This window comes from Coniophora puteana (assembly GCF_000271625.1).
Source record: "Coniophora puteana RWD-64-598 SS2 unplaced genomic scaffold CONPUscaffold_3, whole genome shotgun sequence".
Lineage (NCBI taxonomy): Eukaryota > Fungi > Basidiomycota > Agaricomycetes > Boletales > Coniophoraceae > Coniophora > Coniophora puteana.
In genome coordinates, this window is record NW_006913055.1 from 1 (window position 1) to 122273 (window position 122273).

At 51.4% G+C, this 122273-nt stretch overlaps 42 protein-coding genes across 42 annotated transcripts; 24 read left to right on the forward strand and 18 right to left on the reverse strand.

The window, feature by feature from the left end:
- Positions 1-2351: 2351 nt before the first annotated feature.
- On the reverse strand, positions 2352-3632 carry CONPUDRAFT_50148 (Aldo keto reductase; the record flags this gene model as incomplete). Its single annotated transcript, XM_007767095.1, has 7 exons — positions 2352-2733; positions 2799-2891; positions 2962-3023; positions 3076-3112; positions 3164-3343; positions 3399-3442; positions 3498-3632. The coding sequence occupies 7 exons, from the start codon at positions 3630-3632 to the stop codon at positions 2352-2354; spliced, it is 933 nt and encodes a 310-aa protein (XP_007765285.1).
- Positions 3633-4700: 1068 nt separating this feature from the next.
- On the reverse strand, positions 4701-7176 carry CONPUDRAFT_150647 (uncharacterized protein; the record flags this gene model as incomplete). Its single annotated transcript, XM_007767342.1, has 2 exons — positions 4701-6471; positions 6575-7176. The coding sequence occupies 2 exons, from the start codon at positions 7174-7176 to the stop codon at positions 4701-4703; spliced, it is 2373 nt and encodes a 790-aa protein (XP_007765532.1).
- A 1054-nt stretch (positions 7177-8230) lies between these two features.
- Positions 8231-10569, forward strand: CONPUDRAFT_88115 (alpha beta-hydrolase; the record flags this gene model as incomplete). Its single annotated transcript, XM_007767343.1, has 14 exons — positions 8231-8417; positions 8473-8671; positions 8726-8803; positions 8857-8960; positions 9019-9072; positions 9131-9168; positions 9221-9403; positions 9453-9484; positions 9538-9721; positions 9783-9972; positions 10024-10082; positions 10134-10192; positions 10244-10471; positions 10533-10569. 14 exons carry the CDS (start codon positions 8231-8233, stop codon positions 10567-10569), a joined length of 1632 nt encoding a protein of 543 aa, XP_007765533.1.
- CONPUDRAFT_118865 (Maf Ham1) lies at positions 10552-11768 on the reverse strand (the record flags this gene model as incomplete). The annotated part of the gene is made up of 7 exons (XM_007767344.1): positions 10552-10851; positions 10900-11011; positions 11061-11097; positions 11155-11319; positions 11372-11411; positions 11464-11592; positions 11640-11768. The coding sequence occupies 7 exons, from the start codon at positions 11766-11768 to the stop codon at positions 10723-10725; spliced, it is 741 nt and encodes a 246-aa protein (XP_007765534.1). The 3' UTR covers positions 10552-10722.
- Positions 11769-11924: 156 nt separating this feature from the next.
- On the forward strand, positions 11925-14047 carry CONPUDRAFT_99059 (DUF1692-domain-containing protein). Its single transcript, XM_007767345.1, has 8 exons — positions 11925-12333; positions 12387-12457; positions 12505-12539; positions 12599-12771; positions 12824-12886; positions 12938-13036; positions 13086-13305; positions 13352-14047. Exons 1-8 carry the CDS (start codon positions 12051-12053, stop codon positions 13926-13928), a joined length of 1521 nt encoding a protein of 506 aa, XP_007765535.1. The 5' UTR covers positions 11925-12050; the 3' UTR covers positions 13929-14047.
- A 1067-nt stretch (positions 14048-15114) lies between these two features.
- Positions 15115-17609, reverse strand: CONPUDRAFT_142239 (uncharacterized protein). Its single transcript, XM_007767346.1, has 6 exons — positions 17412-17609; positions 17054-17386; positions 16775-16993; positions 16304-16725; positions 16168-16250; positions 15115-16103 (listed from the first exon to the last, which is right to left on the reverse strand). The coding sequence occupies exons 1-6, from the start codon at positions 17577-17579 to the stop codon at positions 15295-15297; spliced, it is 2034 nt and encodes a 677-aa protein (XP_007765536.1). The 5' UTR covers positions 17580-17609; the 3' UTR covers positions 15115-15294.
- Positions 17610-18396: 787 nt separating this feature from the next.
- CONPUDRAFT_150653 (uncharacterized protein) lies at positions 18397-19033 on the forward strand (the record flags this gene model as incomplete). Its single annotated transcript, XM_007767347.1, has 4 exons — positions 18397-18468; positions 18588-18616; positions 18673-18722; positions 18777-19033. The coding sequence occupies 4 exons, from the start codon at positions 18397-18399 to the stop codon at positions 19031-19033; spliced, it is 408 nt and encodes a 135-aa protein (XP_007765537.1).
- Positions 19034-19829: 796 nt separating this feature from the next.
- CONPUDRAFT_118876 (glyoxalase I) lies at positions 19830-20792 on the forward strand. Its single transcript, XM_007767348.1, has 6 exons — positions 19830-19955; positions 20010-20069; positions 20133-20157; positions 20214-20318; positions 20367-20589; positions 20649-20792. The coding sequence occupies exons 1-6, from the start codon at positions 19923-19925 to the stop codon at positions 20686-20688; spliced, it is 486 nt and encodes a 161-aa protein (XP_007765538.1). The 5' UTR covers positions 19830-19922; the 3' UTR covers positions 20689-20792.
- A 121-nt stretch (positions 20793-20913) lies between these two features.
- CONPUDRAFT_118878 (cytochrome P450 monooxygenase pc-3) lies at positions 20914-23577 on the reverse strand. The gene is made up of 15 exons (XM_007767349.1): positions 23239-23577; positions 23081-23181; positions 22982-23018; positions 22870-22929; positions 22802-22814; positions 22195-22742; positions 22086-22141; positions 21876-22032; positions 21791-21815; positions 21720-21734; positions 21591-21665; positions 21485-21540; positions 21318-21433; positions 21069-21248; positions 20914-21002 (listed from the first exon to the last, which is right to left on the reverse strand). The coding sequence occupies exons 1-15, from the start codon at positions 23549-23551 to the stop codon at positions 20967-20969; spliced, it is 1788 nt and encodes a 595-aa protein (XP_007765539.1). The 5' UTR covers positions 23552-23577; the 3' UTR covers positions 20914-20966.
- A 1377-nt stretch (positions 23578-24954) lies between these two features.
- On the reverse strand, positions 24955-29367 carry CONPUDRAFT_142242 (uncharacterized protein; the record flags this gene model as incomplete). The annotated part of the gene is made up of 22 exons (XM_007767350.1): positions 29339-29367; positions 29205-29281; positions 29088-29142; positions 28932-29030; positions 28769-28879; positions 27656-27766; positions 27546-27625; positions 27332-27505; positions 27274-27311; positions 26974-27044; positions 26842-26916; positions 26765-26816; positions 26375-26618; positions 26044-26145; positions 25810-25842; positions 25654-25753; positions 25572-25600; positions 25487-25517; positions 25404-25436; positions 25273-25349; positions 25167-25221; positions 24955-25010 (listed from the first exon to the last, which is right to left on the reverse strand). The coding sequence occupies exons 2-22, from the start codon at positions 29277-29279 to the stop codon at positions 24955-24957; spliced, it is 1701 nt and encodes a 566-aa protein (XP_007765540.1). The 5' UTR covers positions 29280-29281; positions 29339-29367.
- Positions 29368-31475: 2108 nt separating this feature from the next.
- On the forward strand, positions 31476-32005 carry CONPUDRAFT_135395 (uncharacterized protein). The gene has a single exon (XM_007767351.1). It carries the CDS (start codon positions 31535-31537, stop codon positions 31970-31972), a length of 438 nt encoding a protein of 145 aa, XP_007765541.1. The 5' UTR covers positions 31476-31534; the 3' UTR covers positions 31973-32005.
- Positions 32006-32396: 391 nt separating this feature from the next.
- On the forward strand, positions 32397-34602 carry CONPUDRAFT_51378 (glycoside hydrolase family 32 protein; the record flags this gene model as incomplete). The annotated part of the gene is made up of 2 exons (XM_007767163.1): positions 32397-32507; positions 32557-34602. 2 exons carry the CDS (start codon positions 32397-32399, stop codon positions 34600-34602), a joined length of 2157 nt encoding a protein of 718 aa, XP_007765353.1.
- Positions 34603-35321: 719 nt separating this feature from the next.
- CONPUDRAFT_142245 (uncharacterized protein) lies at positions 35322-37101 on the reverse strand. Its single transcript, XM_007767352.1, has 14 exons — positions 36905-37101; positions 36841-36850; positions 36770-36789; positions 36679-36711; positions 36522-36621; positions 36437-36465; positions 36275-36386; positions 36146-36222; positions 36033-36087; positions 35886-35984; positions 35722-35832; positions 35633-35673; positions 35554-35579; positions 35322-35488 (listed from the first exon to the last, which is right to left on the reverse strand). Exons 1-14 carry the CDS (start codon positions 36947-36949, stop codon positions 35332-35334), a joined length of 915 nt encoding a protein of 304 aa, XP_007765542.1. The 5' UTR covers positions 36950-37101; the 3' UTR covers positions 35322-35331.
- Positions 37102-38687: 1586 nt separating this feature from the next.
- On the forward strand, positions 38688-39907 carry CONPUDRAFT_80256 (uncharacterized protein; the record flags this gene model as incomplete). The annotated part of the gene is made up of 3 exons (XM_007767260.1): positions 38688-38950; positions 39012-39487; positions 39882-39907. A coding segment is annotated over exon 2 (256 nt), but the record flags the coding sequence as incomplete, so codon positions are not given.
- Positions 39908-40793: 886 nt separating this feature from the next.
- CONPUDRAFT_162949 (glycoside hydrolase family 28 protein) lies at positions 40794-42819 on the forward strand (the record flags this gene model as incomplete). The annotated part of the gene is made up of 13 exons (XM_007767353.1): positions 40794-41260; positions 41311-41371; positions 41426-41438; positions 41498-41577; positions 41627-41675; positions 41743-41922; positions 42065-42121; positions 42182-42228; positions 42283-42292; positions 42346-42369; positions 42431-42576; positions 42646-42667; positions 42727-42819. The coding sequence occupies exons 1-13, from the start codon at positions 40918-40920 to the stop codon at positions 42817-42819; spliced, it is 1125 nt and encodes a 374-aa protein (XP_007765543.1). The 5' UTR covers positions 40794-40917.
- A 504-nt stretch (positions 42820-43323) lies between these two features.
- CONPUDRAFT_80257 (Rhodanese-like protein) lies at positions 43324-44754 on the reverse strand. The gene is made up of 6 exons (XM_007767261.1): positions 44429-44754; positions 44339-44375; positions 44083-44279; positions 43948-44029; positions 43571-43895; positions 43324-43514 (listed from the first exon to the last, which is right to left on the reverse strand). Exons 1-6 carry the CDS (start codon positions 44688-44690, stop codon positions 43467-43469), a joined length of 951 nt encoding a protein of 316 aa, XP_007765451.1. The 5' UTR covers positions 44691-44754; the 3' UTR covers positions 43324-43466.
- A 253-nt stretch (positions 44755-45007) lies between these two features.
- CONPUDRAFT_99077 (uncharacterized protein) lies at positions 45008-47533 on the forward strand. The gene is made up of 11 exons (XM_007767354.1): positions 45008-45177; positions 45235-45276; positions 45329-45364; positions 45420-45526; positions 45584-45882; positions 45961-46012; positions 46062-46154; positions 46213-46244; positions 46301-46965; positions 47030-47151; positions 47219-47533. Exons 1-11 carry the CDS (start codon positions 45029-45031, stop codon positions 47266-47268), a joined length of 1647 nt encoding a protein of 548 aa, XP_007765544.1. The 5' UTR covers positions 45008-45028; the 3' UTR covers positions 47269-47533.
- CONPUDRAFT_142248 (phosphatase) lies at positions 47499-48940 on the reverse strand. The gene is made up of 8 exons (XM_007767355.1): positions 48836-48940; positions 48672-48781; positions 48498-48568; positions 48272-48373; positions 48052-48203; positions 47911-47975; positions 47684-47822; positions 47499-47628 (listed from the first exon to the last, which is right to left on the reverse strand). Exons 1-8 carry the CDS (start codon positions 48865-48867, stop codon positions 47568-47570), a joined length of 732 nt encoding a protein of 243 aa, XP_007765545.1. The 5' UTR covers positions 48868-48940; the 3' UTR covers positions 47499-47567.
- Positions 48941-49244: 304 nt separating this feature from the next.
- On the forward strand, positions 49245-50395 carry CONPUDRAFT_118890 (galactose mutarotase-like protein). The gene is made up of 4 exons (XM_007767356.1): positions 49245-49335; positions 49393-49669; positions 49730-50159; positions 50210-50395. The coding sequence occupies exons 1-4, from the start codon at positions 49288-49290 to the stop codon at positions 50322-50324; spliced, it is 870 nt and encodes a 289-aa protein (XP_007765546.1). The 5' UTR covers positions 49245-49287; the 3' UTR covers positions 50325-50395.
- A 1350-nt stretch (positions 50396-51745) lies between these two features.
- CONPUDRAFT_80261 (glycosyltransferase family 8 protein) lies at positions 51746-53389 on the forward strand. The gene is made up of 3 exons (XM_007767262.1): positions 51746-52469; positions 52538-52680; positions 52746-53389. The coding sequence occupies exons 1-3, from the start codon at positions 52176-52178 to the stop codon at positions 53239-53241; spliced, it is 933 nt and encodes a 310-aa protein (XP_007765452.1). The 5' UTR covers positions 51746-52175; the 3' UTR covers positions 53242-53389.
- Positions 53390-54433: 1044 nt separating this feature from the next.
- On the reverse strand, positions 54434-56645 carry CONPUDRAFT_150665 (MFS general substrate transporter; the record flags this gene model as incomplete). Its single annotated transcript, XM_007767357.1, has 10 exons — positions 54434-54925; positions 54981-55163; positions 55220-55373; positions 55421-55459; positions 55519-55716; positions 55769-56164; positions 56215-56313; positions 56366-56397; positions 56451-56516; positions 56583-56645. The coding sequence occupies 10 exons, from the start codon at positions 56643-56645 to the stop codon at positions 54434-54436; spliced, it is 1722 nt and encodes a 573-aa protein (XP_007765547.1).
- A 515-nt stretch (positions 56646-57160) lies between these two features.
- On the forward strand, positions 57161-58437 carry CONPUDRAFT_118896 (glutathione S-transferase C-terminal-like protein). Its single transcript, XM_007767358.1, has 6 exons — positions 57161-57472; positions 57534-57771; positions 57858-57888; positions 57947-57994; positions 58050-58170; positions 58250-58437. The coding sequence occupies exons 1-6, from the start codon at positions 57360-57362 to the stop codon at positions 58374-58376; spliced, it is 678 nt and encodes a 225-aa protein (XP_007765548.1). The 5' UTR covers positions 57161-57359; the 3' UTR covers positions 58377-58437.
- A 234-nt stretch (positions 58438-58671) lies between these two features.
- CONPUDRAFT_142252 (uncharacterized protein) lies at positions 58672-60086 on the reverse strand (the record flags this gene model as incomplete). The annotated part of the gene is made up of 10 exons (XM_007767359.1): positions 58672-58749; positions 58805-58979; positions 59050-59147; positions 59255-59315; positions 59364-59387; positions 59522-59560; positions 59757-59786; positions 59848-59911; positions 59962-59982; positions 60056-60086. 9 exons carry the CDS (start codon positions 60084-60086, stop codon positions 58808-58810), a joined length of 540 nt encoding a protein of 179 aa, XP_007765549.1. The 3' UTR covers positions 58672-58749; positions 58805-58807.
- Positions 60087-61591: 1505 nt separating this feature from the next.
- On the forward strand, positions 61592-63999 carry CONPUDRAFT_99092 (cytochrome P450). The gene is made up of 11 exons (XM_007767360.1): positions 61592-61793; positions 61857-62093; positions 62160-62322; positions 62384-62467; positions 62522-62618; positions 62685-62811; positions 62874-62975; positions 63046-63057; positions 63126-63300; positions 63359-63635; positions 63707-63999. The coding sequence occupies exons 1-11, from the start codon at positions 61656-61658 to the stop codon at positions 63882-63884; spliced, it is 1590 nt and encodes a 529-aa protein (XP_007765550.1). The 5' UTR covers positions 61592-61655; the 3' UTR covers positions 63885-63999.
- Positions 64000-67023: 3024 nt separating this feature from the next.
- CONPUDRAFT_135404 (uncharacterized protein) lies at positions 67024-68148 on the reverse strand. The gene is made up of 9 exons (XM_007767361.1): positions 68121-68148; positions 68036-68068; positions 67904-67980; positions 67799-67853; positions 67648-67749; positions 67493-67597; positions 67396-67433; positions 67318-67343; positions 67024-67258 (listed from the first exon to the last, which is right to left on the reverse strand). The coding sequence occupies exons 1-9, from the start codon at positions 68137-68139 to the stop codon at positions 67084-67086; spliced, it is 630 nt and encodes a 209-aa protein (XP_007765551.1). The 5' UTR covers positions 68140-68148; the 3' UTR covers positions 67024-67083.
- A 1011-nt stretch (positions 68149-69159) lies between these two features.
- CONPUDRAFT_135405 (uncharacterized protein) lies at positions 69160-69864 on the reverse strand. Its single transcript, XM_007767362.1, has one exon. It carries the CDS (start codon positions 69491-69493, stop codon positions 69239-69241), a length of 255 nt encoding a protein of 84 aa, XP_007765552.1. The 5' UTR covers positions 69494-69864; the 3' UTR covers positions 69160-69238.
- A 198-nt stretch (positions 69865-70062) lies between these two features.
- CONPUDRAFT_142255 (uncharacterized protein) lies at positions 70063-72478 on the forward strand. The gene is made up of 3 exons (XM_007767363.1): positions 70063-70471; positions 70632-72252; positions 72311-72478. Exons 1-2 carry the CDS (start codon positions 70117-70119, stop codon positions 72248-72250), a joined length of 1974 nt encoding a protein of 657 aa, XP_007765553.1. The 5' UTR covers positions 70063-70116; the 3' UTR covers positions 72251-72252; positions 72311-72478.
- Positions 72479-74082: 1604 nt separating this feature from the next.
- Positions 74083-77467, forward strand: CONPUDRAFT_162957 (uncharacterized protein). Its single transcript, XM_007767364.1, has 3 exons — positions 74083-74404; positions 74472-75035; positions 75186-77467. The coding sequence occupies exons 1-3, from the start codon at positions 74249-74251 to the stop codon at positions 77088-77090; spliced, it is 2625 nt and encodes an 874-aa protein (XP_007765554.1). The 5' UTR covers positions 74083-74248; the 3' UTR covers positions 77091-77467.
- Positions 77468-78032: 565 nt separating this feature from the next.
- On the forward strand, positions 78033-81125 carry CONPUDRAFT_80270 (uncharacterized protein). The gene is made up of 3 exons (XM_007767263.1): positions 78033-78195; positions 78274-78350; positions 78409-81125. The coding sequence occupies exons 1-3, from the start codon at positions 78067-78069 to the stop codon at positions 80699-80701; spliced, it is 2499 nt and encodes an 832-aa protein (XP_007765453.1). The 5' UTR covers positions 78033-78066; the 3' UTR covers positions 80702-81125.
- A 1536-nt stretch (positions 81126-82661) lies between these two features.
- CONPUDRAFT_88134 (uncharacterized protein) lies at positions 82662-84159 on the forward strand (the record flags this gene model as incomplete). Its single annotated transcript, XM_007767365.1, has 11 exons — positions 82662-82694; positions 82832-82937; positions 82987-83015; positions 83069-83072; positions 83241-83317; positions 83370-83424; positions 83480-83581; positions 83638-83745; positions 83800-83837; positions 83891-83916; positions 83967-84159. 11 exons carry the CDS (start codon positions 82662-82664, stop codon positions 84157-84159), a joined length of 771 nt encoding a protein of 256 aa, XP_007765555.1.
- A 4684-nt stretch (positions 84160-88843) lies between these two features.
- On the forward strand, positions 88844-91181 carry CONPUDRAFT_99094 (uncharacterized protein). The gene is made up of 12 exons (XM_007767366.1): positions 88844-89211; positions 89287-89383; positions 89435-89529; positions 89584-89662; positions 89713-89833; positions 89888-89942; positions 89990-90122; positions 90173-90205; positions 90261-90392; positions 90442-90519; positions 90578-90630; positions 90690-91181. Exons 1-12 carry the CDS (start codon positions 88877-88879, stop codon positions 91099-91101), a joined length of 1623 nt encoding a protein of 540 aa, XP_007765556.1. The 5' UTR covers positions 88844-88876; the 3' UTR covers positions 91102-91181.
- A 913-nt stretch (positions 91182-92094) lies between these two features.
- On the forward strand, positions 92095-92911 carry CONPUDRAFT_70581 (uncharacterized protein; the record flags this gene model as incomplete). The annotated part of the gene is made up of 7 exons (XM_007767178.1): positions 92095-92221; positions 92275-92303; positions 92357-92387; positions 92529-92605; positions 92662-92716; positions 92775-92873; positions 92898-92911. 7 exons carry the CDS (start codon positions 92095-92097, stop codon positions 92909-92911), a joined length of 432 nt encoding a protein of 143 aa, XP_007765368.1.
- A 440-nt stretch (positions 92912-93351) lies between these two features.
- Positions 93352-95436, reverse strand: CONPUDRAFT_135409 (uncharacterized protein). Its single transcript, XM_007767367.1, has 12 exons — positions 95293-95436; positions 95136-95231; positions 94952-95060; positions 94864-94881; positions 94788-94813; positions 94708-94733; positions 94568-94645; positions 94483-94498; positions 94396-94429; positions 94167-94327; positions 94021-94106; positions 93352-93956 (listed from the first exon to the last, which is right to left on the reverse strand). The coding sequence occupies exons 1-12, from the start codon at positions 95385-95387 to the stop codon at positions 93727-93729; spliced, it is 975 nt and encodes a 324-aa protein (XP_007765557.1). The 5' UTR covers positions 95388-95436; the 3' UTR covers positions 93352-93726.
- A 2680-nt stretch (positions 95437-98116) lies between these two features.
- CONPUDRAFT_142260 (uncharacterized protein) lies at positions 98117-100096 on the reverse strand (the record flags this gene model as incomplete). Its single annotated transcript, XM_007767368.1, has 11 exons — positions 99772-100096; positions 99611-99706; positions 99425-99533; positions 99187-99270; positions 99076-99144; positions 98909-99031; positions 98765-98876; positions 98586-98736; positions 98479-98532; positions 98332-98367; positions 98117-98288 (listed from the first exon to the last, which is right to left on the reverse strand). Exons 1-11 carry the CDS (start codon positions 99852-99854, stop codon positions 98117-98119), a joined length of 1089 nt encoding a protein of 362 aa, XP_007765558.1. The 5' UTR covers positions 99855-100096.
- A 1837-nt stretch (positions 100097-101933) lies between these two features.
- CONPUDRAFT_118906 (cytoplasmic protein) lies at positions 101934-103463 on the forward strand. Its single transcript, XM_007767369.1, has 6 exons — positions 101934-102224; positions 102292-102367; positions 102415-102491; positions 102547-102691; positions 102760-103066; positions 103150-103463. Exons 1-6 carry the CDS (start codon positions 101954-101956, stop codon positions 103327-103329), a joined length of 1056 nt encoding a protein of 351 aa, XP_007765559.1. The 5' UTR covers positions 101934-101953; the 3' UTR covers positions 103330-103463.
- Positions 103464-105093: 1630 nt separating this feature from the next.
- Positions 105094-105803, reverse strand: CONPUDRAFT_51277 (uncharacterized protein; the record flags this gene model as incomplete). The annotated part of the gene is made up of 3 exons (XM_007767157.1): positions 105094-105251; positions 105398-105464; positions 105636-105803. 3 exons carry the CDS (start codon positions 105801-105803, stop codon positions 105094-105096), a joined length of 393 nt encoding a protein of 130 aa, XP_007765347.1.
- A 1858-nt stretch (positions 105804-107661) lies between these two features.
- On the forward strand, positions 107662-109181 carry CONPUDRAFT_118913 (terpene synthase). Its single transcript, XM_007767370.1, has 3 exons — positions 107662-108134; positions 108205-108493; positions 108550-109181. Exons 1-3 carry the CDS (start codon positions 107719-107721, stop codon positions 108892-108894), a joined length of 1050 nt encoding a protein of 349 aa, XP_007765560.1. The 5' UTR covers positions 107662-107718; the 3' UTR covers positions 108895-109181.
- A 254-nt stretch (positions 109182-109435) lies between these two features.
- Positions 109436-110688, reverse strand: CONPUDRAFT_50450 (ankyrin; the record flags this gene model as incomplete). Its single annotated transcript, XM_007767107.1, is given in 6 exon segments — positions 109436-109543; positions 109648-109733; positions 109984-110090; positions 110254-110288; positions 110307-110367; positions 110603-110688. Coding segments are annotated over 6 exon segments (483 nt in total), but the record flags the coding sequence as incomplete, so codon positions are not given.
- Positions 110689-111656: 968 nt separating this feature from the next.
- Positions 111657-112569, reverse strand: CONPUDRAFT_80279 (uncharacterized protein). Its single transcript, XM_007767264.1, has 3 exons — positions 112549-112569; positions 112229-112500; positions 111657-112172 (listed from the first exon to the last, which is right to left on the reverse strand). Exons 2-3 carry the CDS (start codon positions 112348-112350, stop codon positions 112046-112048), a joined length of 249 nt encoding a protein of 82 aa, XP_007765454.1. The 5' UTR covers positions 112351-112500; positions 112549-112569; the 3' UTR covers positions 111657-112045.
- Positions 112570-114819: 2250 nt separating this feature from the next.
- On the forward strand, positions 114820-116182 carry CONPUDRAFT_99112 (ClpP crotonase). Its single transcript, XM_007767371.1, has 7 exons — positions 114820-115061; positions 115119-115175; positions 115241-115482; positions 115574-115608; positions 115685-115752; positions 115821-116046; positions 116098-116182. The coding sequence occupies exons 1-7, from the start codon at positions 114886-114888 to the stop codon at positions 116134-116136; spliced, it is 843 nt and encodes a 280-aa protein (XP_007765561.1). The 5' UTR covers positions 114820-114885; the 3' UTR covers positions 116137-116182.
- A 1143-nt stretch (positions 116183-117325) lies between these two features.
- Positions 117326-118681, forward strand: CONPUDRAFT_135415 (uncharacterized protein). Its single transcript, XM_007767372.1, has 11 exons — positions 117326-117351; positions 117404-117432; positions 117501-117531; positions 117590-117622; positions 117678-117754; positions 117813-117867; positions 117914-118012; positions 118076-118186; positions 118242-118282; positions 118336-118361; positions 118415-118681. The coding sequence occupies exons 2-11, from the start codon at positions 117412-117414 to the stop codon at positions 118647-118649; spliced, it is 729 nt and encodes a 242-aa protein (XP_007765562.1). The 5' UTR covers positions 117326-117351; positions 117404-117411; the 3' UTR covers positions 118650-118681.
- Positions 118682-119512: 831 nt separating this feature from the next.
- Positions 119513-121182, forward strand: CONPUDRAFT_70589 (uncharacterized protein; the record flags this gene model as incomplete). Its single annotated transcript, XM_007767179.1, has 12 exons — positions 119513-119659; positions 119848-119880; positions 119964-119979; positions 120048-120112; positions 120166-120196; positions 120243-120275; positions 120401-120411; positions 120475-120529; positions 120577-120675; positions 120738-120821; positions 120950-121026; positions 121084-121182. The coding sequence occupies 12 exons, from the start codon at positions 119513-119515 to the stop codon at positions 121180-121182; spliced, it is 750 nt and encodes a 249-aa protein (XP_007765369.1).
- Between the last annotated feature and the right edge of the window lie 1091 nt (positions 121183-122273).

A 122273-nucleotide genomic window follows, 5' to 3' on the forward strand; every position in this document is an offset into this window, starting at 1 on the left:
TTTTTTAAGCAAAAGCTAGCCAGATTTGTCCCCTTGCAGCATTCAACAGTGAATCCAAACATGACCAAATGAATAGTAGTAAAAAGGTTAACCATATGGAAAATATTGAGAACTGAAGATTTAACACCCTCAAATTGGTATGATGACATTTTGAGGAGAGATAACAGCTCTGCTTCTTTGCCTGTGGACTCCTCAAAATATGACCATGGTAGTTTGAGGGTGTTAAGTCTTCAATGCTTGAAATGTGTCCCTCAAAATGCCACAGTGACAGTTTGAGGGATGTTGGCTGGTGAGATTTCATGTATTTGGTATCCCTCAAACTGCCACTGTGACATTTTGAGGGGAGCATACTCAGAAATTGAAGATTTAGTACCCCTCAAAGTGTCATCATAGCATTTTGAGGGAGTGAAACCATGCTATTTGTGTCAAAACCTTGCCATAACCCACCCTAGCCCAGGCCTAACCCAGGACACCCTCCCCAAATCCTCTTAATAGCAGGGCAGGGTCACTCTATAGTAAGGCGAGGGTCAGCGCCCTGGGTCAGCGCTGTGGGTCAGCACCCTGGGTCAGCACCCTCAGCGCTGTGGGTCAGCACCCTGGGTCAGCGCCGTGGGTCAGCGCCCTCTGCACTGTGGGTCAGAGGCGTGGGAAAGCGCCAGCTCTGACCCTAGGAAGGGCATCGACTGACCCTATTATCCACTCATAACCCTACCGGGGAACATTCTAGAACGTAGGAGATAGACGCCCGGCTAATCCCGAGCGCTTATTAGTCACGTGGAACTGACTATTCTTAGGGCGTGAGAAGTTTCAGGTATTTTTACATGAAACACCTATTTATAGGTTATTTTCCCACTATGGGACGATTATATCACTTAAGGTAACCCCGATGCGATCGCATCGGCCTCGGCATTCACATCAGTCATCAAGCATGCTAAGTATAGCTGAAACGCTTACTAACATCTATTCCTGTACAATGATGTCATTTGGATGCACCCGTAGAGGCGTCTCCCGCCTCTCTACAGACATCCGATGGTACTCCACCTTGAAACTATTTTGGTCCTGAAGAGTATATATACGAAACAGGTTGGCCTGGGGAGATCCCCCAGCCCTGTTGACCAAGTTTCAACTCCTCTTCTCATTACGCTTACCCTCCTCGCTTCGCTCGTCGGGCAAGCTACCACCCTAACCAGATTTGTCCCCTTGCAGTATTCAACAGTGAATCCAAACATGACCAAATGAATAGTAGTAAAAAGGTTAACCATATGGAAAATATTGAGAACTGAAGATTTAACACCCTCAAATTGGTATGATGACATTTTGAGGAGAGATAACAGCTCTGCTTCTTTGCCTGTGGACTCCTCAAAATATGACCATGGTAGTTTGAGGGTGTTAAGTCTTCAATGCTTGAAATGTGTCCCTCAAAATGCCACAGTGACAGTTTGAGGGATGTTGGCTGGTGAGATTTCATGTATTTGGTATCCCTCAAACTGCCACTGTGACATTTTGAGGGGAGCATACTCAGAAATTGAAGATTTAGTACCCCTCAAAGTGTCATCATAGCATTTTGAGGGAGTGAAACCATGCTATTTGTGTCAAAACCTTGCCATAACCCACCCTAGCCCAGGCCTAACCCAGGACACCTTCCCCAAATCCTCTTAATTCTGGCGCTAGGTATCTCATTGGTACTTCTAGCGCTCACGCATTCGTGTGGCTCCGCGTTCATCGCATAGAGCCACGTTCATTGCTTACGTAGCCGTCCTACATTACCGTGGGACTTGGACTGCATAGTAGTTACGAATACGGTAGTGACTTCACACGCTCCTGTCATATATATACAGTCGCTACCATGAATATCATCTAAGTCTTCTCTCTCCACCGAACGACTACCATTGTCAGCCTACCAGCTACCAAGCTACTCACTCAACCTTCAACACTAACAGCCCGGTGAGTTCGCGCTCTTATAGACTCCATCAGCTATACTCGCGTTCGTCCTTTGTCAACAACAGCCAAGCCAAGAACAACACTAGCTGTGGATGAGGTTGGAGTCGCGTGATCCTAAACTCACGAGTGGATGATCCCAGGAACGTGACAGGGGTTCCTGTTTCTTCCATTTGTGGATGTCTTTCGATCGAAAACGCAATGTGCTATTCTTCGTCGAGCATAGTGAACGAAAGGCACAAGTTCAGTGTACCACTGCCAACTCGGGCCATCTAAACTTACATCAGGCTGTCAAAGTGTAGCGAGGGCACATCTTGTTGCATACAATCAACATACATTTCGCATTCTGCGGCATATTCAACTCGATATTCCTACATAGTACAAGTTCACATTGAGCTGAGTCGACGTCTCCCTCAACGCCAGTACGAAGGAGCGCTTCCGTGAGCCTTCACAATTCTACAAGCCTCATCGAGCGCGTCCACAACTTCTTGCGGGAGCAGTCCCTCCGCCGAGTCCTCTAGGTTTTGCTCTAGCTGAGCGGCACTGCTGGCCCCGAGGATAATACCGTCGGATGGCTGCAAGGCCGAGTGATGCTGGCACCAACGTAGCGCCATTGCTGTCAGCCGTATACCGCTGGACTCTGAAGTCTTCTTCAAGAGTTCGAGTGCCTTGAAGTATCCTTCTTGGAGGTAGCGCGCGCGATACATCTTGCCTTGACGAGAAGAGCCGTCGAAGCGAGATCCGGCATCGGGCGCATCTTCGACGGATGCGAGTTTGCCGGCGAGGAGGCCGCCACTGCGTGATTGAAAAGTGGTAGTCAGATGGGGCCGAGACGTACAAGGCGAGAACACAGAACGCACGCCAGGGGGTTATAGATGACGAGACGGATGCCGTACTTGCGGCATGCCGGAAGGAGCTCGGTTTCCATCTCACGGGTGATGGCATTGTACATTCTGTGCGTGCATCAGTAAACGTGACGGAGGTAGAGGTAGAGGGCCGCCACGAGAAATGATAGAGACGCACACTTGATAAATCTTAGGCTGAACCCATCCGTTCGCTCTGCAAATACCAACGACCTCAGCCACCTGCACAATGCATAAGATTCCCAAAAACGAGTTGCTTCAGTAGCCCACGAACCTCCCAAGCCGCGAAGTTGCTCAGACCAAAAATCTCGCTAAGTTCCGTCAGACTAACCGCGTGTGCGCGAAAGCTTCGCGACACTCACAATTTACCCTCTTGATGGAGCTTATTCATCTCCCGACAGGTATCCTCGAAAGGTACACTGCGATCCGGCGCGTGGAGATATAGCACGCGCACCTTTTCGCGCCTGAGAGCCTTGAGTGACGTAGAAAAGGTCTCGCGAAGGGCCTCGGGTTTGTGAGCGCCGGGGGTGACGGGATAGACTCTACGAACGGGTGCGCATTAGAGATGGATGGTGACAACCGAATGGGGAGACGTACTTAGTGTCGAGCATTGTATGTTCGAGGTCCAGCTGCGACAGCAGCTGCATTGGCGTGGTAAGTCAACAGGGTGCATACATCAAGATTATAAAGACGCACCTCCTCCGTTGTCCCTTCGCCATACATCCTCGCCGTATCCAGTTCCTGATGCCCGTGACTGAGGAAGACATCCACAATCGCCTGACACTCGCTGACACCAGAGTTCCGCACGCCGTTCTTTCCCGCCGCTCCCATCGTCATCGTCCCCTATCAATCCCCACATACAATGAGTGCTCGCACGGATTGATACGCATACACGCACTCACGAAAAGCAGTGGAACGCGAGTCGGCATCTTGGAAGTAGTGAGAGTGGTAGTGAAGGCGCGATTTGAGTGAACTTGAGTGATAGCTGTTGGGCGGCAGCAAGAAACGAGGTGTAAGGGGCGGGAAAACGAGCAGGATTTGAGAGCGCTCGCGATAGGATGGTTGGGTATCGGCATGATAACGCAGGCCTAATGTCAACGCGAGGTCAGCTGGCCGGCCCATCGGGTCCCCGTTCAACGGTACAGGTGCAGAGTGGTCAAATATGGAGGTACTCACCCAAGCTCGCTACATCCTTCTACCCACAAGATACTCTCCGGGGTGCTCCGTAGACGCTCGGCAGAGCGGCAATGGTGCCTATCGTGCCAACCAGCGCACGGGTGAGGGAGGCTGCAAGGACTCCGTGGTCGACGTGAAAGCATCGCCGGCAACGCCCGCGACGCGGCTCACGCTCAGGCCCAATTCTCGCTCGCGTGCAGGCAATGGCAGCAAACATCGGGCCAGGCTTGCTGGCCTGCACATGAGTGTTATACATATGTAAGTACGGTACAACAGGGCGTATAGAGTAAATACAATATGCACAACAACCCAAAAGAACGCGAAATGAAAGGAAAAGTCATCGTAACAGATGTCATGTCAGATCGTGAAAGGTGTCGTTAGATCAGCGTAAACGTGAGCGTACTCGTTGTCGTGAGGATCAATAAATAGAAGCACTCGGGCCCATAGCAAAGGCCAAGGTAGGTGATGGGATATACGAGGAAAGGGTATGGGGTGAGACGCATAGACTAGTGGCGGAGGAGTAAGCTTGAAAGAGACGTCGAAGTTGGGGACGCATAGAACATGGATGGGGGTTGCCAAAGAACGAGGAGCATATGGAAAGAGGTGTCGCATATAGACGGGGAGAGCCGAGAAGGATGAGGAGCATAGTACAAGAGCGCAAGTCATCGTGAAAGGTCATGGCGCCCGTGGTCGTGGACGTTAGAACTGCTCCGCGTCCCGTCTTTACTTCTGTGTAGGAACTCCCCTCGGAACGAACCTCCTTCCCATGTCTCGCGCAAGCAACGCGCACATGACAATCGACACCACGAGTAGGTACGGCATCTTCATTGAGACGGGCATACGTCGCACCTCCGACCTGCCGCGGGCGGGGACAGATGAGCCCGAGCGAAGAGTCCGCACACCCGCGCGTTCCGTTGACGACGGCCGGACAGATACTGCGTCCGGGTGAGCCGCTGGGTACGTCCATGCGAAGACCTTGGAAACCGCCGCGCGGGTGAGCTGCGAGAATGAGGCGTCGTTGAGGGACGGACTCTTCGCGTCGTCAGAAGGCGCCACGACAGGACTGTCCGCGGGCTCGGCCACGTCGGGCTCTGGAGTCGGCTGTGCGGTCTCCTTGGTCGGCTCTGGGGCGAGCTCCGGTGCAGGTGCAGTCGAGGGGGACGCCGCATTCGCTTGCTCAAGAGCATCGAGCCTTGTCCTGAAATGCTCAAGCATCGATCGCGTCGACGCAAGCGACTCGGCGATCGACGCCAGCAGCTCCTCCTGACCGTTGTCTCTCTCTTGCGTCTCCTGCTTCGTCTCCACTGCATACTCGTCCTCGGTATCCGTCTCGACAGCCCTCGTAACGCGCATTGGCGAGAACGACCCGCTGACGACAGGAACGTTACCAGCCGTCTCGAACAACGAAGACGTATGAGACAGCTCCGGCGCAACTTCGTCCATGATCGTTGCCTTCTTATCCGCCTCGTCGTCTCCTTTGTCCGATTCGTCACCGAAGATCGCGGTGACGGTCATGCGCTGGCTGTTCTTGCTTGCACGACTACTACCCTTGCCGCTTCCGGGCTTCACCCTGATGCTGTTCTTCCAACTCGACCGGGCGCTCTTGAACCCCGAGCTGCCAGGAGACGCTGAGGAGTCGTCGGAAGGCAGGCGCTTAACAGTCTGACCAAGACCAAAGTCAGTCTCCCATGCGCGAGCTCCAGCAACAGGCTCATTGGCAAGCAACTCCTCAATCGTCGGCTCGTCGTCCTCGTCACGAGAAAGCGAGTAGGGTGGTGGCTGGTCGACAGTCGAGAGTTGACTGGGGAGGCCGTCAAGAGCCTCGACGCCGACGATAGCCTCGGTGCGGGTGACAGGCACCTCAGCCTCGTGCTCCTCGGCCTTTATAGGCTCGCTGATCGGGATAAAGTCTTGGTCTCGCTCTGCCACGTTCGTCGCCTGCTGAACTTCACGAGCCTCGGTGTCTTTCTCGAGTGAGTGATCGCCGGAAAGGCTATCAGCGTCGCTGAACTCGCTTTCGCTCATGCTGGCCTCGCTCCCCTGGCTGTTGTGCTCCCAGTTCTGCGCGAGGTCCTTGACACCACGCTTCCTCGTCTTGAACCTCGCCAGCTCGCGGTATCGCTGCTCCTTGCGCTCGGAATAATCAGTAGCGCTGACGGAGTTTGATCGGTGAGGCAGGGGAATGGGAATTGCCGGTGGCGCAAACTTGGCTGCATCAGACTTGGAACGGCTGAGGCCGGAAGCGTGTGACGAGGTGGAGGATGCCGGAGAAGAGGGGCTCGCGGTGGGGTCTTGTGAGAAGGGGGAGACCGCATTTGAGTCTGAGGAGAGGTCAACTGACGACGCCGAGCGGGAATAGAGCCCGTTGGCGTAGACTTCGCCCGAAGAAGCGCTAATCTCATTCGCGTGATAAGAGTCGACCCAGATCCTGCGGCGAAGGGAGCCAGAGCGCAGCGAGCGACTGGCTGTATAGAGGGCTTCGCCTGCAGGCAAGCTAGCGAAACATGCGTTAGCAACGAGTTCAATGGAACATAGGCGGGCCATGAAGAAGTTTTGCATAACGTGATAAGGGTCATGACAAGAGTAGAACAACTAACCTCTCGAGGTCGGCAGCGGGGAGCCTCATGAACTGCCTCCCAGTGATCTGACGCTGGCGAACAACGGCGATCGCATCAATGTCCATTCCACTCTTAGCCAGATGGTCGCATAGCTGAGCTGTGTCCCAGTGCGCAGGGTTCTCGTGGGATTCATTGCCGTCTTGCACGGTGGAGAGTGGGCGAGGTTTGTGTGGGACCGTATCTGCGCGGCGAAGGCGGCGTGGAGATGGGCCCTCAGCTGTCTTGATGCGTGGTTGAGCGGCGGGAGAGCTAGAGATAAAGCCATCCGGGACTGGCAGAGGGGTGGGGCGGTTCACATCTTCGCCTCCAGACGAGACGGAGGAAACAGATGAGACGGAGGAGGATGTGCGATGTCTCGGACGAGAGGGTGAGGGAGGGACGTAGTGGTGTTTTGTGGCATATGAGTGAGGGGTCGAGTTAGATCTGGATAAGAGGGCGGAGGAGGTGGTCTTGATAGCGTAAGGGTGGGCGTTAGGCGTGATGGACGTATGCTTGGATGCTATGGGCTGTGGAGAGGGAGAGTGCTGGACGTGGGGGAAGGCGGAGGGCGACGTCGGGGCTGGGGAGACAGACGAGGCCATCGTCGATGACGGTCAGGACAACGAGACGTGGGAAATAATCCTGGGCGCTCAGATTCTGAAGTGGCGGAATCGGAGGCAAACGAGTTCGGACCCCGACCCATCCACCTTCTCCTGCTCCTCCACTATAAACTCTTGCTAAAAATCCGCTTAGACAACTCAAGACGAGTGCCAGTCCTGCCAAATAACCATGGCATCAGCCACCACACCGTCGCTTGACTTTGAAATGGGCTTTCTACCTCGACACCCTCGCTCCCAGCGGACGGAGATTCCATCAGAATTTACATCCAGCCACTCATCAGACAACGTCCTCTCATACACATGATGGGTGCGATATCCGCTAAAACTCACGTACTGCTGCGCAATGCATGAACATCGCTTCGCGTGTTACCCTCTAACCGCCTGTCAATAGCATATATGTGTCGCTCGACTCTGTCCCTTGTGAGGCACAGGCGTCAATAGTACTCGTTTCTCTCGGTTTAACTCAAACTGAACTTCCCGCGGTTCTCGTGAAGGACATAGGTCATTACTGTGTACTTAGGATGGCTCAAGATAGCTCTGGCTATACAGTATGTGTAAACTAACATGATACTCCCCACACTCACTGGGCGTTCCAGGCAACGCGACTTCTGATGAAGGCCCGTGACCACATATAGTTTATCTGTTCACGCTTTGCACGCGTTGTCTCAACCCTCTCACGAGCTTACCAAATCCTCCGTGAACGGCCCGCGCTTAGACCGTAGGCTCGAGACGCGTGAATATTTCAGGTCGCAAACCAGTTCTCTCACATCGGAGACCGACGGATAACTGTGGGACACGTTCTTGGTCGAATTACAGCCCTCAGCATATCGATGCACGAGGTACTTTACAACTTTATTCTCGTCTCAGGTCTCTTCACTCGTATGTGGGGTAAAGCTTGAGAACACTGACCTTAGGTTCAGGCACTATGGTATTAGCAAGTTGACAGGTCAGGACGGAGTTTGGTGCTCCGTCAATGCTTATCCGCATACATAAGCCCGAACGTCTCCTCGGGCTAACGGTACACTCCAATCCATCAATGTGGCTCAACGTCTCAGCGTTTCTCGCACTTGCGGTCTACTCTACTGGTTCGAGCGCAGGACCAACTCCCTTCGATGCATCATCCCCTGTCGTCGATCTCGGCTATGCTCAGTACCAGGGCATATACAACACAACCTCGAACACCACGAACTTTCTAAGCGTTCGCTATGGCGCACCTCCAGTCGGTATGGCGAACCGTCTGATAATCTCCCACATCGACCGCTCATGAGTTTACTCCAGGTGATCTCCGCTTCGCAGCGCCTCAGCCGCCGTCGTACGAGCCCGGTATCCAAATGTCAACATCCTATCCGAGCATGTGCTACCAGGCAAACCAGGGCTATAACACAACTTCGCCCGTACCACCGTACGGCTTGAGCGGCCCGAGCAAGCGGGATACATCGACGATGCCTGATCAATCCGAAGACTGTCTCTTCCTGAGGTACGCTGCAGACAGTCTCTGTTTCTCCTAACTGCTAATATTGTACAATGCTAGCGTATACACCCCCGGGCAGCTTACGGACACGACGGAATCGAATGGCCTGCCTGTTATCGTCTGGATACATGGCGGAGGGTTAGCTGCACTAATACCGCTGAGAAACAGAACATCCTGACACGCGTACACAGATACGTCTTTGGATCCTCGTGGAATTACGATGGCGCAGACATCGTACAACATGCAGACTACGGTGCCGTCGTCGTAGTGCTCCAGTATCGTCTCGCAATGTTTGGTGGGCTGTCTCACAACCCACCTCCCCGCTATATTCTTACTTCCATATCTAAACAAAGGGTTCTTGGCTGGTAACGAAGTCAAGGCAGGCGGTGCACTGAATGCTGGTATACGTAAGTCGTACCTCGTTGCGGTGCGGTGACAGCTTATTTGCGTTTTCCGATCTCTCAGTGGATCAGAATTTGGTCCTCCAATGGATCCAAGAGCACGTAAGAGCTGTCTGAAAACGTATACTTTCCTTGCACTAACGCGGTATCCTAGATCTCTAAATTCAACGGAGATCCGTCACAAGTTACAATCTGGGGCGAGTCCGCAGGCGCTGGCTCTGTCATGCAGCACATCGTCGCAAACGGAGGCAACACCCAGCCTCCGCTGTTCAAGAACGGGATGACGAGCTCGACGTTTATGCCGTCGCAGTATATCTATAATGACCGTATCCCCCAGGTAAGCCGCGTTCCCGAACCTGCTATGCATACGTCTGAGATAAGGTTAGTTGTATTACAACAGAACCGTTGAGGAAGCCGGGTAAGTCGTTGACCTACCTTACATGAAAGTTCATTAATTCAGAAACCGAATAGATGCTCATCAGCCTCAGACACACTCGCATGTATCCGCGCAGTCAACTCTTCCACTATGGGCGATATCAATGCCTACCTCACAAGCACGGCGTTCTACCAGACGTACGTATTCGTCCCCGTCGTGGACGGCGAGTTTATTTTGGAGCGGTGGACCGAGACGCTTGCGAAGGGCCAAGTTAATGGTGTACGCATCCTCTCCTTTCTGACGTACACTCGATGTAGCAATATTGACGAGGCCACTGTAGGACTTTGTGCTCGCGATGGGCAACGCGCACGAAGGGAACATATTCGTTAACCCCAACGAGACGCTTGATATAGTCGACTTTGTCGCCAACGTGTTCCCGAACCTCGACTCGGCTGGCGTTCAGGAAGCTGCGTACCTATACAGGGACTTTGGAGACTCGTTGGATCAGGCGATCCAAGTCATGGGCGAAAGTCAGTAATGTCTTCCATTTTGAAGGCGAGGGCTGACTTAGACAATAACAGCCATCTTGGTGTGCCCGACGTACTTCCTCTTGGACGCGTTCCAAGGGCGTTCATGGAAAGTGAGTTGTGCCTGTGCTGAAAACAGCTTGCCGCATTAACCCGCACGAAAGGGCCTCTTCGCCGTCCCTCCGGCTCTTCACGGCTACGATACTGGCTACTACTTCAACACGTAAATCACTCATACACACCCCTGCTGAGCTGCTACTCACATCCTCTCAAGCACTCCGCCCGCATACGACAATGACGTTTTCATAACCTCCTTCTCCGATGCATTCATGTCACTCGCTATGTACGACGACGTGAACGCAAAATACGACCCGACAGACATCACGCCATACTGGAACTCGTACAACGTCGGGCAGTCGGAGATGGTGTTCAACGAGACGGAGGCGGGAGCGCCGAGCGTGACGAAGACGACCACGGATCCGACACTGCTTGAGCGATGCGCGTGAGTACTTTTATCTACAGCGCGAATAGATGGGAGTTGGAGCTGATAACTGAATGACTAGGTTTTGGAAAAGTGTGGGTGAGATGACTGGACAGTAAATAGGTTGGACTTCAATGAGTAGGAAGAGTTGCGTAGAAATGTAACCTCAGTTTGGCTTGATTGACCATCCTTATCACGTCTCGCGATTGTACGTACTAACGTCCATGTTGCTCTAGCGTACAGTCGTATATACAAGCACGACATCGTGACATTTAGATTGATAGAAAGTCCTCGTCGTCCTCCACGAGTATCTCAAGCTGCTGGAAAAACGATGCGGCGGGGAAGCCAACAACGTTTTGGAAGTCGCCATCGATCTTTCGGATGAGTAGGTTCCCGAGGCCCTGCGAGAGTTTAGCATAGGGAGAGATAAAGTGGGGTAAATGATGTACCTGCACAGCAAAACCCCCTGCTCGGTCTATACCCTCTGCACTGTCTGCGTATGCTTGCAGGAACGCCATGGGCTTGTCGGCGAAATAGACTAGCGTCCGTTCGTCGAGGGAACTAAAAAAACGTATGAGTTTCGTTTATTAGGGATGCATAGAAAGCAGACCTAATTTCATATCCAGGAGCATTCAGGATAGGGTAAACTGGTCATGTACTAGTTCAAGCGTATGCGTAGCAGCATGAAGAACCCATCGACTTACCCAGAGAGACACCGGTGACGACTTCGCAGACACCACCGTTCAGGTCTAACAACATCCGGAGATTGTCCTGTTTTGAGGAGGGCTTCTCAAGGAGCTCCTGCCGTACGCCTAGTTCCATCTCGAGCGTGGTAGATGGCATGGCGTGCGTGAACACGACAGTGTCGGCTGCAACAGGTTCATAACCATGTTAGAGTGACAAAGCAGGACAAGTACGCACCACCGATGACAAGGTCAGGAGCATTATCCGGGTCCTCTTCCTACTCAGAGATCAATTGTAATGCATGACAGATAGAATGAAACGCGACGGACCACTAGTCTCTGGTACACCTCGACTGCTTTGTGCGTAGCGGTCGCTACAGGGTACTCATGGATATCCTCGAATGAACTTAGAGAAAGGTTCTCCTCGAAGGTGGACGGAATGACTTCTGGGGCTAAGCCCTAAGTGTGATCAGAAAGAGAGAGAACACTAGCACCGGCGTGCTTACCAGGTTCTCCAGGATCTGCTGTCTCCGGGGACTGGCTGATGCGAGAACGACACGCTTTCCGATGAGCTTCAGAGTCGCTGGCGTTTTGAGTGCATGGGGAAGCACAACGTCGCGTTTCTTTTCTGACATGGCTTTAGGGACAAGAGAGAGATTCTGTTTGCGTAACCGTCCTCGAGGAGCGGCGGACTGAGCGGCCCGGTGTTTTCTCACGTGGGATGCCCCGCCGTGGGCGCTTACTAAGCAAAGCGGCAGTGACACGTCGCCTAGGTTGTCGCCGAGAAACAAGCGGCCGTCCATATTTCTGGTCTGCGCTGGCAAGCATCTCAACAACTCTCTCCTTCTCCTTCTCCTCCTCCACGTCAACCCGCTCATTGCTTGTGGCGACGGCGGGACCGTAAATATCCGCCCGCGATGGCCCAACACACAAACGGCGACTCCATCCTCTCCAAGCTTGACGCTGCCGTCCCGCTCGCCAAGTTTGACGCCTTCCCCAAGCTCCCCTCCTCCTACAAATCCCGTTCCGAGTCGCGCGGCTTCCTCACCATATTCGTCGGCTTCCTCTGCTTCTTGCTAATCTTGAATGATCTCAGCGAGTACATCTGGGGATGGCCCGACTATGAGTTTGGTGTGGATAAGCAGTCGAAAAGCTTCATGGACGTGAACGTGGATATGGTCGTCAATATGCCGTGCCAATGTACGTGTCTTCCGTATTTCAGCCTTGTACAGACCCATGAGACCATATGATAGTTCTCAGTGTGGATCTTCGGGACGTCTCGGGCGATCGTCTCTACCTCAGCAAGGGTTTCCGTCGTGACGGCGTACGTTCCGCGTAACTCCTCTTCTCACGCGACCTAAACCTATCTAGACCCTCTTTGATATCGGCCAAGCCACTTCCCTCAAGTAGGTTCCTTTCTTGCGTTCATCGCAAAAAGACCAAAATACTCATCCAATACTTGCAGAGAACACGCCAAGATGCTGTCCGCTCAGCAGGCTGTTTCCCAGTCTCGCAAGTCCCGTGGTTTCTTCTCGTGGTTCAAGCGTAGCAAGGCCGAGTTTCGCCCTACCTACAATCACCAGCCGGACGGCAGTGCATGCCGCATCTACGGTACCTTGGCAGTGAAGAAGGTTACAGGTATGTCCCTGCTTGAAGACGCATTCGCCTCTGAATCACGACGTTCCAACAGCCAACTTGCACGTCACTACCCTGGGACACGGGTACACGAGTCACATGCACGTCGACCACACCAGTGCGTATTTGGACGCATGCAGTCTGGCTCCTGCTGACAAAATCCCCACAGAGATGAACCTCTCCCATGTTATCACCGAATTCTCGTTTGGACCATACTTCCCTGACATCTCTCAGCCTCTGGACTACTCTTTTGAGGTCGCTAAAGATCGTGAGTCTACTCCCCATCTACATCTACAGAGTCTTGATCTTGTCTCTAGCATACACTGCGTTCCAATACTACATGCACGTTGTCCCTACGAACTACATTGCACCTCGCAGCAAGCCCCTGGAGACGAACCAATACAGTGTAACGCACTACACTCACATCTACAAGACTCCACACGAAGGCATCCCTGGCATTTTCTTCAAGTTCGACCTTGATCCTATGGTCCTCAGTATTCATCAGCGCACTACAAGCTTAACTGCGCTTATCATCAGGTACGCTCCCGTTTGAATTCCTCTAGCCATGCTAACACAAGTAAAGGTGTGTTGGTGTCATCGGTGGCGTCTTCACTTGCGCAACCTACTTCGTTCGCGCCTCCATGCGTGCCGTCGACGTCGTCACCGGGGCTGACCAGGCCCAAGGCCTAGTTGCCGCCGAGTCGACAGGCGTCCGGCGCAAGTGGGCTGGCGGCCATCTGCGCGCTCGCTCAGGTATGGGTTCCCAGACGCTGTCTCAGCGTGTCGTGCGCCAAGGTACTGGCTGGGTTGTCGAAGGTCAGGGCAATTCTCCGTATGCGAGCTACGCGGGCACACCCGTTGCGGGTGTCGGCAGCGGATACCCTGCCTCGCCGTACTCGCCATACCTCGCGCCCGGAACGCCTGCGGGTCCGCCACCGGGCACTCCGGGTGGGCAGAGCAATGTCGGCCTGGGCTTCGGTCCGCCGCCAAGGAGCGCGCACGGGACCAACGGGTCGTTCTCGAGTCTTGCTCCGCCCACGCCGGGGTCGAGGCCGCCGTCGATGCTAAGGCCGTCGAGCACCGGGAGCGCGAGCTCGGGCCCATCGAGTCCTGTGCCGCCGCCGTCTGCGGGTTGGGTACCTGGTAAAAAGGATGATTAGAACATGGGTTATATGGCTATGTTATAGCTTTCTGGTGGCTTAGTTTAGTTAGCGTGTTCTGAATGCGCCGGGAAAAGCTCTGGTTTTCATATCATATGTGTATACAACGCTATTTAACGTCCGACGGGTGAAGTCACTAGTGAGGCATCTTCCGATCGATCCCCTGCCCCTACTTTCCTCAGTCTCGGGAGTGGCCCGCCTCTACTTGCTACTTGAGGCATCCTGGCGCTGGAGAGCCACATGGTCATCCTTGCAACACGAACCGTTGATGCATCGATAACCGTCATCACCGACATTGTCGATGGATGATGTTATCCGTCCTATGATGTAATTGGCTGAAGTCCTCCGCCACCCGCCTCTCCTAGCATTTTAGGCCTTGTGACCCCGACGTGACGTCTTAGACCATCTACATCATCTGGTGCGTTCTTTGGCTGTCTTCTGTTTCTCGACATTCACCGCCCCCAAATACGCAGACATCCTCTACTGAAGACTGCATAATGCCGAAGACCGCCGAGACCGCGACCTTCCAGTTCAACCACACGATGATCCGTGTCCGGGATCCCAAGTCGTCGCTCCAGTTCTACACTGACGTACGTGGACGAACCTTGATTCTCCCAAACATTCTCTCTGAACTAAGATCGTCAAGGTTCTTGGGATGGATCTCTTGAACGGTACGCCTCGTCTCACTACCACCGTCTTAGACTCGCTTGGCTAAAGGCACGCAGAGCACAACGCAGGCGACTTCACGCTCTACTTCCTCGGCTACGGTGGCGAGGAGATCACCAAGATGGAAAGCGGAGCTGAAAAGATGAACGCCATATTCAATCGTCAAGGTATGTACGCCTCCCCCTTGTCTTATTCATGGACGTTCTGCGCGTCAACGCAGCGGCCTCTCGCTGACTCGTCACTCCCAAAGCCGTTCTTGAGCTCACCCACAACCACGGCACCGAGTCTGATCCAGACTTCAAGGGCTACGCGAGCGGGAACACGGATCCTGGAAAGGGCTTCGGTCACCTTGCGATTACCGTGAGCGATATGGACGCCGCATGCAAGCGCTTCGATGAGCTGGGCGTGCAGTACAAGAAGCGGTTGACGGACGGGAAGATGAAGAATATCGCATTTATTCTGGATCCCGATGGGTGAGGTCTCAGTCTGTCCCAAGCGATTTGTACTAACGTGGGATGCTCGATGAATAGGTATTGGATTGAGATTGTACCAAAGGTTATGAAGCTCTAAAGCAAATTGGGTATGATAACGTCAAAAAAGTGACACCGAGATGCGTTCAAACTGTTTCTCAGTGAGCTTTACAATCAGTGTATGATATAGCTTCAGGTCCTCCTAGCATGATAGCAAGCAGAAGAAGCTGTTACTTGCGCTGAAGTCCAGCAGTGGCTTGGCTCGCGCGGCGCTTGTTCTTCTCCGTGATCTCTGGGTTTAAGTTCTCTTCAGCCGGTATATTCTCCGCCACACCAATAGCAGCGTCCGCGAGGCGCAGTGCCTTTTGGTAATGCTCGAGCTTCAGAGCCATCTGTGATGCATTCCCGAGAGCGATGACAAGCTGCTTTCTTGCCCCACGCGCTTCTGCCATATACCTCCCCTCCGTGTGTTCATCGAGTGCAACCACAGCGGCGGCTAGCTCGGCTGCACTCATGAAGATCACACACGCGTAGTTCTTGGTGTCCTCTGCGTAATCGCGACCTGTATCCAGCCTCTCGAGGATACGCACCTGAGATATCTCGATAGCCCGACGGATGACATCCGGATGCGTGATCACTTGGATTTGCGCGAGTGAAGTCGACGACGAGAGTCCGATCGGCGCCTTCCGAAGTGTCTGTATGCTGTCAAGCGCCTTTCGCTGCGCCAGAACCACAAACAGTCGAATGAGCGCGATAGGTCCAAGGACGCATTGCGGTGCGACAACGAATGGTGAGTCGACAGAGTCAGGTTGGTCCATACAGGCTGAGCCTATGGGCATCTGATATACGTCTTCTTCGTACTCAAAGGTACCTATTGCTTCAACCGCGCTGGAACAATCCTTGATGTCCTTTCCTCCTTTGCGGCAGCCAAAGTAGGCGATATGCAGAAAGGACTCGATCTGAGCATTTGTGATACCGCACGGATCTGCTGCGTGTGTAAACGTAGCAATCAGCCTTAGCACGGAAGCCCGGCAAACGGCTGTGAACAATCCGTTGTTATGACAATTAATTTGACCAACCGAGTCATAATGCTTGAAACTTACCACGGCTTCTGAAAAACTTCTTAAAACCCTCCATGTACGGTGAATCAGGATCACGTCCGTTATCCTTTGAGCTGTTTAGATATCTATGCGATCGTGAGCCACCGTGTTGCAGCTGGTAAAACCCTAGGAGGCCAACCTTTGAGCATGTATCAAGTCCTCTTCCTGAAGACGCATCCACACCTCGATGAGCTTGTCCGACCATTCCGGACGAGATGTCAAGACAGACATGGACTGAGACATTATCTTCCGCTCGGATGTAGACATCCCGACCGTCGCAGGACTCCCAGGGACAGTGTGGCAGGGCCATTGGAACAGCGCTATTAGCGCCTCAAGTGATGTCGCCTTCATTTGAGACTCCGGGTAGGCCGTGGGTCGGTTGATGGTTGCGCAGTACAGCAGAAGGTCCAATATATGAGGACGTTCCTTTAAGGCGGCAAGGCAAAAGTCCTGTGATCGGGAAGGAAACGTGCAGAGGATACCATGTGCCGTGTATACCGCAAGATCTTGAGCCATAGCATAGTACTTAGGCACAAACCTGATGATTTCCTCCTGACCACCCTATGACGAGAGCGTTAGCCTGAGCAGAGCACTGTTACCGAGAGCTTACATCTATGTCTTCCGAAAACAGCTCGCTCTGCCAGGCAGTTGCAGAGTCATTCAGCTGATCAACGACATGTTTTGGCCCGCGCAGTGCGTAAGTGCAAACAGACTCGACTATGTGGGCTGCGGTGGAGGAAGAGATGTACAGTCCGAGGAAGCTGTGACTGAGCCCGTGCAACGCAGAGATAGCAGCCTGACGCATGATGCATAGCCTGTGTTTCAAGTACTAGTATGCCCTGAAAGCGTTAGAGAATGATCCAATGCAAGAATGAAAAACGCGACTTACACGTATGCAGATCTCAACCACACCTTCTTTCAATAATGCCTCCACCAGAGACTGCTGTTCGGAGACATTTCCTGTCCGTAACAGCATGCAAAGGCCCTGCAATGCTCTGTACTGGGAGATGTACCTTTCTTTGCGAACTTGATCTCCGGACCAGTCTTGTTGCATGAGCTTTATCATCGTGGGGACTAGTCCTGCGTTCAAACAAGCATTCGCAAATGAACTAAAACCCCCAACTGGTTCGAGCCCGGGATATGATTTCGAGTTTGCCATCTCTGTTGAGAACTGCTCGTTTATGGCGGTCTGGGTTGGTATGAGGCAGGCAACCATGTCAACCTATCATGTGTTTAGCGGCACTCACCACGTATTGCTTAACAAATACCGCATCCTCACGAGGGCTAACCATCCGAGCAAAGACAGTTCTCAGGTTCTCGGACCGCTGAGGTTCGGGCAGGTACAAAGCTGCTTGAACACCTTGTGCGTGTATCCTGTCCATGACCGGAGAGAAACCGAGTGGTCCTGCGTACATAGTGAAGGTTCCAGTGGGATTTCAGTCGCCCGGAGGAGAAGCTGTATGCAACGGCAGACACGTTACTCATATGTTCAACATCGGCTTTTGCTTGCTTATGTTTGGCAATGATCTGAGGGTTAGGGTTAGTCAAGGGTTCCAAGTTCCAACGTCGATGGACTTACGAGCTGGAGCGTTCCAAAAGACATGTATTGTATCTTCTTGTATCCATTCATCATGCAAGTTCACTCATAAGATTGTTTCATTTTCTCTTGAAATCGCTGGGACACTGGAGCGTCTAGTGATATTTGGCCCTATTAGGTTACCCAGCGCTGCCAATCATGTGCAAATAAGTGCCCTAGCCTCTGTCGCAAACCTGATCCTTCAGGTTTGGCTTTGCCTGCGTTAATGTCTCGACTGCGTGGAATTTCACTCACGCCAAATAACGATGAAATACTTCCTCTAGCAGTAACCAGCTCAAACTTGACCCTGGAGGTCTGATGTCGTGGTGACACTCCATGACGTCGAGTCCTGACAATGTTCTCGCCTGCCAACGGGAATCCTCGGACCTTCTCCTGTGTTGTTCACTAGCGCTTGACCTCTTAGCGACAGCGACTACTGTGCTCTCTGCGTGCTGAAACATTACGTCGCTACTCTCAGACTTATACTCAATCCAAACTGTGCCTGGGCATCATACTTCTGCGCGCTCAGCCTGTTCGAAACCCCTGATCACGGAGATATAAAAGCCTTCGTGGTTTTGCTGTGGAACGACATCACGACTCACTTTCAATACAACTCAACAGCACATTGCTTATAACACTCTAAAAGATCTCCGATGATGTTATTCAGCCCTGCTACGATCGCCCTCGCCCTCGCCCTTTCCTCTGTTGCTCAGGGTGCTGCGCTCGCCGTCCGTGGCGGTGGTGACTGCAAGGCATCTTGAGGTGGCAGCGTAACCAACCTGCAAGTAATACCGTTTCATAGAACTTATCTTCGAGACGTCTGACACGAAATCGGTTTATCCAACAGTATTTACGCGGCGACGAGGCCTCTTACTGGTATGCATGGCCTCGTGCTGGCCTTGTATTGTGTTCCTAAACATCGCTTTTCTCAGGGGCTCCGTCTGGCAGGCCAAGGAGTGGAGCTATAACAATCCTCCTGGTAGTAAGTTGCCACACCTGTGCCCTCTGTGGCGACGTTACTAATGTTACTTAATAGATGTCGCTAACCAATGGATCAATGTTGGCTCCTGCGATGGAATCAACAACAGCAATGGTGCTGGCAGCCCTGATGGAGGTCAAAGCTGGAATAAGGCGAGAGGCGGCGACAACAATGACACGAAGGGTACAGGTGAGGACAACGACAGCAAGGACAATGACTGGAACAACGTCAATGATTGCGACTGCTCTGACACTAACTCCTGGTCGAAATCCGCACAGGTTCGCACCCACATCCTTCTCATCACCGCTTCTTAACATCCTACGGTTGACACCTACTTATCTTTCATTACCCCGGCGGAAGCTCCGTCACCTACAAGTAAGTCTATCGTGCATCTTACTTGAATCATTATTTAACCTTTTCTATAGTGGTAATCTCTGGATCGCGAACTGGCGGGTAACTAGTAACTGCCCCGGTGGTAAGTCGAGTGCTCTCTCGTGTCCTAACTCTCCGATGTCTATTCAGATATGTCGAGTTCTTGAACTAACAAGGGCGCATGCAACAAGTGGTAAAAACGCTCCGATACGAATTCATCACGGACAGTTATCTGTGAGATTGAACTCGTCTCGGAACTAGATACCACTATCTTTTTTCCATAGTTTTCTAAAACCAATGTATTCAACTAAGCAGCTTCGATGGTTATTTCCTCTGTTTGTTCGTCACCACCGCACATGTGTGTTCCTGCTTTGCCTTGTTGTTCTTTGAAATACTCTTCCGTCGAACAGAGTCGATTTTCTGCAAGGTTGTTTGTACGAACACGATTGGGGTGACTGAAGTATGTCAGATTTCCATCTTTGCATTATTATCGGTGCTGCAGGTATTGCGCAAGCGAAATATCGCCACTTGTTGTACATGTGAACGTATGACGTCATGTGTATAACCACCGAGCTTCCGGATGAAGTGCAGACGTCCAACTACAGTACCTTCTGTGGGAGGAGTGCGGAAGGGCGGGACGGAGGGAAGCTTCGGACGATCATCTGACACCTGCCCTGAAGACGGCGTTTCCGTCAGCTGGTCCGTGGCGGATACCATATCTTTATGAGCAACGTCCAACGCCTTCTCTCGACCACTCGGGCCTCCAAGCTTCTCTATCCATCTGCAGTGTCTTTCAGACAACGTCCTTTCAGCACTACCTATCAAGCAAAGATGCCGAGAACAGCAGAGACCGCCAGTTTCAAGGTGCGTTTGCGAGTTCGGGTTATTGACTGTGTCGATGGTTCATTCTCGGTGTAGTTCAATCACACGATGATTCGTGTCAAGGACCCGAAGAAATCTCTTGCATTCTACCAAGACGTAAGTCTGACCTTTCTCGGATGCAATTAGTATCATACTGACTGCGTGCGGAATGGGTAATAGGTCATCGGAATGGATCTTATCTCCCGTTCGTTCGTCACTAAGAGACTGATACGAGCATATGTAAGCTGACATATATAACAGAGAAGGAAATGAGTGACTTCACCCTCTACTTTCTCGCATTCGACCACGATGGGATAAGTCAAAAGAGTCCCGAAGAACGGGACAAGCTTCGTTTTAATCGCGAAGGTACGTCTCCGTTTTTACATGCATGTATGCATAATAAACCTCGCACAGGCGTCCTTGAGCTGACACACAATCACGGCACCGAGTCCGACCCAAACTTTGCAGGCTACGCTAGTGGTAACACCGAGCCCGGTAAAGGCTTTGGTCACATCGCCATCACAGTCGATGACATCGAGGCTGCCTGCGCACGGTTTGAGGAGCTCGGCGTTCCGTTCAAGAAGCGTCTGACAGATGGAAGAATGAAGAACATTGCTTTCATCTTGGATCCTGATGGGTAGGCGGTGCAAACATTCATAAGTGATTCATCATGTCGCTGACATTCTGGATGAACAGCTACTGGATCGAAGTCGTCCCTGGAGCTATAAAGCTGTGACTCCCAGAGGGATCCCGTTTATAACAGTAAAACTATGACTGCGCTTGTACCCAACCCGACGTTGTATTATGTTTTCATCAGTCAATAGTGTATATATGCGTAGCTGGATTTTCAGAGCCTTCATGCTATATGTCATTGCATGAACCTGGAAGCATTCTTATTTTCTGAACGAGAACTTGATCATCTCATACTAAGTATCTGGGAACATTATAGATTCCTCGACATGATATAATATATAGTATTGTCGGGATAAAGAAAGATAGCCTTCACATAGTAACCTACTCAGCCTCCGTCATCCTCACCCACATCCCTCCCTAGCGTATCCCATCACCGCCTTTAATAAACACAACACACGCGGACGAAAATGAAGCAAAACGCACCTTGGCAAACAGCGTCAAACGTGTGGCTGGCTGAAACTTCTCAATGGGCGCGCGTCCAAGGCCATTCTTCCAATGCGCGGGAGGGTGGGCATCGGGATGGAGTGCGTCGGACGCGAGGTCGATGCGCGAGAAGTTTTGAAGGAGGCGAATGAGCATGAAGGACATTTCGTTGTATGCGAACTGCGCCAAGGGGTACGATGGGTGAGCATTGACAGCACGAAGTGAAGAAACGAAAGGGTATAAATATACCTGCTGGCCGAGACAGATACGCGGGCCAGCGTTGAATGGAAGGAAGATGAACGGGTTAGGTACAAGATACTTGTGGAGACGCTCGTCCAGGAAGCGGTCGGGATCGAATTCGTCAGCTGAAATAGAGTGTGAGCTTACGACTTGAAAGTGAGTGATAAAAAGCGCACCATCGGGCCCCCATAAGTCCTTACGGCGGTGCATCATCATCACGGAATACATGACCCTATGAAAGAGTGAGGATGCATCACCTAGAAGCCAAGACTACAAACATACATAGTATTCCGAGGGACGAATATGGGCTTTTCACCGGGTTCAGGAGACGGAAGAGTAGTATCCTTGGTGGTTTGGCTAAGTGAAACTGTATAAATAGAACGCACACGTGCGAAAACAGACGTCTCGTACCGGGCATTGAACGGCCTACAGCATAATAACATAGTCAGTAGAGCTCACAACAGGCACAGGAAGAAAATTACACCGCAGGGAATAGTCTGAGCGTTTCTACATATACACGATAGAAGTCAGTGATTAGATCGAGACGAGATGGACCCATGTACCAACCATTGAGAATAGCCCGAAGGTATTTCATGTCTCGAATGTCGTCATATGTGGGGCGACGGGAGGAGCCGACTCTGGTCAGCACCTCCTCACGCAGGCGATCCATGACGTGCGGGTACATCGCCATGAAATAGATGGCAGAGGTAAGAGTGGAAGCTGTCTAGGCGCCATTCAGTACTAGGAATTCCTGGTGGAATAACGCAGAAAGCTCACCGTATCTCGCCCCGCAATCATGATGTTCAAGACCTCGTCTCTGAGTACGACTCGGTCTTATCCCGATCACGTCAATGGCATACGGTCGCAACACCGAAGAAACACGCACCAGTGGTGAGCCTGACTAAGTGATCCAACAACGTATCCCCTTCCTGCACTTCCATCTTCTCCGTACTGCCGCGCTTACCGGCATCGCCCTCCGTCTCCCGCTTTGCGATAGCCTCAGCCACAATCGGCTCCAAGAACTCGTGTACGATCTTCATCGGCTCATCCGTCTTGTCCTCCAGCATCTCGAACAGCGGCCATGTCCCGCCAAAGGCCATCCTCTTCGAGAGCGCGAGTTGTGCCTGTCCAAATGCCTCCGAAAACAGCTCCGTTCCGCGGCCCTGCTTGCGATCTTCCTGCTCCTCGGCAGTGAGGTTCGCATTGAACGGGTAGGAAAGGGACGTTTGAAGGGTATGAGAACAGTCACCGAAGAGAAATTCGGTGGCAGAGTCAAGTGTGAAGCGCGAGATGAGGTCCTGGAAGTCGATAGGATGGCCTTCGCGTAGCCGGTCCTTGGCGATGCGGATGGCAGTTTCAGCGTGAGCATCGAAAATATCGAAGTGCCCAATGCGGTCATGCGTGAAGAACGGGCGCGTCATTGAGCGGTGAAGCCTGGAGGGGGAAAACAAGGTTAAGATGCGATGATGAAGGCGGTGGCCTTCTGAACCTACTTCCACAAGTCACCTGTGTAAGATTCATGAGTATTCAAAAGGTTGGGCATCATGATCACACTTCTCACCGTCAGAGTTGAACACGCCAGAACCGAGGACTGATTTTATCGTTTTGTCGAGCTGTTCACCTGTGACGTCAAGTCAGTACTTTGACCCGGAGGAGGACGCGAGGATACGCACCCTTTACCCAGTTAGCAAAATCAGTCGCGAGCATCGTCTACAAAGTGTGCGTAAGCCGCAGGTGATACCGTGGACAGTAGATAAGAATGTGATGCCCACCTTGACATGGCTTGGCTCAGAGGTCAAGATAACGTCGTCCCATAGAAAGCGCAAATTGAAGATTTTCCCGAGTTGTTTGCTCAGCTCCTCAGGATACGAGCCTTTTGTCCCGATAAGTACAAAAGGCTGAAGAGATGAAAGAGCAAGGTAGAACGTACACATGTAATCTTCTTCGGCTTTCTGCAGGAACTTCCTCAAGATGTCCACGTTCCCAATCCATCTCCCCTTCACGCATGGCACCAAACGCGCTCCCAGCGCCTCCGCTCGGCGACGCTGCAAGAACCTGTCGAATGAAACCTTGAGGAAGAAGGCTAGCGGCACTGCGGCTGCGAGGAGAGCGCAAGTCTGCCATGTGGGAAGGATGCTGAGCGCGCCGAACCGATATGCGACGAGAACGAGGGCTGTGGCAGGCGCGACGACGGCAACAAGCAACTGGGCGATGTATTGCAGGCCTGGGGTGAGCTTCATCATGAGTGCTAGTGAACGTTTGACCTGTGCTGTGAATGCAGAGACCAAGAGAGTCCTATATTATTATACAGCGTCCCGTCATCGCAGACGCGCAGTCAGGAACGGTCGGACGTCGCGATTGGCGGACTGCGGTGCGACCTGCTGATGGCAACACGGAGAACGCGGAGGGACATGTGGGCCTAGTGCGGATAGACTTTCGGAAACGTACTGAATAGGGGTATTTTCCCTTTTAGGTCCATTCCTTCCCCCGCTTAGCTTTTAGTATTGAAGCGGTCTCGTACTAAGCGTGTGGCTTGCAAAGGACTGTGAAAAGCCTGCTAAGACGTTATATACCTAAGGGTTCTAAAACGAGTCCCGTCGCTCAGAGGCACGAGGAGAATTTCGAGGGAAGAATGAGAAAACGCCAGGCGCGAGAAAAGTCAATGTGATCTAGACAGATCTAGAGCACGACTAGTGCAGCGAGTGCGCTAGCAAAGAACAGAAACAGTGGATCGAGGCAAATCATCAGTAATTCGGCACGATATACATTCGCTGCAATGTAGTGTGCCCTCGCTTTACCTCGCCTATCATGATCCACAGCTTCTCGAGTCACCATATGTATTAGCTAATAGCTCAGTACGACTGCAAAATGTCGTCTTCAACACCTCCTTTGTCTCTTGTTATATCGGGATTTCATAAATCTCAACTTTGGAGATTCACGGCGGGTGCATGGGAAAAGAACAAGGTCCGCAGCTTCAAGTTATGGCCAACGGTCACTGACTTGAACTGCGTTTCGAAGTCGCCTGTATCTGGTTATCATGGCGGTTCACTATTGTGCCAGTGCTAGACAAAGTTTATTGAGGAAGGCTACTGTGGTACAAGGGGTGATACATTGGTATATAAACAACAGAAATCGTGCTAGTAAAAAAGTGGCTTGTTTGGCTACTAAACATCAAAGCAGCTCTTGTTGAATCGTAGCGAGCTTGCTACAGTATCGTCTTTGTCATGCGATGACAATCGGTGTGTACGTGAGCAATGGAGCTGTATGCGTGTAGCAAGAACTGTATGAAAGGTAGTTTGATATCTTCAGAAGAATACTTTATATCAGGTATGCTCTTCGCAAGGGACCAAATGCAAACGACTGACGTGCTGAGAAAGTCTGAATAACTTCCATATTCACCACTTATAAGTCAAGGTAGTCCTGGCAAGACTAATGTATATCTTACGAAAAGTTTGATCACTGTTATCAAGCTCGCAATTGAAAACACTGATTCAAAGCGTCAAGGTTCGTCCAATGTTCAAAACGGGCAAACACTCACAAAGTATGCAGATACAGTACAACGTGTTCTCGTAAATCAATGTCTTGACTATTTCTGGACTCGGTTGGTTGTGAACCTGGACAACTCGTATTAAAAGCATAACAAGAATCACTGTAAAGCCGATTTCTTTGAGTTATAGCAAGCGTTAAAACTACCATCCCAACCTGATTCGACAATTATGAGGATAGAATATGCTCCACATATCACAGTTGATGCATCATACCTAACGCACCCAATTATTTCTGGTACGGAAGATACGATGACTGGTTATATCAGATGTCATTGTCACAACACGCTGACGTGAGCTACGGATAACTCACATTCCTCGGTGGGGACAAAGAGAATGAGGATGGCTATGACCGAGACAGATGCTGACTACAAGTATGAGCTGTGCGTTCCACAAGCGCTACATTTTGAAGAACGTACTATAGCGAGCGATCCAAGTACAAAAAATGCAACCTTGCCACAGTTCCAGAGAATGTATGTTCTGAGCATAAACAGATCTGGTGAAACGCGTCTGAGTTTTTAATTCAATGGTATAGTCGCTCTTTGGTTACATTCGGACACGGCGACCTCTGCGACCTGAAATACTACAGTCATCATGTCAGATACTGGTCAGTCCCCACGCAGCGTGACCTACCCGTGACAGCAGACATGATAGATGAACATACCTGCAATTCATTAACGGTCGTCAGCAACGCTCTGTTTTACCTATTTTGACTCACATCGCTGCTGGATATCGGAGCAAACTGGGCTTCAAAGTACGTATTCAGGAAGGCCGTCAGTCACAAATAAAACTACACGCACTTGAAAGAGCCAGAGGAAGGGAAATGACTGGGAGGTAGCGGGTAAAAACAAACAGCAATTTTCCGAGGCCAAATTCATGCGACATCCACAAATACTCAATCTTAATAGTGGAAAGTAAGGCGAATGCGCGGATTAAAGAGTAAAGCTACACCTTACCTCTTCAGAGACGTTGATCAAAAGGTCATAGACCTACATGGAAGTAGGATGAGCAAGCCGTCTTATACGATATATTTCGTAATCACAAAAATAACGGTAACGGAGACTGAAATTCACTATGAGGTCCAGATCGGGGTCACATCAAGAGGGCTACAACTCACCGTCCAAATACTAAGATGCGTGTACCATGGGCATGTTTAGCTTCTGTGCTTTTTTTTAATTACGAGGACGCACGTTCAAGGTTTGCTCGCCTGTCGCAGCTTGATGTAGCTGCTCCATGAGGGTTGGATGATAATGGCGTGAAGTTCCTGCTATCGTGCTCAATTGCAAAGTCTCCTAAATGCTGAAAATTTGGCTACCTCGCGATAGATTGGTGAGAGCCCAGACATCATACACTGGGGCGCGCACCAAGATTAGCCCGACTCTTCTATTTGGAGTGGGGGAAACAACGGGAAAAATCTGTATGTCCTGGTGCGCCTTTAAGCTTTGCATTGATGGCTTCTAAAAATAGGTTTACTTAAATCAGTGCGCTTTGATCCAATGACATATCGCGAAGCAACCGCACCAGCATAGCCGACAGCTGATCAGAGCAGACAGGCCAATTCCGCGACATTGTCACTGTGGGCACCCATCCGCGGACATCTATCCCATGGCTATGTATTGCTGGTACTGACACGCCATCATATGTTTGAAACAGGTGCGCAAGCACTAGCACGTCATCCAGTACTACACCGATTATCTTGTCGTATCCGCGCCAAGTACGGGGCCAAATCCGATTCTGGAGGAAGTTGGAGATATCGACGTTGCTCCTGTGATGGCGGCCGGAAAACATGCATTAAGTAGCGGAATATACCGGTGCTGGCTTGTCCAAACCAAATGACTTATACTGTGACTGTATTGATCCTCCCGCGCCACGTCTGATAAGTTTGTGGCAGGGACCTATTGGCATACCTACATCGCGCGGTCTGCATTGCACTCAAGTCCCGGACGCATACATTTGATGTGTTCTGCGATGCAACAACTTTAGCACACCTATACTATAGTGTGTGTTCTTTATCGCGTCTACCAGCTCATTGGCGCACAGATTTGGCGCTCCTCGTGGTACCCCTACACGAGGACACGTACATCTATTGTGCTCCTCGAGTCGCCGTCTGAGACCCTCACATGCACGACTGGTACTGTTGATTTCTAGGTTGTTGTCAAACAGTTGGCGCACAAACTTTAGTTTTTGCAACCTATATAAAGCGGTTCTCATAGCATACTCGGCAGTTCTTAGAGCATCTTCGGCGCTGAAATTAGCGACCCCTTTGGTGCTGCGCTCAGCGACTCATTCGGCACCGTATTTTATGCCGCAACATTGCCATATTCAGCGCATGATAAAAATCCCGAGCACTCAGTGACACAACTGAGATACAACGAAAGTGTTGCATATGGTGCCGAACACAGTGACCAATACGACTATACACGGTGCCGAGGGCAGAGCCACGTGCAATAGCAAAGCACTGTGTAGTGGCATAGTTACCAAATAGTTACAATATTCCTTATCATCTTCAGCAGAGCCTAGCGTGATGTTTACATCATGGTATTCCATGGAAACATTGCTGCAATCTATGGGTCCATTATGGGCGAACACTATTAAATCTGCTCTAGAGCTTGAACGTGAATAATGTAACTGATGTGTGCGAAGACTGTGAAACTGGAAGCATGATGTGATGACTATCTGAAGATTTACTTACTGTCTGTAATGCCATGAGAGAAGGGAAAGTCCGGTGTCCCATCTGTGAGATCGACAACTCAAACAGTACCGCGAGTAATTCTGTAACTATGAGAGAGAAACCATACGCACTTGCGTAGTAGCTGCAACGGAAACCAACGCTGTGACTTGTCTCAGTAGGTTTGTACGGTGAGTCATCCTTATCAGTCTTCGGGACAACGGACGCTGATACCATGATAGACCCTAATGCAGTGATTAGATTCCCTGGAAAATCCTAGCCTATCGGAGGGGATCTGCTTGGCTTGCCGTTTGGCCTGTATATCAATATGCATGAGCCTGCAATCCACAGCAAGACACTGAGTATACCATGAAGTTCCCACGGTTCTCACGCTTGTTGGCATCGTTTTCGACGATGTCAGGCGTTCATGTAAGTAGCCACCCAGCCCTCATGTCCTCCCAAGACTCTTCAGAACAGGGCCCGGTGTGGCTATCCCGAGTAGAAAGGGCGGGATAGGGGGAATTTCCTCTTCAGTCCATCTCCACACCGAATTCTTGGCCAGATTCTTGCCTCGAAGTTTAAGCCATCTTGTAATCAGCCCATCGTTTCCCATGGAGCTGTTTCATTGTTTGTCCATTTCAAAGGCAGATCGACAAGCCACTCCGGGAAAGGATGCAAGGAGAACTGCCGCGACAATTGTACATGTGTTCTAGACATCGGCACTGCATAACGTACAACTCGATTATAATCTGTGTTCCTCTGCATAAGAATGCACTAAACAGTACTGCCAGTGTTCACTACGTTCTATACACTCGTGGAGATCTCTTCTTCTTGGAATAATCCTCTCAGCTACCTCAGTTGCTACTTCCCGGTTACATCTGCTCATCGTGGGCAAACATAACTGTTGTTATTCTCGAGTTTGAATACTGGTGGGATAGTTGATGGGTACGAATCATATGAAGCTGGAAACGGGATGCAATGACTGTGTGGAAAGCTGCTTGATACCTGTGTCACAACGAGGGAGGGGTGCTGTGATTCAGAACCAAATTGCGCACGTGAATGAAAGCACTCACGCGTTGAGTAAGTCTAGATAGCTTCCCTGTTCGCATTATGAGTATGTGCACTACCGAGTGAAATAGTAAGGTAGGTAACAAACGGGTAATAGCCAAACAAGCTCGTTTGCGACTGATAACACTTTGCTCTCTCATGAATGCTAGAATGGGGACGATGTAAAATATACCACTTACGGAACATGCAGAGACCGTACACTATCCCGTCACGTATCATTGTTGCGAGTATTCCCGATTTTGCTTTCCGAGAGCTCTTTTTGATGCGAGCAATGGTCAGGATGAGTAGTGCTGTCACTTATGTGGTGAGTTCTCATCTTAGAGGACGTATGAAAGTACTGACCCAACTCAATCACAATCACGATGGCGTACACGATACACACTACTGATGAAGCCCCAATCTTGATGCATCCGGGCATTACGGATGTACCAAATTGAGCAACTAACAAGATCGGCCTTGTTAGCTCACCGGGGATAATGACATTCGTCTTCTACTCACACTCTACGCTTGGCATGATTAGCATTAGCAGGGCGAGGGCCGTGATAAATGATGCCTGGGATTATAGCATCAGTTATGCGGTGTTATATGACTTCGCCATTGACACCCGTGACTTACAGAAATTAGACCACTCAATGCGACAAGAATTGCCTTGCTACCATTCCACATGATGTATGCTCGCAATGCAAACATGGCTGAATATAAGCTTGAGTTCACAATTAGTCGGGAGAATGAATATTTGGAAACACTACCATCGCATGCCGTTATTTCAATAGTATCCAGGACTGTACATAGCATCAATGCAAGATTTCATCTCAAGAAAATACATCTCACCAGCAATCATGTACTCGATAGACCTGCATTTCTGACAAAAGCCTCAGTTGTAAGAAATACCGGTTAGCCCAGTTAAGGACTCACGTCATCCGTTGGATCAAGCAGGAACTGCGCTGATCGAAAGAAACAATAAACCTCTGACAATCTTACGATATAGTGCCGACTTACACGTCAAGACCAAAGACATAGTCGCAAAGGGCAGATAACGAGTTATAGCGAATAAGATTCGTCCAGGCCCAATCTGCTTCCTTGACCAGAGGTAATCGATCTGGGTTCCGGTAAGCGTACTTAATATATACTAAAGTATGACCGATACCTCGTCTGGGAGAGTAATAAAATAGTCGTAAACCTAGATTATACGAATAAATTTGTCACAGCTTAAGAAGACGATCGTACGAACTTGAACAGCGACAATCGAAGCTGACGATATCCCATCAGACTTGTGTACATGCTTGAATAAGAGGCAAGGCAACTGACCATCAAGGTACTGAGAATCGCAAGAAGGGCGTGAAATCATCTACAATGAATGGTAAGAAGTGACGACGCACGCTAGTCTTTCGCATCCCTGACGCCAGGAGGAGGAATCCATTCATTGCTCCTGCTCCTATAAACGGTAGATTCTTCGTCTTACAAGGGATCTGGAAATAACATTGACAGGTCCTCGCGATGATGAGAGGGTTTTTATATAAAGTCCTCGGGCCGGTCGCCGATATCTAGATTCGGTTCTTATCCAAAAAATGGATGATGAGCGATGTCTTGCTGACAATGGCTATGGCCAAGAGGATTGGGATAAGGAACCTACATTATTGTCGGAATATGAGAAGGGACAACAGTGTTCCGCATCGACGAGCTGGAGCGCATGCGCCTACCGGTGGGTTGCAGGTATGAGCTGGAGACACTGATTATTGTAACCATACTCGATCGGCATCTACATACATCGAATGGTAAAATACCTACATGTATGGTTCAGTTGGTTATGCATGATAAACGTTGGACGCTGGACGTCGCACTATGGCAGTGATTGACGGTGGCATATCACAACGGCCATCCGAGTCCTTGAAACGAACTTGAAACAGTTATTTATACCTTCGGCTCTGATGAGGCCCCAATCCTGTGTCACAAACCAGAGCCTTATACAGTATTAGACATGGGTATTTACTCACGAGGTAATGTTTTGTGCACCCCATGCCTGAGCGGCTGGGTGGCCTTAGCAAGTTAGTCTAGGGGAGGGGGCGCGTTGGGAATGACTTGCAGGGCTTGTCCTACGCGAGGGCCACTGGGAATATTCCCACGATTCTCACGCTCATTGGCACGGCTCTCGACTTGCTCTCGACACCATCCCTTTAATCCTTTTACGTTGTCAGCTTAGTCCAATGTCATCCCAAGACTCTTCAGAACAAGTTGAACGAGTACTGGAAGAACCCCTTCCCCTTCCCTTAACTTCGCGCATCCGACCTCTTCGTAGTGCTACTTCAAGCAGAGGTAGTTCCCGGGCCTCCAGCGTGCGGCGCGCCGACGCAGGAGTCGGGTCACCCGAACCACCATCGAGGCGCATAAAGAGGACAATTGATCAAGTGGAAAGTGATGTCGCTGGGTCTTCTGGACTGGTCAACTCGGACTTTCATGAACACGGAAGGCCAAGCCCCAAATACCGTCGCCTTGGTTCAACCAGCAGCGGGAGCGTCACCGAGGACGATCAGCTGGACGAAGAGTCGTATGCCCCTATACCAACTGTATCTCGGGTTCTGGCCGTAAACGAGGCTCCGGGGGAAGGGTTTACACAAGAGGTTGAGCCGGTGGACGGTGCCGAAGGCGAGGGTGAAGCTGAGTGTCCACCTCTCACCCAGCTATCCGACTCTAGTGCTCAGGTATCTACCCAAACCACCATGTTTTCAACCTGGGAGATGCCCTTGGAATCTCAGCTAGTCGATATGTCTTCTCCCCCTGGAACCGAAAGCCAACCCTTGCTCGTCGAGGACGACCCACCTTCGCAAGTAGCCATTCCATCCTCTTCAACCCGCGAACACGCATATAGTCCCCCTAGTCCCCCACCACCGCCCAAACCGGAACATACCGGCGACGTTCTGATTGATACAGATCAGCACCTAACGGCCATGTATCCCTCACCAAAGCGAGAGTCAATCGATGTAGTTGTTCTAGAAGACCACAAGCCCAGCTTCCCGTCCCTTTCACCCATCATCATCCCTTCATCGCCTCAGAGTATGATGAGCCCCGCATCCGTCGGGAAGTCCCATTTAGCCAAGCCTCGTTCTGCAGAGCCCATCTCTTCTCAGGCCGAACCCTTGACTTCGTATACCTGCCCCGTATGCTTTGGCGCCCCTACGAACGCGACACTCACGCCCTGTGGTCACATCATGTGCGGTTCTTGTCTATTCGCAGCCGTCAAAGCTACGCTGCACCGATCTGCTGTCGTTGCCATGGACCGCGCTCCTCAAGCCCGGTGTCCAGTTTGCCGGGCCGAGATTCCAGGGTGGGATGGACGAGGGGGAGGCGTGATCGGGCTGACGATGGCAGCTATGTATTCGGTATGATTATCCTATTCATGAATTGAACCATTCGTTGCCCGTCTCTTGCCCGCCCCTGGTGTGACCGAAGGCGACCACACGAGTAACCTATCACCTGTCCCTGCGAAGGACCCACCTTGCCTGTTCACCACCAGCCGATCTGCCCTGACGCTGTCTCACATGACGTCGGCGTTTTCCGTGCGAAGGAGTATCATGCATGATGATCTTATGATGATCTTACATTGCTTTGAACTTTCGGAACTCCTAGTGGCTTGTTCACAAGTTCCTCTTCGGTCGGTCATCCGCTACGCACCGACCCTTCGTCATCTCTTGAAGTGTGCGCTTCACATAGCCTCGTATGATTGAGGCACGGTGAAAATCAGAGCGCAGCCTTAGGTCCATAGATATTTAAGTGGGGCCTTCCAGCCCTCTCACAGCAAGTTTTCCCGCCATGCGAACGTCAAGCGTCTTCGTAGGTGCCTGTTTACTCGGGGCACATATTGCTGCAAGCCAGGACTATGGTGAGCCCTACCGTCCTCAGTTCCATTTCACAACTCCCAAAGTAAGTAAGAGGTTAGTCTTGCATTCAGACGCTAATTGCTAGTACACAGAACTGGATCAACGACCCCAACGGCCTTCTCCTTCACAATGGCCAGTATCATCTCTTCAATCAGTACAACCCCAACGGCAGCGAAGCGGGCGACACGTCGTGGAGCCACGCCATCAGCACTGACCTCACCCACTGGGATGATCAGCCTCTTGCGATTCCTTACGATGCAGACGCTTCCGGAGCCCTCGCTGCGATGTACTACACCGGAAGCGCTGTCTCTGACGATGCCAACACCAGCGGTTTCGGGATGAATGGAACTACACCGCTCGTCGCCGTCTTCACCATCGCCTACACGCAAAACGTATCGGCAAGTGGTGGACGTGAGGTGCTCGCTGGCACCCAAGCTCAAGGCATCGCATACAGTATCGACAACGGCACGACGTGGACAAAGTACGCGGACAACCCTGTCATCGCGCTTCCCCCATCTCAGTACCAGAACCAGTCCCAGAACTTCCGTGACCCCTATGTATCCTGGTATCCCCCGAGCCCCGATGGGAAGACAGGCGGTGATGGGGGGCACTGGGCCATGGTCGTGTCGCTTTCCAGCCTGCAGAAGCTCCTCATCTACACCTCGTCGGATCTCAAGAACTGGACACAGACTAGCGAGTTCGGACCTTACAATACTCAGGGTGGGGCATGGGAATGCCCAAACTTGTTCCCGCTCACATACGCCAACGGATCCGCGGGCATGAAGTGGGTCATCCACGCTGGTGCTTCCCCTGGCCCAGCCAATGGGACCGGCACACAGTTCTTCGTCGGAGACTTCAATGGGACAACGTTCACTCCTGATCCATCGACCATCATCGATATCTCGCAAGCTTCTCCACCTGACGGGGAGGTATTCGCCGACTTCGAGCAGACGACGTTTACAGCGGCCGGATGGAACGCAACTGGCGACTTCGTCGGTTTTGGGCCCGTGACTGGCGCCATTGGTAGCCAGCAGAACGTATCAGGCTTCAAAGGCTTGCGCCTCGTTGATACCTACTTCAACGAAGACCTTTCAAAGGGGACCCTCACTTCTCAGCCGTTCAACATCACGAAGCCCTACATCGCATTTCTTATCGGTGGCGGCTACAACCCCTACAATCCAGACACGTATGGCACAAGCGCTGACAACTCGACTGCACTTCTCCTCTGGGTCGATGGCACCGTCGTCGCCTCCGCGACGGGGCGCAACGACGAGTACCTGCAGTGGGACTCATTCCACGTCGCTAACTGGACAGGTCAAACTGCCTACCTCGAGATCGTCGACATGGGCAACGTCAGCTGGGGCCACATCAACGTCGACCAGATCACGTTCGCGTCTGGACCCGTCATGACCTCGCCCGCCAACTGGGTAGACTGGGGCCCGGACTTCTATGCCGCAGCGACATACAACGGTATCGGCGACTACCGCCGCCTCGGAATGGCGTGGATGACCAACGGCGAATACGCCGGCGACATACCGACGTCACCATTCCGCGGCTCCATGACCATCCCACGCACGTACGCGCTCGCCACCGTCGGCGGGCGCGACGTGATCGTGCAGACGCCGGATATGGGCTTGTTCAGCCTCGAAGCATCGAGGCCCTTCGCGGCCTCGTACGATTCGCTGAGCGCGAACACCATGCTCAATATTACGTGGCAAGCTATGGACCTCAACCTCACGTTCAGTAGTGCGAACCTGACCGCGTTGGCAATAGACTCGCGTTTCGGGATCTCGCTGCGCGGCACGCCCGACGGGAGCGTCGAGACTGTCGTCGGGTACGATTTCGGCGAGAAGCAGATGTATGTCGACCGCACGCACTATGGGGGTACGTTTGTCGCCGACGTCTTCCCCGATACGTTCTACGCGCCGCTGGAGCCGAGCGCAGATGGGATGGTGACGTTGCGAATTTTGTTGGATTGGTCTGGCGTTGAGGTATTTGGCGGGAAAGGGGAGAGCGTCATTACAGCGCAGATCTTCCCGGACGCTAATGCTTTGACGACGAAGTTGTTCGTGGACGGTGATCAGGTTAGCGATGTAAAAGTAAGTGCAAGGGAGGTCTCGAGCGCTTGGTCAACTTAAAGCGTTGTTGACACATTAGCGGTACGATGCAATCCTGATCACTTATATCGTACAATAGTGTTCGAAAGTGTAGACGCCTTAAAGCGAGATTGTATAAATATTGCTTCAAACTAAGCATGTCTTACATACTGTAATATATTTCTATACAAGTGGTACGAGCGCTGTTCTATCAAGCGTGATGCTAAACGGACGATCCATCCTCAAACGCGAACGAAATTAATCTAATATCATAATCCCATCGAAATGGCGTACGAGGCGTCGAGTCCTTGAACGTGCTAATGATATGGAGCTCAAAACGCGTTGCCCGTGTGGAAACCCATTTGTTACGTACACGACATCTAAACCCATCATTTTCTGGAGACTTTTCCGAGCTACGTAGTCTATCATGTCCTTTATAGCACAGATAACCCAGAACCCAAATTCATCAGAGCATCATTCTCTTTGGACCTGTCTTCTTTGATCTGCACTTGGGCACTAGAGCTCAAAATATCAGAATGGCGCGTGTTCAATAGACGCAAGGTGGCTTCAACGCCGTTCAGAGTGCATGGGTTTTGTTTTTTCATGCCCTCAGGGTATTGTCAGATGGTCTAACGTAGGATGTGTCGCGTGGTGTATCGTCCAGAGTACTTCGGCGGTTCCTGAAATAATTCTCCTTACAATCGATGAGCTTTATGACTTAAGCTGTGTGATAGTTTTATATCCAACTGTCAACTTGTGGTCGTGGTATCACTAGACCTCATGTACGACAGATGACCCCTGCTGAAATACAATCGGAGAAAACTTCATACTATTGTAAGAACGATGCGAACCCTGAGTGACCTCGAATTGACTACAGAGATGAAGTTGTAAACGCGAGGCAAGGATAGTGTGGAAAATAGTTTGATATCTGTGCAAAGGAAGCCAAAGATGAGACACGTTAACGTCAGGCAAGGTAAAATACACAAAACGCACGTGCTAAGGAGGTCCGAATAGCTTCCCTGCGTGGTTGATGTCAGCATCATTAATCAGCAGAAAGAGAGATACCACTGACGTGAAGGCGTAGATTGGTGCCAATATTTGCCACGGAGAATACTATTCATTTGAGTTAGCCTCGGTGAGATTGAAGGAATGCGTACATACGGAGCATGCAAGTGCAATAGAGCGCTCCGCTGTAGATCATGGTCTCGATGATGCCCCCCTGTAGCCTGTACTTGTCTTGACATGCATGAACGGTGATTAAACCCAAGATCACTGAGTAAGGTCAGTCAATGTTTATTCTTCCGAGCAAAGACGAGGAGATATACCCAGCTCCGTAACAACGATGAAGAGATAAGCGCCGAATATGATGGACGAAGCGCTGCTCTTTATGCATCCATTTATCCCTGGGACGGGCGGTGAGACCACTGAATATGCCTCAGATTGTTACTCAAGTGACGGTTAGCATAACGTACGCGTTATTGTGGGGAGGAACAGCACGAGAAGTGCCGTTACTAAGGCCAAGGCCACCTATATACGATTCGTACCCATAGGTATCCAAAGGGCACAGATTAAATTAGCAACGCACCGCGGTCATACTACTTAGGAGAGCAAAGACGATCTTGTTGCGATTCCACATAATGTATGTCCTGAAAGCAAACAGCACTATAGCACAACCCTGAGTTAGATCAACTTAACAATCTGGATGACAACCTACCCTCGGCGGCGATGACCTCAGCGCTCTCTAAGACTGCTTCCAAATCAGGATCAGTCAAACTTCCACCGGGAGCGAACATACTATTGACGGTGTAGAGCAGAGACTTGCAGGTCTATCTCGATATATTAGAAAAGGTTCGATTTCCATGTCAAAATCTGATACGTCATTACTCAGAGCAGGCAAGAGCTGAGCTATGGTTTCAGTCAGAGTCAGCAATATTCTTTGCTTAAGAACGTTTGAAACACACATGAAAGCGCCAGTGGTAACGATATGAACGGAAGATACCTGACGAGGATATACAGAACCAATCCCCATCCAATTTCGCGTCTTCTCCACAGGTATTTGATCTCGATGTCGATGAGTATGGTAATATCCAAGAAATACATGTCTGAAACGGCATTCACCTCGTCTGGTAAATTGATGAAGTAGTCGTAAACCTGTGCATCGCACATGAAGTCAAAGTGATCCACTTCAAAAGATGATGGCAACACTTACGAAAATCGTACAAACAGAAACTGATCTTATGTTAGCACGCTGCGCAGTAAATTGTGTATTCACTAGCGTACCGTCCAGGAACTTTCAATTGCGTTGGTATCCTCAGCTTCTCAGTCAATAGAAGGAAGGACGTACATTAGTGACCTGCAGACCTCTCGCAAGATCGTCCAGCTGATCCATGCAGTGAAAGTGACTGAAATATGCCGCCGAGTATAGTCGAGGGGGACTAAGGAAGGGACTGCGATAGGGAAACCAGCTCCCCGCGCTGCGTTTGGTGGTAGCGAGTTGGAGGGAAGGGGAACCAGTCCTAACGCTCAGCGAGCGGCCCCGTCGATTTTATGTACGCGAGCAAGAATCAAAAATAGCAACGTCTAACATTGGTTTAGATGCATTACAACAGTCACAGCACCATGACAGGAACAGCCTAAAGCCTAGCGTGATCATCACCACTTGATCACCACTGCCATTCCCAAAGAATGCCCGCCAATAGCAGACTCGAGCATCAGGGTGTAAAAATAAGAACGTACAAAGGTCAATGATCTCCATGGATCACTACGCAGTAGTTTCAAATAGCTGCCAGATTGAACCACATATCACGTGATGTACTAGTTTCGCGGCATCCACCGGTGGAGGATAACGCGGAATCCGCATTTTCCGGCGGTCCAGCCGTCCAGCCGTCCGAGAACACCCGGGAAATGGGAAAGGCGGCATATGCCGCCGTGGCGGCGCGGCGGCGCGGCGGCAGTGGCGGTGCACATACCTTCAACTGGACCGGATCTACGCGGATCCTTTACTCCTTTGACGAGCCACCGTACGGACGGCTCGCCGCCGTAGAAGTGGCATATGACGAAGAAATACAGACTACGAACATAATCCGTGCGCCGAACCTTGGTGTTGAGAGCGGCGTTCAAGAGCATTTCCGGTGGCATGGTACAGAGTCACAAGCCTTTGAGACGGAGCCATATTAAGGGAGGATATTGTACTCACACAATCTTCCAGAGGGCGGGTCTGAACGCACAAAGCATATGAAGCATTGTCTGTTCGACTTTGCATAAGTAGCTTCCGCATACTTAGGTACTTTATCAGACTACCCCACTGGAGCCCATGTGAGAGCTGCATGAAAGAGGATGGAAACTGTGGACCTCTTGAAAGGCACGCGAGGCTGCAATCGTAAATGGATGAACGATGTCTGGGGAGGATATCGTACGTTTATGTAGACGAAGGATCTGAGCGAAACGAGGATGGCTTGCGAGATGAACAGCGTATGGTTTGTCTTTTGGATTTCGCATAGCACCTTGGATACCAGGCTATTGTCTGCAGCTGGACGTACCGATACTATGATTATCCATGCCCACGTACTACGATGCTCGTGCTATGTCTCGCTGCCTCATTGTCAACGCGTGCAGCCATTGCTGTTCTATCACTCTCAACTGGACCCTGTCGCTGAATTTAAACAGTTCCATGCAGCTCAGTGCATGACACAGCATTGATACAAAGTACAAAGGTACAAGAGAGCTGATGCGGTCAACATAGCTACACTACACTCCGAGAGAGAAGTTAAATATCGTGGTATCGTCGTCAGCCTGAGTCGCTGGAGTATCAATCTAATTCATGTTCACTGGAGTCCGAATCGGCACTTTCAATAGAGTCCGAATCATTCTTATTAGAGTTTGGATATGTCGAAACTTATAGTATAGGGATACAATGTTAGCGGACTCAAACACGCTCAGTCTTTGCTCTAGCACGCATAAGCGTGGTGGCGAGGCGACGCGCGGCGGTCACATCGTGGAATTTTTATTTTATACACCGCCACTGACGCCGCGCCGCCCAGCCTGCCGCCGCGACTTGCCGCCTTTCCCAGATCTCGGACTTTCTGAGCCGTCCAGCCGTCCAGACTTGGTCCAGACATCTCGAGCTGCGCCGCACTGTATCATCCGCTCCATCCCTCTTCCCTCTCGTCTTTCTTCGCCACAAATTCTAACTCTCTTTTCACGACACAGCAGCCCCTCCTCTGACAATGAGAATGGAAAACCAAGAGCTCCTGCCAAGCACGCAGCACTGTGTATGCCCGCTCACACCCAGTGTTGGACACAGGCGCAACTGCAGGCATACAGGCTAGACATATGGGAGGTATTTATTGAAGTCGAGAACTGTGAAGGAGGGTTGTAGGAGCGTGATGAGGTAGGTCTGTATGTCTGTGGCTCCCTTAAATTCTCCATCCTCGTGCTCATTGGTCTTCCAGGTGCTGATACCTTTCCTTCGGGCCATCCATGCATATTTTGGGGGTTTCCCGATGCTCCCAAGCGCGTCCTGCTCGTGCACGGATTGGCGTGCTCATTGTAGCTGTGGTGTCGCATCACAACGCTTGTCATGCGAGGTAAGCTTCCACCCTCACCCACCTGTAACATGAGCGTTCTCCTACTCCCCTGACACCCTTTCTCTCGCTCTCATACATAATGTCACACCTGACCCACGCAACCTTATCATTGCACACTCCCTCGACGGGATCATCGTGCTTAACTTCCTTCACAATGATGCCATACACCCGTGCCCAGGACGATCCCCACACACAGTCATCATCAGCCCACCGCTTGACCTCGCACTCGAGTGGTCTGCTTTCTACGGGACCACATTCAAGGCGTCAGCAAGGCGTTTGCCCGGCGCTTGAATGGGCAATGGCTTTACTGGTATCATTTTTGGCTCGTTTGCTGAAGAGACTACTGTACCATTACGACCTTAAGTTCGTCCCCTGTCCACCCGGGGCTCGAACTGAACTTAATTAGGGTGGACAGTCCACCCTCGGCCAACCCATCCGAACTTAGAGAGGTGGACAGACGTGCAAACAACAAAATCATACCAAGAATAAAATAAATATACAAACACACTCATAAACGTTCTCATTAACTGATATCCCTTGTGATGATATTCTCACTTCGGGATAAGGTTGAGAGGATTGTTTGACCTAAAATAGTGCGATAATTAACGTTTTCTGTTCCTGAACACGAACAATGTCCACTAGGCCACCTACCCGCTGAACTTGTTGGGGTGGACAGGCGGAATTTAATTTAATAATTTCCCACGCCACCGTGAACTTAAGGTCGTAATGGTACAGTAGTCTAGCAGTGTGGTATCACAACCATATATATATACTTTAATTTTTCAAGAAGAGATTGAAACGGAAGTAGATATCTTGAGTCGTTAACCTGTGTGCGCAGGGCAGAGGAGGAGGATAGAACAGATAGCGGTCGCTTCACTAAACCAGGGGCTAATTATCTAATTATGGCCACACGTCGGCTGTTTTATTTTTTCCCGCGCATGTGGCTGGATGGCTGGACAGCCGGACAGACGCGGCTACAACGAAATCCGAATTCCCCGTTAACCTGCACCGGTGGACATACTGCGGAGTTTGAGGGCAAGCAACCCGCGACTGCTGAGTCGGTAAGCCCTATGAACGATGCTGAGCGCCGATTTCCTGTGATCATCGACCGCCGGCAGTCGCCGTCAAGTAAAGCCTTGGTTTTCTCGAAACTCTTCCGCTGTAGTCTGATGACTTCATACGTTGGCTCTTCTCTGGACGTAACGCGCTCAAAGGCTAAAGGTTGTTCACCCACATGTATTCCCCTCATCTCTTCTCCTTGGGCTCACCTCTTGATTTACGCTCAGCTTGGATGCTAGTGTTCGCACCGCCATAATGGCTCGTCTCGTTAGCCTAAAAATGACCTATGATTTACACAGTCTTCTCGAGCGTGCGCAGTTCTGGTAATTCTCGGATATATTCTTGTGCGGTACCGGTGTCCCTAGCATCTCGTGCTGTTTCCCTCGTCGCTGGTATATGTTCGTGGTGCCTGGAAGAATCGCCTGTACAACGGAGCCCTCACCGTCCGAAGTCACGCAGCCCTCTCACGCAATTCATCTCTGAGAAAATAGACCCCTACTACAGTGCTGTCGAGAGGTACTTTTTAATGCTTCTGCCACATGTCGCGGTAGTAACAATGTCTCATGGTTTTACCGCCCGCCGCAGAGCAACTGGGTCGGCGGCCCGCCCGGTCCTCGTAGCACCGCGCAGCAGCGAACTCAAGAAGTCTCAACTACATAAAAGGCCCTCTGATTGAGCAAATATCATCGCTCCTCTCAACAACGTGCTCACGATGGTCTGCTTCTCGCTCGCACGCTGCTTGGCTCTCCTCGGTTCGCTGACCGCCGTGCTGGCGGTGACGACCTGCGACGTGACCGACTACGGCGGCGTCGCGGACAACTCGACCGACCTCGGTCCCGCGATCACCAAAGCGTACTCGGACTGCGTGTCCGGAGCGACAACGTCGGACGCGTCTGACACCGTCCTGCTCGTTCCCTCGGGTGACTGGGCGATTGCGACCGCCGTATCGCTCACGAGCGTGTCGGACTTTACACTCGAGATCAACGGCGCGGTGTACCTTGTCTTCAATGCTGACCTTACTGGGACGATATTCAGCTTCGACGACTGCGACAACAGTGAGCACTATCTCAACTTAGATGATGCTCCGACTGACTACGCGTACAAGTTATCTGGCAGGGCGAGGGCCACATCTGGGGTAACGGCGAGCTCTGGCGTCCGGACGGCGAGTGAGTGAAAGTTTCATCTCGAGTTGCTAAACCAACGTCTGACATGATGCCCAGTCTGAGCACATACGTGCGTGTTTCCAAGCCTAGTTTGCGCGTTCAAGGCGTTCATAATGACCATTTGCACAGCCGAGCCGTCCCCGTCTGGTGCGCTTCCAGGACTGCAACAACGTCGACATGAGTGGCGTCGCACTTCACAACGCCCCTATGTATGTCTGCTGTGTATCTCACGCAACCTCCTCTAACTGTCCGTGCCAGGTTCCACGTTACCATCATCGGAGACAACAACGTCGCGCACGACATGTCGGTGAGTTTCTTCTCCAGCTTTATTATCGCTACCCAAACTTAGCGTTGATACGCGGTCCTTCATTAAGATCATCGCGGACCACATCGGTGAAACGGATGGATTCGACATCTCAGGCAATAACAACTACGTGCATGACGTCTACGTCGAAAACGGAGACGAGTGCGTGACTGTCAAGACCCCCACTAACGGATTCGTCGGCGAGAACATCCAATGCTATTACTCAGCAGGCAAGCGGAACATTATCTTGGTACGCACCAGAGACGATGGCTGATTGTCACTGCAGGATGCAACATCGGTTCTTTCGGCAATGATGTCACGGGCGTTGAGTATGCTACATTCACTTTCCCGCATTATGGGATCTGGCTGATGAACCGGCCTCCAGCGTACAGAACGTGTACTACAAGAACGTCACACACTCCTATGGCGATGGTGGTATCGTCCTGAAGGTACCATTCACTGCCCTATTGTAGCGTCACAAGCCGACTCTATAACCTGATTTCCCGCAGTCCTACCCCACTGCCTCCGGCACAGTCAAGAACGCAACATATGTTGAGTGAGTCGCCATCGCATGTCAACTTGATCCAAGACTAATGCTCATGCCACGTAGCTTCACCTTCGTGAGCTTGATCCCAACCATGTCTCAAACTTCGTTGACTTACTTTTCTTTCAGTCCGATATCGCGTATCCCATTCAGGTTTGTCACTTCCATCTCGCCCGCTCGATTATCCACCAGCTGACCCGAACCCGACCCACAGGTGTCCGACTTTTGGTGCCCGAACGAAGCATGCCCGACGACGACCGGAGACCTGACCTGGTCAGATATCACATTCACCGACATCTCCGGCACCGGTGACGACACCACGCGCCCGACCATCCAGGTCGAGTGTATCTCCGGTTACGAGTGAGTCTCCTTTAAACCCAGCACCCCTCGTCCGCTTGGATGGATGCTGATAGCTTTCTCGCGCTACAGATGTGAGAACATTGTCTTCAACGTAAGCTACGTTTCCATCAAACGATAATCCAGCTACTGATAACTGTTTTCCCTTGACAGAACGTCGACATCACCAAGGAAGGCGGCGCGACGGTCACCATCCAGATCGAGAACGCGTGCGGATCCGGCCTTAGCGAGATCTCTGCCTGCTAAAGAGCCTTCTTTGAGAATACTCAGCTGTCTTTTCCTCTAAGTCTTGTATTTGGGGCTTCGTTGCTATACGTTGTTATATATTGTCGCTTTCAAAGTAGCATCTCACCGCGCTGGGATCGCGGAACTCGCCGATATCGCGTCTTTTTTGTACTCTGGTTTAGACGAGGGTCCATCAACTTGTATTGTTCTTATTTCCAATGAGTACTGGTTCTGTGTACTTCATTGCTACTCGCGAAACCGCATGCATAGGAATGAGACGATAGCCAATAAGGCCTAAGGAGTGAGTGTGGTGTGATGCAGGTAAGAGCTTGGCCCTCTGGTGGCGCGGCACGCGACCGACTCCGGTGTCGCGACCAATTGCGCCATCGACTACTCCGAGGACGCCATCCCCATACTATAATAATACCTGGCCCACTGCGCTCGTGTTCGTCTTTCTCCCTGATCTCACTGTCGGTGATAGCAGCATCGCATATCCCGCCCATCCTATCTGCTTAATGAATCCAACTTGTTTATACTAGCATTGGTGTATCCTCTTGAGTGGTGAGTTACGAATCCAGACGAAATACAGTGTCGTTTATCCTCTATCCCTTCATTCTTAGCAAGCAACGTTGATACTACATATAAGTCCTCATAACACGCCATATCGTTCAGGCCTTGATATGTTTTCCCTGGTGGATGACATACCCCGTCCATGACTATAGCCCCTATTAGCGCCGACTTCTCTCGTTGAAACATCATCCTCAGCACTCACCTCATCGTAAAAGCCCATCTTATCGATACCCAGAAGCTGTAGCCCCAACCATACAGTCCCCGCCGTCATCCCGCTTCCGCACGTGACGACCACAGGCCTCTCCTTGCGTACAACGGCAGCTGCCACATCAGGCCCAACAGCGCTTTCGAGCGCAGCCCTGATCTCAGCGGGTGGGAGGACGGTGGTATATGTTGGTGCGGGAATGGAGGAGAAAGAGGGTGGAACGTCGTTGGTGCTGAGGAAGAGGGAGAAGGGGAGCGAGGTCGAGTTGGGCATGTGCCCTGAGGGGATGATCGGGCGGGGTTCTGGGTCGACGCCGTCGAATCTGGTGGCCATCAGCATGAGGTGCGTCTGCGATATCTCGTGAATATGCTCACCTGCCCTTTGGACGGGCGTCGAGGACAACCTCTGGTATCGCCTGGAGGTCGCACGAAGCGAGAGAGAACATCTGGTCGTAGTCTACAAGATACTCGGTCAGGATACGCGGGCGAGGTGAATGGCTGGGGGCTTACTTCGGATTATGCTCGCGTCCATTGAAGGGATGGGGTACGTCGTCTTGCTAGGGACCTTGGGTGAGCTGGTCTCCATGGGAAACCCTTCAACTTCCCATCGTGGGATGCCTCCGTCGAGCACGCTGGACTTCTCATGGCCAAAGGAGCGGAACATGAACAACGCTCGCGGAGAGGAGTACACGCCTCTCGAGTCATAGCTGGAGGTGAGATCACTGTAAGCGGGATGAAAGGTAGGTGAGGCTCAAGTGTGGCTTACAAGACGACGTATGTTGTAGGAGAGATACCGAACTTGGCTATGCAAACGAGTGAGTCTTTTGAAGCCCGGTGGGTATGTGAGCAGACATACAGCATGCTTCAGCAAAGGTGGGTCCGTCAGGCATCATATGCTTGAGCGATATGCCCTCGACTGAGGCAATCGTCGCAACCTCGTCAAGGTCGAGGAGCTGTGCGTCGGGGATACGTTTCTCATTATACTCCTTCACGGGGTCGCGCCCTTCGACGGGGAGGTACCATGAGACATCAAGCACAACGACATCCCCAGCGTCTTGGAGTGTCTTGAGCTCGGCGGGGCTGACGAGGAAAGGCATGGATGCGGATGAGGAGGCCATGGCGGCGATAGCGTTGTTCGGTGAATGCAGGAAACGTTACGGATGAGCTATTGAGATGTATAAGGGAATACTCACGGGCTGTTGAAACACTGACGCCTTTCTTATCATCTCACACATTTTCAATCATCACGACACCCTCTCGGATCCAGTCCCGAGTGAAAGAGGCGGGGAACAGACGGAGGGATGTCAACATAGCCACGCATATCCCCGCGAGCAAATAGCCCCTGTCTCCAGCACAGCATTCGATGTTGCAATACTGACACAACGCCTCTGTCAATCACCCCACGGCGCATCACCATGCATTCATCTCATTTCCAGCGACCTTCATCACGCCCTCTATGGACACACCAGATCCCTCACAGCTCGTCGACGACGTAGAAGCCCAGTTCACACTCGATGCAGCAAATTTGCTCGCCGTCACCCGCGCTTTCCTCGAAGACATCCGCACTGGCCTATCAAAGTATGGGCACGTTCCAATGGCGATGGTGTAAGTGAACACATCTCATGTGGACGCTTGGGATGTACTTACTAACCCTCTCCGCAGACCAACCTACCTGACCGAGATCCCAAACGGAGCGGAGAAAGGGTGAGTACGCGGGAAGTTCGTTGAGGGTTGCCTAAGTTCATGCGTTGGGCAGCACGTCTTTGGCCATCGACCTGGGAGGAACAAACCTGTGAGTCTCTATCATATTCAAGATTATGGAACTCTCGACTCACATGCGTTCTAAGTCGCGTCTGCGAGGTCGAGTTCAACGGTGACCGCACGTACTCTTCGCACCAGCAGAAGTACAAGGTGTCGGACGAATACAAGCTGGGAGAAGCGACAGCTCTCTTTGGTACGTCTCATCTTTCCCTCTGCCTCAAACCGATATCCTATAACATTCATCATCCAGACTACATCGCCGAATGCGTGCACACCTTCCTACACAGTCCATCACTCGAATCTTCCTCGGTGTACAAGAAGTGCTGCTCAGGCCACATCGACCACACACACCCCTTCACAGCGCCGGTGCAGATTGCGCTAGCGTTCTCCTTCCCGTATGAGCAGCGCGCTATCAACTCGGGTGCTCTGATACGCTGGTCCAAGGGCTTCGCAGCGAAGAACGCGGTCGGGCAGGATATCGTCAAGTTGCTGCAGGACGCGTTTGATAAGAAGAAGATGAGTGTTGAGTGCGCAGCACTCGTTAACGACGTAAGTGTCTCTCATATCAGTGCCCCTCTCCCACCCGGCCGAGAACGACGCATGAGCTCATGTCATATTGGCCCTTAGTGTGCAGGCGCGTTGGTTGCTCGTGCCTACACGTCGGGTGGATGTGACTTAGGTGAGTTGGGCACGACATAAATGAACGATAGTCTGATTGAAACATAAAGCTACTATATTCGGCACCGGTACCAATGGTGTATTCGTTGAGCACGTCAACAAGGTCACCAAGCTGAACGACGATCGCGACCTACGCATGATTGGTAAGCATAGAATGTACTCTGCGTCTTCAACAGCCATAATAACCCTTATAAACGCTAGTGAACACCGAATGGGGCGCCTTCGACAACGACGTAAGCGTCCCCTGCCGCACTCTCTTACACTAGCACTCACGGCTAGTCTTGAATAGCGCAAACACCTCCCCAAAACACCCTTCGACCTGAAACTCGACCATGAATCCCTCAACCCGGGTGGACAAGCGTTTGGCAAAGCCATCGCGGGCATGTTCCTCGGCGAAGTCGCTCGCAACGCCTTCCTGTCCCTCGTCGATGCGGGCGCACTGTTCGGCGGCAAGCTCTCGGCACAGATGGGCACGCAGTGGGGCTTCGACACCGAGCTGATGAGTGCTGTCGAGGAGGCATGGGCTGGGGTCGGGGCACACGCGCCTATGGCGGTGGGTGGGGGTTTGGGCGGGGAGATCCCTGTCAGAATGGACGATGGTAAAGAAGGAACCGACGGCCCCGCCGTCCCGCCCCTCTCGTCCCTCGTCCCAGGTAACGAATCCATCTCATCCGACCAACGAGCTGCACTCGACCGCGTGCGCAGTGTGCTCATCGCGCATTGTGGCTACGCCGAGAACGAGGTGAGTCTCCGCGACGCGATGATCGTCCGCCGGATCGTGGTCGCGATCGCACAGCGCGGGGCACAGCTGGCAGGGTGCGGCGTCGCCGCTGTACTCGTGCAGATGGGCTTTGCGTCGCACCTCCGTGGAGAATCTTCGTCTGATGTGGAGGCCAACGGGGACGTAAAAGCCGCAGAGGTAGAAAGACGGATTAACATGGGCGTGGATGGGAGGTAAGCTTCCTCTTCGAATCTGCGTGTATCGTTCCCTCGACTGACTCTGGCTATCATATCACAGTCTGATAGAACACTTCCCAAACTACGAACGATCCCTTCGCTCCGCGCTCAAGCTTCTCGTCGGCGAGGACGTCGAAAGCCGGTTGGGTATTGGGATGGGCAAGGACGGAAGCGGTGTTGGCGGTAAGTACAATGCAACCCGCACCCTGTTTCAGAGCCACGTTCTGATGCCATCTATCTTTCCGTGCAGCCGCATTATGCGTTTTGCAGGCACAGAAGGATGCTGCGCGTTTTTCTTAGATTCTCAAATATCACGGAGATTACAGAACAAATTTCTTTATTCGGCGTTGAGACAAGTGTCATACCTTGGGTGCTTCGAAAGACCAAATCAGAGTTACAAACACGTAAACCCGGCGACATATGCGGCCTTGTACGAGGATATACATAAACTATTCAAATACCTCGTCGTGTGCTACGATCTATTCTTAAGAGTTAACATTCCAACGAAGTGGGATGCGCTGCATGGCTATCATGTTTTGTCATCTTTTCTATCTTCATGTAAAATACAGCGCTATATATTACCGTGGAACAATCGAACTCTAAGCGTCAGTGCTGATCACGACGACCACCTTTCCGGCATCATTGACAGACACCTGCACGCTATCGCAGAATGAATTAATGGCGTGACATGTATAAATTAACGAAATAAACATACGCGTCTAAGTTTTTGACCAGATAAGTCGAGTTAAGCGACTCGATCTGCTCCCTCTCGTGCGATGTGCACACGGCGAGGACGTCGCACCCGGCTGCCAGACCGCTGCGGATCCCAGAGGGCGCATCCTCCATCACAAGGCCTGCGCGGATCGATCAGATACCATTGTTAGAACGTGCACTTTGATCCTCCGTGACGAAAGCTAATTGGGAAGTTGGGGGTGTGCTTACATCTGGATCTCCCCGCCTCATCGGTGATGCCGAGTTTTTGGGCGCACTGGATGTAGGGTACCGGCCTGCAGGATCGCGGGATGTTGCGTTAGAGCTCGAGAACAGCGCTCCAGCGCAGTGCAAGGTTCCTGGAGAACTCACGAAGGCTTGCCCTGGGTGACGTCTTCGGCCGTCGTGAGGATCTTTGGGAGCCGGATGCCGGCCTGTCCGAGAGCGGTCGTGGCGTAATGCCGCGTTGCAGAGGTGCAGATAGCCCAGAGGGGATTTGTAGATGTGTCTTCATGAGCTAAAAGCTATACAAAGTGGGGTCGATGGCGATCAGCATGGTCACACTCGGACAGGGCAAACTGAATGCACGTACTGCGCTCATGATCCTCCCCACACTCGGGAGGCACACGGTGCCGGGCGAACCGTCCTCCTTGGGCGTGTCGAGCACCGCCTGCTCGAAGCGAGCAGCTTCCGACTATGCAAGCATGGCAAATACCAAGGTCAGCCAAGGGAAGCGACTAGCGAGAAACGACGCGACGCGACGTATCATCGGAATTCGACGACATATAAGGAGTAGCGACGCAAACGACCGCGCTTACCTCGAGCGTTGCGGGGTCCTCGATACCGCAGAACCGGCGGAGGCTCTCCGTGGTGCGGACACCGTGGACGTCTGCGCGAGGATGGGATCATCATGTCAGTGTCAGATCAAATCGAGCCGGGTCGTATTCGACCGGTGCATACAGGTGCACATGGCGTGGCAGCGCGAAACTTACGATCAAGGATGTAAGGGACGTCCAACCCTGGATACTTGGTCGCAAAGACGCGCCATGCACCCTGAACGCCGGCCGTGGAGTCGATAAGTGTGCCGTCCATGTCGAACATGCTGATTAGACATCGTCAGGTGAGGCAGTATGACATGAAACCGACGCGTACGTACATTGCGTCATACTCCTTCATAATCTGAGGCATCCTGTCTTGGTCGAAAGATGGAGAGCTTGGGAAAACGGAGGAAAAGCAACTGCAGGAATTCGGAAAAGACAAGATTGGGCTGCGCGCTGGATCTAGGCTGGAGCTGCTGGAGCCATTATGGAGTGTTCACCACGTGTTATATGCTTCATCGAATTCGGAATGAAGCTATCGTTTCATGTGCACGCTGTACGAGCGATAGGAAAGCTGTGTTCATGTCGAGATGGTGGTGTTGGTTGTCGACGGGAGGGGACTGACGAGGAGTTGACGTGCTTGTGGGCAATGGGCGTGGGAATGTCGCGCCCTCCTCAACCGCACCCGTGTCCCATTGAGTGTACATGGCCCCTGTCCCAACACAACAATGCCCTTCCGCGTCCAGCGGCACTTTATCCATCTATCGCGCCTCATCTACCCTTCCTAGCTATGCCTATCCACATTGAGAACGGTAAAGTGCGCCTTGACCACCCAAAGGTACGCCTTGGACAATGCTAGAGTCGAATGTTGCAGTTCATCATTGCCCGCAACTAGGGATCTTCTGCAGAAGTCCTCTTGTATGGTGCCACCGTCATCTCGTGGAAGACCATCGTAGATGGTAGCGAGCCCACAGAGCACCTCTTCCTCTCTAAGAAGGCTGTTCTCGATGGCTCCAGAGCCGTCCGTGGCGGCATTCCTCTAGTCTTCCCGTGCTTTGGACCTCCATCGCGCCCCGAGCACTCTAAGATGGTTCAACATGGATTTGCTCGTACTGAGACCTGGAAACTCGCCAAGCAAAGCGACGATGGGGAGACGCTTGAGGTCCACCTTAGTAAGTAGATCTGCAGAGCCAACTACACTTCATTCTAACGCCAATCTGCTGTATGACTAGCGCTCGATCCCAATCCAAGTATCGAATCAGTCTATGATAAACCCTTCTCGTTGACATACGTCGTCGCCATCACCGAAAAGACGATGGTCAATGAGCTCCGCGTCACGAACCCCCATCCGAGCGATACACTCGAGTTTCAAACCCTGCTGCACACTTACTTCCGCGCGCCGATGGAGGACGTACGCGTCGAACCCCTCCAGGGCAAACCCTACTTTGACAAGACGACCATGACCGAGCGCGTCGAGAACCGCGAGCTCGTCGACGTCAAGACGTTTACGGACTCGGTATACGGCAACGCGGAGAAGAAGTCTAAATTTACCTGGCCTGGGGGAGGGATCGAAATCGAATCGTTCAATTATCCTGATCTCGTCGTTTGGAATCCCCAGGAGGAGGTTGCGAGCAAGATGACGGATATGGAGGAATATGGATGGTCAGTTTTTTCTACTCACGATAGGCCTTTTCTGACGTCCTTGTCTGTAGGCACCACTTCTTGTGCGTGGAGCCAGCCTCCGTCCGTGACTTTGTCAAAGTCACGCCTGGAGGAACCTGGTCGGGAAAACAAATAGTTTACACGATTCCTGGTCGCTCCCACTAGAACATTACTTGCACTTGTAATCATAGTCGACCTTGTTATTATGTAGCGTTCCAATGTAGTTCACATCCTGCGCTTTCCAGACTCGAGGAGACATATTCATTAGGAAACATACAGCCACACACAGCCACCCTCAAGGTGAACGGGTCATTCTGTCCCGATCTCCAGCCAAGAAGCATCCGCTATGAAACTTGGCATCGTCCGTTGTCACCGGACTCGGGTATCTCCTGCGACCGTCGTCGATACCTCCAGAGTCTGATCGATTCGTTCTCATTTTACCACCGACCCTTTCATCAAACTTAGTCTTGAATTCGGAATGCGGGGAAATTGCCTCGAACCTAGTGATCAGGAGCCCGATCCTGAGACCGAGGTGGACTGCGCCTGTCCTTGAGCCATCGGGATGGTTCACCCAAGGTACGTCCCAGTGGTACGTCCCACGCGGGGCGGGACTTGCGCGACGATATATTGCCCATGTTCGTTCCGCTGACGTAATCGAATAAGCCTGTTCTAGGTTTTGTCACCGCCAGCCGATCATCAGACAGTGAGCGAACGGCGTTGACGCTGATGCCTATGTCATAATAGGGGTCGCTGATGCTCACACAGAGCTTAATGACGGTCGAATGGGCACACGGCACGTTCTCCCCAATCTCTCATATCATAGGATCCTCGGACATTGCACAGCGGCGACCTCTAACACAAACAAGTATTCCGAATGACTATTTTCGAACCAAAGCGTTGTGGTGATCTCAGCGCTTGCTCCGTTCTGGCTCCAGGCGCCACAATGTGTTGGCGCATCAGAGATCCGCGGACAATGGTGGCTGAAAGAGATAGCGCTCATCACCCAGAACATCTACAGCACTCAGTTGTACGTGATAGCATCGCACTAACGGACGACTCTTTGACAGATCGTTACCCCCGTACATCCCCCAATTGAGACGACGCTCGCCTCGCCCATAAGTATGCACTCGGTAGCGCCCTGTTGCTCCGAAGTGTCGGACAGCCCCTGACTACATCGTGTCTCTAACGGGGCTATGTACGCCACCCGAAGATGATGAGGCTTTGGTGCGAAGCATGAAACGAACGGCAGCAAAGAATGGAAACTAGAGATAAGCATCGGTTCATTTTTCTCGTTACTCCAAGATTAGCTCGGTGCTTCTCGAGAGTTCAATGCGAGAAGCACGCGTCAGCTTTCTTCGAATTTGGAAACTGGGGTACGATGGAAAGCCAAGGCTGATAGATGCACAGCTCCCGTCAGTGCAACATCTTCGCGTCCCTTATTCAAGAGGATTAATCCACAGGTCGAGCCTGTGCTTTATGGTTTGTTGTTCTTTTGCCAATGATTCGGAATTCATCTTGACCGTAGGAAGATACAACGCGCTCCCTGTTGATGTGTGTCTCGCGCCGAATTCGGATGATACGCGTACGCCCTACATGGTGAGCCATGACCGAATCGCTGATTGCCGCGTTGCTCACAATCGGCCAATGCGCTAACAATCGAGCTATCAAGTCGGTTTGCCACACTCTCAATTCCGAATTGTGACTTTTCCGAATTGTGAGTTGTGGATACAATCTTCCACTTTCCGAGTTTGTCAGCGATAGCAACAACAGCGAAAGCATGAGAGATAGACGACCGCAGTTCGTATTACGCGTTCGGTGCACGGCCACGGTATTGACGCCTGACTGACAAGCAAATCACTCTCAGTCTCCGCCACAAACGCGGAGACACGTTCCGAGGATAAATACCATCAACCTTGGACCGGAAAGCAAACCAGTCGCCTTTCTCTCTCTCCTCTTACCACTCTTCTTTCTTACTAGACCTTCTCGCCTTCTTCATCCATAGAATAACCACTCGCAATGACTATCAACGGCGCATTCATGTCTGTCCTCACCAAGGCCTACTACTTGCCTGGTGCAATGGTGTTGGCGGAGTCGCTTCGCGCGGTGGGCTCGAAGTACCCCTACGTCGTCCTTGTTTCCACCGATTTCCCTGAAGAGGGCATCGCCGCCCTCAAGAACCGTGGCCTCACCGTTGGCTTCATCGAGGTTCTCCAGCCCACTGAGGGCTCGCGCCCCAAAGTCGCTGGCGATGACCTGCGCTTCTCCGACTGCTGGTCGAAACTTCGCGTCTACGGTATGGACGAGTATGATGTGAGCGCTTTGCTTGTCGGGTCCATTTAATTTCCGAAGATGGCGATGCTAACCAATTTTATCCTTAGCGTGTCGTCCTTCTTGATGCCGACATGCTCGTTCGCCGTAACATGGACGAGTTGATGGAGATGGACCTCCCCGAGGGCGGCATTGCCGCGTCGCACCCATGCGTCTGCAACCGTCGGGACCCCAAGTTCTACCCCGCTGACTGGTTCGTTCCCTTTCGCGTCAACCTCGGCTGTGGCATGTCAACTTATCCTCCTCATTTCTATTCAGGCTTCCTGAAAACTGCGCCTACACCCCACTTTCGCATCCCTCCGCCCTGACCGAGGCCACTGAAATCACCGAGGACTGCCCTCGCCCACATACTCTCCTCAATGGTGGTCTCATCGTTTTCAACCCCTCAAAAGAGCTCTTCCAGGAGATCTCGCACTACCTCTTCACTTCCCCCCTTGTGCCTACCTTCACGCGCACCGACTCCGACCTCCTCGGACACTTCTTCGAGGGCAAATATAAGCCGCTGCCGTGGATGTACAACGCGCTCAAGACCCTGCGCACCATGCACCCGGACATGTGGCGCGACGAGGAGGTGCGGAACGTACACTACCTCCGCGCAGACAAGCCCTGGTTGGAGCGCGTCGTCAAGGGCAAGGGCGGCGAGTACGAGACGTTGAACCAGTGGTGGTGGGACACATACGAGAACCTCGAACGCGACATGAAGGAGAACGACCCCGAGGGCCTGGAGTATCTTCTCACCACTGTCGCCCATTAGATTGATAGATAGCCGTGATTGAGAGCGCTTTTACTTTTATTTTTACCTAAGTTTACTTATGTTTTATTTTTGTCATCCTCCATCGCGTAGACACATGTAGTCATGGACTAAATCTAGTGTGGCATAATATCTATTTTATGGTATTGTTTAGCATCACTTCTGTCGAGCGAGCCCGCCTTGAATGGTGTGAACATATCGTTGCCAACCTCAGTCTTGAAGTTGATCATGGTACTTATCCGATGTCACAGCAGGAACGGAGAGTTTGCTTCCGGCGACAAATCAAGGGCTGTAAAGGTACCGAGCCGACGGTCAACGCCGACGCCGCGTGCTGATCACGTAATTCCGTCATTATGGCGCGTCGATGGTGGCAGTGGCAGTGCTGCTTTTCGGGGTTAGTGGATGCAACGAGCGTCAGGGTCCTGTTACGAGCGCCGAATATGTCAAAATTGCTCTGCGTCGACCTAAAAGCAGAATCTAGCAGAACTGCCGATAAGGTGAGCAACAGCAATAGGTCTCTATTTTGAGCAGAGGTTTTGTAAATATCTACGATCAGCAGTACTAAATTCTCTCGCGAGCGTAATCAGCGAGTCGTGCCATGTGTAGTGTGCCCTGTCAGAGGTACAGCTTGCCAGCCATAAACAGAAGTGTGAATGATCGCTGTAGTCCTGGCGCATGACTGACCTTGTCACTTTCTTGTGTTTCATAGCAAAGGCGTGTATCATTTACCATGGCAATAACCGGATGTGATGCACTTAATAATGTGAACGCGGTCGGTTCTCAATAGAGTATTCAGGGTGTGTATTGCCTCGAGCCCCAATACATGTCTACGTAGCGGGCGCTTATGATCCTATTTCGGTTTCTTCCTCGCTTCATGAATCAAACAATGTTGAGCGACACAACCTATCATGATGCTCATACAGCTTATCAGAGTTTGATAGTGTAGAAGTAGCGAATGTGTCCATCAAGATGCTAAAGCTGTAGTACTGGTTCAAAGCGGAGAAGAAGCCATCTAAATAGATAAAATAAAACTGCTTCCGTTCTCATCCCAAACCCCTCCGGCTGCAACTGCTCCCCAGGAGCCGCGGCGTGCTAAGGGGCTCTGTAGGTACGGTAAGGCGTACAATTATTTACGCTACGCGCGACATTGTCTATTGCATAGTAAATAGATAAAACGGAACGAGGATAAATAAGGTTATACGGGTGATGATTCGGGCACTGAAGGTTCGGTGGAGTGGTGGGCGTTGAAGTTCGCGACAAGGGTGGCATCGCTCTTCATCTGGCGGACGGGGCGCGCATCGGTAGCAGATAGGTGAGATGAGCCAGCGCCGACCTCCGGCTCGATATCGGGCAGCGTGCTTGGTGCCATGCTAAGGTTGCTAGGTGCAGGGCGAAGGAAGCGGTCTGTCGTGGGCGATTTCTTGGCAGCCTGCTCTTGCATGTCGACGAGCGTTTCGCGATCGCGTTGCTGAGCTATTTGCTCGACGGGAACAATGCCACGGAGACCAAATACGGCAATGAGCAGGGCGATGACGACAGCAGCAAAGCACGTCCAGCCAGCGGCACGGAAGCCGGGCATGAGTACTTCGGGAGAGGTGGGAGAAAGGTCTGGGTGGCTTTCCGAGTACTTCTTTGAAACGGCGGCGGCGACGGCTGACGAGACAGCCAGACCTGTAGAAATACCGAGCTGGAAATTCTGTCAGAACTAATACGTCGCAAAATGAGCGAGCACAAGAACTAACCTGGTTAGCCACGTTGAACACGCCACCTGCGAGGTTCTGCGAGTCTTCGTCGAATGTGGATGCCACGTGAAGATTACCAACTGGGAATGCAATGTCGATACCACAAATGAGCACGAGCACCGGGAACAGCATCGCCCAATAGGTAAGGTCGACATTGAGCAACGCGAAAATCAGGGGCGCTCCCTGACATAGGTCATGAGCACGGACTATAAAGCGGAAAATCCACAGCGAGGACTCACAGTTCCAAGTATAAGGCCGCAGACGATGAGAATCTGACCGTTGACATGGCCCATGAGAGCACCAGTAATCACGTTGATAATGAAAGCAGAAACAACCAGTGGGATGAACCGGATAGCCGTGTCCAAGGGGTCAAGGAGCTGAATCTGCTGGAAGCTGTCGACTTGTCAGAGACGTCAGGATGCGAGAAATGAGAAACGTACACAAGCGTGCAGAAGTAGACGAGGGTGTTGAAGCACCACCTATTCGCAAGGTTCAATATCTGCTGGAAATCGATGTGCTATAGCCAGAATAGACTCACCAGCCGAAGAATACGACAAGAAGGACACGTCCTTTCTTGGAGCCAGGTGTCCAGATGCTCATAGGTACGAGCACAGACTCGCCTCTCGCCTCACGACGACGCTCCCAAAAGACCCACGCGATCATCATCACAATGGAAACGGAGAACAGGGTAGGCACTTGAGGAGCTCTCCAGCCTTTCGACGTAGCGGTCGAGTCGCTAAAGTAAGAATAAGCTAAAGCTAGAAACCATATATATGACTAACACGTACCTGATAGAATACGTGAACATGGCGAGAGAAACAGTGCTGAGCAGAGCTCCAATCCAGTCAAGGCCCTTTGCATAACGTCTGGATCCATCCTCCTTGGGGAACACGATCGCGCCGAGTGCGAAGAAGAGGAAGGAGAATCCAGCCTGAATGTAAAATATCGAACGCCACGTCGCCTTCGACTGCGTGAGAACACCGCCGAGAACGAGGCCGAAGATGTAGCCCGCCGGCTTCGCCGCGCCGAGGGCACCGTATGCGATGTTACGCTTCTTGCCTGGAGGGAAGTAAGCAGATATGATGCCAATGCTAGCAGGCGTGTTGCAGGCGGATCCTACGCCCTCGAGAGCGATGAAAACGATGAAAGAGATTTCGTTGGGTGCGACGGCAGTGGCGATACTCCTGAGATAAAGGTCAGTGCGTTGGCAAAACAGAGTATGATGAGCACGCACCATACACCGAAGAACGCAGTACCAGCGAGGAAGACCAACTTGCAACCATAAATGTCGCCGAGTCTTCCGAAGAAAAGAAGCAGGCAAGCAAAGGCAAGACTGGACGGAAAATGTCAGAACGGGAGGTATCAACGCACATATAAGGACATACGCGTTAACGTTAACGGGCCATTGGAGAGCATCCTTCGAGAATTTTAACTTCAACGAACACGAGGAGTGAGAAGTTGAAGATTTACCTCCGCGAAGCCAAGATCCTTGCCAATAGTGGGAACGGCAACAGTCAATGCGCCGGACAAGAAAAGCTGCGAGGCAAAGAGAGTCCCCACGGTCAACACGAGGCGAAGTGCCAGCTCAAAATTATGACTCACGTTGAGAGTATTGACTCCACAAAGTGCACAAAGAACAAGGAGGTCCCTCGCAGTGAAGGCCATGACGAAAGGAAAAAGGGAAAAGCGGAAAATGAAACAGAGAATAGAAGGAAGCGATTGAGAGGAAAGGCGTTGTGGATCCGAGGATATGCATATTTAAGAGAGCCGAGGGTGCGTGGCGCTGTGACGTCCCCGCAATAACAATTACTGGAACCAATCTGAGCCGCGCCCGAAAATGCGACGGCGCGTGGTGTGGCAAGATCATGGTGGTTCGGCTCGTCCCGATCGGGAAGGTGACCAAGAATGCAGCATCGGGTGATTGTCGCATCTTTCCTGCACTGCCACATGTAGACAATGGCGACCCTCCTTGTCCGTGTCACACTCGCTAACTTACTGAATGACACCAAGTCCGCGGTCCACTTGCTCGTACTGCCAGACAAGTCTGGCCAGATCTCGACAGTTTCCTCTGCAATCTCCCTTCTCACGCTGGGGATTTGACGTTCGTTGCCGTGATGGCCAGGTCAGTCATGAACCGCACCAACTGCTGTGCCCTGTCTTCTCACCGCGCGCTTCTCATTCGGAATTCGAGCTGGGGTCCATTCGCCATCGTTAGCAATCTCTATCGAACCGCACCCTGCACCACTACACGAGGCAGGCAGTGAAGGAGACCTTATCAGTTGCGTTGCTAACGACGCCAACGCCCTGCCCGCCATCGTAACACCCAGTGCTCTACGTCCCTAACCATCCTTGACGTACACAGACACCACTTCTTGAGTCATGTCAAATCAGAAACGTCTCGTCCTGTACACCTCTCCGACCGGTAACGGGCGTCAGGTCCCGATCTTACTCGAGGAGCTCAAGTTAATCTACGGCCCTGCAATCGACTACGAGTGCGTCTATCACGGCTTTGCTTTCCCGGCTCTCTCATCAATGATTCGCGACAATTGCAAGAATTGTCCTTATTGACCGCAAGAAGGGAACACAGAAGGAACCCTGGTTTCTCGCCCTCAACCCAAATGGCAAGATCCCTACGCTCGTTGACAGAGCTCAGGAGAACTTTGCCGTATTCGAATCGTCCGCCATTCTGTTGTACCTTGTCCAGACGTTTGATGTCGACCGCCGGCTGTCGTTCGATCCTGCAACTCACCCGAAAGACTATTCGGAAATGATGCAGTGGCTCTTTTACGTGGTGCGTGCTGATGTCGGCTCGCCGATACATCGGCCCGAACCTTTTCACACAAGAGAGCTCATTCGGAATTCGCTCTCTTTGTTCAGCACGGCGGTCTTGCCATAGCCTATGGTCAATGTGAGCCACTATCACGTATGTGTGCAGCTATTGTCATCTGACGACTACGGCCGTACAGCCGTCCATTTCACCGAACTGGAGGAGGAAGTCCCATACGCGAAGAATCGTAAGTGAAACACTAATTACGTCATCATGAGGTCTCTGACCTCGCTCCTCTGCAGGATGGCTGACTGAGCTTGAACGACACTTTGGCGTGCTCGAGAGCCGACTCATCAATCGAAAGTACCTTTCCGGTCCAGGAGATGGTACTTACAGCGTGGCTGATATCAAAGCCATGGTTTGGTGCGTCCCCTTATCCGGCGCAGCCTCCAGTCGCTCACCTTCTGATGACCCGAATAAATGGGGTTTGGTGAAACATCAGGGCGGGTCCAAAAATGCTATCTCGACTTGGGGTGGGGCCGATTGACAAGTGGCCGAATGTCAAGGCATGGCTCGCTCGCATCGAGGAACGACCCGGTATCAGTGCCGCAGAGAAGGCGCTTCAATAGTAATCTTAGCAACTGAACATTTTGTACGATTAGCCTATCTTTGAAGTGTACCCCATCTACCCATGACCTTTAACTTACGAGGCATTGAATCTACCCTCGTGAGCAATCTAAAGACGTACCTCATAGACATGGGAACAAGGGGCTGACGTTCATCATGTGAACTTAGTTCAGAATCCGAAATGCATAGTACTCATGTGCATGCTACGGGGAGCGCATGGCACTTATATAAATGGTACAGCACTCAAATGCCCTTCGTCAGTCCCCAGTATTCCGGTTTCTGGCATGATGAGCTACAACTAATCACTATATACACTGAACATGACGCAGCGGTCCCGGAGAGTAGTCACTAAGGTTTCGTGACAGGGGACAGAGCCTACGATATTTTCATCAACTGGAATTACTGACGTCGAGGAGAAACTCATACTAACCTACTAATCCTCGTTCCACGAGAGTCCCCCGCGCGTAAGCTGCACATTCATGTGGATGACCAGGTGATTTATGATCATGGGCTGGACTGCAAACATCCATGTCGCGCCAATTTGATTGTAGTTTGCTGGCCAGTTAGCTCGGGCCGCAGTCTGTGTCACGGAAGCAAGGGCGTTCCTGGGATGATGTAAAGTTAGCAGTCAGCTATGCGTATACGCAAGAAGGAAGAGTTGGGAAACAAGCATACCACAAATAGAAGATCAAGCAATCCCGCCCTAAAACTTTCACCAGCTGAGCCCCTGACCATGTTCTATTCGGAGACTTGAAATAGTTTGTCACAGATTTCTTTCCCACAAGTATAAAGAGGCAAATATCAAATACAAATGAGGGTGTCCTTTGAAATTTCAGTGCCATCTCACAATATGTAGGATAGACCCTAGACGCAAGCTCACCACGTTAAGGTATACTCGGGAGAATTGACGCTGCATGTACTTGTCACACCGGTTTCCGTTGCTGAAGAGAATATTAGATATCGGACAGAATATTCTTATGCTTCCTAACCTTTTGATCGAGACCAAATAACACCTAGAACCCCCAGAATAACATTGCTCAGTAGCGTAATCACATAGAGCATAGTGATGGACACGATTATCACTCGTCCTGAAGTTTACGACAGCCATGAACAGCCTTGTATGGTGCGTTACGCCATCTAAACTTACTTTGACCGTATATCGCGAAGACATAGCTCATTAGCACACCTGTGTGATCCGCTAGCTTAGCACATTCCTGCTATGAGTTCATATAAGATACTGTATACCTTCGACTACTATCGACATAATTACGCCTTGTGATCAGTCAGTATCGTGGAAATAGTCTCCATCATATTGGGGATCTTACCCGCAGAAAGATCGAAATTCATATATCCGCGACCTGCCTTATTTCAGCACAACGTACTCATTGAGAGAAATAGTTGAAGATTTACACCTATCACAAACAACGAGTAATGTTAGTGCTATCTTTCTGGGAGAAAAAAACAACGACCCACAGTTCTTGTGTTAGTTGATGCGCTGTTCCCGGATGGGTTATATCCCAAACTAGAGCATAGTTGACTACCATCATGAGAATATAGGTCGATTTGGGATTGATATGTATGGCTCACACGCCATCGATACGATTGAGGCTATGAGTGCCGTGTATCGATTCTTAGAATACAATATTTATCAGCAATTTTTCAAAGAAGACACTACACGTACTAGCGTGTATGCTACTCTGAGAAAATTCCATGGGCGGCGCTTGTCGGAAATCTCAGTGAAGCTCTGCTTAAAACATGGAGGACCTTACCCAGCATAAAGACGCCTGGGGCAACCTCTCATGAGTCGATTGAGCGCATACTGTCATAGAATGGGGAGCAAACCTCATAGGGAAAAGTTATAACTGCGAAGATATGTCAATGTCTCACCATGGACGTGAAAATCTGATCATGCTCACTGTAGTCCCATATATACAAAGCACCCGCTGTTGCTATGCTCAGACTGGTGTAAACATGTTCCATACTAGTCAAACGCTCTAAGAATGCACCTGCCAGATAGTTGCACAAAACTTGCACTTGAAGATCGCTTATCAGCCATTCCGCTTCAACGTTGGTAGCAGTGACATCTAACATGCTAGGTGGGAGGTCAGAGAAAAGGTGGGGATGCGGCGATAGCAAGCTGAGAAGATAGGACGCTAAGTAGTCTCTTATCTATAGTTAGTCCATCAAAGGCTGCGCAAAGCAACGACAACAAGTAGCTCGATGATGCTGAGAGCAGAGAATATGTTTCCAAAACAGTAGCTATCAAACAAAGGGGCTCCAAAATTAACGATAATCAAGTGGGGAAGCATAAATAGAGCTGCGCGTAGGCATACAGCCTCGGGTGGAGGATCAACGTAACTCTGGACTCACCAACCCTCCGTAAGGGACAAGGTGTGACTCTCTCACGAAAGAAACGCAATGAAAGATCAAGTCAGCGTTCGCGTGCCTTTGAAGCTGTGTACCTTCTAAGCTTCAAGCTTCAAGCACAAGCTCGAGCAAGACTGAAGCTACTGAAGACTTACTAGACGGCCAAAGTTGTCGGTATATACTGTGGTTGGTTGTGTCTGTCGGATCTGTTGGATACGTGGACGAGTCCCCGTATCCATGGTATTCAATCTGAGGAACGAAGGTATTATATAGAGTAGTATATGTTCCATGAGTAATTACAGGTTGCGTAGACATTTTACGAGTTTCAGCTTTCAACTAGATAGTACTTGATGTTGCTCTATGGATACTCACATTGTTGTCCTTGCATTGTAACACAGCGCTTGTCGATGCAGAACGCTCTCCCTATACAAATGTACCTCAGGTATAGATAATCCCTGAAAGCGTACAATAAGTATATAACCAGCAGCTGTAGACATAAACGCCTTCCCTCCCGATAAAACAATCTTGCGAAATATCGAAGTTTCTGGTTTGTGCATCAGAAGACTCTGTAAGGATTCAGAATGGGTGAGAGTGCAGAAGGACCATGAGAATACTTAGCTTAGGACAGGTTGATTGAGACCTTGACGTTGATTTTCGAGAACACGTATGTGGTTATCGAGACTCTGTGCAACTTCCACGTCCGTCCGCATCACTCGAAGAACAAAGATGTATTTGGAGCTGAGATTGAACTTGGAACCCCACGTGGCGGGAAGTTGACAGAAAGCAATGCCCGGCTCGGTGACAATAGCGCAGTCATGTTCCGATCGGTGCGGCTCTTTGCCATTTGAGTGGCCCCAATCTATCACAGCAAGACTCCTTCCTCGTTGAGGCTCCCGTCACTCATCACTGCAATCATGGACGCTGAACCCATCTCCGTTCACCTGTTAGCTATCCTATCTTGGGCCTCTGAGGAACCATTACGCGCAGGAGGCATAGTGGGTTTAACGGTTGTGCTGGGGTACGCTCTCACTCGAGCGTTCAAGTCAGACCCAGTGCGTCACCTCTCCTCTTACTTTTCCTAACCCCCTATTTACCTGCTTGCATTCACTCTCTAGCTCTCCCATATCCCCATTGTTGGCCCAAAGTCCTACGTCGGCTCTTACATCTATGCCCTCAAACATGCCGTTCGCATGCAACCTGCCATCCGTGAGGGTTATCTCAAGTACGGCGGGCGCCCTTTCCGCATCCCTACCTTGTACGGCTGGCAGGTCGTGCTCGCTAGTCCGGACCTACTCAAGGAGGTGGGTCGAGCCCCAGATGACTCACTTAGCTTCTTCGAGGCTGCGAACCAAGTACGTCTTTCGCTGTTTCCTTGCGTTGAAGTTATGCTGACATCATGCTATGTACAATGACCTTAGGACTTCAAGCTGGAACATACCATGGCTCACCGCTCGCACCACACGCATTTGCACGTACCTGTTATCCAAAACCGCCTTACTAGGAATCTGGCGCGTCTGTTCACGGACATACGAGAGGAGATTGTAGCTGCTTTTAACGATGGACTCGGACTGCAGGGGAATGGTATGTTGGGCAGGACCTCCGCCTCAATATGCACAATACTGATGTAAGGATGAAATCCCAGATTGGAAGGCCATCCCAGCACATGACATGGCGGCGAACGTCGTCGCGCGCACGAGTAATCGCGTATTCGTTGGGCTTCCGTACTGTACGTCCAATCCCTTCCTCCCCGTTGTCGTCACTTCTCAATCGTGGACTCAAGGTCGCGACCCCGAGTACATCGACCTTTGCATTCGATTCACCCTCGACATCGCCAAAGCTGCGATAACTATCAAGCTGTTCCCTAAGATTCTATCTCCGTACGTGCTGCTTTCACAATAGCTTGCCATGCGATAACGTAACATAATCTGACGTCTACTTTTCAGCCTCGTTGCACGCTACTTGACGAATGCGCACAACAATCTTCAACATGCGCATAAGCTGCTTGGACCCATGATTGAGGAACGTCTACGGCTAGAGGCTGAGCTAGGAGATGAGTGGACTGAAAAGCCCGTGAGTGATGCACGCTGTTGCTGATGTTAGACATGCTAATATATGATCACTGGAACTGTTAGAATGACCTCCTCTCATGGTGCATCGACGAATCTAAGGGAATCGAACGCACACCATACGAGATCGCCCGTCGGATCCTCGTTATCAACTTTGCTGCAATACACGTACGTCTTCATCACCAACTTTGCAAGTTTTAATCGCTCACGTCAGGCTTTGTTGGCGGCACACGTCTAGACGAGCTCAAACGTACGTCTCCTTCTCCCTGAGCTCTCATCATCTGAAGTCTCATCGACGATCTGACCGCCGATATGCAGAACTTCTGCCAAGCACTTTTCAATATAGCCGCTTACCCCTCCTACGTCCCCGCCCTGCGCGAAGAAGTTTCCCGCATCGTCACAGCCGAGGGGTGGACGAAAGCAGCGATGGGAAAGATGGTAAAACTAGAGAGTTTCCTCGCAGAGACGATGCGTCTCGAGGGACTCAATATCCGTATGCGTCCCCCTTCCTCTAAACCCACTGCGACGCTCACATGCGGCGCTCGATACAGTGACGATGCAGCGCAAAGCAATGCATGACATCACTCTCTCAGACGGAACATTCGTCCCCGTTGGCACCGTCGTCGCTGTCGCCGCGGACGTGCGCCACCTCGACCCCGCGCTGCACGGCGACGAGCCAGAAACGTTTGACCCGTGGCGGTTCCTCAAACACGATGGGCCTTCGCCCGCAGATGGCGTAGAAGGGGAAGAAGGGGAAGATAAGGTTCAGAACAGAGTTGTTAGCGTGAACGAGGATTGGTTGGTGTTCGGGTATGGTCGACATGCATGGTGCGTTCGGTTCTTCTCTTTCAAATTATATTTCGACATGCAGAGCTGAACCCTGCGGCTGGTCTTTACAGCCCAGGCCGGTTCTTCGTCGTGAACGAGCTCAAGGCCATGCTCGCACACGTTCTCGTGACATACGACGTCAAGCTCATGGACGACGCGCGCGGCGAACGGCCTGCGAGCTTCGTGCTGGGCGCGAGTCGTGCGGCCAATCAGACGGCGAAGGTAATGTTTAGGAAGCGCGCAGATTAAGTACTGTCAGGTAATTATTCGTGGTCTTTGATCTGTTCGGTGTATCTCCATTTGTTATCTCCCTATGTAATATTATCATTGACTGACAATGTGGAATCGAATGTGAACACAAGATCCGGAGCAACACAATGCCCAGCTCATGTATTGCAAGTCGGTGAAACAGTTTGATAAGCACCACGTACTAGTCTTGCGTGGTGACATTTAGATTAACATAGATTGGAGGCTTTAGGATGAAAGACACGTAAGATAGCAAGTTCTCTTCGGATCAGATGGTTTAATATTGTCAAAACGAAGGAATGGGGATCGGGCTATCAAACGGTAAAGCGATGGCATTCAAAGCGCTTCCACTCTTGGAAAGCTCGTGACCATTGCTTTCTTCAGCGTACTTGGTAAAAGTTCACATTCGATACGTTGCCTAGTCTCAAGTTTGTACTACTCAGAATTTAACCTATGCGAGTTAGCCAAGCGTAGGTGAAAGCGTGTTGCGATTATTGTGTGGAAGGTGATTTGGTACCTTTTTGGCAAGCATGAAGAATATCAGTGAGTTCGAAGCATGTCCTTGTCTCAAAGAGCTACATACGCGTTAAACCCATTTGGAGTAATACTCTGAAACGGATTGTATATTCAGGGGGATTCAGAAAAGTATAACAAGAAAATCACTGACGCGATGGTAGAAGGAGACAACTGTGTTCGTGATCGATAACATTGCTTAATCTCTGAGCTCGCAGGAAGCTAACGGAGAGAGTGAAACACTGACGAATCATGCATATGCAGTATAGCATCCCGTCTCGTAATAATGTCTTCAGAAGTTCGCATTGTCTCGAAGTGCACGAGCCACAGTCAAGCCAAGTATTACTGGAGAAATAAGGGCATGAGTACAGTTGGATCGAATAGCTGGATTTGAACTTACGAAGCTCAGTCATGAGGATCAAAGCATACCCTATAGGTAGAACTATCGTCCATCTACTGACAACGCAGGATGCTATCCCGGGGACGGAGTACAGCCCATCTACAGATATTTGCAATAGGTTTCAGATAGTATTCACGACAAGAAACCACAGACATCTCACGTCTTGTTCTGAGAACAGCTGCAGCAAACATCATTGCACCTGCAGCGAAAATCATCTAGTTTTGATGAACTCGAAGCGCATGATATATCATGCATAGAAATGCTCACAATAGCACACAAGGATAACATGGTGCGGACAATCCTATGGCAGCTCCATGCAGCATAAATTCTCTTGAAGAAAAGTCCTGCATAGGGGCTTCATAAGCTTTCGCAATAGGAATTATGTCTACAAAGTCTCACCTTCGGAAGTCACAATTGACAGCTTCTATTGCTGGATGTGGAGCAAGCCTCAGGATGAGGAAGTATCATGTGAAAGTAGATGATTACCTGTGTTGAGGTCGAGCAGAACTCTACACGTTGTGTCGCTATGGTTGACATTGCCGAGTGCTAGCATTAGCCTACCTGACACTTTAGTCTGTACTTGTTTCCTTCGAAGGATAAATTGAGTCTTTCTTACATATGATACGCAGTGATAGCCACGCGAACGGGCTGTATCGAGCAGTGATATACATGACCTGATCAGGGCCTATGCGGCTCCCCTTGCCCTTTCTCAACGACAGGTAGTCTATCTTCAGATTGACCATTATCTTACACCAGTACGACCAGAATACCAAGCACAGAGAGATTACCTCACTAGCACAGTTGAGGAGGCAATCATATATCTGTAGATGGATTAGAGCGTATAGTATAAATCAATTACGATGATAATTCACCAGTAAAGCGAAGACAGATACTAGCAATGCTTCGAATTAGCTGGGAACACAGTATTGCGAAGGCACCGTACCATCAAAGTACTGTTATCAGATCATTTCAGCGAACCTCTCCTGTTTTCCCATATATGTGAGCACATACATTTCCTTCGTTCAAGAAGGCTTATTACTTTCTTCGTGGCGTGTTTTCTGTGGTGTCTGGACAACTCGTCCATTGAGGACGTTAGGGAGCAATGTTACTCCGTCTGATATGGAAGGGGGTGGTAAGAACGTGGATGAGCCTTCGTGAGATTACCTAGGCTTATATGAGTAGTGTACTACAGTTACGAGACAGAAGATTCTCCTTGCGGAGCCGGACAGCCTTGTTGATGGCAGGCTCCGATTACTCCTTATCATCAGGATAGCGTAATTCTAGAAGTGTTACACTTGTGTCTCTTCAGCTTCATTCAGGCTAGTTTATATCGTTTCAGTACTTGTACATGTCCGTACCTGAACTTCTACTATCACATCAGCAATCAGAAGAAAACAATGTGTCCTTCCGTACAAATCTGAAGATCTCACAGTGTATGACTCGATGAGGGCAAATGCATTTGCCTGCATTCTCACGAGGCTATGATCTGATGAACCTACGGAGCTGGCGGTGATGCGAGTAGTGACGATTTGCAATGAACTACAGCTACGAGTCAGAAATGTACGCGTTGAAACTGCATACTGGCTACTTAATTTGCGGCTCAAGAACTGGCACGAGTATCAGAGAACTACAGATGGCCAGAGTCAAGTTGCTAGATATTCTGAGGGGATAACATTATGCACTGACTTATTCACCAATCCTTCTCCGGACACCGGTCGCTCGGTGTTTTCCGTAGATGATGAGGGTCCAAGATCGGGCCAAACTAGACTCGTAACCATTCTCAGCCTATGCGTGCCTAAAGAGGCAACGAGCCAGAGGCTGCGCTCGAGCTTCCCAGCTCGTTACCCGACTAGGGTCCACAGCGCTGAAACTGGTTACGAGTCTACGGTCAAAGCGCTTATGGTAAAGAATAGACCATCTCGACTCCGGATCAGGAAACTACACATTTCATTGAAATTACCGTGTAACGCCGGCTGACAGCCACAACGTGGTATGGTGTTCCTGCATCTCAGAATAAGGACGCGTTAAGAAGCGTCTCAGTCTCAGTAGATGGGCCGCCAAGCGCATCCCCAGTGCGCCAGACTTCATGAACCATACGAAGCTGTGGCACCAAAGCGATGCTTGCAAGTACTATCGACATCCATGCCGCCAGGCCCATAAACATGTAGATCACTTCATTGAAGTATGAAGACTTCGTCCCCAAGCAGCCGGGTGAGCACGAGAGTGTTGCTTAAATCCATGAAAAAGGACGCATACAAAAACACCCTACAACTAAAGGATGTGCTCTGATTACGACTCCTCCGTTCTGTTTTCAAGTTCGTAGCTCTCTGTTCTGTTCATGCTACGCCGCTGAAACTGTAATGATGATATTATGGTGTCGGTACACGGAAGGTCCAGCTCTTGCGAGCTAGCCAGGTTGAGCTGTAGGCGAGAAGCCAGAATGGAGTGAAAGGTAGCCTGATAGCTATAACAATATTAGAATCTTAAAGTGAAAGAGATAGAGGCCTCAACGGCAAAGCTCACTTATCCAACATGTTCATAGTGACTCCCTACTCAATTGGACTAAGCTTGCTACGAAGGCTGAAAGAAAAAATTACGCACAGGAACTGATGCCGTGACCAGATTTGCTACCGAGAATACTATTGTATTCACGCCACCAGATCAGCCGGCAGGAGATGAATCTAGCTGAGGTGCTCACGGGTCATGCAAAAACAGTATATCGCTCCACCACTCATCAGAGTCTTCAGAAGGCCGAGGTGTGGCCGGTCTCGTATGAGGCGTATGCCAATCAAACCAGATATTGCTAAACACACGTGAGTGATAAATATGAGATCGTGAGCTGCGCCTTCTGACCTAGCTCAACCACAAGCAGGATTACGAAAGCACTGGGAAGAATGTTGGAGGGCTCTTTGACTGCAGTGCATCCGTCGAGGCTCGAAACGGGTGATGCCACAACTCAATGAGGTTCAGGGCAGGTCCAGAAACCAATAGTATATGCACTCACATGTCACCGTGAAGACGAATATCGCAATAAGAACCATGAGTGGGACGAGCCCGATCTAAATTCACGTCAAAGCTAGATATCCACCAAGTTGATGATATCACGAACCAGGATCAAGGACAAAATTATATAGAGAATGCGCCTTTGGCAGTTCCACATGATGTAAGTGCGCAGGAAGAAGAGACCTGGCATCCAGATTTCAGAATTAGGTGAGCGCATACCATTAAGGCTAAACCTTACACTCTGAACATATCAATGAAATAGCCTCGATCACTGGAAACGATGTTAGCTTACGATCATACTCAGGACAAGCAGTAGTTCATACAAGAGCAGACTTCGAACATAGATTGACATGTCTAGTCAACAGGCACGTTTATGAGTCTGAATGTGTCACAACTTGCTGGCTTACCCTGTCGCTAAGACCGGGAAACAATAGGACTACTGCAACAGTAAGGTCTGCATCTCTTAACGTGAAGTACAACGCACATCGAAGGACTAGTGGCATCGCCATGAAAGGAAGGTATCGTGTCAGGACGTACAACACCTTTCCGAGACCCATGCGACGCCTTGTCCAAAGGTAATCAAGCTGCAAGCAGTTTAGACTGTGTGAACGACATCAATAAATCGGGAATACCTCGTCGGGGAGGCTGAGAAGATAGCTGTAGACCTGAGGAGCTCAAGGATGAAGAAGTCGGAATCATACGGAAATGTCTCTTCGACGCGCACCAGCATGGATGTGACGGAAACTGTAAGGGCGGTAAGACAGTACTCTGGTCGCGCAACAGTGCGAAGTGTCTTACCGTTCATGTACTAGACGTTGAAAGACTGTGTTAGAGCTCCTAGTAGACGTGACGATCCCAGCGAGACGTACGTTGGTTAGCTGGGCATTTTTGGCGAGAAGAATAGACTGTTCCATCACGGAAATCGTGATGAGGGACACGTCCTAGAGCCGGGAATTCTGAAGGGAAGCAAGGTAGCTGATCAACCTGTCGGAGACTCGATGAGAACAGTGCAATCCTTTTTTAAACTGGCCAATGCGGGCTCGCTGCAGGTCATCACGTATGCTGTCTCTGGCAACGCCAGTGACTAGCGACCAGTGAACATCGCATTTGTGATGATCACCTATGTCCGAGGTGAAACTTTGACATGATACGATGGGGTCCCAACGTTTGGACAACGGGCGAGGCAAAGGATGCTCGCGGCTGGGAAAATTTAAAAGAACTCGGATTGGCAGATTTGTCACTCCTCGCACTGCTACATGAGGACTAGGTGTGTACCATCTGGATTCCATACGCCGAGACGTCACCTAAACATCGCTAAGCCCAAGTCATTCACACTGTTCGTTCCGCTATCATTCGTAAATCATTGCATTGGACATGTAGCTAGTAGGCTCGCATATAAACTAATCTAAACGTGACCGCGATACACCTTGACAAGAGACAGTCAGCAAAGGGCCCAATGAGTGAGACGTCGATAAAAGAAGAGAAGGATCAGACATCCAAAGGAAGGTCTGCGAAGACCTCTCATCGAGCCAGCCCCCGCTTCCCGCCCAGCGCACCCCGAGGGGCGGCCCACACACGCCCACGTTTTTGGGTTCACGGGGCGCGGGGGAATGTAGACGTTCCGCATTGGGGGAGTACTCCCTTGCGAGGAGGGCTCTAGAGTGGAAACTGCGAATGTACGGAAAAGTTTCATCATAAAAGCGGCGCGCGAGAACGCGTCATGATGAGATAAGGAATGATGTACTCACAAGAATAGGTTGGTGGCACAGCTGGCAGTGACGATAGCCAGGAGGGACCTGGAAGAGAGATTGCTTAGTACGAGAGCTCACGAAAATGAAAGATGGGAGAAGGTGAAGAATCAGACAAAATGGCACTGGCAAGTACACTGTGCGCCCCGTAGGACGCGTGTTCGTTGCGAACGAACGCTCTATTCCTCGGCATGGTCGTGTAGGACGGGGAAGAGAATATGGTCATCATGTAAAGGAAGGCGATGGATGGCTATCTTAAAGATATGAAAGCTCACCTAGTCCGTCGATGCCAACCGATGAGATGAGAAGGGGAAGATCGAAAGGGACGCGGACGAAGATGCTCAAAAAAATTGCACCGCTTTATAGCACGCCATCGTCATGCTTGGCCTTGTTTGGCTTATTCCAACACGTGAGATGTGAGCGTGAGTAAGCTAGTCGCAACTTGCCGAAGCCGAGACGCCCCCTTTAGGACGGCCGTCGGGCACGAGCCGCTTTTGTACTCACCAACATCAACGGCGGCGACGAGCAGACCATCACTCCATCACTCCCTTTCCACCTACCTTGACATCGTATGCCATCTATACTTTCACCAATGCTTCCATGGATGGGCTCCAATCTTTCTGAGCCTACCATGACACCCCATCGGGCCCCGGAAGCCCAACGGCGGCCCCGCTCGCCTGAGATCATTGACGTCGACCTCCTCGATGACGAAGACGTCGCCCCTAGAAGGAGCACAACCCGCCCATCCAGCCCACGAAGGCGGAGAGTAAACGAGGAAGGCAGGAGTAGAGGTGTCTCGAGGAATGGCTCGGCGCTTCCCGATGATGCGGACGTGGTCATTCTCGACGACGGCGGGGACTCAGACGACGATGTACAGTTTATGGGAATGTCTTTCAATCCACAGCGACAGCGCCAACAACAAAGGAGTGCGTTTCTCTGCCCTTTGTTTTGTCTGTCTGCACCATGTTAACCAACACCCTTTGTTCTCGACTTTGTTCCCTGCCACCCACTCGCGCATATATGCATGATATGCACTCTCGGCACCTCCCCTCCTTTCGCCTTTGTCCCCCTACTACGAATGCACAGTCCCCCGTCGAACCATCTTCTCTCCTCCACCTCCCAACTCACGTGGCTCCGTCCCACCCGTACCGCCCGTCCCAGCCCATTTCCGGCGACGGGACATCCAGCCTCCGATGCGCCGCCATCCGCCACCCTTCCCCAATGACGTGATCGTCGCACACGACGACCCTCTTCCCTTTGAAGCCAACATCCGTGCTCCCGCCCCGAACAGTAATGCCGGCAGGGCCCCGGCCGCTGCACCGCGGTCGCACCACACCCCGACGATGGGTCTCGGTGGCGCACTTATTGCTCGCGAGAGGCACGAGCGTTATCGCCCCGAGCCTGCAGGCGTCGAGCAAGAGGACATGCCGCGCAACGCCCTGCTCCGCGTCGGCCCGCGCGTGCAACCGGGATGGGGCTATGACGATCGAGCGTTCGCCATTGGCGGCCCGTGGGGACGCCACGCGGACCCACTCTTTGGCTTCGGCTCGGACGATGAGGATGATCCTGATTGGGACCCAGAGGACGTAGGCGGAGCGGATAGATTCTTTCCTCAGGCGATGGGCGACATCGACGCGCTTGCAGCGCATGACGCCGCCAACTCGTTTGGAGGATGGGATAGACCCCGCTGGGGTGGATGGGGATGGCCTGGTGTCTGGGGAGGAGGCGCCGGGCTGTTTGGAGGTCGGGAGAGGGCGAGGGAGAAGGAGCCCGAGTATCTCCCGGAGTACACGCACCCCAAGCGGTTACCTGCAGCATTTACGGCGGATTTTGCGCCGCCTTCGCCTGAGGAGGTTAAGCCGGACGTCATCGTGGTCCGTGACTCGTCGCATTCGCCTCGGATATCTCGGGCCCGGCCGGGAGCGAGTGCGAGCTCAAGCGCGCAGAAGCTCGAGGAGGAGGCTCCAATTGCAGGCGGCATGACACTCGTGTGCCCTCGATGTCGCGACCCGCTTGCGCTTGGGAGCGCGGACACGGGCGCGAAGCGTGAGCGGAGTAGGCTCTGGGGCCTGCGTTGCGGTCATTTGCTCGATGGCAAGTGCGTCGACGAGCTTTCTCACCCTCGGGCACCCACTCCTCCCCCATCTGCGACCCCGCCTGTGATCGTTCGCCCTGATCCGAAGGGCAAAGGCAAGGCAAAGGCCACTGACACCGATATGGCGAACACGTTCGACGCCTCCACGTCGGTGCGCATGCCTGGAGCGTTTACCTACAACGATGCGCCGCCGCCGCCGTACATCCACGACCCTTACGAATCCAATCCCATTCGCTCCCGCCTGCGCTCTCATAACTCACACCCCCACTTTGGACCCGGTGCATCATCTTCGTCACAACCTTCAATCCCCGGTCCTATCCCCGCACCACATCAATATCCGTCCGTCCCCTCCACGCCCACATCACGCCGCACTGCCCAACACCCCACTGAGCCCCCGGTCCGGGCCTCGACGCGGCGTGGGCGCACGCGTCCTGGACCCGGTCGCGGCCGCGGTGGCAAGGGAAAAGGCAAAGCGAAAGGTCCGGTCGTCGAGGCTGAGCACAGCTGGTGCTGCCCCGTTGCTGGGTGTGGGCGCGAGCATCTCTCGCTCAAGATCGATGGGCGGTGGGTGCCCGATGTGCGGAGGGGAGCTATTGGCGTTTACGTCTAGTGGTAGGTCGGATTCGGCGACGTGTTGAAGACGATATTTGCTGATGCTGTACTGTTGCAGGATATTGCGCTTCGTCGGTCGCCGTGCTCGATCGTTTTTTTGCTCGGCGTTTTTTTAAAATGTTTTCCTCGCATGGTATCATATTGCATACAGCAGACAGATACGGTTCCGCACGCCTTTTTGGGAGACGCGACGCTTGGACATCTCCGAAATAATAGAATGTGCTTGTATCTCATCTTCACTTGTCACCCTCCAACATCAGCTGCCGTGTCTGAAACGAAGGTACGTTCTTCGGATCCTACCCGGGATGACTGACGCTGCACGTCTTCGTGAGCCACTGATGAGCAACCTTCGGTTGACACTCGGACGCACGGCCCGTTTGAAGTTGGGGAATGAGGGTCGGAGCGGCACCCGTGCACTTCAGTCAAATATTTACGAAAACTAGACTGCGCTTGACAGAGACTCCCTATAGCCTTTCCTCGATATGTGTTTACGCGTGAGATGGCGACGACCCCATGACTACCGTGGTCATCGCTCGAAGACCACGAGTCGAGCTATGAGAAGCTGGACTTGGAGGCCCGCTCCGTGTCTTTGGACGCTGCGCTCGGCTTCCTTCGACCTCCTCGGGCATGTGTCTGTGAAACGGCGAGGGGCTCGTGGTTTTGCTGACGACCGGTTGAGAACATGAGACAAACTATGAGCTACGGGCTTCATGTTTACGTGGCCTGTTTCACGTTCTTTGCTTGTGCCGCCGCAGCCAAAGCAGGTCCGTTCTAACACAACATGCCCTATGACTTGATGAGGATCGTATCGGCCCGAAGTTGCTCACAAATAGGGAGACCGATGGTAGTACTGGTCTTTCCGTGTCGTTTATTGTACTTTGACCGCGGTTTGGTATTGAAGCCTATGTATAGCACAGTACATGGCATACTGGAATCTTGGCTTATCCAGCTATGTGATAACAACAAGCTGCGAGCGGGGATGGCTGGCACAAGTTCCGTGTGAGGTGCACTAGCTGATTATGGATAGACGCCGTGCTGGGGCACGCTGCGTGCGCGTGGATCGAGAGCTTCAGCTGCTATGATAGAAACAAAGTTCGGAACGTGAGTGAGTGTGTGTGGTATCGTGTACTCATGTCAGCTGGGGTTTGTTTGTTAAGAAGGTCGATCTAAGTAGGAGTCACGCCCAACCTCGCCAACTAATCGTACTAATCAATGTGCAATCTTCAATCAAGTCTTCGATCGATGCAATTGAATGCGTAGGCACGATCTATATCGCTGGTTGAAGGCGAGTATGTAGATGCAAGACGAGCTGCATACTGACAGTGACACGATAAGTCCCCGCACGCCTCGTGCCTGTCCAAAAGACTATCGAAGCCCCGCCTCGAGGCAAGTCGACGGTAAAGACGGAAAGCGTCTACGCTTTCTCGATCGGCCTGATCAGACACCGCCGATCCCAATGCGCAGCCACATACGCACGAGGCTCCCAGCTCCCAGGTGTCCGCATCGGCTAGGCCGTTTATCAGCGACTGTCATGACAGACAGCGAGGGCAGCGTCCGCGATATGGACGATACATGCGTATTGGACGTCTGGGAAGCATGGTGTTACGCTGCTCCGTAGCCTGTGCCGTGCAACGTGGGCCGGGTTCCGAGCCTTGCGCACTTCGGTGCCTGTGTATTCATACATTACGAGTGGTCTGACGAGCGTTATGAACACAAACATGGGTGCAACGTGCCCAAGCGGGCGTGTTGGAGATATAACCAGACACCCCAATGCGGGGCGTCCCCCTCCTGACTTGACTGACTTGCTGGTTCTCGTCTGCTAGACGTTCCATTCCATTCCGTTCCTCTCCTGCGGTCTAAGACCCAACCGCTGATCGGCTGACCCCCAAGCGAAGCTAACCTCCCCCTGTGGATGGATGATCAGCCGCTACGCACGACCTGAACGATCTCACTTATACTTACGAGCACCACTCGACGATTTGTTACGAACTCACTCATGATGGACGCATATCCCTCATCATCAACATCGGCATCCATATTATCATCACAACCAACAGCCAGAACACAGATACCAACACCGATACCGATGCCCACATCCGTGCTGGACACCCCACGACGATACATGCGACGAGAGTGGAAGCGCACCAAGCCCGTACGCCCTCCCTCCCTCCCCCTTCCCTCCCTTCTCTCATCTAACTGCATATGCACCTGTCCACCAGCACCTCCCGCGCTCCGACTCCCTCCCGAACCTGCGCCTAGTGCCCGCGCGACCGCTGTTCGCATGCGCGCGGTGCGGGTTCGCCAACACGCTTGTGCCGTTATGCCTGTGGTGCGCATGGACAACGCAGGGCGCGGCGCGGGCGTTCGAGGAGGCGATGCCGCGCGCGCGCAGATTGAGTGCGCCGGGGCGGGCGTGGCCGGTGTATCGCCAGGATACTACGGCTCACGGGGCGGGGCGTGTAGAGAGGCGGGTGTGGGGGGGTGGAGAGAGGGGTGTAGATGTGAAGCTAGAGGAGGAGAGGGGGGAGGAGGAGGGGAGGAGGAGGGGGTCGGTGTCGAGCGAGACGGAGGCGTCGAGTGTTGCGGTGATTACGCCTGTGGGTGGGACTGTGGATCTGCCAGCGGAGGCGTCCGAGCGGGACTCGGCCCCGATGGAAGAGAGCGGGAAGGGGAGGCGGGAGGAGTTTGTGATGGTGGGAGGACACGAAGGTGATGAGGTGATCCGGGTCGAGGATGCGGGTGCATTTGGATGCAAGTTGGAGGAAGTCGCCACGGGAACGGAGGTGAGTTGTCCGTCAAATCGTCGGCCGAGGTCAAGCTGTGATTGGCTCGTATTGGCGCGGGAGTGGTGTTGACAGGGGCATTCCGAAGTCTCCAATCTCTTTTCACTTCACTCTGCTCTATCCACTCCCTCGCTCACTCTGTCTTCCTAGGTCCAGTATCTCCCCTCCGATTGGCCGTCTGCCCATCCTCACCCGCACGCTCCTTGTCCACCCCAACCACCATCGCAACCACGGCATCTACCAGAAGACGCGTGTGATAGACGCAGATCCGGCGCGGACACACCAAGCGTGCATGATCGACGCGCTAGTCCGTCTGCCAAAGTAGAACGCGCGCAGAAGGACTCAGACGGCGCTAGCAGGCTTCTTCGCGGGGTCCATATCAACGCATCCCCAGGATCCAGCGTCCACTCAGACACCCGTTCGCTCTCCCTCCGTCTGCGTCGTCGCCTGCCCCCTCTTTTCGTTGTGCCACCTACACCCAGGCTGCCTACGCGCGATCAGCCCCGGCCTCAAGACATGTCGCTCCTTACACCCTCGTCTCCTTCTCAGCTACACAGCGACTCTGACGTCGTGATCATGCAGCAAAGCGAGAGTACGCCAGATGCCGCGCCCATCATCTCGTCTTCTCCGAGCTCTCCAACATCTCCAGGATCTCCAAGCTCCCTTTCCCTGACATGGCGATCAGGATCAGGGCGCGCCCTCCGGCGCAAGAACCGCCTCTCGGTTCTCAAGCGCAAGTCGTCCTTGTCGCTAAGGCAGCGCGCGCGGATGACCCTCCTCAACGGTGGCGGTGGATCCGTGACTGCCTCTGCCTCTGCCAGCGCGTCTGACGCCACTCCTCAAGCGCAGATTGCCTCGTCCGCTCCTACAGCCTTCAGAGCGCCCCAAAACGCTCCCCCGTCCCCCTCCTCGCCCCATTCGCGCCCCGCGCCCATGCAAGTCGGAGGAGGACTCCCTCCCTCCCCCACCCGCTCGCACGTCCCACAGTCCGCATCGGCCTCTGGCCTCCCGACACCGCGCTCAAGCTGCGACGGCCCGCCCCCGGCGCTGTATCAGTTCAACAGCAGCGCGAGCGCGCCCAACGTGCGCCTCGGCCACCCGAGCCGGCCATATTACTCCGCGATCCGGAAGAACATGGCGAGGCCCATTTCGCCTGGGCCGTTTCCTGGTCTGGTTCATTCCAACCGCAATTCCAACGCGGGCACGGGCGCGGGCATGGCAACCGCGTCTACGTCAGCTGCGTCCCTTTCCCAGGCCCAAGGACATGCCCAACGCCACAGCCGCGTCTCGACGGAGCACACGCTCGAGGACGAGATGGACGCGGACGAGGAAGGGTTTTATGTCCCTACGCGCGGGACGCGCTCGCTCGACTGTGGAGAGAGGCTCGCTGCGCAGTGTTTCCCGCCGAGCCTGTCGCAGCTGAACCTCGATGCGTCTGCGCCTGGCAAACAGCGGCGGCACAAACATCGGCCGATGTCGCTCGTGCTGCCGCTTTCGTTTACGAATCGGCGCGGGAGGACGCAGGCTCAGCAAGGCACGCTGGCGCATGTGCAGCCGCCTCGACTGAGCCGGTCGAATACGCGCACGCACAGTCGGGCGAATAGCCGCAATGCCAATGCCAACAACGGCGGCGGGGGCGGGCTGCCGACGCCACCGTCTTCAGCGGGCTTCAACGGCGCAGGGTTCTCGCTCAGCGGCGAAACCGAGCTGCGAATGGCGCTCGCGCGTCTCCGGGGCGCCGAGTCGCCGGAATACGTCGAGAGGGAGTACGTGTTCCGCGAGATGGCGCCGCCGCCGTCTTCTGCGCGGGGGCGGTCTGGCACGATGAAAGCAAGGATGTCGCGCATCGGAAAGGGGCTGAAGGATCTCGTCATGTTCCGGCGCGGGTCGAGTGCGCAGCAGAGTGGTGATGGAATCGCGCTTGAGCGGAGCTCGATGTCGACGGGGGCGTCGGCGGGGAATGCGAACGCGATGTCGAATCTGGATTATATATCGGAACTGGACCGCCCGCGGGGGCGGTCGATGGACTCGCCTGCGCCTGGGTGTTCTCATTGACTCGGGCCCGGACACGGACGCTTTGAGAGGCGCTGCATCTCGCATTTACGTTCCTTGTTTGTTTGTTTTTGCTGCTCTTCTCAGAAGGAAGGATAGATTAATGGGTAGATCCGTTATACTGCTTACACTCGTTGCTCTTTAGTTTCTTTTTCATCGCTTTAATCTGGGTGGATAGCCGGATGGACTTTATCTCCCGCCTTTCTCTCCTTTAAAATGTTACTCGTACCTGGTGCGCTACGCATACATCCACTCATTATAGTTTTAGTTCTCGTTTTTAGTTGCCCGTTTACATGTGTTTGCAAAGCGGCGTTGGTAGATACTTGCAATTCGCAGTGCCGAGGTGTATGTCTTTTTCTGGAATATACTGCTTCTCTGCCTTTGTCTCTGCGCGCGAATCGTTATCTAATGGCGCTGTGCTGAGAGCGATCCCAGCGAGCGGAAGATCTAAAAGCCGAGGACGGCACGTCCATAGGCTTGGTCTGGGGAGTCAATCAGATGAAGTCATAGCATGCCTTTTTAGTTGGCTGTTCGTGAGCTGAGGCCGACGTCATCGAGGCTATGCGCTTCCAGGCTTCTATTTGAAGTTCTGACGTTGACTGTATCATTGTCGAATGTGTGGATGCTCTTCTGACAGTGCGCAAATCCTCGGGATTTCTGGCAGTGCACTCAACACAATCCTGGTGAGGTCTGGTGTCATCGCGTCTGATAATGGGACCGAAGGGCGATATGCGGTAATGAACCGTGCGAAAGCGGCTGGCTCGACCGTCGCGAGGAAAGAGATGCCCAAATTGACGCTCCTTGCTCCGTCCAGAAGCTGTCTAGTCTGCTCCTCGGCGGGAGAATGCACTGGCGACTCGAGCACAGCGTCTATTCTTACTAAACACTCCGAAAGGTCAACCAGTCCACCGTCGCTCCTTTTGCGTCCAACTCCTCTCTCGCTCTTTTCCTTCACTCTCTCATTCCCCATATTTCTGGCATGCCCGTCCAGACGGTATCCGCTCTCGATGCATCAGAGTCAACGTCTGCTCGTGCTGCCTCGCGTATCAGCCAGCTCAAGCTCCAGCTCGGTGTCACGCCGGACAGTGCGGTAGATAGGCCGCTTAGGGTGTGTTTCACTTCTTTGCACGTCACAGTGCTTCTGTACGCGTATGGAAGGACCATTGTGCTCACTCTGCCTTTGCAGGAACGCACAAACTCGAGCAAGAGCAAGAGCAATGGTGCTAGCTTGCTATTCAAGGAAGGGGCAAAGGCTTCTCGGTTGTAAGTCGACATACTGCCACCCCCCAAGTTACACATCTGACATGAGTGTGTTGCATAGTAAAGAACCAGCAAGCATCCACCTCAGCCCTATAGTCCTCACCGAACCCGCCCTCGTGCGCAAGCAGTCTGCCCCAGCACCCAACCCCAAGTCCGCCCTTTCCCCCGACCAGATTCAGTCCCGACGCGCATATAGCGTCCGCACCGCCCGCGAACGCCGGTACATGCGCGCAGAACGCGCCCTCGCGTGTACACTGCGCCACTGCTCCGACGCTGTCCTCTCTTCCTCTGAGAACTCGCAACATTCCCTAGAACTGCAACGCGTCCGCGCCCTTGAACACGCACTCGCGCTTCTGGGCACGCACGCTGAGATTGCGAAAGCACGTATACAGGAGTTGCGCGTGTGTCTCGCGGATCAAGATGTTGATCCGGCCGAAAGGGATAGTCTGTTAAGGGAGCGGTGGGCGGTTGAGAAGAGGGGCAGGGAGATCGAGGGGCAGATGAGGGCGCTTGCTGATGCGAATAGAGTTTCTGAGGGGAGGAGCAAGCCCGGATCGCATGTTCACACTTCTGACATGCGGATGAACCCGAAGCCGAACACGCCGTCTTCGTCGCCGAACAAGAAGGGACGCCCCTCTGCCCTATCCTCCAGCTCCTCTTCTTCAGCCTCCTCGCTGTCCTCTGGTTCCTCACTATCAACTCCGGCGCCCATTGTTGGTGGTCCGGACGTGGACCCAGCAGGGATCTCTAGTACCAACGCTCGCGGCCACGAGGATCCAGAAAGCCGCCGCGCCGCAAACCTCGCAGCCTTCTTTGCGCGCTCCGCTACACACACGCCTCTACATCCCCGTCTCCCTCCCGGCCTTGGGCCCCACACCAGCCTCGACGCTACCGCGAGCATCACGAGTGCGGACACAAGTATAGACGCGGACGCAGACACGCTCACGACGCAGTGGGACGCCTACATCCATAGCACATACACGCACACGACGCACGACCCGCGCACGGCCTTCCTCCCACGGCGCATCTCCCTCTCCGACGTCTCGCCCATCCACCTCAGACCCTCGTCTGTCTCCTCCCCTCTCCGCGTCGACCGTGCTCGTCTCCTCCTCCGCTCTGGACCGGGAAGAGTGCTCAACAGGCCGGCATCATTCGATACGCATAGCAGGCACATACAGAGGCTCGCGCTCTCGCCATCGCTCTCTGACATCCCCGATAACTCGCAGACCCCTATGTCGACCTCCGTTGGAGCAAAGGTCAAGGGCCAAGCGAGCATGCCGTTACTCAATGTCGACCTCCAGGTACCCGGCGCGCCGCCGCGGCCGGAACGTTCGCCGCGCCGCATGAGCGCCGCGCAGGCGTCGCTTGCGGGCTCGAACAATGCCGCGTCCGTTTCTGGTTCGACTTTGTCGTCCTCCCTCTCTTCCGCTCTTACCACACCCGTCCACCCCACTTCCGCCCTTCCTTCCGTGCCCCAACCCCAGTATATGGGATCAGGTCCGGTTCCAGTGGCTGCACCGACGCCGTCGACGATGGTACTCAGCGGTGGAGCGACGGGCGGTTCTGCAAAGATTTACTACATGTCGCGGCAGCCGCGCAGCGCTGCGGAGCTGCTGTCGAGTACGGATCTGGGCGAGATTCGGATCCCGCCGTATGCGCTGAGTCTGCTGGACTCGTTTGACGACGTTTCGTCGACGATTAGCGTTCCGCTCGGCGGCTCTCAATCTCACCCCCAATTCCGGGCGCGGGCACGCACTGTGGGTGAAGAAGAGGCAGGACACGGGGAGGGTAAGCAGTCTTCTCAGACGATACCCCGCGTGCGGCGTAGCTCAGCGTCGTATGTGCGCGTTACAGCTCCGCGTTCGTCGGATGTGGTCGATGGGTATCTTGCCGTCAATGGGATCGCGAACGGGAACGGGAGCCATGCGACGTTTTGCATACCGAACACGTCGGCGTCGTCTGCGCCGCCGTCGCCTGGTGGTGGCGGTGCTGCACATCCGGGCGGGAGCGTGAGGAGGGTGCTGTCGCAGGTGCGGTTGAGGCCGAAGCGCACGAATGCGGGAGGGAATGGGGATGGAAACGCGAACGCGAACACGAATAGGCATTCGCTGTTGGTGTATATGCGGAAGCGGATGGGCGGCGACGAGGACGAGTCCGGGTCTGCGTCCGACGAGACGGCCACCGCCACGGCGCCGCCGACGCCGACGCCTGCTCTTTCTGATGCGGCTGTGCAGGCTGCGCAGGACAAGGAGAAGGAGGAGAGGGAGAGGGAGAAGAGGGAGCGGATGAAGGAGTCGTCGTTTACGCGGCCGCTTAGGAGGCGGTTTGGCGCGTTCTGGGGCAGCTTGTGGTGAGCGGTGCTGGTGGTGCGTATGCGCGCAGTCTCTGTTGTCCATCCCTCCCCTCTATCGAATCTCTTTGTTTGTGGCTTGTATATATACAGCCCCCGCACCGTTTCCCTCTCAACCTTTTTCTCCTGTCCTCATTCGCACACGTTAGCTCCCCCTCCCTCACTCGTCTCGCTCTACTCTGCTCTGTCGACTGCGTTATCCCGTGTTTTACATCCATATAAATAGCGTCGTTTTTCTTCTGCTGCAACATCTTTGGACATTCCTACAGCGACAGTGCTCTCACAGTATAGTACAGTACAAGTGCTCATTACCTTAGTGATTCGCGTACCCCGTCCGTACGCCAACGTTTCCTTTTTCTTCTTTCTGGCTCAGACAGTTGTGCATTGTATCTAGCTCGCATTCGCATTTTCAATACATACAGTATCTCCTTTCTCCTTTCTTGCAGCCGTTTCGCCGATATAGGCAGGCTCGGAGTTGTGCTGAGTAAGTCTCCTTCAATACCCACTTCAATCTGACGTTCAAGTTGTGAAATTAATGTCTGGGCGACGAAGTTCAAGGGACGCTACTAGGTGAGTGTTTGTCCGTGCACATATTGAGAGAGCAGCCGATGAATTCGATGATCGATGAACCAGATCTTGGCCTTTCTGGAACGCTCAGCGTCAGCGTCAGCTTCCATCGCCGCCCCGATCTAGTAGCTGATAGTAGTGGGGTGCTTAGCCACCACAGAATGTGCGCGTTTTGTTCTCGGTGGCTGTACGTGGCTTGACTGAGGGAATTGAGCGTGTTAATGCATTTGACAGCTTTGGCTTCCGTTCTGGCTATATATCGCTGTGCAGCCGTCTCCAACGGCGAGCACCAGTGCGCGAGGACTGCGAGGTCAAGATTATCAGAGGAATTGCGTTGTTTCATCCCCCCAATTTTAAGAGGTAAATGATGAGCGTTAGTGGCGCATTCGAGGCAGACCACCGGGCTCGAACAGGCGCTACGGTTCCAGCCCTCGTCAATCTGACTCGCCAATTAAGCATCTTCTCTGGCCATTACAGCTTGTTGGTTTGTATCGCTTTGGAAGACTTATCGACCTCCGTCAATCCTAGAATCGCATCTGAGCCGGACGAATACTTTGTCAAAATATGCAAATCATACACAGGCTTCGATTTTATTATATGAAGCAGGGATTGAGGCGTTAATGCTGTATGTCATGCATTGGTAAACTGATGGCTGTGTTATCGTTTCGGATAGTGGTCCGTCGGATCCGCTGTTCGCGACGCCTCGACTAGCTAGGTGTGGGACAACAAATCTTATAGGTTCCACAGGTGATGCATCATGACTATGTCCTTCGCTTTCCAACGCCATACCTCTCATTTGCCTCTCATACTTGGCCCCGATACACCTAGATGCCACCAAAGGAAGTCAGTCAAGTAATGTTCATATTTCTCGATGACGGTTAACTTGTGCCTATCCTATGTATATGTGTAACTGACGTTCGTCGAGTCGTGTGGCGGGTCTCTGTAGCGATGCGTAAAACTGTCTGGGCTAACACGACTGCCTGAAACCGGAGCATGCTATACTTCATCTCGCTTTGTCCGGGTCTTATGCTTCCGCCATACTAACAGCGCTTCACCGCCGGCATCAGGTATGCGATATTTATGCCCTTCGCCCGAAACATGAAACAGTATTTGTGGGAGCTTTCTGCGGTGAGCACATAATAGCCGGAGCCCAAAGAAAGATCAGTGATAAGTCAGCGCTGCACTGCTTTGCTTGCCCAACACGATGACCCACCCCCCTCATGATCACGAACCCGGGATGGAGCAGTCGATGATTCTCGCCCAAAGAATCCACTTAAGTAATGTATGTCTCTTTCGAGTCGAATGGTGTATGGAGGCCGGGTGCTGACGGTCTCACGGCCCTCCAGTACATGAATGTTAAGACCATTAATATTGAAGTCATTGTGCCAGTCATCTCAATGCTTTACTCAGTCTCCGTTGGTTCCGTGTCGGTATGCATTGTCATGGTGCTGCCTTGTCATTACATTTACTTACTTATGGACTGCTCAGGTGTAAAATTATCTTCTCAGCCTCCCTGAGGAGGTATTTTGAGTTGCTCCCCTACCTATTCGGACTGAATCATCTCTAGATCGATTACCTGTGGACGAAGCGTGGCATGGGCCTTGGGAAGGTCTTGTTCGCTTTCACGCGATATCTTCCTTTCGTATCGATCCCGTTGGTGATTCAAGTTGGGTGTATGATTAAAGCTCGTTCAAAGGGAGATGATGCTTACTGTTGCACTAGCTCTACTCTTCCCTGGACTCGACGATGCAGTAAGCCATCCCCAGCTGAGATAGAAACACTAACAGGCAAACCTGCTTGCCAGAAATGTTATTCTCTTGCGTACGCCTACACGAGTACGAGCCTATGCGTATTGCATCAATTACTGTCTTGATGATCCCATTTCCAGTGATAGACCTTGCTTCAATTATATTGTCGGAGGGTGGGAGCTACACCTTATCTTTTATTACCGTGACTCATCAAACCCTGGGCACCAGGTCTTTTTTTCTTGCGCACTTATGTTATGTGGGACTGCCGAAGAAGTATACTTTATATCGTTTGGGCCTTGTTCACGGTGAGTGAACATAGAACAAATTGCTATATCTCCTTCATTGACATGTATTTAGATGGGAGTCGTGCCGGTTGCGGTTCTTATTGCATTGACCCTCTCCACGGCAGAAAGTGAATTCTTATGCTGCCGTTTCATGTTGACCTAATCATTCTGTCCCTCATTGAGCCACGACATCACCTATCCCAAACCTACCTGGATGCCTTGTAGTTAATGTATCTTCTAACATTCTGACTACAAGCTTTGCTGTTCTAATTGTGGTCGAGTTAGGTTTGCCGATGCATTTTGCAATTGAGGAACTATCACTCACTTTCATGTGTGCCTAGCAATATCTACCTTGATTGTGGTGATCCGCGTCGCACGGGAGCGCCCGCGCTTTGGCCTTCTGAAGACCATAGTACGTGATGGAGCCATCTATTGTTTCTGCGTGACATGTAAGCATAGAAGGCAAATCAATCTTCTACGCTAACTCTTTGTATGAATGAAAGTATTCTCAATAGTGAATATGGTCATGTCTTTGGTTCACGTTCGTAAAATTATTCTTCCCACTTCTCTAACGGGTTTACTCCTAATCGGTAGGGTCCAGCTACGAATATCTTTGACAGGTGAGCTTTGTCAGTGTCAGTTACTATACAACTATCTCAGTTTGTTTTAGTTATCAAGCCACTTTTCATGGCATCCTCGCCTCACGCTTACAGCTTTACTTGGCTAGCATGCATGACTCGACACTTCAGTATACAAACACGGGATTTTCGTCAGTACAGTTTGAGGAGCGTATCGTAAACAGACCAGAGAGCCACATCGATGAGTTGGAATGTAGAAGGAGGGAGCGGTGTTCGGCCTCGTAGTGATGTGACTGGTTCAGAATGTGCAACAATTCTACGCATGACTTTCCATTGAGCTAATTGATACTAGGAGTGAAGTGGGTGTTTCACCCTCATCAGCAAGGACACAGCGAACATCATTAGATGGAAAGATGGAAATTGCAAGGATAGGTTTCTCAGATCATTATTTGATCATGCGATGTGGCCATTCACGGCTCTGGGGCTAATTTCAGACAAAGAAAACCCCACGCTTAGATAGCATATATATGACCGGAATGAATGCTTGGTTCTCAAGTGCACTCGTGCGCCTGCGTACCCAGCCTCGCGGCAGGTCAGCGCTCAGCGCTCAGCACAGGCGTTGCTTGTTTTTATCTGTGATCCTCGTCAGTTAGGTACTGGTCCTCTGGAAGTATTCAAATGCTGCGGCTCGGCTCCACCCATGTCAACAAATATGGTGACATCCTCCATACCAGTTCGTAACTACCGCTTGTCCCCTTTGAATGAGCTTTTGACTGTTCAAAAAGGAGTCCCTATCGGTGTCTTTGATTCGTGAGATCTCTTCTTTCGTCTCGATCCCTTTCGTTGAGTTTTTCATAGATTTCAGGCCTATGTTCACCCTCTTCTTGCCTCGCGCTTACAGCTTTCCTTGGCTAGCGCTGAACGTATGATGTTTCCGAGCACACATACAAGACTATCGTCTATGAATTTTGAACGCTCCAATATGAACAGACTGGAGAACAACAGTCGTGATCTTGAAGACATTATGGGAGAGCAGCATTGAAACTATTTACGTAGTTGATCACCCGACGGTGCTTTCTGTGAGAAAAGCTGAGGAACAGTTAGACGAGTCAATGATTGTACAAAAGACAGTGACGCAAAGGAACGAGGGCTTGGGATATCTATTTACTCAATACACTCTTTCTGAACACAACCCTTCTCCGTCTGACTCACAGTCAGATCCGCGCCTAACACGAAGCTCGCAGATCGCCCGCCGCGCGCGTCGTCCAAGGGCTTGGTGTGTATCACGAGCGCGTGCATAGGAATCGCCGTTACGGATCTTATTCACGACGGAGATACACCTTAGGCTACATTCACCGGCAGTGGCGGGGCTCAGCTATAGATGATGCAAGGCATATAAGAAGAGAAGAACCCGATCGAGCTTTGTGTAAATAGTAAACTTGAAATAATGACCACAGGATCCCATGAAGGCAGTGCCTCGCACTCGGCTTTTACGGGCGGGCGTCTTTCCGGCCCTCCTAGCCTTTCGGGAAAGCCACGGGATCCGGGCTTATCTTGCCTCGCAATTCGCTCTCTCACTGTGTGCACAGGCTGTTTCAGGTCTAAATATACGTCCGCTTGTCTCAGCTCACTGGATAACGGCGGATGCGATGTCGAGTTGTCGGTGAAGCTGTCCTCTGCAGTGAAGTCTTCTCTCCGCAGGACCATTGCCAGTGCATCACTCGGTCACTCCCTCAATGCGCCATAACATACAAAGGCAAGATGGGTCTCACTTCATTCGACTTAAGCTGAGTCTCCTTCTCCTCGCAGACAGATTCAAAAGTCTGGATATGGATCAACTTGGCAAGCTGGTAAATGGTCTTCAAATCTCCAACGTTCGTAGGTACTCCTTGTCGTACGTCATGATGATCTAACATTCCTCGAACACAGTATCTAGCAGGTTAGTTACCAGCTCATGCTAACCACGTACGCTGACAGAATCACAAATAAAGCTTCGATATATTCTCTATTCGTAGGGTAGCATCTGTTTTCGACATATTGTTGGCTGAAACGAAGTAGATTTACGATTACTTGATGACAATACCGGACGAGGTGAGACAAACGCCCTCAATAGTGCTATTTATCATATCCAATGATCATTGACACAACAAACAGATTGGTTTTGTCTGGAACAACAGACGCGACACTTGCGCTTTAGGAAAAGTCATATACATCTCGGCTCGGTACTCACCATTTTTATCAATGCCTATAACATTACTCGGTGCGCATTGTATCTGCTGTAATCTTGAATGAATGCTAAGCCGTATTGCAGGCCAATTACCAGACACTATAGGCATAGAAGTAAGTTATCGTGAAGTCATTTGCTCGTCTGTTCACAGCTTCAAGACATGCAGAACGCTTCTTTACGCATCAGCAGGTACTGCTCCACCATTTGGCTCGTGTGTTGCCTGACCGAACATCCCACAGCCATTCAATCTTTCCATGTTACAGTGTCCCAAGGTAGGACCAGCTTTTCGCTTGATTCTAACAAGTGCAACATTGATGTGCTATGCAGCCTTGTTCATGCTAAGAGGCTATGCCATCTCGCGACATCGAAAATACTATATTTTGTTTGTTGCTGTATCTTTCATCGTGAGACCTTTATTATGTTGTTGTAAACCGTGAACTTATCTTTAAATATGTACCGAATAGATAGGAATATCAGTTGTCTGCGTGTTTCTTGCCCTCTTCCTTCCAACAATAACGTGTACGTGGACTTATACTCGAGTTGAGTTTACTCTTACTAATAATTTTTCAGTTGCGCTTTCGCCCTTTCCGAAGACTACAGGATGCTTCACGACTGGGATCTCACATTTCATATCCGGGGTATATGTGCTCATCGTCGTGACTGAAGGCAGTGAGTCTGCTTATTTGGAGTTGATATGCATATAACATACATGATGCATTCCACCAGTTATTCTCGTATCATCAACAATTCACCTCAAACACTATTCCCCTGACCGACCAAAACTCCTCGAGATTCTGATCAAAGAAGGTGTCATATACTCGGTTTTAATGTTATGTAAGCGCGCATGAGTTCTCTGCGTGCCAAGTTAACAGACGAAACGATGCTTTCAGGTTTTTCATCTGCAAACATCATGGTTATATATCTCGCGCAGGTTAGGGATTTCTCCATAGCCAGCTCGTCCGACTAATACATCTTAAATCATGTAGGACGAATACTCGGACCTGCTTACCACGTAAGCATGCTTGAAGCTGTATTGCTAGCATCGTATGTTGACGTGCTTGTCCTACAGCTATCAATGTGTCTTCCATACAATACTGGCATCGCATCTACATTTGCATCTGAATCGGACAAATACTGTGCCCCCTTCAGAAGACAATACGCAGATGTCGAGTATAGCGTTTAGGGCAGGAAATGAGGCTTAGATACTGGATGATGTCGATCGATGCCGCATTGATGACTTAGAGTCAAAGCTGTACATTTTGTAGCTCACGTTGAACGAGAATATTTCGTGCTTGCAGCCTTCGATTCGGGCAACGGCCCGTCGGATCCGTGTTTCTGTCACGAGGCAAGCCTCGTGGGAATATCAGGTTATCTAATCGGGCCCATCGAGAGCGCGATTTGAGCTTCCTTGTCTCTCCACCCACATACCTCCTGCACCCTGTCCTAGCGCCGACTCAGGCCATACCTCCTAGACATCGCCGAAGGGTGTCAGTCAAAATAATGCTATAGCCAACAACGTACTTGAAGGCCGTTTGGCGAGAGCTATTTTGCTGACTTCCTTTATCGCAGCTGGGAGGATTTCCGATGCCGCATGCTGTCGATATGATACGCACTCGCCCTTATCCATTTTCCCATCAACGGTAACACGTTGCAAAGGCTCGTTGTATGATGCATAAGTAGATTCAATGCTATATCGACTTTTCAGATCTGCCAAAGTTCGGGGCACTTCAAAACAAGTATCTGGAGAACGACTACTAGACGTTGTAGATCTCATTCGATATATAGAGCGGTACAGGGTAGTACCAAGGGATGTATCCTTGATTTCATCTAAGGAATATATTCTGCGATTCCTGAGCATGTCGTAGTTGTCTAACGAGTTTTGCTACGAATCGGAGAAACGAGGTCAGAGAATCGGATGGGGTTGGTATCATTCTTGAACATGTCCTACTGTAAAAGCCCACGTTGCGCCTGTTTGTCCTGCAGACAAATGCAGTGGATGTCGGATTTGTGGCCCACAACGCGTGCGTGCGCCGGATACATTGCGTGCCACCCTACTAGATCATCTCATGTCACCCTCTAGGGTCCGGTCCGAGACTCCTACTCCAATGTTTGCTACTGAACATAGAGTTCACGTAATCAAAAGTAATGAAGGTTCTGACAACCTTGTCATGCGAACAAGCTAGTCCTCGTGGAGCAAACTGAAGCCAAAGCGCTGAAGCCTGAAGCTCAAAGCCCCTATGACACAAAGACAAACAAGGCCAAAGAGTTGGTCCCGTCTAGCATCTGAATCAGACTTGACCGTCTCAACTAGACGCTATCTCAGATGTTTTCTGTCCTGATGCCACTCCGAATGGAAGAAGACGGCCGCTTCTCTCAGGATCAGAGGAGGTGCAGGATCAGGCAGACTGCAATGCTCCGCAGAACACAGAGATTCCGCGGCTTCCATTCGGGTGCTTCCTCGCGTCCTCGCTCGGCCAGCCGGTCTCGATGAAATCCTGGAGTACGGCATACCAAACTTTCTGACCTGCCACATCTTCTCTTCAGCACCGGGCCCCCACTGCGGCACTCATCAATGAACCGCATTCGCCTTTAAACATCGATACCACCACACTCGTTTTACTCTGACTTGCCGCTATGTCCACCACCAGTCATCTCTCGGTACATGACAGCTCGTCCCAGATCCTACGCAATGATGCACAGGAGCCAAAGCCAGAGCCAGAACATACAACCTTCAGGCGCATCCTCCCTGTCTTCGCCGCCGTCGCTCTCTGCCTTATGGTATCCACCCTCGACCAAATCATGGTCGCTATAGCCATTCCCACCATTCAAAGCGACTTCAACGCCGGCGCCCTCTCTTCGTGGATACCGACAGTCTACTTTCTGGCTTCAACGAGCGTGCAGCCACTCTATGGTCGCTTCAGCGACATCTTCGGTCGCCGAGCCATGATTTGCTTTGCGCTGACAGTGCTCCTCATAGGAGACTTCGGATCGGGATTTGCAAAGTCGATAGAAGAGCTTATCGCATTCCGCGCAGTTGCAGGACTCGGAGGAGGGGGGATCTTAACGTTGGCGCAGACCGTGATGTCCGACGTGGTTAGCCTGCGAGAGCGGTACGTCGCTTACCTCATAACGCGATATGAACGCCTGCTAATCGCTAGATGTTCACGTCCGCTTCCTCCATTCAGCGGGAAGTACCAAAGCATAATAGGGGTTGTAATGCTCCTCGGGTATGGATTTAGTCCTCCGATCGCTGGAGTACTAGTTCAGCGCGCGACATGGCGGGTATGAAGCTCAGACCTATCATCCGAGCACACTCGCTGACCAATTTCATAGTGGTGCTTTTGGCTAAATCTCCCGATTATTGTGGTTGCCTTTGTCCTCACCTCGCTATATGCACCTACAAAACGAGTGTCGGAAGGCCTGAAGAGGTGAGAATGAGTTTTGGGATAGGCAAGAATGGTGACTCTGATCGAGCGTTGTAGTCAGCTGCGGAGCATCGACTACTTGGGATCCATACTCTCCCTACTCGGTTCTGTTTCATTAACTCTCTCTTTGATATGGGTATGCTCTATTCATGCGACTATGCAAATCGCTTCCCACAAACTTTACAGGGAGGGACAATGTTCTCCTGGACTTCACCTGTAGTCCTGTCTCTTCTTCCCGTTGGTGTTATCTTCCTGGTCCTATTCCTCGTATGGGAGTGGTATGGCCCAGCAATTCCTATCGTACCCGGTGAGCCAGCCATGCCATCGGATCTGCGCCCGTGGAACTCATACACCCACCTAGTGCGCATCTTCAGAAGCGCTACACTCGTAGGAGTCTGTATCGTGATGTTCATCAGGTACTTCACGCGTTTCCAGATAGTTTCCTCGACTGACTCAGAGGCAGTGGGTTTGTTGGCCAGTCATCAACCTACTATCTCGCACAATACTTCCAAATCGCGATTGGGTTCTCGCCCACCCGCTCATCTCTATTTGCTTTACCCTCATTGCTAGGGGACACGCTTGCCAACGTCTTATCGGTGGGTGAGGGGTGCTGGTAGCGTGAGTTTCTTGCTCATGGACTGTATAGGGCTTCATTGTCACTCGATTCGGGCGTTACAAGGTGGGTGTCTTAGAAAGCACGCGCTCCTTCGAACACTGATATTCGACCTTACAAGGCTCTTATATACGTCGCCCTCATGATATGGGCTGTCGCGCAAGGAATTTTAACCCTCGTTACTGCGTCGACGCCAAATGTTGTGGCCGTACTCGCCGTGCTAGTCTTCCTGACTGGTTGGGGAGGGGGTCAGGTTCGGGTGTAGCTTGAGTTCCGAGATTCATCACTAACGGCCATGGTAGATGCTACAACCAACAGTTATCGCCGCTCAAGCTAGCGTAGACCAGGAAGATATGAGTGTGGTCACCGCTGTACATAATGTGCGTACTCCAATTGAAGTACAGTTTCGATGAATAGCTCATGATATCGCATGACTAGTATGCATCGCAACTAGGAGGAACTATTGCTCTTGCTGCAGGATCAAGCGCAGTGTAAGCGCTCTTCATCCGTTCTCCCTACGACTGAGTCAATAACAGCTTGTGAATCAAAGTAACAATGGTTTTCACGCAGCCTTGGCCTCCCTCAATCTCAAGTCGACAGCCGTTGCATCCATCATAGCAAACCCGGCTCTCCTAAGCCCTGGCTCGTCGGCGCGCTCATCTTTCCTTGAACAGCTAGGGATTACATCCATCGAGGCGGACCATGCTATCGCGAGCGGGTACGGAAGGCTCTTCATCATCAACGCTGCATGTTCGGCCTTTGCTGCTATCGTGGGCTTGCTCGTGATTCAGGACATTGATCTCGGGCCACGTGGGGCCGACCGAGCCGGTGACTTCGGATCTGACCTAGCGGGACAGGAGAAAAGTGGAGACGAGCAAGGGCGCGTTGTCCCTAAGAGCCGTCGTGAAGTGGGATCCACGGAAGTCGTAGGTGGTGACGTCGATCGACGAGCGACAGAGTGATACAAAGTGACTGGCTATATATACATTGGGACGACCTTCACAACACTACTATCAGGTCTAATTCTCTGATTCAACTTCTGTAACATAAGAGATACACACTTTATATACACTCTAAAGGGAGCTCGGCGAGTCTCGGACAGAGATGTCATCGGCGACGCGTGGCATCCACGTTCTGTCAACTTTCCCCAGAAGGGGAGGAACAGCGCCCGAATATCTCCGTCGACGCCGTGATGGCCCTTGAAGCTTTGAAGAAACGTGCACTGATAAACCTCTGGAGTCAAACAGAAGTATATCGCAGCCAACAAGATGCATAATGGTGCAGGGAATTGGCTTTAGGGCCGGATGATTCTGTTTGGCTAACCCTTAACAATAAGGGTCTGAACCTACCATAGATCACCGAAGACAAGTCATAGCTGCAGATGCGTTTCAAGACATAGCTGGATGCTTGTCAGGCTCAGCCCTGCTCAGCCATCATTGAGATATTAATCATTAACAGGACAACATCACATCATCGGGTGACATGTTTCCCCGATAGTGCGGGAATAACCCTGGTATGCGCTGGCATCGGTAGCAGGACCGACTTCCTTCTCCCCTTCCTCTCGCCACTTCTTCGTGCACGACGCGACATCAAAGATCAAGCTGCTTCGTATAGCGCGTTGAGGCGAGATGGAGAATAGCTTGAGAGGTCTGTTTCAGTTGTCGAGTGGTCTGCAAACCGCGAATGTGCGTCCACCCATTCCTTAGTCTTTGACGAGTGTATATTGATGAATTGACATGCGAACGCAGTATTTCAATGGTACGCTCCAGTGTCTTTTTAGCGCTCACTGGATGACTGACGAACGTGCTTAGTCTCGATCGCAGCCCTTTTTGTACGATACTGTTCTCACTTCCGCACACCACACCGTAGCTAAGAGCTGTGTATCCGCACGCAGTTGTTTGACTATCTCCTGACATTTGCTGATGAGGTGAGCACTCGTATGGTCTCCGCACACAATGTCTTACTCCAGCGGTGTTGAGCAGATCACGTTCATCTGGAGGACAAACGGGTGGGCTCTGGGCAAAGTCCTTTATGTCTTCGCTCGCTATACACCATTTGTCTCGTTACCTTTGGCACTAGCGAGTGAGTCGGAAGATTGTGTTATTCATAGGCATCATTTCTCATAGGTCCCGTAGGTCAATTCATCCATCCCTCCGACCTGCAGGTGTGTTGCATCCCTTAATGCGCATCAACCATACCTTAACCCTGCTATCCCAGGTGTGCACATCGCTTCTTTTTGTGGTAAATGGTGGGTCTCGGTCGCGTCAATGAAACACGTAATCGTATTGACGATCAGTTCAGCGCTTCAAGCATTTGAAATCACGGTCTCACAATGTACGGTGAGCCTTTCGACTTCAGCTCACATCTCTCACTTCCATTGGTCTTTAAGGCCTATTTGCCCTGAGAAACTACGCAATGTGGCAGAAGCATAGGATCATGGCCGCAATCGCCCTCTTCCTTTTGGTGGTGAGCGTTCACCTTGAGTTCCTTTTTTGTGTATATGTGGACCATCTTTGTTTCAGTCGGCACTTACGGTCGTCATCACAATCCTCGTCAAGTTCTTGCCCTCGATAACTTGTACGTTCTCCCACATGAGAAAACCTTCTCGTCCAGCTGAGCGCTGATCATTTCACAGTCGCGTCATCACCAATCCCGAGTATAATCGGTTGCTTCAAAACAGGCGCCGATTCAGCGGTCTTTGGCGCGTATATTGTAATCATTGTGTCAGAATCAGGTGCGCGTTTAATTTCCTGTATAGCGTATGTTGCTTGAACGCTAACTCACGGCGCGCGTAGGAATGCTGATCTCAATATCTATGTGGTTGATAAAGAATCGCACACAGTTCCGAAGTCGAATGCTCGACATTGTCATGCGCGATGGCATCCTCTACTGCGTTTGCATGCTTCGTGAGTGCTACACTCCATGTACTCGTCCTATGACAAAGCTCTCACGATCCGTCTGCTGCGCCGAAAACTCAGTCTTCTCGATTCTGAACGTGGCTGTGATATTCTCGTTCCCCGTGAGCTCTCCTATCTCTGCTCATCCTCTCGTCTCACCATTATCACGCTAGGAGAGCTACTCACACATGCTCACGACATACCAATCTGTATTCCACACGATCCTCGCCTCACGGCTACAACTGCATCTTTGCAAGACCCATGGCCGCAGCCTCTCGCGCCACGACGTCCTCACCTCCTACTTGGAAACCGACCCAGATGACCCAATGATGCTGACGAGAGAATTGGCAGAATGGTCCGAACACATCCAGCTGGAGTCGTTCCGCAAATCAGCAGGCTCCGTGATCCTGCAACTTGCGCCGTATCCAAACCGATCGATGCCTGTGTTTCCTGATTGATTGAGGGTGTTTAGCATTTTATGTATTACCCTGTATCGCATATTCTTGTAATCTATGACGTTTGTTTTGTAAGCACAGTCAGTGGTGCGCCTTTGCTGCTCCTTTGCGGAGGAAACAGAGCTCGCTTCCATGCTAAAGTATGAGTATTCTAAAGGATGGTATAATGTCACGAGTGAATCTTTCGACACACATGAGTCTGTCTGAGCGCAGTGATAACAGCACTTCCCTTTGGCTAGTCCCATAGCTGTCCGTTGAGTTGAGAAGTTGAGGTCGGCGTAGAGGGAAGTTCGTTGCGTATATGGGTCCCGATCGACATATCAAGAGGAATTGTAGTAAGCTCGAGCGCCGAGAAGTTATGATGACCAGTCGGAGTAACTCGTAGAGCGTTTTGCCATCGCCTTTCACGGTGGGCACACGGAGAGACGCCATAATTGAGGGTGGCAAGAAGAGAGTTGACATATACTATTTGGGCCACCGTTTATGAGAATTAGATTCAATGCAAGGATGGAAGGCAAGGGCGACGTACAGCGATTAAGGACGACATACATACTCACATACCACTGCTGCAGCGAGCTAAACAGGAGAAGCACGACGGTAATGACCGAGCATACACTAATTGATGAAGACGGTATTTATCAGGCGTTTACGAAGCTACGAAAACGGAAAGCATACGAGGTGAGAAGACCAGTATTCAGAGCGAGAACAATGAATACATTGATAGCGTCGTCTGTGGACCGTATTCCAAGCTTTGATCGTTGAAGAGTCGCGCAGAGGAAGGACGTCACGATGATATCGTTCACTGTCAGGCACGCGAGTGGAGTGTATACGAGCCACTACATGGTCGGCGGCACCATCGGTCAGTCCCTGAACCACGGGGTGTTTTGTGGTCACGTTGACGTACGGGTGTAACTTGAGTCCAAGTGCTTTGGTTGGAGCTAGAACGCCCAAGTAAGCTACGTGCTTAGTAGCGCCAAAGTCAGACACGCACCTTAAGGCAGTCCATACTAGTTGGCAACATTATTGAAATAACGGTGAGTACTTGGTGGAAAACGAGATTCTGCGTCATGACTCACAGCAACCTACACCCCAGCCGAAAAGCGTCACCAACACCATCACGACCGCGAAGATCAAGCGAAGGTTGCTTTTGCTTACTAGGGTTCGAGGGCAATTGTATCAGCTTACGGCGTAATTAGTAAGAGGATGCGTCACTCACAAGCCCATATGCGTTTCAACCATACGCTAAAAGCCCGAATCAGCCTCTAGACTGTTGTAATGACACGTTGCAAGACCCACTAATGGACGAGAGCCGCTACTGCAAGCTAGTGTGTTGTCGTGAGTTTGAGGTCAACCCAAGCACAACTTTACCTACTGTGCATGGTACCATGCCCTTTACAGAACGAATATAAGTTTGGTCTAGTAACATACGCGCTTATATCATTCCATGTCACCGTACTCACATAGAAGGTCATTTCAGGCATGCTCAGCCTAGCGGGATTGTGGTGCGAGCTTACGACATAGTCGTAATAGCCGCGCGTAAAGAAGCAAAGGTGGAGCGTTTCAAGGACCCTTGAGACCAAGCAGGGGTGTGCAGAGTCAGAGCGGGAGGCAAAACAGTCGATGAGCAGGGGTTGGCGTACCCACCACAGAAAAGACACAATGAACTTGAGCTCAAGCTTTCCCCCCCTCAGACGGTATTTCATGAAGTAGTAGCATTGTGAGCAGACGACGCCGTAAAGCCTGCGATGAAAAAACGAGTTGGTTGTTTCTGGAACTTTTCACCAGGGATACAGACACGCACCATGTCGAGAAGACGCAGCCAAAGAAAAGACCCCCCAGCGTAGAGCTGATGTCGACGCTAGGTGAGTCAGCAGTGGACTCAGAGTAGAAGTCCATGGGCGAGGCTATGCTTGGTGCATAGAACGACAGAGAGGGACGGGCAGATAACATCCCCACTATATTTAAATGGCTGTGGTACGTGTGAAGACGAGGGTGAGTTAAGTTGACATGAGCCGTCGGCGCTTGGTCGGCTTCGGAAGATATCGATCGCATTCAGTTGCACGCGATTACGCACGTTACGCTTAAGGTTGGGAAGCCACGTTCGAGCATGCTGATTCTTCTAGTGTTCGAAGCTGAGTTGCCTCACGTAAAGCTTAAGGTCTCAAGATCTCGGGGCAGATGCTCACAACTCTCCAGCGACTAGCTCTACACGCGTCGCGGATCAAGCGAAGATCGCACCACGAGTCTAAATCAAGGGCATAGTACCCAACATTGCAAGCCTACGTGTCATCGAGAAAGTGTCGCGTTCACACTTGAGTTTGGTAGTCAAGTGCAGTGTATATAAAGAAGTCCATGCAAGAGCAAGCGTTCCCAACGTTGGACATAATTTCACCTACGAATTGGTGCTATACAACCGAGTGAAGCCCTCATCTTTCTGCGTTGCCCACGTCCCAGCTACGGCTGAATTTTGCACCCGGTCGGGCGGGGAGGTCAATACAGACGTGGACCCCACCGGCTCGCTCAGCGAGAGGTCCAAGGCGATAGTCGTGAGCTCAAGCGGTGAGGTGCCGGAGTCTGTTGCTATAGCGTGTCTGATCCGTCTGAATCGGCCAGCGGTGTGGGATGTCGGAGATATGCCGTAATTGAGCATCGCGAGGAGAGAATTGGCGTAAACTATCGGTGAGTGGGCTCTCAGCGTACATCACACCAGAAGGGAGAGGGTAGATGGACGTACGACGGGTGATGACAATGTATAGACTAATATACCATTCCTGGAGTGGGGTAATCAAGACAAGAACGACGACTACGACGGACAGGATGCTTTTATATCGTCAGACATGGAACGTGTGAAAGAGAAATTCAGATACGAACGATATTAGAAGGCCGGTGTTCAGTGAGAGCGCAATGAGCCCGTTTATAATACTATCGGTCGAGCGAATACCACTTTTGGATCGCTGCAGCTTTACACAAAAAAACGTGGCAGCAATGATATCGTTAGCGGTTGAGCACACAAGCGGAGTTATAACCGTCCACTGTGATGATGGTAAGCCTAAGCACGGAAACTAACTCTGCAAAAGAGATAAATAGATACATACCGCTTCGAGTTTCATCCAAGTGCTGGTTTTCGCGCTATTGCAAAGATTTAGTAAGATATTGAGAGAAAGCCAGTAACATACTATTTGTCGGCCAACACTTGAAAAACCTTCAGCATCATAAGATACTGACATCGAAAGAAGGCACTCACAGGCACCCACAGCCCAGCTGGAGAGTGTCAAAGCTATCTGCAAGACACAGAACACTTGACACATTGAAATACACGGGCGATGAGCAACGTACCATGCAGCCCGCCAGGAAAAGACGTAATCTACTCTTGCTCACTGAAGTGCGTTTAACCCATATGAGGCGGCAGCAAATTTTTTATCACTCACGGTTCCAGATACGTCTCATCCACACACTCAACATCGGGTGAGCAGCGCTTGTTCGACGAGAATTACTGAAACGTACTATTGCACTAACGAGGCGATGACGAGCTGTTTTCTACAATGAGGCCGGGACGTAGAGAGAAAAGTGGAGAGCGCACGGATGTTACCATCATTCCCTATGGACAGAGCACCAAATGTTATAGTACTCGAGTGAGAAGAGGATACGCAGAACCAGTATTAATGTTACACTTACGGAGAGTGGCCACTGGGGTTCGGCTAGTTTCGCAGGATTGCCATGTGCGGCGACGAGGTAAGCGTACAATGCGATCGTATAAAGTACAAAGTGGAACGTCTCCAGCGCCCTTGAAAATAGATCGACAAAAAGAGTTCAGTGGCTGCAGTCCCCAGGGGGACTAGGGAAAAAAGCATGGAGGCCACTCACCACACGGCAATCACGATCAGCTTCAGCTCAAGCTTCCCTCCGCACAGACTATACTTCATAAAGTAGCGACATTGCGAACATGCGATTCCATAAAGCCTATGTTAAGAATGAAGTCAGACGGGCGAGCGGGTAGGGACGCCCCAACACGAGATGTACGCATAAGGCCATCACGCACCACATTGCGGCTATATAACCGTAGAAGAGCGCCCCCACCGACGATGTCACGTCGACTTGGCTGGGTCCATCATTCGCGTCAACGTCAACCATGGACGGCAACGACCCGGAGAGAAGAAAGGTGAGGTGAATGTGAACGTCGAGGGGAGGGGAACGGCCATATGTCAACGCTACTCGCTGTCTCGCTCGAGCGGAACGTGATTTGGCGATCCTGGATTTGATGTCGAGATGCTCATTTGTCTTGATCAAAATATATACTTTTAGGGGATTCGGAATCAAATTTTATTTCGGGAGCAATAACGCTTGGGTGGCTTTTGGCAATGTTTGTATGTTTTGACACGCGTTTACTCATGTAGGATCAGGCAGTGTCCACTGAATTTCGACCTTCATCAACGCCGTCTGTCTATCTGAGACACGCTTGAAGGAAAAGAAGAGATAGGGAATAGTAGTACGGTAAATCTCTCGTTCGTGAAATCACTCAGTATTGGATAACTCGAAATTGTGACTGCCCATCCCCCTCAAGCTTTCCTCTAAATTTGATTAGATCATAAAGGGTCCAGTAGAAAGGATATATATAGACGCAGACCTCATAAATCTTTGCTCGCATGTGAAAACTGCCGATCACTCTCTTCCTTCTCCGGAGGTCCTCTGTCAATGTTCGGTGTCATGAGCACGGTCATGTCGGAAGCATTTTGTGAAAGTTCATAGGGAATGGTTGTGAGTTCGAAGGCATAGTCGTTGGATGGAGGTGCAAGTTGACTATTTTTCCGACGTCGGTGTTTATGATGCGAAGGAGACACACGGTAGTTCAGAAGAGCGAGGAGGGAGTTGGTGTATACTGTGATAACGAAGTCGCATAGGTTAGCGTTGAGCAATTGTAAGGGAAAGAAACGCCAAGAATAGAAGCATAAAATTACGGCGGGCGATGATAATATACATGCTAACGTACCACTGCTGGATTGTGCTTAGGATAAACAGAACAATTATTGCAACAGAACAGATACTACAGCGCCGTCAGCACGAGCCGAGCCGAAAGGTGAAATTCAGCCGACGTACCAGGTAAGAAGACCCGTATTGAGTGTAAAAGCGATGAACACGTTGATGATGCCATCCGTTGACCGAACGCTCATTTTAGCCCGCTGGAGAGTCGCATAGAGGATAAAGGTCATAACAATGTCGTTTACCGCCATGCATACTAGCGGTGTGACTGCGAAAAACTTGATGCATGAACTGACAGTTAGCTTTCTGAAGCTCGTGGATGACAATGAGATAAAGGCCCTCGTCTACTGAGTCTGACTTGAACCAGGTAGTTTCGTTGAAGCTAGTCGTATATCCCAAGTTGTAAGTCTCGGAACATTCAGTGGATCCGGGATACGCACCTGATAACTGTCCACGCTGTGTGAGTGCGACTCTACTTCAGTCCGTAAAGTCAACATGGTGTAAATGTGCTCGCCGATACCAACACTAAGGCCGAAAGTGGATAATAAGGTCTGCACAGCACCCTATGAGCATGAAGATACAGTTTTTCAATGTATCAATGACGCACCATGAACCCTGCGATAAACAGGCTGGATAGACTTTTGCTTACTGTGGTGTGTAAAGTATCATAGGTACCCTGCATGAGTGCATGTATATGAAGCTGGGTGACCTCACTCACATGACCATATGCGCTTCGTCCATACACTGACATACGCTTAACAATAGGATTACCAATCACCGACAGGTATAGCTTACTATTGCACTAAACATGCGATGCAATTCTTTGGCGCATGGTTAGCTGAACGCTCAGGCTGAACTGTGATAAACTCGAACATACAGACGGAAGAACGAGGCACTAAATAACGTTAGAGGCCACGTGAAATGTCTTGCGATTCCTACCACAAGTCTACACTTACGAATAACTCCCACTGTGGATGAGAAAGCTTATCGGGGTTCCGGTGGGAATTGACCACGTAGCCACGGTATCCTTGCAGGAAGAAACACAGATGAAGAGTCTCCAGGAGCCTGAAGAAAGATGATACGACATTGATCATATGTCGGCTTCGAAAGTCGTGAACAAGGCTGTGTATGGATAGTCTCACCAAAGAGCAGTCACAACAACCTTCAACTCCAGCTTCCCTTCGTAAATCCGGCACTTCATGAAATAATAGCATTGTGAGGTAGCAACGCCATAGAGCCTGTTACAGGGACGCGATCAGAAATTCTCAGCTTCAAGCTTAGGATTGCTGAGATTCCAACGCACCATAACAAGAATACGCAGCCATAGAACAGTGCACCCATGGTTGAGGAAAGATAGATTTCAGGAGATGCATCAGCGGCAGCCATTGAGGGACTAGTAAGCCGAGGGTATGGAGGGAGAGGTCAAACGCTGTCTGGGCCGACAGGCTTAGTGCCAGGTGAGGTGGGGCCTTTGCCTACGCATCGCTCGTGCTCGCTTGGCCGTATCAGGTCCTTTGCCTGAGGGAAGTCGGTGCTAGAGCTGAGTACTGATGGGTTAATTGTTACTGATGGGGGTAGAACGCCCGAAAGTAGCGATGACCCCGGATGACTCGGAAACGCGTTGATTGTACATCTGGAAAGCACACCTCGCCATTTAGCAGCCCCAGACTGCATGTCCAGGATAAGGTACTTCGGAGATTACAAAAAAGTCGGAACATCTTTCATCGTCATTGAGGGGACGATACGCTCGAGAGAATATGACATACCAACCTTCAGCTTGGATGGATCAGTTTTCGCCAGAAAATACCAGAGGAAAGATCGAATTTTCCACAAAGAAGAGTGCCAGGTGTGAAAAACTTCGTATGCTGAAGCTAAGGTCGATAATGTGTTTTGGTGTGACGAACAGCGTGAGAGTTTCGCACCGCCACTGATATGCCACCATTCGCAGTGAACTTACGGTTTACTTTCGTCGTTATGTTGCCCTGTCGAGTCTCCTATGCTTTCTCGTGAAGAACTGGTCTATGGCGCCGCTCAAGGCGCAGATACTCGCAGAAAAACAACCCCTCACGTAGTGTCCTCCTCTGGATGACCTGTTGATTGCGTTTAATGTCCTCCCCATGTGGTCCACGACTCGGAGTTGTTGTACGCAAGGATGAAAGGTGAGTTGAGCTCGGGTCAGGTAGCGTTCTGACAAATTCTAAATGAAATGTGCCTTAATCCACGTTCTGATTAAAATCAGGTAGCTATATGGCCCCATAGCCACATGTGCAACTTGCAGTTGACAAGCCATAGTTTGCTATACCCCGTGTATGAGCCGAGCCGTTTCTAGGTGCCTTTCACAGCTTTTTACGTCGATCTGAGTTTGATACACGTTGAATAGGGTTGTCCACTGCCCACTGAAGTGTATTTGACGTATGACCTTCACCTGGGCGCTTGATCATGGTCGGAAGCTATCTCATACAAGGACCATTCTAAGTGCACCGGATTGCTACTCCGAACGCTTATATTGATAACGCACTCAGTCTAATTTGGCGTAGGATTACCCCATTTCACGTCAAGAGAGCATAGCCAAGAACGTCTACCCCGTCGCTACTTGACTCTGGAGTGTTATGGCAGCGCAATGATGAGGTCATCTTACGTCTGTGACTAACCCCGACGTGAGATCCCTGATCAAAAATGAGGACATCGTGTGTTGCGTGGCTTGCCACCGCACCAGTTGTCTTGGAGTTGCGCACGGTTATTTCACCTCTCGATGTGGGCTGGTTCGAGGAAGGTATAGTAGTTCGCCATCCGGTTCGACATTCGAGTTGGAAGAAACTACTCCGCTGAGTCGCGGAATCTCAAGGCATGTCCACGGGCACGGTCATCGGCCACGTTTACCCAACTGTATTTAGACGTCTTCCGCCGATCTCAACTTTGAAGTATTAAACGCAATTATGCTTTACGACGGCGTGATTTTCTCTCGCTTTCGCAGCCAGCCTTTTGTCTTGAGGCTAAGCCTGGGTATGTTCTCGGAGTAATACATTTTGCCCTCGAGTCTTCTTCCACGTGGCTGGGATGACTCGGGAACCTGCCTCTCCCTTGGGTCCTTCTCTGGCTGCGCTGTCTAGTTGACGCCCATTAAAAGCCTCGTTGAGGCTATAAAACGAACGATTTCATGGTCATAGCCCGGAGATGAAGGCAAGATAAGTCTCGAGGTAAGTTTCCGAGGATTTGCTCAAGAATCGTTTTGTTGGGTGTGGGTAAGCTTGTATCATCTCCATAGTTGTTCCTGAGAGTTCTTTAAAAGCTAAAATGCCCGTGTGCTCTGTGAATATTGGAGTCCACTGTTCGATATCTTGTCAACCGGGTCTTGATCAAGCTTAGAGCTGAGTTTAGGGGCTAAATGACCATATGCAGCGACCCGGAAGCAATTCGATATCCCCTTGCCAGTGTCGCACAACGTCTCCCACCAAACAGCCCAATATCGCCTCTACTCACCGAACATGCCGCCCGCATCGACCTCGTCAACCCGCGCGCTTAACGCAATCCTGCCTCTTGTAGCAGCGGGCCAGCCCTACGAGGCACATCAGAAGGCGCGCACGTTCGCCGCGCGCTACGTCAAGTCGGGCCAGCACGCTACTGCGATCGATGTGCTCTTCCAGTCCGCGCGCGAGCTGTTCAAGATCGGGCAGCAGGGGTCAGGCACAGACCTCACGGTGTTCTTGCTGGACACCTATGAGACGGGACAGGTGGGCGTGGATGATGAGTCGAGGGGTGCGTTTTGCGCTTGCTTAAGCCGACAGATGAAGGGGGCTGAACGTGGGGTTTCGATCGTTGAAAGGAAGACTCACGCAGTTGATTGCGCTCACTGGATCGTCTGGATCGTGGAGGAAACAAGTCATTGATCGGTCGATAGCGTGCGTATCCTTCCACTTGGGAATATCGACTGCTCACAATATCTTAGATGGTCTGCAAAGGCAGGCCCATGTCCAGCAGGTGACCAGGACTTGCAACACTATGCTGGAGAAGTGTTGTACAAAGGTGCGAACCAGAAGTCTGCTCAACCGACGTTACACTTGGCTCAAATGAACACAAGATGGCATATTCGACGAGGCTGAACCACACCTTCTCGCTTCTGGCAAACGCGATAGCGCCAGACTGCTCGCCGAGATGTTCGTCCAATGGTCTGCAGACAGCGACGCATCCGTCGCCGGCGCGTTCGCCCTGCGCGGCACGATCCCGTACGCTGACCATCTCTCCCCCGCAAATCGCGTCCTTTAGAACTCTCGCTGACCGATACGCTGCTCAGATACCTCCAAAACGGCAACATCCTCGCTGCACGCACGTTCATCACTACCTTTGTCTCTGCCGTCCTCGCCGCGCGCCCTAGTCTAGTTTCCAAGCTACAGTCCGAATCTCTCAGTGTGCCCGCAGATGACGACACGAGCGAGGTGCGCTTCTGCGCCGACCCGCTGCTCAACTTCTGCCAGCTCGCCGTGCTCGCGTGCCAACGCGCAGACGGCGAGCGATCCCGCGCTGCGCGGGAGAACTGGGTCAAGCTGTGCGGGACGTATCAGAGCCGCGGGGGCGTGCTGGCCAGCGGGGACGTGAGGGTGGTAAGCTGCTATTTTCTCTCCTTTTGATCCTCGGCTCTGACCGATGTAACTTTTGACTTCCGGTCCCGGGTGATGCGGTGTAGGCTCTGAACGAGATTGCGCAGCTTTACTTTGGTATCGCCGCTCCTCGCTCGCAGTCGGAGAACCCGCTCGGCGCGATGCTTTCCTCGATGCTTGGTGGCGGTCCACCAGGAGGAGGGGCTCCCCAGCGCCGGATGCTTGCACCCGTCCGAGGACGGCTGGATGCACCTGGACTTGACTGATTTGCACATACGTTTTTGGAGCTCGCATTTTGAGTATACATGCTTTTCTCGGTCTTACAAGAGGGTTTTGCTTTCGGCGCATTGATGTCATGTAATGGAGCTTTGTATCACGAGAATGATTAAGGAAGTTTTCAACATTTTACGAGCTTCTCGAACAAACTCCATGTGCCTTTTTGTCTCTCTTACGGCTGTTAGTTGAGCGACCGTGAGGCGTCTGTTAGCTCGGGCTCTTCGGGCTGCCTGGAACTAAGGCTGAGTAAGCCTGGTGGCAATATACAGCCTTGCGCGTCCCGTCAGGAAGCTTCTCGAGCTCTCCATCCACTTTGCCGATGCCCATGAATGACGCGGAAGAAGATGGCCGCGCCGAAACTTGAAATAACACGGGAACCCAACCAACTTCCATTACCCGAGCCATGCGGGGCAACATAATGCCTCGGTACCGACAAGCGACGGCCTTTTGGACTGTTGCATTTCTATTCTAATAGATCTACTTATAGAGCATTCTCCGGAGATGGTGGCCGTCTACGTTTACCTTCAGAATTTGCATTCTCGAGCTGTCCAGTGTATGTAGGGCGCCCCGACTCGGAACGCCTCTCTTGATCCGCGTTGTTTACGGCCCTGACAAAGGCATTGTGCAAAAGGAGCGATGAGATTACCAATTGCTGAAACATATCATGAACTTCCGAAAAAAACGAATCAGCCTGAACAACAAAGCCTGAGCCTGAGTGCGCTAAATGTACAGCTGACACCACTTGAAACAATACTGAACTGTCCAGCCAGTGATGACAACTACGGATTGAGACCTGAGCGCTCCCCGTGCGCTCGGCCATCCTGCTCGCACGCGCGCATCTAAATCAGCTAGACAGTCTCCACATACGCATATCAAGTTTGTCGATGCGCTCGGATCATTCGTCAAAACCCACTTAGCGTGCATACTCGCGGGACGCTAACGCTCTCCACGGAGTGGATAGACAATCGCAAGCTCAATAGGTTTCCAGAAGTCTCACTGCACACGTAGCACATGCAGGACCTCCGACGGAAGCGACTGTATCGCGTTACGAACGGGAAAACCGACACCGACACGCAGGGCCACAGGTACGTAAATCGCCGAGGAGAAGACATCAATATGCACTTGTTGGGATGTCCGAGTAGCTGGAATGTCGACCGCGAGGGTATGGTGCGGCGTCGGTCCGCGCGAACGTCGTATTGGGGCTACCCCACCAATGGGCAGCCAAGGGGTGCTAAATTGCGTAAACGCGCATCTATATCCGCAAACGCGAACGTTGCAATTGAAAACTGCTCGTTCATTCGCTGTCAGATGACAAGGTAGCTCCGGTGACACTCGACGAGCGAATGGTGGTGTTCCAATATGAGGCCGTGTTTCCAATAGAATGAACGACCGAAGAAGAGATCAATTAACTAGGGAGGTAGAGTCTACATGGCGCGCGATGCATCGGCAGGAAGGGTAGACAGTTGGGTAGCTAGAATACATCGACGGCTGAGCTAGCAAGGAGCAGTGGCAAACCGAGGCATGACACAAAGATCTGCGCACACCTGGGAGGAAGAACGTGTCAGCGGCTCGCTCGTGTGGAGGACTGGCTTGTACTAAGGACAGTACCTGATGAACAAGTACAACTCCGAGCTCCCCATGGGCAGGCACGCCTTCCACCTCTCCATTTCCCCCCACAACCGGTATCCCAGTCACCAAACGCGACGAACGTTGGTAGCATTGACGCGTGTGGGGGGTCGCGTGATGGTAAATAATTACTGGTTGATCGACTGGACGCTGGGGTTGCGCTTCGGACCCGTGGGGAGTGGCGTCCCCGACTGGGAGGTGACGGGCGTGGTGCTGCTCATGTCTCCGTTGATGATGTCCTGGATGGAAACTTCGAGCGCGTCGACGCGCTGAGACATCTGCATCACTGTGGCGTGACGAACGATACCAGCGCACCGCGGACGGCGGCGAGAGAGAAAATGGGGCTATGTCAGCTATCTGTGTTCGCGTCCGCGGTACGGGGGAGGGCTAGGGAGGGGGTAGTGGGTGCGGCAAGTGAGGCGAGGTACGCACTGCGGTCAAGGATCTGCGTGGACATGTCGTCGAACTTGGTTTCCAGCTGCTCTAGCAGAGTTTCGACCTAGTCAGAGGTCCGATACGTGTTACGGATCATGGGGGTGGCACGACGGCGTCGCATCGGTGTTTGACCATTGGTTCGGAAGAAAGATATCGACAAAAAGCGATCATGAAGGTACCAAAATCCTTGTCAGAATGGATCGACGTGTATCGCGAGAGGATTGGTGGTACTTACGAACGCAGTAAGTTCGTGTGGACTGGATATCTCATTAGGAATAGCAGCAGTTGGCTGTCTCGTAGGCGTCCTTGTTCCCGAGGGATCCGAGCCGTTTGTCGTAGCCTTGGAAGGTGTCGCGTTCGTGTTGGATGGCACTTTGAGAGGAAGGGCAGAGCCAGAGGACATGGTGCAACGAACGAGCTGGGCGGTAGAGGAGAGGGTTCGGAAACGGGTTCGGCTGCCACGTTCAGAAGCCTCCGGACATCTCACACCGGGATTACTTGGTTAGGTAATTGTCCTGGGATCCGGTCCGACCAGTTTCCGCAGATGGATAGAGTCATCCCTGACATACCGCATTCTCCATTCTGCGTTCATTTGCCAGACACCACTTTCTTCTCCGAGAATCACCTGCAAAGTTGTCTGCAGACTGTATTCCTGTCATGTGGTAAGTGGCGCACACAGCGTACACTTTTTTGTCCATCGAGATAAGCTTTGCTGTCAATGAGCCAGATAGTCTGAAGTTTACCTGATTTTCAGGCCCCGTTCGCTATTGTTCTCTCCAAATCCAGCTTGCCCAGTGATCGTGCAATATATCGCAGCAGGCTCATCATCGGACAACTAGTTCACCATCAGCGATTTGGGTCGATGTGCTGATGATGGTCTTGTCCCACCAAGCGTAGATGAGACTGAAACATGCTGGACTTATTGTGTTGTCAATGTAGCCAATCTTGCGTGGACGGTTCAACATATGATTACTGTTTCCGAAATCTTCACCCCAAGATTCGAGCATGATTAGTCCGTATGGGCTTTGCATGTTCCTGATGGCAAGTGCTCAACGCTCTTGTACGCTCTTGTTTTCTTAGCAACGCGTTCTCGAGCTTACTCGGAGACTCGACAGCTATGTCGAACATCCCTGACGATACCTAGTCCCCTCTAAGCCATGTGGCAAAGGGCTATCTGAGCCGACTGAATGGGCCCTTGTACTTTGCTTGAATGATTGACGCAGCCTCACTCAGGCGTCGGTTGGCTCGGTGAAGGACGTTTGACATATCCTGAAGGAACATACGGTGACCCTTGGAGAGACGGAAGCATACGTGTGGGCGGAGCGGAAGAAGATGGCTCGGCTGTCGGCCTGTCGTCGGACCGTCGCGGAGCTGGCGAGAGTTGCCTGATGTGGGGTGCTTCCTTTTGTTCTACGCGAACCGGGACCAACCGAGACAAACACGTCCATGGTCGAGTCGTCATCAAGGCGCCCATTTGTGGGGACAATAAAGCGGTCCAATGGGCGAGACGAACCGGCTCTTCTCGTCTTGCCTTCCCCGTTCACCGCCCGCAGGGTCGTATGCTCGCATATTGTGCTCCCCTGCCTTGCGTGCGTCTTTCCGGACATGTCGCACGCTTCTATCGGTATATCATGTCGCGAACTTTGCCAGCTCGATCATCTGTCTATTGGCTCGCTAAAAGGTGAACAGGTTTCCGGTCCGTGTACCCACAATATCAACCCAATTGTGCGTCCGAGGCGACGTCAAACGCTTTGACGCTTTGACCTTGTCTGCGCCACCAAAAAGCGCTTGAACATAGTTGGCCAAGTCTCACTCTTCGAGCTGATCAATGTGTAGATCAAAGTAGCCCACCCCCAACCTCAATCCAACCCTTTCGCGTCACCCAAAGGCGGTGTGGCCGGAGCTGATTTCAATTGTCCGTATTCAAGTGCGTACACACGGCCCTTGCGGCTAATTATTGGGCGCGGCGGCGCCTGTTGTGTCATTTTGACTTTCACCAGATCCACAATGTCAAAGCCAGATCTCTGGCACTTGCCGCGCCCTGCGAGCCACGTTCTTTCGCCGGACACTCGTTCCTGCGCTCTTCTCTTCACTCAAAATTATTTTTCAAGTGGCCGTCCGAGCAATGGCCGATTGCTCATCACCAACCCGTCCCACATATATAAAAGCATCGTGTTTTCCGAGGAAGGCTTCTCCTTGGGTACTACTCGACCTCGGTCCGCGTCTCATCATACGTCCTTCGCTCCTTGAGGACATTGTCCATATTCTTCGCATACATCACACATCCTATCCTTCGCGTTCCATCCCTCGTCATTAAAATGTCCCCAACGGCCACCTTCACCACGACTTCCTCGGAAGAGAACGCGCCTACGAAGTTCATCCTTCCCGACCTCGTATCCGACTGCACCTACCCTCTCCTCCTCAACGACAACTGCGAGCCCGTCGCCCGCGCCTCGGAGCAGTGGCTCATCGCTGGCGCGCGCCTGCAGGAGCCGCGCCGCACCAAGTTCATGGGCCTCCTCGCCGGCGAGCTTACTGCTGCTTGCTACCCGCACGCCGACGCGTCCCACCTGCGCGTGTGTGTCGACTTCATGAACTGGCTGTTCAACATGGACGACTGGCTCGACGACTTCGATGTCGACGATACCTGGGGCATGCGTCACTGCTGCCTCGGCGCCTTCCGCGACCCTGTCGGGTTCGAGACGGACAAGCTCGGCGGTTTGATGTCCAAGTCGTGCGTCACATTCTTCTCTTGCGTCATTGCTTCACGTTCAGTCACTGACTTGGCGGTTTTTCGCTTGCAGGTTCTTTAGCCGCTTCAGGCAGGACGGCGGTCCGGGCTGCACGGAGCGCTTCATCCACACGATGGACCTTTTCTTCATTGCTGTCGCGCAGCAGGCCGGTGATCGTGCTAACGGCATCACCCCTGACCTCGAGTCATACATCACTGTCCGCCGGGACACGTCCGGCTGCAAGCCGTGCTTCGCGCTTATCGAGTACGCCGCCGGCATCGACCTCCCCGACCATGTCATCTACCACCCGACGCTCGCTGCCATGGAGGAGGCGACGAACGACCTCGTCACCTGGTCGAACGTAAGTTTTCCATTACCCATCGCTCACTATCAGAATGGCTGACGCTGGCGCGACAGGACATCTTCTCCTACAACAAGGAGCAGGTCACCGACGACACGCACAACATGATCCCCGTGCTCATGCGCGAGCGCGGGCTCGACCTGCAGGGCGCCGTCGACTTCGTGGGGCGCCTGTGCAAGGGCACAATCGAGCGCTTCGAGACGGAGCGCGCGCGCCTCCCCTCGTGGGGCCCCGAGCTCGACGCGCAGGTCCAGACGTACATCGAGGGCCTGCAGAACTGGATCGTCGGCTCGCTCCACTGGAGCTTCGACTCGCACCGCTACTTCGGCAAGGACGGGCACGCGGTCAAGAAGCACCGCATCGTGAAGCTGCTGCCCAAGCGCGTGCCCCAGCAGGCGTAGCTGGTCGCTCGCCTGTCTCCCGTCTATTTCGTTCATCTGGATACACTACTTTCTTGACTCCGTGCGCTTAATCCTTTCTCCGCCTCCCCTTCTTGCATACATAACTGTGTCATAGCCCATACCATAGACGCACCCCATAATTCTGTGCTGTATCTTCTCCATATATGGTATGACCCCCCCTAGGCCACTATGCTATGCCCCGCATGCGACTCCCACATGCCACCCTCACGATTTCCCTCCCCTTCGCTCTTACTCCTAGCGCGCGCTTTGTATTTTTACGATCTCATGTCTCACACACCATCTATTATCTTTTTATTCATTTCTTGGTATCGATATTGATATTCGTATCTTATCACTTAGTAGTTATGTTTGATGCCTAGCATATCTACGTTATTTCGCTTTCTCTTAGTGGTCGAACAGGTCATTCATCAGCTAGATCTTGGAATGGATTCGTCGTTTTATTGTGACTCGTCTCAGCGTGAAAGCCATCAATCATCATCGGTATAATTACATTGTCGCCACAGCTTCAGTGGCCTCTCGACTACGCCGGAGGCTCTCCGCAATGATCGATCACGTAGTTCTTCACCCGCTGCTGTTCCTGTCCTCCGACGCCCTCCAGCTGCTCGGGCATCAACCCTTCAAGATTCGTCTGTGGACGTATCAGAATCCAGCACGTTGGGAAAAGACACCCAAGAATTGAGCAAGGGGTGGTCAGGAACCCGCGGACGAGCGAGTCTCAATGAAAGCACATACCCTCGAGCGATCGGCGCCTGCTTCGATCAGCTGGACCGCCGCTGCGGCATGTCCCGACTCCATAGCGAGGTGCAGCGGCGTGTTGCCTGGGAGGAATCAAGAGTGAGTCCAAGGATAGAACAGATCGGTCAGTGAGATACGGGTGGTCGCCGTATGGCCCTCGGGGCGATGAAGAGTGTTGTGAAGGAAATGGGAGAAAATGCGTGGTGGGTTAAATATATTCGCTCATGCGAGCATGTGCATTCCCTCCGCAGCGCCAGGTACGTATGGTCGGAAATCAGGAAGACGATGATGTCGATGATGAAACGGGGGGCCGAGCAATAATTAAGAACGTACCTAAGCGATCGCCGGTGTTCAGCCTCGGCTTGATGCCCTCTCTAGGCTCCAGGAGGAGTGCGATGAAGCCTGTGGAGCCTGTGGAGCCAGTTGTGGCCGCACGATGTCTGAGATTCGTCGCGGTTGGAGGTTGAACGATCGGGCCGAGATAAGATAGAAAGGTAATGAGATATTACAGAGTAAGGAAGAACGTTTCGTCAGCACACGAACGTAGCGGTATGGTCTGGGAAACGAAAAGACAAAAGCGCGGAGAAAGAGCCATATACGTACAATGGAAGTTGGTTTGCCTTGTCCCGCGCGTTGATCTATGCAAATGAAACAACGGAACGAGGTGAGATGAGATGAATGTATGTATGTGCGAGACGAAACGAGCGCTTGACGGTTCTTTTTGTTTTACGCACATCTGCACCGCGTTCTATTAAGAATCTGCCGATCTATGCGGGAAAATTGTTAGAGAGATGAACGCGGGCGGTTGAAAAGACAATAAAGCGCACATCTATTCTGGATTTGGAGGCTGCGTAGTGTCTGATGAGGAAGAACGGAGGCTATGTGTTAGCAGCTTCCTCAACACCTTTTGGTTTTCATAGAAAATATACGGATCCAACTGGTAAAGACTCACAAAGGGGTTAGACCTTTGTCGGTAGTCTTGCGTACGTCAGCGCCGGATCCAACGAGCTCGCGGACGGTCTCTTCGTGTCCCGCGCTGACTTTGAGTTTTAAGAGTGCGATGAGGTCGTAGTCTCATGAGGTTTGATGGAATGTACGCACCTGCGATATGGAGTGCAGTCCATGCGCTTCCATCAACCTTGTTCACATCCGCTCCTTGGTCCACAAGGTATCGAACGATGTCGGCCGAACCGCTGGACGCTGCCCAATGCAGCGGAGTTCGCTCGTCCTGGAATCGTGGAATTTAGATGTCGGACTGTAAGGAAGCTCGTTGATCCCCACTAACATCATCAACTGAGTTGACAAGCTTCGGGTTGGCAGACACGAGCGAGCGGAGCAATGACAGCTGATCTACGCTTCCGGTCAGCTGAAGGTTCCTAGAGGCACTCTATCACGTACTGTGCTGTGCCGCGGAATGTACTGTCATAGACATGTTAGCGTCAATTAGGATGCTTAGCAGTGACTGTCGACAGAAGCTTTGAAGGAGAAGGAAGAGACGCGAATGACGCGTTCAATAACCCCTAACCTTGTTTTCAGTCCAGAGTACGCGGCCTCCCAAAATAGGAGAACCCCTGTCCCAACATCTATCGAGTGAGCCAATCTCGTGGCAAGCCTCCTCACTGCAAGCAACTCTTAATAGTAGCAGCAGTGTTACTTGAAGTTTATCTTAAAAATTAAGGTGAACGGGTTTCAGTAACTAGTTCCTCATTATTTAATAATTTTATCAAAGACAGGGCTGTTTAGCTGCGAAAAACAGGCGCGTTCCTTTCCTGTTTCATAAAAGTTTAAATAATGAGGAACTAATTATCGATACAAGACATGCCGTGCTCCGCTACGGCACAGTTGAACGCTGATGGGAAAGGACCTGAACAATTAGAACATGTCTAATCAATCTTCTCGCACGGGCGGCTAGTCACACCAGAAAAAAAAAACAGTAGAACTGCCACTGCTGCCCGAGCCTAAGCGCAAATGGTACATTGGACGCGTAGACATGTGGACTAAGATACATGGCGAGAGTGATTAGGTACGGACATATGAAATAAACCGTAGCTTGTAATGGTACGATGCCGGCAGCCGGAGGGTGGGTACTCGAATCTGGCCGAACGCGGGGATGAGTGAATCACCCCGACATAAGGAATAAGGAATCTGAATGTGGGCTTACCTGGCAGAGTGCGGGGAAGGAGCGAATGGCGTCCTCCCCATGCTCTGCCTGCATACAAATATCCGTATATCGTCGCGCTGGGATTGGTCTAGACAAAATAGGAGACCGATCGGATGACACTAGCCTAACGGTGTGGCACGATCCGCCGCAGACAATCGAACGGGTATTCGCCCCGCAGCCCAGAGGACTGCGAGGCCCACGGCAGGCGCGTCCTTACGGGACGTTCGCGCGTTCTTAGCGAGAATGCGGGCGCAGGAGGTTGCTCGCAGGCGCGCACAGCGAGTGCGCTGGCGTCGTGCGAGCTGGTCTCTCGCTGGCGGATCGCGGGTGGCACGCGCTTGGGCAGGTGCGACTCATTAGACTAGGTAAACATAGTTTAAACTCGAGAAAAGTGGAAAACGTGAGCAGCGTACGTACGGGATTGCGCTAACAGGATCCAAGGTTGCATCATGGAAGTGGCTGCAGACGTACATGGAGACGATGACAGAGAGAGAGAGAGTTGGGGCTACAAAGCCCTCGAGTGCACCAAGGCGGGCCATAAGCCTTCAGCCCGTGCATGGGCGGCGGCTGCTGTCGCCGATACAGCCTGCTGGTAGGTTGCTAGCGCCTGCGGACGTCACGGGGTTGCTGATGCCTGCCAGCCAGGCGGGTGCCAGTGAGGCGTGAGTCAACAGTGCTTGACCTGTGACCTTGCAGTGAAGTTAGTGGATGAAAAGCGGGAGACGTGAGCAGCGTACGGGTTTGCGGCAGCAGGATCCATGGTGCGAAATTGGGGAGGAGAGGAGGGGGGAAGAAAGGACGCCGGTAACAACCCATGGCCAGCGCTAGCCTATTATCATGACGGGAGATTAGACCATAAAGGGATAGATAGACGCCGAGATCCATCTCCTTCAAGAGGGCAAACATGAACATCGCCAAGCCAGGATAAATATTGAAGATACGGGTAACCTGTTCACCTTGATCTTTAAAATAAAGCTTAAATAACAATGCCACTATTATTGAGAAATGTTTGCAGTGCCTTGAGATCGACCTTGCGTTGTGCCTGCGTGTTCTTCATCTACATGCGCCTCCCGGACCTTTTGTTCAGGAGCTGGTCTATGTGTCCCTCCCATGATCTCTGCCTACCGTCAGGACCAGCCCACAACAATCATCTGCAGCTAAGAAAATAAACATTGTGCTCTGCCCATGGACATCAGAGATGGCGATGGGGGCGGTGGGTGAGATTCGCCTTTTATGAGTTCATATTTCCATCCCTCGCGACGTCCCACCCTCCTCCCACTATCTTCATAGTAGTATGGGCGACTCTCATCCTCTGGACTTCTGTCCAGAAGCCGTTTTGACCATCTGCTGCAACACCCGGGAGAGATGTCAAGCTGTCGTCTTTCTATGCTACCAGGCACCCTCTCTCTGAGCTGTCACGCCACCGCCATATTTCTCTGTAGTCTCTCCAACCCCTTCACTACATACTTTATCGCTGTATGTTTCAAGCATTGCTGCCACCTCCCTTGTAAACGCCTGCTGGAAGGCTCCTATGAAACATCCTCCACACCACTTCACAACGTCAGCATCATATCGCTAGAGAAGCTTCCTTCTGACATCGACACTTTCTTTGTATTGCATCCCACTGCAACTACTATCACAGCTGCAGTATACAGCACCCCCTTCAACATACTCGGTTCGCTCTATGCAAGTCCCCGACAAGCAAATTCGTTCGATGATACCACACGCGTCTCCGCTCATCAAGTCCACAGCCTCGTGTCTCTTCTCAGCGAGCGCTATTCAAAGGCCCCATATTCTCGCTATCAGGATCCCACATGGTTAGCCCTAGTTGGTTTCCGTTCGTTTCAGCAGGTGTTCAAGCTAGAAGATTGCACCACCGCCGCTCGGTACCCCACACGGTTCCTGACCATAAAAATCCTTTTGGATGCTGAGGAGGTGGATGAAGTCTGTGGAAAGTTTTCGCGAGGAGAACAACACCATGTAGATAAATTAGTAAGTCAGCTTGCAATTCGATGTGGTTACAGGAGTGTTGAAACGAGTTACGAGCACAATGAAGAACCCGCCTTCCCACAGAGTCCTCAGAAGGTTCGGGTAGGATAAGTGGTGAAACGGTGTTGACTCCATCTGATGCAAACGGCTTGCTCTTAATGTGCGTTTGGGATTGGCTTGGTAGATTGCGATAAGGTTCGACTCAAGTGTAGACCTCAGTCCCTCTATGGTTGGTAACTTCAAGGAGAACTTACTGAGAGCTTAGCTATATTCCCATGTAACGAACTTGCCTCATCCCTTGGCTTCGGTGGACAAGCCAACTTGGGTCCCGGTCTGGATAGAAAATGAACCGGCACAAAGTACTTAGTAATTTAGGGTTCCCCCGCATGTTGTCTCGCATTAGCAGGCCATGCCTTTGACGATAGGTGATAAGCGGCCCAGCCTAATGAATTGGTATTACAAAGATAAAGAGATATTAAAGTGTAAGGAGTGCACCGTACGCGTATAAGCACCTCGCTGACAATATCGACCTTCTTCAGTCGAGATAGATATTGCTACTAGTACTCGAGTAGTGTTATTGACGGTGTAGGCGTGTGGCGAAAACATGTCAAGAAGCACAGGACGGTATTATCCGCAGGATGCGTTGAATATACTGATGGATTCGACAGGTTCGTGGGCGGACGTCGACTTGATCGACGATTGGAGTCATTTGGGCCCGTCCTCAACACGTCCTAGTTGCTTCATCGTTGTCAGCTCGCGAACCGTGGGAAAATAAGGCGCCCGCATAGCCGTCAACAAGAGTGACGCTGGGCAGCATTATCGACATGTACAACCGCCAGATTCAGCAGTCAGTCTGTACCCACCGACGACGTCTTTCTCAACACACTCCCCGTTGAAGGAGTTGTCTGCCATGTCCGAAGCGTGAGAGCCCCGGGTAGCGTGTCGGAGACGGGAAAATGATCATCACATGCAATATGGGGCCCCAGGTACCGGCGAACACTGTTGCCGCCCTCGCTCACTGTCTCCCAGAGCTCTCCTCACCTTTACTCAGTAAACGGCATCTCATTGAGCAAACTAGGATCATCATGGCGACATCGTACAATGTTCCCCAGCACTCCGAACAACTAAAGATCTCCTTCCCAGCGGAGCACGTCATGCTCCTGACCCTCAACCGGCCCAAGCGCCTCAATGCCGTCGGACCGCAGCTCAACTCGGATATCGGTGCTGTGCTCAACTGGTTTGAAGACCAGCCTAGCTTGTGGTACGTAGCTCTTGGGAGAATCATTGTACCTGGAAAAAGTTTATAGTGGCTCGATAGGGTCGTAATTGTGACGGGCGAGGGAAGGGCGTTCTGTGCGGGTGCGGACTTGATGGCGTGCGTTAGATTTCCCTTTTGAAAGCTTCTTCGACCGAGCTGAAAGTGCCGTGACGACTGTCCAGCTGGAACGAAGCTCAGCAGAGCGGCGACTCAAACGAGTCCCAGATGCTTGCCTCGTCCTTGCATGGTTTTGGTCAAATCTCGCGGCGTCAGACATCTAACAAACCCATCATCGCTGCCGTTAATGGTTCCGCGTATGGAGGCGGCGTCGAGATGATCCTCAACTGTGACCTTGTCGTCGCCAGTGATAAGGCGACCTTTGCGCTCCCAGAGGTCAAGCGCGGTGTTGTCGCGGCCCAGGGAGGTATGTTCTATCCTTGCCTTCCTTCCCGCGCCTGTCACATCATCCTTGAAGTATTCCTTGAAGCATTGCTCTGATTCATGTTTTCTTGCAGTCATCCCTCGTTTAGCTAGAGTTTCCGGGCATCAGGTTCGTGTCGTCCCGCTTGCTCTCACATACCCCAACTTCTTTCTGACTTACGTCATTTTGGGTCATGCACGAGTAGCTTGCCTCGGAGATGCTGCTTCTCGGCAACAATGTCAGCGCTGCTGAAGCGCGCGACCGATTCGGCTTGTACGTGCCCATTATTGCGCGATAAAGGTTAAACATGGACTGACATATTATACGTCTATCTCACTTAGTGTGAATCGCGTTGTCCCCGCTGACACCGTGCTCTCGACTGCCCTCGACCTCGCGAAGGACATCATATCCAATTCGCCCGACTCGGTGCAAAGTTCCAAGCGCGGCTTGATCCTTTCCCAGCAGCTCCCTGTCGAGGAAGCTGTTCGCGCCCATGCTCTAGGGGATGCTGGACGGAGGGTGTACAAGAGCGAGAATATCCGAGAGGGGTTGATGGCATTTGCAGAGGTGAGTCTGTTGCTGGTAGTGTCTTCTTACGGCTAATATCGAGTCCTTCAGAAACGCAAGCCAAAGTGGAAGAGCCCCGCTAAGCTTTAATACCATCATATGTCGCACCAGTTAGCTGCGCTTTAATATATTTCGCCACGTTTCTCTGTGAGCTTTGGGCTGGGACGGACTCCTTGGCGATGTCAGTGCTGCTTTCCGAGACTGGTCACACCACAGAGCGGGCGCAAGGCTTCGACAGGCTGGTTGGACAGGAAATATGTGAGCAAGTATCAGGTAGCCTTCCTTTCGTCCATCCACCATTGAACTCGCTGTGGACCTTGGTGGACTAAGTTGAACGACCCAACACCGTTATGTCGCCGACCTAGCGACATGATCGTGTTGCCCATGGTGCCGGCCTTATCGACGGACTGGGGTCGGCGTTCTTCTGTTCGTATCGCCGCCTCTATCGGACAAGCGCACCCTGTGAAAGTTGTGCTTGTTTCCCAGGGGTTTTATTTCACGAAGGTTCTTTACGTCCGAAAGGCGGTCACTCTTCATAACGGCCATCGATATTCTCGTACAGTAGTCCGGTGCTGTTCAGCGGGGACGTTGTAATCGATACTCCCAACACGATGCTCCCTGAAGCACGCCTCAACATCAGTGGTAGGACGGGTTCCTGGTTGATGCACAGCAATCTACAACAGTACGTATCGCATCAGAACCACCACAGGACAGGGTACTCAAGCGTTCATTCGGCTGCTATATTTATTTCCCAAGCTAAGCGGACTACCAGTGCTTATATAGTGCGGTGGTCAAATTAGCTGGTCCGCACACCTCCCGCCCCTTCACACGCGTGGCTCAGCCACGCCCTTTGTTCGCAATCCCTTCGATAGGGGTGTAATGACCGATCTCGTCGAGCTTGCGACGGGTTTGCAAACTACCACAGTAAGCCCTCTTACTTCGTTCCATGTACTGTTGACAAACTCATGGACTCTGGACTAATAGTACTTAGACAGTAAGTAAACTCAGCACAATCGTGCTCGCCCGCATAACACGACCTGATCTACGAACAGTATCGGTCTGCGCGTTGTTTGTGAGTAAGCTTCTCTGACTTTATCTAGATGGCTTGCTGATCCGCGGCTAGGTGTATGATTATCTCATCAATTTACCAGACGAAGTAACTTCATCGAATGACTCTCTAGTCAGAATCTTACGTTCAGGCGCAGATCGATTACCTGTGGACCACGAACCGTGTAGGGCTGGGGAAGATCTTATACGTTTTGACTCGATATCTACCATTCGTTTCCTTACCGTTGGTGTTGACATGTATGTTTCACATCAAGGAGTTTGGAGGGATTGATCCTGATGACGATTACAGCACAGCTAATGTCCGGTCTTGATATCAAGGTCAGTCCTCAAAATGGCCGCCATATTCCCAGCGCATCGCTCAGGCGATTAACTCTGAAACATGATAGACATGCACATCATTGCTCTCTGCGGTCAACGGTAGATGTTCAGCTGACTGCGTGCACTCATTAGCGTCTCACCATAGCTTGATTTTTAGTATTTCAATCCGTGGAAGTAGTATTCGCAGAATGTAGGATTAATTCCTACCACTTCAACTTGCCACTATATCATTAAGTCCCACGTAGGGATGTTCTCGCTACGAACATATGTGATGTGGAGTCAAGACAAGACGGTGCTAGCGATAATATTAGCTGCTTCTTTGGTACGACTATATTTCTTCCAGTGGCACGTGTCCCTTATCGTCCCTCTCTTCCACCTAGATAGCGATCGTAGCTGTCACGGTTCTTTTGGTACTCTTTGTCCCTTCGATAAAAGGTGAACCGCTTTTCTTCTGTATCACTCCCTGGCTAACGAGTTTTAGTCGTACAGTTGCGCGTCTCTGGTATTACTGGCTGCGTCAAAGGCGAGGTATCGTCAATCCTGTTTGCGACATATCTCGTCATAATTGCAGCTGAGCTAGGTCAGACTTCGATATCTCTGTTCCGGCCTAAGGCATGTTTTCTGACCAGGGATATGGGTCTAGTTATCCTTGCCTTGATTGTCACGCATGTACTGCGTAAGCGAAGCCAGTCACGCTCTCACCTTCTAGTGACTATGATGCGCGACGGTGTATTCTACTGTGTTTGCATGATAGGTACGTGTACCATCAATGTCGTTGTCGTGATCAAGGCACTGACTTCGGGCCCTAGCTTTCTCTATCGTCAACGTAATTACAACTTTGTGCGTCAAGGTCAGTAAAAGCATCGGTCATGTTGGCAGTCAAGCGTACTCAAGACAAAACAGGGGAGTTACTCGGACTTGTTCAACATGTGAGTGTGCGTGCAGATGAGTCCTCCGCGTCGCGGTATTCAAGCCAATACAGATACCAGACGGTGTTCCATACGATTCTTGCCTCGCGCTTGCAGCTTCATCTAACGAGAACAAATACACATGCTCGTGTACCTTCTCGTTGCCATATTGATACGAGGCTAACATCGATCATATTTGAGGAAGGACCCACGGATTCAGCACCAGAAACCTTTGGTCCTAGTTATGAGTCAGATATGTACGCGAATGAAATGCTTGCTGATGGTACCTGTCCGTCACTCCCAATATGAGACAATAAATCACCTACTTTCTTTGTATCGGCTCCACCTAGGATGTGTAATGTCTTGAATCAAACCATGTCCCACTACATCTTGACCAGCGTAGTTGACATGGTACGTGAGCCCCTTGTTGCAATGTCTACGAATATCTTGTGATGCTCACACCCCTTTTCACATTCATCACCATCTGTCTCTCCTGCGGAGTTAACTTTCACGTTACAGACAACGGTGTCGTGCTATTGTATCTACTTTCCCTTTACCATCAACACGTTCCGCTGATGGTCTCTATCCTGAGCAGCTTTCTGAACGTTAAAATCACCACTCGTTAGGAACGGCACAGTTTATAAACTAGAACAAGGTCGTCTAGGTTACTTCTGGGACAGAACAAAGGCTATGTGAGCAGACATTATATAAGACGCCGCTAGTACCTGACTGTAAGGCAGATGTACCATGGGCACGAACCTTGCTAACATGTACGACTGTGCTAAGAATAACGCCAACGTTTTTTCCAATCGCACAAGATCCGGGTTGAGCGGTTACGTGTAAAGGTGAGAAACTGAGATTACCGGTATACGCGCTATCCAATAGACCTGTCTTGGGTTCTTCTGTCAAAGGATCACCGTCTAATTGAAGCAATATACATACTGCAAAATCCGCCGCTCTTTCCCAGGAATCCCTCTTCTGTTGATGCATCAACGTCAACCACGCTGCTCCGCAAAGTAAGCTCAGTAGATGCATATGCCCTGCTCTTGGCTTACCCACAACGCTACATAGATATCCTCATGAGATCATCGTAGAACGAATACCCGGATGTCAGGCCAACAGCGATAGATATATCCCAGGCTCCTTGCAAATAGCTATATAGAGCTGTGACTATGCCACATGGCAGAGGCACCTCCGCCCCCGTGGTCAAGCCACATCATTTGCTCAAGGTTCCATCCACAAAAGGCCCAGAGCATCGATTTACGGAACGAAGGATGGTAGAACTCAGCAAACTTGCGACAGGGTTGTTAACTACCAGCGTGCGTCCCCTTCTTACATAAACTGCATGCACGCTGAGGGCGGGATACTGTCACGCAGTACTTAGATGGTAAGCTCAATATATGTCTGCACGCATGAAACAAGCTCATCTTCAAATAGTATCGGTTTGTACAGTATTTGTGACTACAGTTTCCTTGTCAATATTGATAGCATGCTGAATCGTACACAGGTGTACGATTATCTCATCAACCTCCCTGATGAGGTACTTTTTCCACTTATTTTCTTCCTTTGCCCAAATTTACGGTTATGCTAAGATTGAGTACCTATGGAAAATGCGCAACATAGGGCGAGGAAAAGTATTGTATGCTCTGACACGCTATCTACCGTTTGTGTCATTGCCACTGGTGCTTATATGTTCGATTCATTCAGCATATTATGTTACGAGGACTCTGATGATCGACACAGCGCAGTTCAAATCCGGCCTGGACGTCAAAGTGAGTCTATGGCATCGTTATTACTGCCTAAATAGTGACCTGACTAGTGGTAGGCTTGCACAAAGCTTCTCACTGCAATCAATGGTAAGCGTTGGATACCTGAGCTACACGATGTCTAACCTGTCACTAGCTTTTCAATCAGCAGAGGTGATGTTTTCGGAGTGTAAGCTGAAGGTCAAAGGATACGAAAGCAGACACGAACTAACTCAGCCACGCTATCAGGGCTGTTTTTATTGAGAACATATATTATGTGGAACCGTAACAAAACTGTGCTTCTGATAATGTCAGCTTTGTCTTCGGTGTGTATTCCCTTGAGTTTGCAAGTCGACATCTGTGGACTAACCTTAAACTCTACTTTTTAGGCATCGGTTTTATCCGTCACATTGTTATTGGTGATGTTTGTTCCTTCGATTGAAGGTAAAGATAGCCTGGCTTGACTATATCACCAAACTAAGACACTCTAGTGATGCAATTGGACGTACCGGGAATTACGGGCTGCGTGAAGAGTCGGGCTTCGTCAATCATGTTTGCAACGTATCTTGTCATTATTGGGATCGAGTTAGGTTAGCCGATATAGTTTTACATATGGGTTTTAATTCGCCGCTAATATGCATATCGTGGTTAGTTATCCTGGTGCTGATCCTCACGCAGGCCCTACGGACGCTCAATCAGTCGCATTGCCGGCTCCTCAAGACTATGATGCACGACGGTGTATTCTATTGCATTTGTATGATCAGTAAGAGTACTTCCAACATATTATCTTCAATTTAGCATTAAGTATGAAAATCTACTCCAGTGTTCTCCACCATCAACGTAGTCACTGTGTTACGCGTTCAGGTAGTCAACAACTCTATCTGACATATACTTATATTAACAACATCGAGACAGGGAAGCTATTCGGATATGTTCAACATGTAAGTCGAACATCCATTGATTGGCTTGATTTGAAGGAATATCATAATCAATTGCAGATATCAAACAGTCTTCCACACGATTCTTGCTTCGCGCATGCAGCTTCATCTAACCAGGACGAGCAAACAAAATTGCAGCCGTTCTCTGGAGAGTATTGAATTCATCTTCAATGATAATTGAGGACGGAACCTCATATGAAATATATACTGTGAATTCTAGAATATCAGAGCGATATATCCATACCTCCTGCCATTTATCTCCGTTGAACGTTGAAGGCTCACAATGTCCACTAGTTTTCCAGTAGATACCATGTTCCTAGAGCAGGGAACTACATGTTTCATACTTATCCTGCCATTCGTGGTAGATTAGTTATACCATGTGTCGAAAGTTATGGCTGTTAAAGACAACCCAAGACTCGGCTGAGTGCAAATGGAATAAAGCGCAGCATATCCCAATATTAATATCGAGAGTTTTTAAGCTTTCAGACGGTCATATGGAACTAGCAAAGCTCAGTGCCATATAAATCTGTCATTCCGGACTCATTTCAGACTTTTCAAGACGGAAGACCCAGATACAGACGATCTGAGGAGTTTTGGGCCATTTGAAGTCGATCTGTGAACATAAGGGTTTAATCGACTATGCAGAAGAAGACGGAGAAAATTTGACATGGAAGTGGTTAGTCGACGGCCCGAGAAGATGGAGTACATCTGATCTGCATGGTGCGGCTTAAAACACACATAAAGTTCTCTGCAACGGTCATGAGTTCGCAGCAAGGTAATGGTCACGCACTGAACTTGAAGCTTGAAGATTGCAACGTACGAACTTAGCCTAGTACAACCGTAACAACTGGACAGGGGCACAGGGACGGCAATTGCCGACGGACGACCTATCAGAGTCTGTGCGCTTCCCTCTGTCTTTAAGCACTCCTAGTCATCGCATTCATTATGCTACCGCGCCGCACGACAATGCGTCGTTCTTAGTGATCCATCAACGTTGAAAATATCCACGAGTCCTTCGATCATCACGTCACGACGCTGAAGTACATATCAGCTCGCTCCAGCCTGCTTCAACCTTCGCCAAAGCTCATGTTCCCGACATAACGTGGCCATTACTTGACCCATAGCTCATTATGACACCTCACGACCTTGGCAGCGCCAACCAGCAATGCCTACTAGCTGCAAGCGTGGTACACACATCAAATATCCTTGACTCGAGTCTCGAATGCGATCGGCCGCAGGCGATACGTCGC

Excerpts from the sequence above, each read along its gene's own strand:
- CONPUDRAFT_99059 (XM_007767345.1), top strand. The coding sequence starts at position 12,051 with ATGGCCCAACACACAAACGGCGACTCCATCCTCTCCAAGCTTGACGCT. Across the intron at positions 12,334-12,386 it reads CGTCAATATGCCGTGCCAAT|TTCTCAGTGTGGATCTTCGG; the intron begins GTACGTGTCTTC and ends ACCATATGATAG. Across the intron at positions 12,540-12,598 it reads GGCCAAGCCACTTCCCTCAA|AGAACACGCCAAGATGCTGT; the intron begins GTAGGTTCCTTT and ends CAATACTTGCAG.
- CONPUDRAFT_142239 (XM_007767346.1), bottom strand. The coding sequence starts at position 17,579 with ATGTACGCAGGACCACTCGGTTTCTCTCCGGTCATGGACAGGATACAC. Across the intron at positions 16,726-16,774 it reads TGTTTTCGGAAGACATAGAT|GGTGGTCAGGAGGAAATCAT; the intron begins GTAAGCTCTCGG and ends CTCTCGTCATAG. Across the intron at positions 16,104-16,167 it reads GAAGTTTTTCAGAAGCCGTG|CCGTTTGCCGGGCTTCCGTG; the intron begins GTAAGTTTCAAG and ends GATTGTTCACAG.
- CONPUDRAFT_118876 (XM_007767348.1), top strand. The coding sequence starts at position 19,923 with ATGCCGAGAACAGCAGAGACCGCCAGTTTCAAG. Across the intron at positions 20,070-20,132 it reads CTCTTGCATTCTACCAAGAC|GTCATCGGAATGGATCTTAT; the intron begins GTAAGTCTGACC and ends AATGGGTAATAG. Across the intron at positions 20,590-20,648 it reads TTCATCTTGGATCCTGATGG|CTACTGGATCGAAGTCGTCC; the intron begins GTAGGCGGTGCA and ends CTGGATGAACAG.
- CONPUDRAFT_118878 (XM_007767349.1), bottom strand. The coding sequence starts at position 23,551 with ATGATGAAGCTCACCCCAGGCCTGCAATACATCGCCCAGTTGCTTGTT. Across the intron at positions 23,182-23,238 it reads AGCCGAAGAAGATTACATGT|GCTCGTATCCTGAGGAGCTG; the intron begins GTACGTTCTACC and ends TCGGGACAAAAG. Across the intron at positions 21,541-21,590 it reads TTCGTCCCTCGGAATACTAT|GGTCATGTATTCCGTGATGA; the intron begins GTATGTTTGTAG and ends ACTCTTTCATAG.
- CONPUDRAFT_135395 (XM_007767351.1), top strand. The coding sequence starts at position 31,535 with ATGTATCCCTCACCAAAGCGAGAGTCAATCGATGTAGTTGTTCTAGAA.
- CONPUDRAFT_142245 (XM_007767352.1), bottom strand. The coding sequence starts at position 36,949 with ATGGATCAGCTGGACGATCTTGCGAGAGGTCTGCAGGTCACTAAT. Across the intron at positions 36,622-36,678 it reads TCATCAATTTACCAGACGAG|ATCAAATACCTGTGGAGAAG; the intron begins GTGAATGCCGTT and ends ATCGACATCGAG. Across the intron at positions 36,088-36,145 it reads TCCTAAGTAGTATGACCGCG|GTGGCCTTGGCCTTAGTAAC; the intron begins GTGCGTTGCTAA and ends AATCGTATATAG.
- CONPUDRAFT_80257 (XM_007767261.1), bottom strand. The coding sequence starts at position 44,690 with ATGGCCTCCTCATCCGCATCCATGCCTTTCCTCGTCAGCCCCGCCGAG. Across the intron at positions 44,030-44,082 it reads GGACGCGAGCATAATCCGAA|ACTACGACCAGATGTTCTCT; the intron begins GTAAGCCCCCAG and ends AGTATCTTGTAG. Across the intron at positions 43,896-43,947 it reads GACGCCCGTCCAAAGGGCAG|ATTCGACGGCGTCGACCCAG; the intron begins GTGAGCATATTC and ends GATGGCCACCAG.
- CONPUDRAFT_99077 (XM_007767354.1), top strand. The coding sequence starts at position 45,029 with ATGGACACACCAGATCCCTCACAGCTCGTCGACGACGTAGAAGCCCAG. Across the intron at positions 45,277-45,328 it reads CCAAACGGAGCGGAGAAAGG|CACGTCTTTGGCCATCGACC; the intron begins GTGAGTACGCGG and ends TGCGTTGGGCAG. Across the intron at positions 46,966-47,029 it reads AACATGGGCGTGGATGGGAG|TCTGATAGAACACTTCCCAA; the intron begins GTAAGCTTCCTC and ends ATCATATCACAG.
- CONPUDRAFT_142248 (XM_007767355.1), bottom strand. The coding sequence starts at position 48,867 with ATGCCTCAGATTATGAAGGAGTATGACGCAAT. Across the intron at positions 48,374-48,497 it reads AGGACCCCGCAACGCTCGAG|TCGGAAGCTGCTCGCTTCGA; the intron begins GTAAGCGCGGTC and ends ATGCTTGCATAG. Across the intron at positions 48,204-48,271 it reads TGGGGAGGATCATGAGCGCA|CTTTTAGCTCATGAAGACAC; the intron begins GTACGTGCATTC and ends CACTTTGTATAG.
- CONPUDRAFT_118890 (XM_007767356.1), top strand. The coding sequence starts at position 49,288 with ATGCCTATCCACATTGAGAACGGTAAAGTGCGCCTTGACCACCCAAAG. Across the intron at positions 49,336-49,392 it reads TGCGCCTTGACCACCCAAAG|GGATCTTCTGCAGAAGTCCT; the intron begins GTACGCCTTGGA and ends GCCCGCAACTAG. Across the intron at positions 50,160-50,209 it reads GATATGGAGGAATATGGATG|GCACCACTTCTTGTGCGTGG; the intron begins GTCAGTTTTTTC and ends CCTTGTCTGTAG.
- CONPUDRAFT_80261 (XM_007767262.1), top strand. The coding sequence starts at position 52,176 with ATGACTATCAACGGCGCATTCATGTCTGTCCTCACCAAGGCCTACTAC. Across the intron at positions 52,470-52,537 it reads ACGGTATGGACGAGTATGAT|CGTGTCGTCCTTCTTGATGC; the intron begins GTGAGCGCTTTG and ends TTTTATCCTTAG. Across the intron at positions 52,681-52,745 it reads AAGTTCTACCCCGCTGACTG|GCTTCCTGAAAACTGCGCCT; the intron begins GTTCGTTCCCTT and ends ATTTCTATTCAG.
- CONPUDRAFT_118896 (XM_007767358.1), top strand. The coding sequence starts at position 57,360 with ATGTCAAATCAGAAACGTCTCGTCCTGTACACCTCTCCGACCGGTAAC. Across the intron at positions 57,772-57,857 it reads TGCAGTGGCTCTTTTACGTG|CACGGCGGTCTTGCCATAGC; the intron begins GTGCGTGCTGAT and ends CTCTTTGTTCAG. Across the intron at positions 57,889-57,946 it reads TGCCATAGCCTATGGTCAAT|CCGTCCATTTCACCGAACTG; the intron begins GTGAGCCACTAT and ends ACGGCCGTACAG.
- CONPUDRAFT_99092 (XM_007767360.1), top strand. The coding sequence starts at position 61,656 with ATGGACGCTGAACCCATCTCCGTTCACCTGTTAGCTATCCTATCTTGG. Across the intron at positions 62,094-62,159 it reads TCTTCGAGGCTGCGAACCAA|GACTTCAAGCTGGAACATAC; the intron begins GTACGTCTTTCG and ends CAATGACCTTAG. Across the intron at positions 62,619-62,684 it reads TTCCCTAAGATTCTATCTCC|CCTCGTTGCACGCTACTTGA; the intron begins GTACGTGCTGCT and ends TCTACTTTTCAG.
- CONPUDRAFT_135404 (XM_007767361.1), bottom strand. Across the intron at positions 67,598-67,647 it reads CCTGCTTGTGGTTGAGCTAG|CAATATCTGGTTTGATTGGC; the intron begins GTCAGAAGGCGC and ends ACGTGTGTTTAG. Across the intron at positions 67,434-67,492 it reads ATACTGTTTTTGCATGACCC|TATTCTCGGTAGCAAATCTG; the intron begins GTGAGCACCTCA and ends TGAATACAATAG.
- CONPUDRAFT_135405 (XM_007767362.1), bottom strand. The coding sequence starts at position 69,493 with ATGATGAAACTTTTCCGTACATTCGCAGTTTCCACTCTAGAGCCCTCC.
- CONPUDRAFT_142255 (XM_007767363.1), top strand. The coding sequence starts at position 70,117 with ATGCCATCTATACTTTCACCAATGCTTCCATGGATGGGCTCCAATCTT. Across the intron at positions 70,472-70,631 it reads ACAGCGCCAACAACAAAGGA|TCCCCCGTCGAACCATCTTC; the intron begins GTGCGTTTCTCT and ends ACGAATGCACAG.
- CONPUDRAFT_162957 (XM_007767364.1), top strand. The coding sequence starts at position 74,249 with ATGATGGACGCATATCCCTCATCATCAACATCGGCATCCATATTATCA. Across the intron at positions 74,405-74,471 it reads AGTGGAAGCGCACCAAGCCC|CACCTCCCGCGCTCCGACTC; the intron begins GTACGCCCTCCC and ends CCTGTCCACCAG. Across the intron at positions 75,036-75,185 it reads AAGTCGCCACGGGAACGGAG|GTCCAGTATCTCCCCTCCGA; the intron begins GTGAGTTGTCCG and ends CTGTCTTCCTAG.
- CONPUDRAFT_80270 (XM_007767263.1), top strand. The coding sequence starts at position 78,067 with ATGCCCGTCCAGACGGTATCCGCTCTCGATGCATCAGAGTCAACGTCT. Across the intron at positions 78,196-78,273 it reads CGGTAGATAGGCCGCTTAGG|GAACGCACAAACTCGAGCAA; the intron begins GTGTGTTTCACT and ends CTGCCTTTGCAG. Across the intron at positions 78,351-78,408 it reads GGGGCAAAGGCTTCTCGGTT|TAAAGAACCAGCAAGCATCC; the intron begins GTAAGTCGACAT and ends TGTGTTGCATAG.
- CONPUDRAFT_99094 (XM_007767366.1), top strand. The coding sequence starts at position 88,877 with ATGGTATCCACCCTCGACCAAATCATGGTCGCTATAGCCATTCCCACC. Across the intron at positions 90,206-90,260 it reads CTCGATTCGGGCGTTACAAG|GCTCTTATATACGTCGCCCT; the intron begins GTGGGTGTCTTA and ends CGACCTTACAAG. Across the intron at positions 90,520-90,577 it reads TGGTCACCGCTGTACATAAT|TATGCATCGCAACTAGGAGG; the intron begins GTGCGTACTCCA and ends TCGCATGACTAG.
- CONPUDRAFT_135409 (XM_007767367.1), bottom strand. The coding sequence starts at position 95,387 with ATGGACTTCTACTCTGAGTCCACTGCTGACTCACCTAGCGTCGACATC. Across the intron at positions 95,232-95,292 it reads GGCTGCGTCTTCTCGACATG|GCTTTACGGCGTCGTCTGCT; the intron begins GTGCGTGTCTGT and ends TTTTCATCGCAG. Across the intron at positions 94,107-94,166 it reads AATACTGGTCTTCTCACCTC|TGTATGCTCGGTCATTACCG; the intron begins GTATGCTTTCCG and ends TTCATCAATTAG.
- CONPUDRAFT_118906 (XM_007767369.1), top strand. The coding sequence starts at position 101,954 with ATGCCGCCCGCATCGACCTCGTCAACCCGCGCGCTTAACGCAATCCTG. Across the intron at positions 102,225-102,291 it reads CGTGGATGATGAGTCGAGGG|GAAGACTCACGCAGTTGATT; the intron begins GTGCGTTTTGCG and ends GATCGTTGAAAG. Across the intron at positions 102,692-102,759 it reads GCCCTGCGCGGCACGATCCC|ATACCTCCAAAACGGCAACA; the intron begins GTACGCTGACCA and ends TACGCTGCTCAG.
- CONPUDRAFT_118913 (XM_007767370.1), top strand. The coding sequence starts at position 107,719 with ATGTCCCCAACGGCCACCTTCACCACGACTTCCTCGGAAGAGAACGCG. Across the intron at positions 108,135-108,204 it reads GGCGGTTTGATGTCCAAGTC|GTTCTTTAGCCGCTTCAGGC; the intron begins GTGCGTCACATT and ends TTTCGCTTGCAG. Across the intron at positions 108,494-108,549 it reads ACCTCGTCACCTGGTCGAAC|GACATCTTCTCCTACAACAA; the intron begins GTAAGTTTTCCA and ends CTGGCGCGACAG.
- CONPUDRAFT_80279 (XM_007767264.1), bottom strand. The coding sequence starts at position 112,350 with ATGGCCCGCCTTGGTGCACTCGAGGGCTTTGTAGCCCCAACTCTCTCT. Across the intron at positions 112,173-112,228 it reads GATCCTGTTAGCGCAATCCC|TCTAATGAGTCGCACCTGCC; the intron begins GTACGTACGCTG and ends ATGTTTACCTAG.
- CONPUDRAFT_99112 (XM_007767371.1), top strand. The coding sequence starts at position 114,886 with ATGGCGACATCGTACAATGTTCCCCAGCACTCCGAACAACTAAAGATC. Across the intron at positions 115,062-115,118 it reads GAAGACCAGCCTAGCTTGTG|GGTCGTAATTGTGACGGGCG; the intron begins GTACGTAGCTCT and ends GTGGCTCGATAG. Across the intron at positions 116,047-116,097 it reads GGTTGATGGCATTTGCAGAG|AAACGCAAGCCAAAGTGGAA; the intron begins GTGAGTCTGTTG and ends CGAGTCCTTCAG.
- CONPUDRAFT_135415 (XM_007767372.1), top strand. The coding sequence starts at position 117,412 with ATGTCCGGTCTTGATATCAAG. Across the intron at positions 117,433-117,500 it reads TGTCCGGTCTTGATATCAAG|ACATGCACATCATTGCTCTC; the intron begins GTCAGTCCTCAA and ends GAAACATGATAG. Across the intron at positions 118,013-118,075 it reads CATAATTGCAGCTGAGCTAG|TTATCCTTGCCTTGATTGTC; the intron begins GTCAGACTTCGA and ends ATATGGGTCTAG.